Source organism: Mauremys mutica, unplaced genomic scaffold (genome assembly GCF_020497125.1).
Source record: "Mauremys mutica isolate MM-2020 ecotype Southern unplaced genomic scaffold, ASM2049712v1 Super-Scaffold_100409, whole genome shotgun sequence".
NCBI classification, from domain to species: Eukaryota; Metazoa; Chordata; order Testudines; family Geoemydidae; genus Mauremys; species Mauremys mutica.
The window spans coordinates 13,792-157,970 of record NW_025423334.1 but is presented as its reverse complement, the minus strand read 5'-3'; the positions used below and the strand labels follow the sequence as shown (position 1 = coordinate 157,970).

The window sequence follows — 144,179 nt, the reverse complement described above, 5'->3', positions numbered from 1 at the left end:
CAAAATGGACATTGCTTTCCAGACTCAAGATGCATGGTGTGAATGTTTTACTCACATGTGGAATACAGCCAAGGGCCATGCATCTCGAAGAACTTCCAGTTACAGGCAGGTAACTTCTAATTTTATATTGAGGTTGCTTAGTGGCTTTCAGTGTTAACCTAAGGGTCTTTGCCAGATTCCAAGAAATGGAAAGCCAGTCTATAGCACTCCCACTGTCGCCCTTTATATTAAGTCTCCCTTCAAGAGTTTAATAAATCACAGATTCAAGAACAGGATGGGGCTAGTTTTTTTTCTAGGGTTTGTATTCAGAGGGCAGTTTAATAACCTTATTTCAAAAGAATCAGAAGTATTTGGTAACTGCTTATTATTTTGTAATGTATTTCATCTCAGGGAAATGAACAAACGTTTAACAGAGGAGCAAGCCAGGAAGACCTTTGAGAGAGCCATGAAACTGGAGCAAGAATTTACTGAACATTTCACAGGTTTGTATCCCTTATTACAGTTCCCTTCAAAGAGTGGAATTGTGTTGTCTGGAGCATAAGAATTGTCACACCTGCCTAAGCCCATATACTTCAGTTATATATCTTGTCTCCAGTATTGGCCTATGATGAATGCTTTAGAACATGTTAAACTATCATAATGCACTGCAACTGTTTATTAAATATTTGTATCAATTCATTGTTTAACTTTGAGACAAAATTTCTTCTTTACTGCATCTGATGCCAGCTCATACTTTAGAGCATGAGAACTTTTCGCTTTTTTCTTAGCTGTTGAAACTAGAAACGTTAGTCTTATTTATATATTAAAAGCCTGGAAACTTTTAACATAAAGGTCACCAACTGGTGTCTCATGCCCTTCCAGAATGTGAAGGGTGGCTAAACCTCTGAAAACCAGGAAATTAAGAGTTACAGTAATGCAAACTTAAACTTCTGAGAATAAGGAAATACAGAGTTAAGGTACACACTAAGACAGCCCTAACTCTGCCCCCATGGAGCTGGCAATAGCCATTGGAGATTATCTGCATTCAGTCCAGCTATGTTCAATGATAGATTTAGCTGTATAGAATGGTAGAGGGATTAGCTGGAACAGCTTGGCAGAGCTGTGATTGTGACATGAGGTGGTCTGGGGCAGCCTTGCCCTTCTCCTCTCCCCTGTGTGTGATCAAAAAAAAGTGTGCATGTGTACCTTGAGGGATCCATTATGCCTCATTTCAGTGCCTAGTTCTCTAGATTGTGTCAGTAGCAGTGCACAGGGGTCTTCTTGCTATAGGGATTATCAGCAGTGAGGTGGGATATGAGGGTGGTCTGTGGATTTAATGAAAATGTAGTGTTAAATGGAATCCTATGTATAAGGATGAAGGGGGCTAGGTAAAAGGGAATTAAGGGGTTGTAAAATTTAGCAAGTGAGGGTTGTTTCTATGGAGTAGGCGCTGTTTGAGCCTAAGTCAAGAGTAGGTAGCTTCTGTTCAGTACAGCTTACATAAACGTAAGTCAAAAGTTTTGTGTCAGTAAAGAGAAAGTGTTAGACACTGCCCTACAGTGATCATGCACCCTACACAGAATTCTAGCATGTGTGTTATAGCTGAGCTAGGCCGTCACTCAAAGAGGTTAAGTTGGCATGTATCTTAACTCTGTTTTCCTAGTTTTCAGAGGTATATGTTTAGCCACTCTCCACATTCTAAAAGGGCACAAGGTAGCACTGGACTTAAAGTTCTGGAACATTTAATTTCCTTGGTTTTAAAAAAAATAATTTCTCAGCACTCCCATCTGCAATAGCCCAGCTCTTCTCCTTCAACACCTGGTGCTCTTTGGCAATGATTGCCCTGGCCACAAAATACACTGGCTTCATGTTGGGCTTTTCACTGCCTCTGCCTTGTCTCCTGTCTACCTGACCAGCACAGCCTGATTGCCTCTTCTCAACAATCCTCCCTATAGAGAGGCAAGCATCAGCAAAGGACCAACATGTTGAGGAGCTGTGGAGAAGATGCAGGAACAGTCCAGGGACTAGCATGGAGACAGTGGGGACATATTTTGAAGGGAGAGATTTGGCCATGAGAGGAAGGATGGTCCAGGGGTTAGGATCTGGGACTTGGGAGACAGTTCAAGTCCTTGCTCTACCACAGAATTCTTATGTGATCTTGGGCAAGTCATTTAGGTCCAGATCCATAAAGATACTTAGGTGCCTACGTCCCAGTTTTGGCTCCACTGCAATCCACAAAACTTCTTTGCTGGACTCAGTAGGCTCCTAAACTCACTTGGCACCTACATTTTCAAGGTAAAAGTTCCTCTAAGCGACTATTTTTCTGTCTCTGAGCGTATACACTGCTGCCTCCCTCTGCACAGACACCTGTCTCCTGCCAAAGCCCCAGAATGATTCAGAAACCAGGGAAAGTTAGGCATCCAGCCACCTGTATCACATGCAGGGCCTAATCCAGTAGGCGTGCTCAGAGGCCACCTACTGGACTGGATCCCATTTAAAATGGAGAAGGAGATGGACGTGGTGGTGGTGCTGCTGCCACCACAATCCATCTTATAATTTTTAGCCTAGTGGTTAGCACACTTGCCTGGGAAGTGGGAGACCATAGTTCAGTTCCCACCCTTCCGCCGATCCTGGCTCCCATGCAGAGGGGTAGGACCCACCCAGAGCCTGCCTCACACATAAGGCACAAGACCCCCCAATTTCAGCTCACAGCTAGGGGCTGCAGAACATTAGAGCTTTTTTCCGGTCCTTTGTATCTTCCCATTGTTCCAAGATTTGTTAAAAATCAACATTAATCATTCAGATAATTCCTCTGTCAATTCTTTTAATATTCATGGGAGCAAGTTATCCAATCTTGCAGATTTTAAAATGTTTAAATTCAATAACTGCTGGTCAGTAGATGAGATGCTGGAGGTTTATGAGGGAGGCCCAGTCTGTGTTTCCCACCTTCCTCCTGGGATTTAGGTGAACTCTTGCTGCTGCCCTGCCCCCATGTGCTGCCCTCAGAGGTGAAGGATGAAACACTGGTTCCAGGTGCCAGGATGCAGGAGTGTAGGAGCTGCTGCTTTGGCAGTGGTGTGGACCTGGCTTTTTAGAATGTATGTGTTCAGTTATTAGTTTGCCATGTTGGTCAAACACTCAGCTAAACCTGAATGGAATTTCATGGAGCAAAGAAAAGGTACTTCTCTAGCCTGAGGGCTTTCCCCTTGCCAGATCAAAGACCTGCTGCAAATGGTGGAGATTTTAGAATTTCTCAAAAAAAATCCCAAGAATCTTTTATAATAGAAAGTGGTGTTAAACAACCTAAAAATAGAATCCAGAATCCAACTTCCCATACTGGCTGAGGGAGGGATTCATAATCTAGTGAGTCTTTTCCATAACTGTACTATGTCTGAACCCCTAGATTGAGAACTCATGTAACATACATCATCAGAAAGAAAGTGTAATACCACTCTTTGGGGGGCGGAACAGGTATTCCTATGCATTTGTTCATTTTTTTAACATAATAGATTCTGATTGGTACTTTTGGGCACTGTTGCTGTATTGATAATTATACCGGTAGCTAGTAGAGGCTCCTGTATTTCACCTTTATCTAATTTATACTACCTAGCATGTACAATGTATAGTGTACATGATCATCCAAGTATCAGAATTTTAAACCACTATGGTTCCTATAACATCATATCAACAGGGGATGCTCTGAATAGTGACTATTGATAAAAAAATTTTTTGCCAAGTAACAAATAAGGATTAATATATTTTTGTGTTTGGTAGTGGTATGATGTAGAATGTGTGTATGTGCGCTTACAAAGAAGGCATACATTTCTAATTGTAAAATGAATAAGAATCTTCTAAGAGGTTTGATAGGTAAATTGAATTAGAGCAGCCATTAAGGAAGCTTCATTACCATTGAATGTAAAGTAAAATGCTGTCATAGATTTAAAATGTTTTAGGAGTTAGGAAGCGGAATAAGAGGCAATTATTAACATGTAATGAGGGTTCAGTAATAGTACTAGTGTTGTGTATATTAACACAAACACAGGAATACAGTGTCCTGGCCCAAGCAGCAGCATTATACATTTTTTCCCTGTTGAACTCTATTAAGTAGGTTCTCAGCCTGGAGGTGAAGACCCCAGTTAAGATGAAGCTGCAATCAAGATTTCTGTCATTTGGATCCAAAGCGTTGCAAGAACCCTAGTCCTGATTCAAAGCAGACCATACTTTAATCTGATTTGGGTCAGAACACACCCACCTCCGTTCATTTATAGTGCTTCTCTAGCCTCAGTGATAATATATACAATCTGTGTGGTCTGAGTGTAGATTGGAACTTTATTATCTGTTTTTAAAGCAAGCATCAGATGTAGAGGATTAGAGAAATGCATATGTTAGCCCCTTCCTTCCATCCCAAATCATGGACACTGCTAGCAACCAGAATCCACCAGATGACCTATTTTTCATGTCCTGGTTTGTGATCCAGATGACCAGTTCCTCAATCTACATTACGTGGAAGCCCACACCACCATTTCACTTGCTACAAGTCTCAGTGATTTATTTGTCTGGATTAGGATTATTAACTAGCCCTGCTTTTTTACCCTCCTGTCCTGGATACCTGCACAAAAGTTGGGTCTAGAAGAAAACAAAAAAAGAAAACCAGGAAATAACAAATCACTCCTAACAACCCTTGAAGGTATCTGAGGATGGGGGAAAAAAAAAAAACAGCTGCACATGCCAGTCTGCAGTGTGGGAAAATTCCTTCCTGACCCCAGGACTCTATACACTGTACACTGGCCAGTTCCTTCGGGAAGCCCTACACCCCCAGACAGTCAAGCACCTTTAGCTCACAATAAACCACAAGCCCAATGTTGTCTGTTCCTTCTCCAATCTGGTTAAATCCCCACCTTGGGAAGGGGGCTGAGAATTTCTGCACACAAGGTGAAAGTTAGTAAAAAACGCTTGCTGACCGTAATACTATGTTTTGCAGCTATTGTCCAAGGAGACACACTGGAAGAGATATACAACCAGGTGAAGCAGATCATAGAAGAACAGTCTGGGCCTTACATCTGGGTACCAGCAAAGGAAAAATTATGAAAATTGGAAGATTTTTGGTTTTCATTTTCTAACTGACATTACCTACTCATCAACAACTTGTAACCCTTTTCAGTGGAGCCTGCCTCTAGCTCTTTCCAATGTGGGTCACACACTAAACATCACATTCTGCAGTTCCCAAAATTTTCTTACATTTGGTGTCTCTCTTAGTTTGAATAATTTGTATTATTGTGTGGTAGTGTTCATTTGACGTTTTTCAAACATGAAGGTTGAATGGCCTGACCAGCTATTAAGGTAGGGTTGGGGAATTATATGGTAAAATTCCTTAATGTTTAAGGGAAAGTACGTTTCAGAGATTCTCAGAAAAGATTTATGTACATTCTTTTAAAATTTCATAGCATATGAAAGAAAAGTCATCTTACCCAATGATGTAAATTGTGAGCAACTTTGCACACTTAATTATAATAGCATGGGTTGGCCAAGGCATTTAATTTCAAGTTTTAGTTTGTGGGTTGACTTTCTGTTGTCACCGCAAATATTTTTCTTTATAGGCAGTTAATGTAACTTTTTCCAAATTAATGTATTTCATTAACTTCCATTAATTCACAAGGGATATTCATTTTCAAAATTTCATAATGATATTCTTATAGTCTATTTTTATTCATTTTTTGCATATACAGTTGCTAGGGATAAAGATATTTAATGTTTTTAATCTTACTCATGCAACACTATTTACAGTGTCTTACAAAAGTTGTTTTAGATAATGGTCATCACTCTTTTCTGAGTCGAAAACATGTTTAGGTGCTAGGGAAGCTTGTATTTTACAAATGAATAGCAAATTTTCATTGGCAGCCATACAGAAAACACTTGCAGTGATGTATGATCATTAAGGCAATAAGAAGAGAGTCAGATTTGTAATTTAAAACTGTGTGTCTCCTTAGAGGTGTCAGATTTTAATGAATATTTTACCCACAATAATTGCCTATTTTGTTATAAAACTTTCTTTAACTATAAACTCTGTAACTATGGGAATTATTTTCTTTACATAGTTGCGCACACATATATATATATATATATATATATAAAATATATTTTTTTTTCTTTTCCCACCTACTCCTAGCTTTTCTTTTTTTGTTTTTGTTTTGAGAATAAATATAAATTAGAATTTATCTTCCTTAATCATGTGAAATGAAATGGGGTATGGTGGCTGGGTAAAACATCTGGGGGATATTAGCTACAAGAAAAAAATATGGGCAAGTTCTCCTCCTTTCTACAAACAATTTCAGATGTTTGGTTTTGTTTTTTTTTCTTTTCCATGTGATGTGCATGTTTTAACCAATGGGAGATTTCAGAGTCAACAGTCAGTTTTTATGTACATCTCAGACTGCATCTGTGTCATATCTTCCATGGTGGCTCTGCACTGGAGAGATACAGACCTCTGAGCTGAGCAATTATAAATACATTTCTGCAAAATATAGAACTAACATTATTCATTCCATTTGTCAGAAAGAGGAGAACAGCTAATAAAGTTTATTGTACAACATATTTTTGTGTGTCTTTAATTAGATAATCTAAAATACAGGTGATGTAGAATTAAGAAATTAAGTTTGCAAACAATAAATTGGCAGGAACAGTAAATAATGAGCAATGATGTGATAGAGGAACATTGAAAAACTAGTATGTGGGCCAAAGAAGTTCAGTGTAGTTAAATTAAATGCAGGTTAGATCTTGGGTCAAAGAGTTAAAAATAATAAGCATGTGTGAGAGAACAAAGTACTGCAGAATATTGGTAGATTTGGGAATCCTGTCAATTTACAGCCTAATGTGCAGTGATTGTGAAAAAATCCATCTTGGCTGTATACTGGATTAGTGAAGAAAGTGCATTCTTGCTGTATTTTTATGGATTTCTCTGCCTATTGCTGGAATAGGTAAAGTGTTCTGAGATTGTCATCAGATACTAACTAGCATGAATCAAAAGTAAAAGCTTCTACCTAAAGCTCTGAAAGCACCAGTGGTCTAAATTTTAAGCAATGACAAGTGATTTTGGGTATACAACTTGAAACGCGTTAAAAGGATGTAACTTTTAGATGCTTAGTAATTTCTGAAAATCAAGCTACTTTAAGGTATCTCAGTTTAGGTACCTAAAAACTGAGGCCCCCCAAAATCACTAGTCACTTTTGGAGGTGTCACTTAGTGAGGCTTTTAGATGGTATGTTTTTCTTACAAAAGAAAAAAGCTTTTGTCTCTTACTGCCTTTTCCTTATTGTTTTTTTAAATGTTTTTTTTTCTGCTTTTTTACCCATCAGGAGTGGCATGTGTTCTCTTCCTTGTTTTTGCTGGAGGAGTTTTTGCGAGATGGAGGTCTCTTCACTTTCATTTGAAAGGATAGGGGTGTTTAATTCAATTTCATGGAGCTTTTCTCCCATTTGTTTGTCAGGTGTTAATTGTTTTAAACATCCAGGATCTAATCCAGGGGTCAGCAACCTCTGGCACGCAGCTCCCTCGCCCGCCCCGCTTCCCCCCGCCCCCATTGGCCTTGGACAGCGAACTGTGGCCAGTGGGAGCTGCGATCCGCCGAACCTGCCGACGCAGCAGGTAAACATACTGGCCCGGCCCGCCAGGGTGCTTACCCTGGCGAGCCGCATGCCAGAGGTTGCTGACCCCTGATCTAATCCCTTTCCCTCTCAGTTGTTCAGGTCTCTTCTTCTTTGAGTGCTTGCTCATGTCCATTCCAAGTTAGATGCACATGCACTGCGTGCACAGTCACCAGTGAATTTTTCCCTCAGTGATATCCAGTGGGCCAGCTCTAGCTCCCTTTGGTGCCATGTGCTTATAAGGGGCCCGGCTGGCTTTGCACTATCTCAGTTCCTTCTTACCACTCGTGGCAGTCGTTGGAACAGCTCCTCTTGCTTTGGCAAACTCTTAGGCTATGTCTACACTGCACACCCTACAACAGTGCGGCTGTGCTGCTGCAACCGCCCCATTGTATGGTGCGCTGTATGGCCACTATCACCGGGAGAGAGCTCTCCCGGCAACAAAATAAAACTACTTCTGAGGGGCCATAGCTTCGTCACCAGGAGTGCGGCTCCCACCAACAAAGTGCTTCCACACCGGCACTTTTTGCCACTAAAACTTTTGTTGTTCATATCCGAGCGATAAAAGTTTTAGCGACGAAAGTGCCAGTGTAGACAATGCCTTACTCGGTGGTCTTAGTTTATTCCTTTTCCCTTGTTTCCCTATCCCAGTTCTTTAATTTCTCAGTTTGGACTGTCGTAGATTAGTTGTATGTAGTTAGTTGGCGCTTCTTGCACTGTTAGCAGAGTTTTGTCCACTCCCGGTGCCGGGGCATGCCTCGGTCCCTGGGTCTCAAGCCCTGTGCCTCCTGCAGCAAGCCCATGCCTGAGAGTGTCCTGCACTCCTGTTGTCTTAAGTGCCTCATATCAGGGACTGCTGCCAGATCTGTCAGGATTTCAAGCCCTGTACAAAGAAAGATAGGGAGGACAGGACATGGTGGTCTTCCCACCATGAGAGAGACTCGGCACAATTCTCCTTCACCGGTGCCAAAGAAAAATCATAAGAAGCAGCTGACTGAGAAGGGATGTTCCCCGACTCTGAAAAGAGTCTAGCACAGGAAGCCCATGGGGAGTGCGGTCAGAGTCTAGCCACTCCTCTGCGTCCGCTCTGAGTGTGATACCATCACCTCAGCCTCGTAAGCTGGTTCCTTTGAGTCTGGTCCCTCAGCACCAGAGTGGCAATGCAACACCAATGGGATTATAGTACTGTCTGTGCCAAAGGCATTAGTTATGGGCAGGGTCCTGCTGATGCTTTTGATGCAGCCAGCAGTATAAGAGTTGGCAGTATTGGTACCAGGGAGCAGAAGGGAGCATGTGGTCCTGGGCTCCTGTTCAGTACGGTCTAGAGGGAAACCCTCCCTGCTTGCCCCGCTGCCGGTCTTCGCATCTCAGCACCATTCTCTGGCATTGACGGGTACCACCCCTCCATGGTCCCCAGAGGAAGGCTCATCATCGGACTCGAAAGTGGAGTCATATTCCCACTTGAGGAACCGCTGCCAGTTCCCCCCCAGCCAGCCTACCAGTTGATGGACCCGGTCACAGAGCTACTGCCGAGTACTTGGCACAGTGGGCAATGGCTTATGCAGTTGCAATGGCTTTTTGGAACCCCTGGGGGTTTCCCCCTATGCAAGGGCCCCCTTCCAGATACTCATATTCCATAATCTTAGAAAGACACGCACCCTGTCCCTTTGACTGTCACCCAACCTGGACTCCAGTACTGAGCCTGGTACCAAGCCTCAAGACATAGATTTATGGGACCCAGTCAGTGCAGAAGGAGAAGAAGAGGATCCCCTGCCAGTGCAAGCCTCTTCTTCCTCCCTGGATGAGGCAGTGTCTAGGGTGCATGTATTCCCCCCACCCCCTCATGATGACTTCACAGCTCACCAGGAGCTGTTGAAGAGTGACCTCGAACCTTGGGCTGGAAGTGGAGGTAATCAAAGAGTGGCCCTCCCTCCTCATGAGGCCATTATGGGACCAGTTAAAGCCTTGCGGCAAACCTCATCCTCCTTGCCTCCCACCACAAAAAGGGCTGAAAAGTTCCTGCCTCAGGTTTTGAATACTTGTACTCCCACCTCCCTCTGGGGTCTCTGATGGTCGTGGCGGCCAGTGAAAGGGACAGCAAGGATGCAAAGACAGTAGACCTTTTTGGTAAAAAGGTTTATTCTATAAGGGCACCAGTTCCTCTGCTGTGGTGGAGGAATGGAAGTCTGTGGCCAAGGGCCTCTCTGCAGGCCACCCTGGATGCGGCAGGTTTGGCAGCTAGATCCATGGCTTCTGCAGTGGTCATGCGCAGATGCTTGTGGCTCCAGTCTTTAGTCTACCAACGGAGGTCCAACAATCCATCCGGGACATTCTGTTTGAAGACACTTCACTCTTCTCCGAGGAGTTTCATTGTATGTAAGAGAGCGGTATGATTGCTTAGAGCTCCAGTTTGAACCTGGAGAAAAGCCTGTTGAGAGTCTTTGGGTTAAGTTTAGAGGCACGAGAGCAACAAGGGTGATGTTGTGATGGGCATGTGCTATGGACCACCGGATCAGAAGGGTGAAGTAGACAAGGCTTTCTTCAGACAACTAACTGAAGTTTCCAGATCACGGGCCCTGGTTCTAATGGGGGACTTCAGTCACCCTGACATCTGCTTGGAGAGCAATATAGCAATGCACAGACAATCCAAGAATTTTTTGGAGAGTGTTGGGAACAACTTTCTGGTACAAGTGCTGGAGGACTGGCCTCTGGGGGACACCACTGTTTACCTCTGACCGTTTATTCCTACCCTTTGTTTCCTATCTTTTAACCAGTTACCAATCCATGAGAGAACCTTCCCTCTTATCCATGACTGCTTACTTTGCTTAAGAGACTTTGATGAGGAACCTTGTCAAAGGCTTTCTGAAAATGTAAATACACTGTATCCACTGGATCCCCCTTGTCCACATGCTTGTTGACCCCCTCAAAGAATTCTAGTAGATTGGTACAGCATGATTTCCCTTTACAAAAACCATGTTGACTCTTCCCCAACAAATTATGTTCATCTGTGTGTCTGACAATTTTATTCTTTACTATAGTTTCAACCAGTTTGCCCAGTACTGAAGTCAGGTTTACCAGCCTGTAATTTCCAGGGTCACCTCTGGGAGCCCTTTTTAAAAATTGGCATCACATTAGCTATCATCCAGTCATTTGGTACAGAAGCTGATTTAAATGATAGGTTACAGACTACATTTAGTAGTCCTGCAATTTCACATTTGAGTTCCCTCAGAACTCTTGGATGAATATCATCTAGTCCTGGTGACTTCTTACTGTTTAGTTTATCAGTTTGTTCCAAAACCTCCTCTAATGACACCTCAATCTGGGACGGTTCCTCAGATTTGTCACCTAAAAAGAATGGCTCAGGTTTGGGAATCTCCCTCACATCCTCAACCATGAAGACCAATGCAAGGAATTAATTTAGTTTCTCTGCAATGGCCTTATCGTCCTTGTGTGCTCCTGTAGCATCTTGATCGTCCAATGGCCCCACTGGTTGTTTAGCAGGATTCCTGCTTCTGGTGTACTTAAAAAAAAAAAAAAGAAGAAGAAATTGCTAACACACCTCTACCCCGATATAATGCAACCTGATATAACACGAATTCAGATATAACGCGGTGAAGCAGCGCTCTGGGGGTGGGGGGGAAGCTGCGCGCTCCGGTAGATCAAAGCAAGTTCGATATAACCCGGTTTCACCTATAACGCAGTAAGATTTTTTGGCTCCTGGGGACAGTGTTATATCGGGGTAGAGGTGTACATTTTGAGTCTTTGGCTAGCTGTTTTTCAAATTCTTTTTTGGTCTTCCTAATTATATTTTTACACTTCATTTGCCAGAGTTTATGCACCTTTCTGTTTTCCTCACTAGGATTTAACTTCCACTTTTTAAAGGATGCCTTTTTGCCTCTCACTGCTTCTATTACTTTGTTGTTTAGCCACAGTGGCACTTTTTTGGTTCTCTTACTATGTTTTTTTAATTTGGGGGTAAGTTGATCCTCCATTATGGTGTCTTTAAAAAGTTTCCATGCAGCTTGCAGGGATTTTACTTTTGGTCCTGTACCTTTAATATTTGTTTAAGTAACCACCTCTTTTTTGTGTAGTTCCCCTTTCTGAAATTAAATGCTACTGTGCTTGAGCGGCTGTGGTGTTTTCCTCGCCACAAGGATGTTAAATTTAATTCTGTTATGGTCACTATTACCAAGAGGTCCAGCTATATTCACCTCTTGGACCTGATCCTGTGCTCCACTTAGGACTAAATCAAGAATTGCCTCTCCTCTTGTGGGTTCCAGGACTAGCTGCTCCAAAAAGCAGTCATTTAAGGTATCAAGAAACTTAGGTGATATGTATCCAGTCAATATGGAGATAGTTGACATCCCCCATTATTATTGAGTTTTTTATTTTAATAACCTTTCTAATCTCCCTGAGCATTTCACAGTCATTATCACCATGCTGGTCAGGTGGTTGGTAATATATCCTTACTGCTATATTCTTATTATTAGAGCATGGAATTACTATCCATAGAGATTCTATGGTACAGTTTGGTTCATTTAAGATTTTTACTTCATTTGATTCTACGCTTTCTTTCACATATAGTGCCACTCCCCCACCAGCAACGACTGTTCTGTCCTTCCAATAGATTTTGTACTCTAGTATTACTGTGTCCCCTTGATTATCCTGATTCCACCAAGTTTCTGTGATGCCTATTATAGCAATATTCTCATTTATTACAAGGCACTCTAGTTCACCCATCTTATTATTTAGACTTCTAGCATTGGTATATAAGCACTTTAAAAACTTGTCACTTTTTAGCTGTCTCCCATTACATGACGTAATTGAATGAGACTTTTTTTCATTTGACTGTTTCTCTTCAGATCCTGCCTGTATTTTATCTTCCACCCTCTTCTCCTTACTAGAACATCCCTTAGTAGATTCTTCCCTAAGGGATGTCTGTCCAAACCATGTGCTCCTCCGCATCTGTGGGAATTCTGCATGAAGCACTCAATCCACCTCAAACTTCTCATTTTCCTGGAGCCCAGAACAGATCACCTCAGCAGATCTTTCACCTCTCACCACATGTGGTCCCCTCACACCAGTATAACCAGTACCATCTTCCAGTGGTGAGGGACTCCCCTCACAGACTTGTTCACAACCAAGCAAACCAGGAAATTTCATCAGTTTTGCTTTCTATGCAGGTGCAGCCCTGGCTCACTCACAGATGCTTACTGCTCCATTGGACAAAGCACCTATTCTATGCATTTCCCCCTCATTCCTCTCATGCACAAAGTCTTATTCAAGATCAAGCAGGACAAAGCAAATGTTATTCTTATAGCCCCCAGCATGGCTACGTCAGCACTGGTTCATCACTTTATAGGACATGTCAGTAGTGACCCCAAGCTACTCCCTCCTCTTCCAGACCTGATCTTGCAAGATCACAGCCCATTGCTCCACCCAAACCTCAAGACCCTCCATCTGACCCTATGGAAGCTCCATGGTTAAACCCAACGGAGCTGGCCTGTTTGGCACAAGTCCGCCAGGTATTGCTGGGTAGTAGGAAACCCATCTACTAGAGTAACTTTACCTCACCAAGTGGAAGCATTTCTCCATATGGTCATCTCAACAAGGCCTTTCACACCCACTAGGTCACCTCTTCACTCCATGCCAGTGTATCTGCTTCATCTGAAACAGCAGGGCCTAGCCATTTAGTTGATTAGGGTGCGCCTAGCAACCATCTCCACCTTCTGGTGGATGGTAGGTTGTTTTTTTTCACATAAAATGTCCATTCACTTCCTCAAGGGCTTAGAGAGACTATACCTACAGATTTGTGAACCCATTCCACCGTGGGACCTAAATTTGGTCCTGTCAAGACTCTCAGACCCTCCCCTTGAGCCTCTGGCATCATGCTCCTTGTCATACCTCTCCTGGAAGATCGCCTTCCTAGTAGCAATTACCTTAGCCAGGAGGGTCTCAGAGATCAGGGCCCTTACATCAGAAACCCCATATACAGTGTTCTTTAAGGACAAGGTACAATGTCACCCCAGTCCCACGTTCCTCCTGAAGGCTGATGGGGTTAGGTCCTATGGTGTTGCTATGTATTTTTCCCTCTTAGTTATTCGCTTACCTTCCAATGTACGACTCAGGAAGTTATTATTTTTTTCTTTTCTTCACTTACCATACAAACTTGTTCCATTTAGATTTATTTTAATTAAAACATTTTCAGTTAAATTCACAAAGGCATACACTCAAAGAGCTGACGTGCAACAAGCACAAATACAGATTATTTCTAGTGGTGGTGACATTTTAGAGCTGACCAAGCTCTTGGTGCTATGGTAGACACAAAATACAGAGCTGTGGTACCCAAGAGATTATAGTCCAACATAAACTAATCCTATGAACAGTATCATTCCAGTGTCCATGCAAACTGTGCTCCATTCTCAAAGCTAGCTCTCTCTCACACATACACACACAAAGCAGGGTTCAGAAAAAGTCTTGTTCAACAATGAAAAGCAAATGAGACACACAAACCTCCCAACAGGGCCACCCAGAGCCCACCCTGTGAACTTTGCCCTGTAGTAAAATTTACTTTAAATACTGAAGATTTGAGACATACACATTATTCTAAGAATTCAGTTAAGAATGTCAAGGAACAAAATATTAATGGGCATCTGCATAGTTCATAGCACAATTTATTCAATTCCCTTAAGGAAGTAAGAGACTGATTTTTTTTTCAGGTGAATTGAAAATTATACTCTGTACTGGGTTTTATTCTATTAGTAGTAGTACTAGCAAACTTCTATCTTAGCTTCTTTTCCACTACCTGTTACTAGATGATCAGTTAGATCAGGATAAGCCAGGAGAATATGCAGATTTCAGTTGCAGACCTCACCTTAATGATACCCAGAAACTGAAGGTAGCACAGCATTTGGTAGCGCACACATTAAGCTGCTGTATCTGCACTAGTACTCTGTGATCTGCACTGGCTACCTATGATGGCCTGGTCCATTGTGGCATATTTGTGATCTGTGGAAGTGTTATCACTGGCATCTTCTCATTAAATAATGAAGAGCACAGCTCAACACAGATTCAGAGTGATGTGGATCGCTTGGTTAACTTGGCATAAGCAAACAGTATGTGTTTGGCTATGGCTAAATGTCAGTGTTTACAACTAAGAACAAAGAGTGCAGGCCATTCTTACAGGATGTGGGACTTTAGCCAGGGAAGCAATGAATGAAAAATATGTGAGGGTTGTGGTGGATATCAGCAGACCATGAGCTCCCAGTGTGATGGCATGGCCAAAAGAGCTAATGTGATCCTGGAATGTATAAACGGGAATTTTACGTCTGTATTTGGCACTGGTGCAGCTGCTGCTGAAATACTGTGTCCAGTTCTGATGCCCACACTTCAAGAAGAATGTTGATAAATTTGAGAAAGTGCAGAAAAGAGGCATGAGAAGGGTTAAAGGATTAGAAACTTGAAGAGCTCGAGCTCTTTAGCTTAACAAAGAGAAGGTTACAGGGTGACTTAATTACAGATTGTACATGGGGAACTTGAAAGACTGCCATAAAAAATATGGAGAAAAGGTGTTCTCTCCTGCCACAGAGAGCAGGACAAGAGGCAATGGGTTCAAACTGCAGCATAGCGGATTTAGATTAAATCTCAGGAAAAACTTTGTAACTGTAAAAACAGTAGGACAGCGGACCAGACTGTCTCAGGAGGTTGTGGAAGCTCCTTCACTAGAGATTTTCAAAAGAAGGCTGGGTAGCCTTCAGTCTTGAATGGATTAGACCAGTGGTTCCCAAAGTGTGGTTCCTGAACCCTTGGGGGTTTGCAAAATGTTACAGGGGGTTCTCGGAAAAAATTCCATAATGGCGGAAGAAAAAGTGCACGCCAAAACAGAACCGTATTGTGGCCAGTGTAGCAGTGGTAACACCCCTCAGTTAGTCGATAGTCATTCTCTGTGGTGTGCTATTTTGCTCCAGAGAGACGTGAGCTAATCTTCTCATTTACTAGTTTGTTCATTTGTTAGCATTCTCACTGTGTTACTTTTATTTGAACTGTTGTATACCCAATAATGGCCAAGTGGCTGAAAACAGAATTTGTAAAGACATGAGAAAACAAATATTCGATATCAGCTAGTGTTTTGTCAAGTCCAAAGTGTCGAAATCTAAGCCAAATGATCATGATGATCCAGAAAAGTCGCTTATGAAGAAAAGAAAATATGACGATGATTATGTAAAATATGGCTTTACATGCATTGGTAATCACAGTGCCTAATTTGTGGTGATGTTCTAGCAAACAGCAGTCTCAAACCTCCTCTGCTTCAGCACCGCTTAAAAATTAGGCACCCTGCACAACTTGACAAGCCTGTTAATTTTTTTCAAGCAAAAATTAGCCAAGTAGAAAAGTTACATTACCAGTTTTGTATCCAAAGCAAGTACTGATAACGAAAATGCACTTGAAGCATCCTATCAAGTGAGCCACCAAGTAGCAAAAGCATCAGAAGCCCATAGCATAGCAGCAAACTTGATTGGTCCATGTATAAAAGACGTAGTTCATTGCATGCTCAGAGAAAAAGCTGCAAAAAGGATTGACATAGTACCTTTGTCCTATAATACTTTGTTGCGAAGAATAATGACATGTCAAATAATGTAGAAACCACAATTGTACATAGAATGAAAAATAGTCCATATTATGCTATAAATTGGATGAATCTACTGATGTTCCTAATCTGTCTATTTTGCTAGTGTTTGTACATTATGTAAATGAAGGTATGGTTGAAGAAGACTACTTGTTTTGCTGACCATTGAAAGAATGTACAACTTGTACTTCTGAGGGCTTTCTGCACCAAAAAAATAAAAATTTTGTGCACAATATTTTAAAATTCTGCAAGTTTTATTTGTCAATAAATAAATGCAGAGGCTCCAGCCTGGCAGTGTGGAACACAGGCCACTGGCTTGCTAAAGGTGGGAGATCACTCTGCTGCCCCACCCTCCACCTCTGGGACATGGACTCAGCGGTGAGGCTTTGCCAGACCCTGACACAGCACAAGGCCTGGACCTGCCCCAGAAACACCCTGGGGCCCTGCGCCCCTGCACCAGATGTGAGGCAGGCAGGCTCAACCAGACAGGATCCAAGTGTTGAGGGGCTCAGTGTGGGGTGACAGGTTTCTGTGTGGGACAATCTGGGTGCAGGCAGCTCAGGTGGGGGTCTAAGTGTGGGAGGATCTGGCTGCACAGAGGCTTGTATGGGGTTCCAGGTGCAGGGGTAATTGGGACTCTGCTGGGGCTTCCAGGTGAAGGTGGTTGGGGCTAAGCAGAGGGGTCTGGGTATGGAGAGGTCTCAGTGTGGGGGGGTCTGGATGCTGGGGGAGTGGGGCTTGGTGGTGTTGGGGCCTGGATGCAGCTAGTTGGGGGTCTGCATGTGGGGGCTCAGGGTGGTGCAGGGGATGGGGATTTGAGTGCAGGTAGCTCAGGGGGGGTCGGTGCAGAGGGCTACAGATGCAGGAGTTGAGGTTCAGGTATGGAGGGCTAGAGGGGTTCTGGATGTACCCAGTGAGGCTTGGCTGGTGTGTCTGGGTATGGGAGGTCTGTATGCACGGGGGGTTGGGTGGATGGGGGAGAAACTTCCCATACAGTAACCCCTCCTGCCACAGTTGAGGAGTGATGGCAGGAAGCAGGGGAGGATGCTGAGCTTCCTGCTACTGGGGAAGGTTTCAAGGGGGTGGGGATCTGACAGCCCCAGACAGTCCTTGCAGGGGAAGAGGAAGTCCTGTACTCTCCTGCCTCCAGCCCTGCCGGGACTAGTAGCTGATCCCAGCTCAGGGTATGAGCCACTGGATGGGGTGTCCCTAGCCCTGTGGCGATTTATGTCTCCACTGGCTTCTCCGAGTCCCTGAAACAATGTACCTGCTTTGCTAGGGAATGGTGTATGACTGCTCTTACAGCTTCCCTTTGCTTCCCTGTCAGAGTCATTTTTCTGCAGGAAAGCAAAGAAATCTGCAGGGGACATGAAGTCTGCACACACGCAGTGGTTCAGAATTCCCCCAAAAGTAAACTGGAGAAGATATCTTCAATCTGACTAATTAATATTTTCAAGAAAAGGAAATAGATTGGTCTCGTTGCCTACGCATTTGCACTGATGGGGCCACATCAATGACAGGGAAGTATACCAGATTTGGAGCTTGAACAAAAAAAGGTTGCATCACATGCCTCTTGGACTTCTTGCAGTAGCCCTAGACAAGCCCTCATGGCAAAATGTATGCCTGAGGGACTGAAAGAAGTGCTGGACTATGCAGTTAAAATGGTGAATTTCATAAAATCATGGCCAACAAATTCCAGAATATTTCATGTACTTTGTGAAAAAATGGGTAGTGTATACAATTGTATGTTGACCCATATCGAAGTTAGATGTCCCTCCCGGGGCAAAATCATTGTGCACTTTTAGAACAGAAATCCTAGGGGGTTTTTTCAACAGCCACCCTTTCCACTTTGCCAGCTGTATGGAAAATCATTTCTGGCTCCAGAACCTGCCTTATTTAGCAGACATTTTCTTGAGGATTAATTACCTAAATTTGTCTTTTCAAGGCCTCAATATAGTAGTTTTCAGTGTGCAAGACTGAGTTGAATCCATGATAAAGAAGTTGCAGTTCTGGGAAAGGTGTTTGGAAAACAATCAAACTGAGTCTTTCAGTACTCTTCATGACTTCCTGGCAGAACATAACCTTCAGTTGGATCAGTGCACTAAAACCAATATAACTACACACCTAAAAGGACTCTGCACAATGTTCAGGGAATATTTCCAGCTATGTCAGGCGATAATGACTGGATTCGCAACCCCTTTGATTGATGATACCACTTTCTCAACACAGATATTGAGCACTGAGAAAAAAGAGAAATTGATTGAGATTTCCTGTGATTATGAACTGAAAAGGAGTTTCAGAAGTCTGTCATTGATCAACTTTTGGCTGAGTTTAAGAAACTTAAGTAGGCTGCTATTGTTGGTTTTTAAATTATTATAAAGAAAAAGTTTAAGCTTTGTTGAAGTCGTGTGGTGTTTGCCTGAATTGTTCAAGACCCGAATGCTTGTAGTAGGAGGAACTCTTTATTTGAGTTGGCTTCTTAAATACCTTCATGCTGTTTCGCATCTAATACTCCTAGATGAAACATGTAGGAGCCTTGTCCTATAACAGGCTTAATCAAAGTGATATGAGCAATAAAAGTGAAATCTTGGAAGAGTGTTGCCATTTTCATAATGTAATAACATTAATTATATAATGATAAATAATAATGTAATAGTGTGTAATAAGCATGTCATTAAAATAAACAAATTTTATATTTCCAAGATCACTACTTTAATAATTTGTGCTCAGGTAAGGGAGAATATCTCAAAATACTCATTTTTAGAAGGGGGTTCACGGGTTGTTAAAGTTTGGGAACCACTGAATTAGACACAACAAATCCTGTATCGGGCCAGGGAGTTGGACTAGATGACCCTTAGAACACAAGAATGGCCATACTGGGTTAGACCAAAAGTCCATCTAGCCCAGTATCCTGTCTTCCATCCCGTCGCCCATTCCCAGCTTCTGGCAAACAGAGGCTAGGGACACTATCCCTGCCCATCCTGGCTAACAGCACATGGAGGGTTTGCTACTGGGTCACTAGCAAGGCATTTGCAGAGTCAGCCCAGTGGGTTATATTGGTCCCAGGCTGCACCCCGGGGATCCCGTCACAGACCTCTTTACCTTCTCTTTGATAAGCTAAATAGACTGAGCTCCTTGAGTCTCTTTTACAGTAAGGTATGTTTCCCAGTCCTTTAGTCATTCTCTTGGCTCTTCTTCATAGACTCCAGTTTTTCAATGTCCTTCATGAAGTGCAGATACCAGATGTGGATACAGTATTTCAGTAGCAGTTGCACCAATGCTGAATACAGAGGTAATATAACCTCTCTACTCCTAATTTATATTCTCTTATTCATACTCCCAATAATTTAATTAGCCCTTTTAGCCACAGCTTTGCATTGGGAGACCAGGTTCAGCTGATTTTCTTCCATGCTCTCCTTAGTCTTTTTCCATGTCATTGCTTCACAGAATCTAGTCTTCCCCTCTCTGCCACTGATTTGCTGGGTCACCTTGAACAAGTCACTTTATCTCTCTGTGCACATTGGAAAACATAATCCCAACTAGACATATAAAATAATGGGGTCTAAATTAGCTGTTACCATTCAAGAAAGAGATCTTGGAGTCATTGTGGATAGTTCTCTGAAAACATCCACTCAATGTGCAGCAGCAGTCAAAAAAGCAAATGGAATGTTTGGAATCATTAAGAAAGGGATAGATAATACGATAGAAAATATGATATTACCTCTATACAAGTCCATGGTATGCCCACATCTTGAATACAGAGTGCAGATGGAAAAGGTTCAGAAAAGGGCAACAAAAATTATTAGGGGTATGGAACGGCTTCCGTATGAGGAGAGATTAATAAGACTGGGACTTTTCAGCTTGGAAAAGAGATGATTAAGAGGGGATATGATAGAGGTCTATAAGATCTTGACTGGTGTGGAGAAAGTAAATAAGGAAGTGTTATTTACTTCTCATAACACAAGAACTAGGGGTCACCAAATGAAATTAATAGGCAGCAGATTTAAAACAAACAAAAGGAAGTATTTCTTCACACAACGCACAGTCAACCTGTGGAACTCTTTGCCAGAAGATGTTGTGAAGGCCAAGACTATAACAGGGTTCAAAAAAGAACTAGATAAATTCATGGAGGATAGGTCCATCAATGGCTATTATCACTCAGCACAACCGCATGTGGAGCCCCACAGCCAGCTAGGTGCATGAATGCTCCCAGAGCCACTCATGAATCACACAGGGAAAGGCACCAACCATACCCCCTCAGCTCCCAGCACTGTGTGTCAGGAATATATTGTCTTGCACTGCTCAAGATGGGCTATGCAAATTTATTAATTGGTTCATCAATTAAAAGTGGATAAACACCAGCCTTTGCAAACCTTAGCAGTTTTGCCACGCACTTCATACAAACTCACTAGTAAAGATAAACACTTCAACAAATTTATTGACTACAAAAGATATAATCACTTAAAATCTAAGTGATAGGCAAAAAGTCAGAGTTAGTTACCAAAATAAAATATAAGAACACAGTCTAAACTGTCAGCCCTATTAGATTGGGCAACATCTAGATCAGGGGTTCTCAAACTGGAGGTCGGGACTCTTGAGGGGGTCACAAGGATATTACATGGGGGGGGTCGCAAGCTGTCAGCTTTCATCCCAAACCCCACTTTGCCTCCAGCATTTATAATGGTGTTAAATATATAAAAAAGTGTTTTTAATCTATAAAGGGGGCTCACACTCAGAGGCTTGCTGTGTGAGAGGGGTCACCAGTATAAAAGTTTGAGAACCACTGATCTAGATTAAGCAGTTTTTCTGACCCCACTGGATACTGCAGTCCTTAATACACAGGTTTATCCCTTAAACCTGGGCCAGCCTCCTCTGTCAGAGTCTTCAGCCTTCTGGGTGTCTTGGTTGCTTGCAGCATAGGTGGGGGCATGAGAAAGGTGAAGCATCTGTTTTATACACGCAGTCCCATGTGCTTGGGGAACACAAGTCCAAGCATATCTGGGGGGGCATTGTTGAGTCTCCAGGCAAGGTCGAACAATTCCCCTGGTGTGGTCCCATGCCAGTGAGTCATTGAATTGTAGCTCCCTTGCTGGACAATGATTGTTGATGACTTGTTTGACACCATGCCTGAGCATTGGTTACTTTCCTTGCTGTTGTCTCTGGGGAGCTAATATCTGGCTGATTCCCTAACTTGCAGCATGTTTTAGTGACAACCATACAACACAATTCTCATAACTTCATATGCATTAATGATATACATATATGGATACAGAAATGACTTTCAGCAGACCATAACCTTTCTCCTGATACCTTACTAGGCACGCTTTATATGTAATATCACAATTATATACAGATGAGGAATATGGGGGTTACAAGACACTCCCCCAAGGTATAGTGTGTCACAGGGTCATTTGATCACACTCTCTAAGTATCTACATGTAGAACGTAAATTTGATAGTAAAGGGTTCTTCAGTCTAGCAAACAAAGGGTATAACAAGATCCAATGGCTGAAAGTTGAGGCTAGATAAATTCAGAGTAGAAACAAGCCAAAGATTATTAACAGTGAGGGTAATTACGCATTGGAACAGCTCATCAAGGTTATGGTGGATTCTCCATCACTGGAAATCTTTAAAAAAATATATGTATGCTTTAATTCAGCCACAGCTATTGATTTGTAGGAATTAATTCAGGGAATTCCTACAGCCTATGTTTTGCAGGAGGTTAGATTAGATGTTCACAAACTCACCTGGCCATAGTATCTATGAATCCATAATGCTTCAGCACGTTGTTGATCTGTGCTATGCTACTATAGGGTGTTGTCTGTCACATGAGACATAAAACACAGGCCCTGCCTACTACGGTTCAAAATTCCCATTGCAATGTTCACAAGAGAAAGGGTATTAATCCCAGTATTCTTCAAATTCCAACAGCATGGGGAGGGGTAGCTCAGTGGTTTGAGCATTGGCCTGCTAAACCCAGGGTGGTGACTTCAATCATTGAGGGGGGCCACTTAGGGATCTGGGGCAAAAATCAGTACTTGGTCCTGCCTAGTGAAGGCAGCAGGCTGGACTCAATGACCTTTTGAGGTCCCTTCCAGTTCTAGGAGATAGGTATATCTCCAATTATATTTTATTTATATTATATTTATTAACATAAGTAAACTACATTCTGCTCAACTAAATTCCACTCTGTAATTAGTGGAAGACATTGTTTCTGTCCTCTCCTAAAACAGTTACATACTGATGCTGGCATAAAACCGCTGTGCTATCAGGCTCAAGGATGGCTGCATTTCAGTGTCTGGCAATCCTAATGAAAATGTACTATATAATTTAACATATGCCACATGTAGGGCCCTACCAACTTCACGGCCATAAAAAACAAGTGAAATCTAGTCGTGTGCTTTTACCCTATACTATACAGATTTCACAGGGGAGACTGGCATTTCTCAAACTGGGGGGGGGGGCCTGACCCAAAAGGCGGTCACGGGGGGGGTCACAAAGTTATTTTAGGGTGGTTGCAGTATTGCCACTCTTCTGCGCTGCCTTCAGAGCTGGGCAGCCAGCGAGTGGCAGCTGTTGGACCAGCACTCAGCTTTGTAGGCAACACCCTGCCAGCAACAGCACAGAAGTAAGGGTGGCTATACCATACCATGCCATCCTTAGTTCTGCACTGGTGTTGGTAGTGGCTCTGCCTTCAGAACTGGGCTCCTGGCCAGCAGCCACCACTCTCCAGCTGTCCAGCTCTGAAGGCAGAGCTGCTGCCAGCAACAGTGCAGAAGTAAGGGTAGCAGTACTGCAACCCCCACCCCCCATAATCTTGCAAAACACCCACCCCCAACTCCTTTTTGGGTCAGGACCCCTACAGCACTGTGACATTTCAGGTTTAAATAGGTGAAATCATGAAATTTATTATTTTTAAAATCCTATTACCATAGAATATCAGTGTTGGAAGGGACCTCAGGAGGTCATCTAAGTCCAACCCCCTGCTCAAAGCAGGACCAATCCCCAGACAGCTCTTTACCCCAGTTCCCTAAACGGCCCCCTCAAGGATTGAACTCACAACCCTGGGTTTAGCAGGCTAATGCTCAAACCACTGAGCTATCCCTCCCTCTCTCATAAAATTCACAAAAATGGACCATGAATTTGGTAGGGCCCTAGCCATATGGCCTGAAGTCCTGTAGAGTAGGGAGCTCACTATTGACACCTATTGGTGAATAGAGAGAAGAGTGATCAAGAGCTGCTTGAGAACTCCATATGAGAGTGAGCTCTCTGCCAGCATCTCTTGGTGAGCAAGAGCATATGACTGAATGAGGCTTTATTTGCATTGTGAAAGTTTGGGGCCTTTTGGTTATAATACAGTTGTGGTTTTGTTGTGGGTCTTTGAGGGGGCGGGGAGGAAGGGCAATAAAATACTGTTGTCCCTATTGTGAAATGAAAGGACCCGAGAGCTACATCAAATGTACCTGGGGTGAGGGGGGGTCAACCTGACTAAAGTCTGCAATCAGGTTAGGGCGCATGGCCAGGACTGGCGACAGGTGCCAGCAGTGCTGACCTATGTTCCCTGTAAGCTGTGTGCTTGGACAGCTACACAGGAGAGATTTAAGTGCCACCCAGCTGATAGCAGAGTGCGCACAGCCGGCAGCGTGTGATCAGGTGCCCTCCCCCCGTCCCCACGTTGTTCCGACCTGCCTGTTGGCTGTGCAGAGCTGAAGGGGGTTGAGGGAGGGAGCTGAGGTCAGGGTATCTCCCTCCCCCCACCCCTGTGCCCCATCTCCGCAGGGCAGAGGGAAGAGCCTGGCTCAGGAGGACTTGGAGCTGCTGTGGTCTGAATGGTGAGTGTCTGAGTGCCTTTCTTAAAGAGACAGTGCACCATTTCTGAGATTTCCCCAGCAGCCAGCTCACACTGTCTCTCTCTCTCTCCCCCTCCCCATGTACCCCATCTCTGCAGAGTGGGGGAGGGGAAACAACAGGGCTCAGGACAGAGCAGGAGAGCTTTCAATGACTGTCTTAAAGAGCTAGCATACAGTTTTCCCCAGCAGCCAGCACATACACAGGCCTGGTCTACACTGTGGAGGGATTGATCTAAGATACACAACTTCAGCCAAGAGAATAGCGTAGCTGAAGTCGACGTATCTTAGCTCTACTTACCTCCCGTCCTCACGGCATGGGATCAACAGCCGTGGCTCTCCCGTCGACTCCGCTTCCGCCTCTCACCCTGGTGGAGTTCCGGAGTCAATGGCAGAGCATTTGGGGATTGATTTATTGCGTCTATATGAGACACGATAAATCGATCCCCAATAGATTGAGCGCTACACGCCGCTCCGGCGGGTAGTGTGGACATACCCAACGAGGCTTTCTGTGTATGTGTCTCACACTCAGACACACAATGTCTCTTTCACACTCACACATACTTATATTATTGTTGTTACGTCTTGGTACTTCCTGCAATGCACATATATTCTCTGTAATTTTATTCTTTCAAAGTGTTATTTTAGTGTTTTGACTGGTCTATGCATTTCATAATTTTTATTTCTCTTACACTTATATTTAATTCTTTGAGTAATGAGTTCTAAAATGCCTAGCCTGTCCTGGCTAGAGTAATTATCCCTATGGCAACTTTTTAAAAAATATATACTACATCTAGGTTTTTTGTTTCTACTGGTGGTGCATGTAGGCACATACCTCGGTGCACATAATAAAATTTATTCCACACATGGATGGAAAAAGAGGGAACATTGGTGCTAATTGTGATCTATCCACCTACATATCATGTGTTAGAAGTGCTGTTGTATACTAATTATGAGTTCAACTGTTAAAAAAAATTGAAAATTGATAAGATGTCATGATAACATCTGATAACAAATGATGGGGGAAGCATGAAGGGACACAGACTGAATTAGTCCACACAAAAAGTCCTACTGATATAACTCAAGGTCTGTGTTAAGATGATGTCTGATAAACAAGAAAAGTGTAGAATCAGAAATAAGTGTACCAAAATTGGTGTATCAGAAGTTAGGGCTAACTGGTTAAAAAAAATAACAAGGTCATGGGCTATACTGCTCACCAGTCTCTTTGTGGGGCCTTAAAAAAGAGACCTTAGGGAGAAAAATTGGTTACCGGAGTGAGCTGCACCATCGTGGCACCCTCCACAACCAGCTCCTGGGACCATGGGCCTTTGTCACCCTGATCCTGAGGAGAGATGTCCTGACCAGGTCAGAGAGAGGGACTCAGATGACATCATTACCTCTAGTGGCTCCAGCTGAATTCCAAACACCACCTAAGATGAAATGGGGTCAGTCTTTAACAGCAACATCATCAACTCCAGCCCATCTCAAATAACTCCTTGTCTTTTCTCCAAAAGATACTTATTGCCATGTTTGATGCCATCTAAGAAACTGTCAAACAAGGGTGTTTTAGTTCCTTCTAAAAACTCTTTCTAGCTAAAGAAAAGGGGCGGGGGGAATGTAAGCCTAATTGATTACTTTAACATCTCTAATGTTTTAACTGTTTTTATTTATTGGCATCGAGGTTTGTTGCATGGATTGGTTCCTGAGTTAGAGTTGCTATGTGCGGTGTGTTGTTGCTGGTGAGAATATGCTTAGGGTTGACGGGTTATCTGTGGGCGAGGACTGGCCTACCTCCCAAGGTCTGTGAAAGCAAGGGATCATTGTCCAGGATGGGTTGTAGATCACTGATGATGTGTTAGATAGATTTAAGCTTAGGACTGTAGGTGATGGCCAGTGGTGTTCTGGTGGTTTCTTCCTTGGGCTTGTCTTGCAGCAGAAGGCTTCTGGGTACACGTCTGGCTCCATTGATTTGTTTCCTTATTTCCTTGTGCGGGTATCATAGTTTTGAGAATGCTTGGTGAAGATCTTGTAGGTGTTGGTCTCTGTCTGAGACTCTAATTCAGGAACCAGTCTATGCAACAAACCTCAAGGCCAACTCTGTCCACATATCTACACCAGCAACACCATCACAGGACCTAACCAGCTCAGCTACAACATCACCGGTTCATTCACCTGCACGCCTACCAATGTTATATACGCCATCATGTGCCAGCAATGCCCCTCTGCTATGTACATCAGCCAAACTGGACAGTCCCTACGTTAAATGGACACAAGTCAAATATTAGGAATGGCAATATACAAAAACCTGTAGGAGAACACTTCAACCTTCCTGGCCACACAATAGCAGATTTTAAGGTAGCCATCCTACAGCAAAAAAACTTCAGGAGCAGACTTCAAAGAGAAACTGCTGAGCTTCAGTTCATTTGCAAATTTGACACCATGAGCTCAGGCTTAAACAAAGACTGTGAATGGCTAGCCAACTACAAAAGCAGTTTCTCCTCCCTTGGCGTTCACACCTCAACTGCTAGAAGAGGACCTCATCCTCCCTGATTGAACTAACCTCGTTATCTCCAGACTGATTCTGGCCTCCATATTTATACCTGCCTCTGGAAATTTCCATTACATGCGTCTGACAAAGTGGGTATTCATCCACAAAAGCTTATGCTCCAATACATCTGTTAGTCTATAAGGTGCCACAGGACTCTTTGTTACTTTTTATGTTTCTATGATTCTTTAACCATTTATTCCATCTAAATTAATACAGCAGGGCTTCTGTGGTGGTAAGAACTCTATTAAGGGTCATGTATGGCACTCATTCCTCTCTAAAGAACTGAGCTGAGGTGCTTACAAGCTACTGGATGGTGCGGAGCTGAGGTGGCTTTGAGGCAATGGATGGTGGTGCAGAGCTAAGGTGGCTTTAAAGGGGTGGGTGCAGAGGTGACACTGATGCAGGTGGCACTGATTTACCTTGGGCTGAAGCCACAGTGAGCAGCAGTCTATTTGAAGGACTCTGGTGTAGGCCTCCCTACCCAACAATCAAAGCTGAAATCACCTCAGCTGGTTCAAATGGTAATGCCCCAGACAGCACTGACTTGCCAGAATCCTTGGACTCCACCAACATGGGACAACAAACTATGAAGGGAAGAAGAGGAAAGTAGCTAGAATGCATCATCCACTCACAACTGCAAGAGGAGGATGGAGGTTGGAACTGTGGTTAAGACACTTGGGGGGAGGGTGAGTCTTACTTAATATTGTTAATTTAATAATTGCTGGTTTTTCCAAGTTGTTATGTTGTCTCCCCTTTAATAAAGCTTTATTTGTTTTAACCCCCTGGACTCAGTACTTACAAGGGGGAAGTATAGCTATCAAGGGTGCAAAAGATGGTATATCTAGTTTCCCAGGTTTCTGGGTAGGAGCTTGAGCAGGTGGTGCTTGGAACCCAAAAACCTTTAAACTGACCCTTTTTGCTGCTGACAACACATCTCTGAAGGGTTACATTAATATGGATTAAATCATTAGCATTGTATAGAAATTACACCAATAGCCCCTAGAATTTCATAGTGAATGAGATACTTCCTATAATCATCCTGCAGAAGGGATATCATTCTCTACTAATTTTCTTAATCAAAATGTTATAATTTGCTATTACATTTCATGGGACCAGGGCTGGCTCCAGGCCCCAGCATGCCAAGCACGTGCTTGGGGCGGCTTGCCGCGGGGGGCGCTCCGCCGGTTGCTGGGAGGGCGGCAGGCGGCTCCGGTGGACCTCTCGCAGGTGTGCCTGCGGATGCTCCACCGGAGCCGCGGGACCAGCGGATCCTCCGCAGGCACGTCTGCAGGAGGTCCACCGGAGCCGCGGGACCGGCGACCGCCAGAGCGCCCCCACGCGGCGTGCCGCCGTGCTTGGGGCGGCGAAATTGCTAGAGCCGCCCCTGCATGGGACACTTCGTCAGCACACCGTGTGCCACGTATAGAGTGAACATAAGAACGGCCGTACTGGGTCAGACCAAAGGTCCATCTAGCCCAGTATCCTGTCTTCTGACAGTGGCCAATGCCACAGAGGGAGTGAACCTATCAGATAATGATCAAGTGATCTCTCTCCTGCCATCCATCTCCATCCTCTGACAAACAGAGGCTAGGGACACCATTCCTTACCCATCCTGGCTAATAGCCATTTACGGACTTAACCTCCATGAATTTATCCAGTTCTCTTTTAAACGCTATTATAGTCCTAGTCTTCACAACCTCCTCAGGCAAGGAGTTCCACAAGTTGACTGTGCGCTGTGTGAAGAAGAACTTCCTTTATTTGTTTTAAACTTGCTGCCCATTAATTGCATTTGGTAGCCTCTAGTTCTTATATTATGGGAACAAGTAAATAACTTTTCCTTATTCACCTTCTCCACACCACTCATGATTTTATAGACCTCTGTCATATCCCCCCTTAGTCTCCTCTTTTCCAAGCTGAAAAGTCATAGCCTCTTTAATCTCTCCTTGTATTGGAGCCATTCTAAACCCCTAATCATTTTAGTTGCCCTTCTCTGAACCTTTTCTAATGCCAGTATATCTTTTTTGAATTGAGGAGACCACATCTGTATGCAGTATTCAAGATTTGGGCGTGCCATCAATTTATATAAGGGTAATAAGATACTCTGTCTTATTCTCTATCTCCTTTTTAATGATTCCTAACATCCTGTTTGTTTTTTTGACCGCCAGTGCACGCTGAGTGGATGTCTTCAGAGAACTATCCACAATAACTCCAAGATCTTTTTCCTGATTCATTGTCGCTAAATTAGCCCCCATTATATTGTATGTATAGTTGGGGTTGTTTTTTCCAATGTGCATTACTTTACATTTATCCACATTAAATTTCATTTGCCATTTTGTTGCCCAATCACTTAGTTTTGTGAGATCTTTTTGAAGTTCTTCACAATCTGCTTTGGTCTTAACTATCTTGAGTAGTTTAGTATCATCTGCAAACTTTGCCACCACATTTTTTACCCCTTTCTCCAAATCATTTATGAATAAGTTGAATAGGATTGGTCTAGGACTGGCACTTGGGGAACACCACTAGTTACCCCTCTCCATTCTGAGAATTTACCATTTATTCCTATCCTTTGTTCCCTGTCTTTTAACCAGTTCTCAATCCATGAAAGGACCTTCCCTTTTATCCCATGACAGCTTAATTTATGTAAGAGTCTTTGGTGAGGGACCCTGTCAAAGGCTTTCTGGAAATCTAAGTACACTGTGTCCAATGGATCCCCCTTGTCTACATGTTTGTTGACCCCCTTCAAAGAACTCTAATGGATTAGTAAGACACGATTTCCCTTTACAGAAACCATGTTGACTTTTTCCCAACAATTTATGTTTTTCTATGTGTCTGACAATTTTATTCTTAATTTGCCCGGTACTGACGTTAGACTTACTGGTCTGTAATTGCCGGGATCACCTCCAGATCCCTTTTTAAATATTGGTGTTACATTAGCTAACTTCCAGTCATTGGGTACCGAAGCTGATTTAAAGGACAGGTTACAAACCATAGTTAATAGTTCTGCAACTTCACATTTGAGTTCTTTCAGAACTCTTGAGTGAATGCCATCTAGTCCCGGTGGCTTGTTACTGTTAAGTTTATCAATTAATTCCAAAATCTCCTCTAGTGACACTTCAATCTGTGACAATTCCTCAGATTTGTCACCTACAAAAGCCGGCTCAGGTTTGGGAATCTCCCTAACATCCTCAGCTGTGAAGCCTGAAGCAAAGAATCCATTTAGCTTCTCTGCAATGACTTTATCATCTTTAAGCGCTCCTTTTGTATCTCGATTGTCCAGGGGCCCCACTGGTTGTTTAGCAGGCTTCCTGCTTCTGATATACTTAAAAAATGTTTTGTTACCTTTTGAGTTTTTGGCTAGCCAGTCTTCAAAGCTCAGCGGTTTAGGACGGATAGCTCAGTGGTTTGAGCATTGGTCTGCTAAACCCAGGGTAATGAGTTCAATTCTTGAAGGGGCCACTTAGGGATCTGGAGCAAAATCAGTACTTAATCCTGCTAGTGAAGGTAAGGGGCTGGACTGGATGACCTTTCAGAGTCCTTTCCAGTTCTATAAGATAGATATATCTCTTTGCTTTTCTTATTACATTTTTACACTTAATTTGGCAGTGTTTATGCTCCTTTCTATTTACCTCACTAGGATTCGACTTCCACTTTTTAAAGGAAGTCTTTTTATCTCTCACTGCTTCTTTGACATGGTGGTTAAGCCACGGTGGTTCTTTTTTAGTTCTCTTACTGTGTTTTTTAATTTGGGGTATACATTTAAGTTGGGCCTCTATTATGGTGTCCTTGAAAAGCATCCATGCAGCTTGCAGGGATTTCACTTTAGTCATTGTACCTTTTAATTTCTGTTTAACTAATCCTGTCATTTTTGCATAGTTCCCCTTTTTGAAATTAAATGCCACAGTGTTGGGCTGTTGAGATATTCTTCCCACCACAGGGATGTTAAATGTTGTTATATTATTGTCACTATTTCCAAGCGGTCCTATTATAGTTACCTCTTGGACCAGCTCCTGCGCTTCACTCAGGATTAAATCTAGAGTTGCCTCTCCCCTTATGGGTTCCCGTACCAGCTGCTCCAAGAAGCAATCATTTAAAGTATCAAGAAATGTTGTCTTTGCATTTCATCCTGAGGTGACATGTTCCCAGTCAATATGGGGATAATTGAAATCCCCCACTATTATTGAGTTCTTAATTTTGATAGCCTCTCTAATTTCCCTTAGCATTTCATCGTCACTATCACTGTCCTGGTCAGGTGGTCGATGATAGATTCCTAATGTTATATTCTTAGAGCATGAAATTACTATCCATAGAGAATCTAAGGAACATGTGGATTCACTTAAGATTTGTACTTCATGTTATTCTACATTTTCTTTCACATATAGTGCCACTCCCTCCCCCTCTCCCTCGCACGACCTGTTCTGTCCTTCCGATATATTTTGTGCCCCGGAATGATTGTGTCCCATTGATTGTCCTCAGTCTACCAGGTTTCTGTGATGCCTATTATATCAATATCCTCCTTTAACACAAGGCACTCTAGTTCAGCCACCTTATTATTTAGACTTCTAGCATTTATGTACAAGCACTTTAAAAACTTGTCACTGTTTATTTGTTTGCCTTTACCCATCACTTATCATCATGCGAAAGTTTGCTTATTATTTGTGTTTATTCTTAATAGGATTGTGTGAATTGTAACAACACTGGACTAGATTCACAAAGGGATTCAGGTGTCTAGAAAATCACTTGGATTCACAAAGCATGAGTTAGGCACTCTATACAATGACGGGGGAGAGTTATTGCCTGAGCGTTGGATTCACAAAAGCCAGTATGATAGGTGGCACTCTACCTAACCCAGCCAATGGTAGTTGCTAAGGTGAGGATTGTGACCTAAGGCCCATTCCCTCTCAGGCAGTTTGATACCTAAGGTGAGGGTTGCTCCATTTGCTTGTTAGCCCCTTTCTTAGAGTTAGACACCTAGGCTGTTTTTGCAAGAAGCCTGGCAGAGGAGTACGTTTTAGCACTCACCTGGATGTGGGAGACCCCCAGTTCAAGTCTATTTCTGACTGAGATGTTGTCAGACGTCACTGGTCTGGTGCTCTGTTCTGTCCAATGTTGATAACAGTCGGCTGCAAGCGTGTGTTCCCTCTGTGTATCCCTCAGTAATAAGTATATGAGAAGTGTAGATGGGTCAGACTCACCCCTGCGGCGCCTCCTGCTGGTGACTCCGGGAATTAGCTCTGTTCGATCTCTGGAGCACCTTCTGCAGGCTGGTGATCCGCCTGTCCTCAGGCCCCCTGTGTCCCTCCCTGGACCGAGTGCCCTTTTACATGGGGGGTGCTGCCCCCTGGCAGTAACCCCTTTCCTCTCAGAGTCTCTCCTCCTCAGGGAACCCCCATCCTCTATCCCCACCTTGCCTCAGCGTATGGCTACTGCCAGTCATTGTCTAGCCCCCACACCCTGGAGCAGACTGCAGTATCAGCCTACTCATCACTGGAAGGAGGGTTTGGACCTGCTGCCTTGGCCTACCCTGGGCTGCCCTCTGCAACCCCCAGTACCTGTTAGCCCAATGCTAGGCCACAGCCTGGGGCTTTCCAGGCTGGAGCTTCTCAGCCTGTCCCCGGCCCTGCTTCCCTCAGGTACTTTGTCTGTAGCTCCTTGCAGCCAGACCCTTCTCCCTCTTCAGGCAGAGGAAGCCTGTCTACTTGGGCTTCTGGCTCATAGCCTCTTATAGGGGCCAGCTGGGCCTGATGGGGCCTGGCCCAGCTGCAGCCACTTCCCCAATCAGCCCAGCTTTTAGAGCCACCGCTCTCAAGCCCTGCCAGGCCGCTTTTAAACCCCTCAGGGCAGGAGCAGGGGTCCACCCTGCTACAAGAAGTAAAACAGAAATTTGAAGTAGTGACCCTACAAATGAGGCCTTTATATATAAATGTCTTGTAATTACTACACAGTACTGCCCATTGGTGTTATAGGTTACTCTTACTGCTGGTTGTCACCCTCTGGTAAACTCTCCTGGGCAGAAAACAGGACCTGCTAGTTTCTCTGTTCCATGGATTGCATTGCTCTGTGATACACCAGTAGTTGACGTAGATCCAGTTGTTGTTTATGGATGCTACCTTTCAGCTAACCTACTGAATGGACAGTAACCAATTGCCAACTTAATTGTTCATATATGGTAAATTGAAGTGTATTTGACCAACCTCGTATTTATAAAGCACTTCATTTTTCTTGGTGCTTGGGGGATTTCTTCACTGTATACCGATATCACCTGGTGTTTTTGTGGTGTGATATCTTCTGGTGTCTTGGGTTTGTGGGATGCAACCTTAAACAGCTAGTTAGTTAACATAATAAAGTTTTTTGTTTGTTTTACATCTCTTCATGTTTTCAGTAATCCAAATTTAATACTCTGATGAACGTAGTTTGTTTACGATGTAATGGGGACCAAGTCTTTAATAACACAAGCTATACTTTTGCAATTGTTGTATAGACATTCATTTTTCACTTGCAGAGCAGTACTAATATTTTATACTAAATAAAATGCTTAACTGCTAAAATAGATGGTCACAATCTTCCATGAGAAGGTGTATTTCTTCCCCTTGCTGAACATTTTGTTTTAGCAAAAGAGTTAGTAACATAATTTTAACCAACTTTTTAGAGTTAATTTGCTTGTGATACCAATTTCATTTTTGTTAACTGTTTAGAAGCACAATCGTTGACAACCGCTACTTCCCTTTAATATAACTTAAAAGAGAATAAAAATTAAACCAAAATGAATTTTAAATACAGGTCGATGCAAATAATTTGAAGGTATTAAAGTTTTCTGACACTTGGTTGTGTTTGTGAGACAAAGGTGGAAGCATGTTGAAAAGGTAGAACCCTGTTGAAATTGTTTGGTTAGCTTTAGGCATAAGTTGTTATGTTTAAACATGTTTATCACTATTTTTAGAAGTGCAAACAAGTTTATAAAAACCCAGACAAGAAATTAACATTTTGTTAATATTACCTTAACCTTAATGTTGAGGTTTCCCCTTACATTTTTGCTTCTTTGAATAAAAAAATGAAAAACAAAACCGTGATTAATAAAAGAAAATTATTTTTGTTTGCAATTGCATTATTTGTTGGGGCAGCGATATATGTACATATATTTATAACTGTGAACTTTGATAAAAAATTGTAATAATATGATGGTTATAACCCAGCCATAATTTTAAAATAGTGTGGTACTACTTATATATTTTTAAAGGTATAAACTTGACTTTTGTTGCAACAAAATAAAAATAATAAAAAGTAGTCATGTCACACAACGCACAACACAGGCCAACATACAGGACAAGCTTACAATTAAAAACAAATGGTGCCAGAATTCTATAACTATACAAAATAAGGCAAACAAAAACAAAGGGCAATCTTCTGGTTTGTGCATCACAGTTGGGCTTAGACATCTGGATGGCTAGATGGAAGTAGCAGTTCACATGCACAGAAGCAAAAACTTAGGCACCAAGGGAGCTTAAGTAGCTAGAGCTTTTGGCAGCAGCGTAGTGGGGGTTTTGTGAATCCCAGTGGGACCTGCTTCTGGCATTTAGGCACCTAAAGTGGCAGGTAGAAGTTCTTTTGTGAATCAAGCCCACTGTGCCTGTGATAAGTGACAGGTATATTGAGTGAAGGGTATAACTGCATCAACGTGCACTTCCCGATCTCCATGTGGAAAAAGCTTGATAGGAATATATGCTCAAAACAAAACAAAAGTTCCTGAACACTTTATTTCACAATCTCACTCTACACCCATGATCAACATGTTATTACACATCTGACCCACTAGGTGGTGCTTAAGCAATGACAGGTCATAATTTGCTCCAGTGTCTCAGGAATTTTGCATTTGTAGTTTATATTAACTTCAGCCTTGAAAAGGAAATACAAACGGATGCAGTTTTTTCCTCTCCCTTTAGAATAAGATGTGTGCTGGCGTAACAAAGAGTAATTGTTATGCAGCGTGAGGGTCTTGATTTCCAACAAGGAGTGGCCTGAAGAGGAGCAGACTGACCAGAATATACTATAAAAGCATTGATCGCTGGAATTCTGAAGGCTGGAGACGGAGCAGAGAACACGCAGACTTCATCATGAACTTTCTGGGCATATTTTATCATCTCTGCTTCTTTCACACTGGTAAGTGCCTGCTAATCTTGAGGGAAAAGTTCACTGGGCCACTTGGTACCTCTAGGGTTGACTAGTCTGTGAGATGATACAGCACAAAGGGAATTAAAATAATTTAAGAATCACTTTATTTCTGAAGGAGGGAGGAATATGGTGGGAAAACAGGCAGCTGAGTTGGACCAAAATGATCTTTTTTCCCCATCTCTCATTGGTATCAAATATTATACTTTGTCCACATTGAGTCTATTTCTTCTGTTGATCCCACGCTGTTTATTTTGTCTGGCTGTTTCAGATGGGACCTTGGTCCCATCTGCTCTCCATGGACATTACAGCTCCCCCGGACACATTTTTTGTAGGTGATTGCACTGTGAGAATTTGCTGTAATGTATTTTATGATTCCATTATGTGCCTTGGATTCCCTCTGTACTTTTCATTGCTACTCAGTGATTGCAGAAGCGTTAAAAAGCTGCTCGTGGGGCAGAGCAGGAAACATGAGGTGTTGTGTCATGTAAGTGTGTGGAGTGGAATGAATGGCTTATTAAAAAACTGGCTACAATAGACCTATATCAGTGGAGGGACCACAAAGACAATGGGAAACTCAAGGACTGAACAATTGATACATATCTATGGAAATCTCTGCCAGGTGGAATATGTGAACTCAGCATGGGTCTGCAAGTGTTGGACAATGGACTGAAATGTGTCAGGTGGCTGGGATTAGAGTTGGCTTTTGGGAAAGAGACAGCAGTTCTCAGGTGAGACTGACAAAGAGGGAGAGGGCCAAAAATGGAGTCCATGGTAGCTTGGCTGGGTGGAATACTGGCTTGTCCAGAATTGACTATGTCTTAACCTTTATTACGCTATGCTAATAAATGCCAGTTGACTAATAATGCCAGTTGACTACTCTGTTTTTAAAAGGCTACCTAGTGTAACTGCCAATACTTGCTGAGATGTGTGGTTCCCTGAAGAGTGTAAAGACTCCTGGTCAGAGACTAGCTCAGTTGGACTTGGTGGACAGCGCTCATGGGTGTGAAGCAGGAGTGCTGGCACCGAGAGGCTCTGTTGCAGAGGTGTTGCAATCCCATGGCCTACCCTTACGAAGAAGTGGGATCCCCTTGGGGATCTGGCACACTTTTCCTCCAAAGGTCTGTTTAAAAGCTGGGGCATAGCATAGATTCTGTGGATCCATGACACCCTAATATCCCCAACCTTTTCTGTTATGCACCATGCTTTGTGTTGCCTTTCCCTCACCCCTGAGGTGATTGCATTTTTTATTATTATTTTTGTCACTGTAGTGCCTAGGAGCTCCAGTTGTGGACCAGGGCCACATTGTGCTAGGTGCTGTACAAACACAGAACAAAAAGATAGTCCCTGTTCCAGAGAGCTTACAATCTAAGTATAAGACAAGAAACAGCAACAGATGGCTACAGACAGAAGGTAGAGTACAAAGAGACTAAATAGACAAGACAGCTACAGGGTGCTGGAAGGGGTAGAACACAAAGTGAACATAGGGTAGTGGCAAATGCCATGTTAATTCCACAAGTTTGGTTTCTCCTTTGAAGGAGTGGGTGGGTTTACTTAGGAGGGGATCAGCTGAACGGAAGGGCAAGAGGAGAGGGGGCAGCTGTGGAGTGAATTTGTGCTGAAGAAACTGGAGGGGAGGGGAGACAGAGCGGTAGGGTTGGAGCAAACAGCCAATGAGCACAGGGCAGAGAGAGAGAGAGAAATGTCAACAGTTTTGCTTGGAATGTCCAGGAGTCCAAAGGTGCATTGACTGTTCTTATGCCTCCTTGCTGGCTATCTCTAAAGCACTTTGAAATTCTTCAGAAAGAAAGATGCTCTGTTTATGTGTAAAATGATCTTGTTTTAGTCCTCTTTGAGTTGGCTCCTGTTGAAAGTCCCACAGAATATCAACAGCCCCAAACGTTTTCCTGACACGTGTGTAAGTTGCAGTATATTACATCACTACTGCACAACACTAGTATTGTTTTGTTGCTAAAGGAGGAAATTGGCTGTTTACCTGTCTGATGGTGAGACTATACTAATATAGGACCTAGGAATGTATTTCAGATGGAAGTTACTAGCCCTCACCATCTCATAGTTAGTGTACCTCTGCGGAAGACCAGAAAACTGAGTAAACTTGGGTTCAGAGACTAGCTTGCTGTTTTAATGCATGCTTGGCCAGCTGTAGCAGAGAACTCAAACCACAAGTCATCTTTGTGTTCCTAGCCCCACCTCAAATGGGTTAACTCCCACTGGAAGATTAAAAGGCATCCTCTGTTACAAGTAGGCACCTGGCCAGATGCTGGGAGAAAAGCTGCAGTTTGGCAAGAGAGAAACTTCAGTTAAGCCCCCGTAAGCAGAGTGAGGAAGAAAGAGGTGGATTCATGCTATTTCATTGCACATGCTAGAACAGGGATGGCCAACACGTGGCTCCAGAGCCACATGGGACTCTTCAGAGATTACGTAGCCACTGATTCCGGGGCTGGAGCTATAGATGCTAACTTTCCAATGTGCTGGAGAGTGCTCACTGCTCAAGCCCCTGCTCTGCCCCAAGCCCTGCCCCCACTCCACCCCTTCCCCTGAGCCTGCCATGCCCTCACTTCTCCCCGCTCCCCCCATAGCCTCCTGCGCATATGAACCAGCTGATTGCTGAGGGGGGAGTAGGTGCTGATTGTTGGGGGCTGTCGGCAGAGGAGAGGCGCTGGTGGCCAGGGAGCGGATGTGGGCTGCTGACATATTACTGTGGCTCCTTGGCAATGTACATTGGTAAATCCTTCTCAGGCTCAGGTTGGCCACCCCTGTGCTAGAAGAATGTGGAGCTAGGCAGGGGCCTTTTATCTTTCATCTCACAAATAAATGTGAATAAGAGGTGATCATACACTTTGCCCAATGCAGCCTTATCTTCACAGACCCTTGTATCAGACACAGGAACATAGAGATTGGAGAACAGCATTTATCCACATGTTCTGAGGCATTAATGAAAAATTGAAAATGAAATAGTTTTGCACATAAGAAAAAAGTGGAGCCTTTGACCTAAGTTCCCTCTAAGCTGTGTGACCGTGTGGCAGGCTACCAAGCGCTACACAGGCAGGGAGAGGTGCCTCTCCCCTGGCCCAGCCCTGCTGGAGCTGCCACGGCCAGGGAGAGGCACCCCTCCTCCAGCCCAGCCCAGCCCAGTCAGAGCTACTGCAGCCAGGGAGAGGCGCCCCTTCCCCAGCCTAGCCAAAGCTGCCATGTCTGGGGAGACGTGTCCCTCCCCCCGGCCCAGCCCAGTCCTGCCGGAGCTGTTGCAGCCGAGGAGAGGTGCTGTTCCCACAGCCTGGCCCAGCCCAGGCCTGCTGGAGCTGCCGTGACCAAGGAGAGGTGCCTCTCCCCTGGCCCCAAGCTGCTGCAGCAAGAGAGGGCTGGGGAGACTCCTCTCTCCCCACCACAGTCCTGGGGCAGCCTGCACTCCAAGCCCCTCATCCCTGGCCCCACCAAGAGTCCTCACCCCAATCGCACGCCAACCCTCTGCCCCAGCCCTGAGCTCCCTCCCACACCCTGAACCTCTTGGCCCCGCCCCTGCCACACATCACCTGCATATTAGCGTACATAACAAAATTCATTCTGCACGTGAACGTAAATAATCAGAGTGAACACTGCCTTTGACTATGGGATTCTACAAGCTTCCAAAAGGAAGGAAAAAATGATTGTTAACTTGTAAGTGGATTAATAAAGAATACAATGTGTATCCCTGTTCTCCCAAGGTCACTTGAGATTCCATGAATTGTCTGATCACCTAATGCAAAGCCAAACTGTCCCGCCTTATGTTTTCTACTAAGGGTATGGCTACACTATGAAATTAGGTTGATTTTTATAGAAGTCGATGTTTTAGAAATCGATTTTATACAGTCGATTGTTTGTGTCCCCACTAAGTGCATTAAATCGGCAGAGTGCATCCACAGTACTGAGGCCCTGATGGGGCAAAAACATTGTCGCATGTGGTTTTGTGTACATGTCATAAGCCTTCCCTCCCCAGTGAAAGCAACGGCAAACAATCATTTCGTGCCTTTTTTCCTGGGTTACCCATGCAGATGACATACCACGGCAAGCATGGACCACACTCAGTTCACCATCACCATATGTCTCCTGGGTGCTGTTGGAAGACGTGGTACTGCATTGGTACACAGCAGCAGCTCCTTGCCTCCGCGGCAGTAGATGGTTCAGTACGACTGCTCGCCGTCATCGTCATCTCCATAGTGCTCCTGGCAGACCTTGGTGAGGTTGGTCAGGGGCACCTGGACATAAATGGGAGTAACTCCAGGTCATTCTCTTCTTTAAATTTCATCTCATGGAGATTCAGTCCTGCCTGGACTATTGTGAGCTGCAGGCTTCTGCCTCAGTCTGCTCTCCTAGCTGGCAGCACCGTGCGGTCGCACCTACCCCACCCTACCCCTTGCTGCCATGGCTCATGAAGCCTGGACAGTAGTAAGGAGCAGTTCAACTATAGGCTGAGCAAGTGCAGAATGGTGGAAGAATATGCATTTAGACGTTTAAAAGTGCACTGGGACAGTTTACAGACTCGGTTAGACCTCAGCGAAACCAATATTCCCATCATTATTACTGCTTCCTGCGTGCTCCACAATCTCTGTGAGAGTAAGGGGGAGATGTTTATGGCGGGATGGGAGGTTGAGACAAATCTTCTGGCCGCTGATTACGCGCAGCCAGACACCAGGGCGGTTAGAAGAGCGCAGCAGGGCATTTTGCCTCTTATATTGAGGGCTTGCTGGTTTGGTGTGAGAAATCTCACACACAGGGCCAGCGGGCAACAGAATTCGGCTTGCAGGCAGACATAGTAAGCCACAGTCTTTTGGCTTCGTTAACCTTCATAACATGTGGGAATGGTTTCAAACAGCAGCGCCCTCATTTCCCACACCAAGCACCCATTGGGTTGGCCATTTAAAAGGAGGGCATGCAGTTTTCGAGTTAACATGCAGCACAAACCCAACACACACACACACACACACACACACACACGCAATTCTCTGGGATGATCGCTTCACCCCTCCCCCCCACCACATGGCTAACAGCGGGGATAATTTCTGTTCAGCCATAGGCAAACAGCCCAGCAGGAATGGCCATCTCTGAATGTCCCCTTAATAAAATTCCCCTATTTCAACCAGGTGACCATGTATGATATCACTCTCCTGAGGATGACACAGAGAGATAAAGAATGGATGTTGCTTGAATGCCAGCAAACACCGGGACCATACGCTGCCATGCTTTGTTATGCAATTATTCCAGACTACGTGCTACTGGCCTGCCGTGTCCTACCATGGAGGACGGACTAAGGCTGCCCTCCCCAGAAACCTTTTGCAAAGGCTTTGGGAGTACATCCAGGAGAGCTTCATTGAGATGTCCCTGGACGATTTCCGCTCCAGCCCCATACACATTAACAGACTTCTCCAGTAGCTATATGGGCCGTGAATGTATCCCAAGTCTTCAGGGCAAATTAATCATTAAACACGCTTGCTTTTAAACGATGTATTATATTTACAAAGGTACACTCACCAGAGGTCTCTTCTCCACCTTCAAGGTCCAGGAGCCTGGGTTGGGAGGGTACTGGCTCCAGGGTGATAAACAGTACCTGGCTGTTGGGGAAAATGGTTTCTCCGCTTGCTTGCTGTGCGCTATCTTCAACCTCCTCCTCCTCCTCATCTTCCTCGTCCCCAAAATCCGCATCCCTGTTGCATGAGATGGCGTCATTGATGGCGTCTACGCACAGGGGTGGGGTAGTTGTAGGGGCACCCCCTAGAATGGCATGCAGCGCATCATAGAAGTGGCATGTCTGGGGCTCTGACCCGTAGCGGCCATTTGCCTCTCTGGTTCTTTGGTAGGCTTGCCTGAGCTCCTTAAGTTTCACGCGGCACTGCTGCGGCTCCCTGTTATAACCTCTGTCCTTCATGCCTTTGGAGATTTTTTTCAAATATTTGGGCATTTTGTCTTTTGGAACGGAGTTCTGATAGCACGGATTCCTCTCCCCATACAGCGATCAGATCCAGTACCTCCCATTCAGTCCATGCTGGAGCGCTTTTGTGATTTTGGGACTCCATAGTCATCTCTGCTGAAGAGATCTGCATGGTCACCTCTGAGCTCGCCATGCTGGCCAAACAGGAAATTAAATTAAAAAGTTTGAGGGGCTTTTCCTGTCTACCTGGCCAGTGCATCTGAGTTGAGAGTGCTGTCCAGAGCAGTCACAATGGAGCACTCCGGGATAGCTCCTGTAGGCCAATACCGTCGAATTGCATCAACTGCCCCAAATTAGACCCAGCAAGGTCGATTTCAGCCCTAATCCCCTCGTCGGGGAGGAGTACAGAAATCGATTTTAAGAGCCCTTTAAGATGACAAAAATGGCTTCGTTGTGTGGATGGTGCAGGGTTAAATCGATCTAATGCTGCTAAATTCGACCTAAACTCGTAGTGTAGACCAGGGCTAAGACTTCTGTTCATTCCCTCTGAAGTCCCTGGCATTGGCCACTGTTGGAAGACAGGCTACTGAGCTAGATGGTCCATTGGTCTGACCCAATATGGTCATTCTTATGGTCTCAGACCTCCTATAGCTTAGTGGCCTCATGAGAAGCTTGCTTCTCTCTTCAGTAATGCATGGTGGTCTAAAAATTGGTTGAGAAATGTCAGGTTTCTGGGTCTTTTTTTCTAGTGACTTAGTAAAGTCACTGTCATCACTGGTTTTAGACTACTGTCATCAGTAGAGTTATTCCTGAGTTACAGTGGTGTAGGTAAAATCAGGCTCTCTGTTTTAGTGACTGGTGTGGTGCAAAGCTTATGGCATTAGTGATGTTGTTTGATTTGCAGCACCCAGAGTTTTTCAAACTGGAAAATTTGTCATAGCCCCTGCCTGTTGAGTGCTGGTGGGATAGTCTCAACAAAGGCAGCAAACTCTGATACAGGCTATCAACTGTACAGCCACTGTGGACGAGTACAAGCTAAATTAGGTTTGGAGAGAGGCTAAAAGGGAGGAGACCTCAAGTAGCAAGCGAATGAGAGCAAACCCTGACCCGAGTCCATAAAATGTCAAAATTGTAAAAGTGTGTATTGAATTTTTGTTTGTGAATAAGGCACATAGGCCAGCTACATGTACAAAATCTGGTTGTAGCTAGTGATTAGTTGATATGCTCGTTTGCATGTATAGTTACCCAATTTACATATGCAAATATCTGTTTACCCAAACAACAGTGTTGCAGTTTTTGCAGGTACAGTTTAGATTGCCAGATCAGTTTCCTTCGTTGGTAACTGAAATCTGTCATGTCTGACTTGCTCCCATGTATTTATTTGTATATCTCATTGAGTGACTGGGGCAAGGGCCTCTTACAGTGCAATATCATGGGAGCAACTTTTCTCTTCTGCTCTCTTCCAATTCTTATGCCATGGTCTCTGAGCATCAGGGATTGTTTTGTTTGTTTGTTTAAGCAGCTAAAGAGACTGGGCTTGACCCAAGCCAGTATATCATGCTATGCTAGACTGGGACTTCTCTGTGGGAGCCATTTGCTGCCCAGTGTTATTTTAAACAATTATTCCATCTATTAAGGTTGAGGATAAAACCTTCTGAATTTGCCCCAGATTCATAGTGATTCTACAGACAGATGGATACAACAGCTCTCAGGCCAAATGTTTCACTCTAAATATCACTACTCTTGCTCTGTATGTAGTTTAAATTAATATTTTTGTACTGTACGTCCTTTTCTTCATAATAATAAAAAGTTACATAAACCCAAGATATCATGTCTTACGTGATTGAATTTTACTGCTGATAATTTTCAATATCTCTAGCAGTTTCAGGTTAACAAATCCTAGAAGGTCCTCAGAGTAGAACTGTGCTAGCTACATCAAAGCTCAACTTTTTGCCACACAATTAAGGGAACTGTGGAGAGTGAATAAATACAATACACAGGAAACAAGGTTGTATCATTCTCATAGGTGTTGTGGATTCTTTGTATGTACTTATCTGCTTTGTTGTGCATGCAGCACCTATATCAGCATGTGGCAATATGAGAGCTGGACCCATTCCTGCTCCCATTTAAGTCAATGGCAAAACTCTCATTGATTTGAATGAAAACAGGAGTGGGCCCTAAGGCCATAGCTTTGAACAGACCATGAATTTCTGTGGTCTGGCCATTCTGTAATCAGTATGCAGGGAGCGCAGCTATAAAGGCATTGTTTGATAATAGAGATTTTCCTTGGTGCTTTGTTTCAGCTCTGAGCCTGCAGCATGTGAGGTGGTGCACGATCTCTGAGCAAGAACAGGCCAAGTGTAATGACATGAGGGCAGCCTTCACTGATGCCAACATCCTTCCCAATGTATTGTGTGTTAGTGGCAGCTCGGCCATTAACTGCACCCATATGATCAAGGTGAGTTTGAAGTCATTACATTAGTGTCAATATAGCTTCTTGCTGTGCCTTATTGGGCCACTTCACCTTGCATGGTCCCTTAGAATATGTACTAAGTATTTATGCTACATGAGCTGTTCGACCTTGTATTTAGCTGTGACACTTAGGGTACCTTTCCCAGACCTGAAGAAGAGCTCTGTGTAGCTCAAAAGCTTATCTCGCTCATTAACAGAAGTTGGTCCACTAAAAGCTATTATCTCACCCACCTTGTCTTTCTTTACGGGAAAATAAGCAACAGAGGGAAAACAGTTGTTCCAGTCACTAAAGTAGACTGTTCTGCATTGAGTTTCTGGTAAAATCAGGCAGATGCATATTCTTGTACAGGTGTTTATACTTTTAAAGATCCCCTGCCTTGGGAGTTAGTTAGTTAGTTTATTTATTATGCATTCAGTAGATAAGACTGTTTGAGGTTTAAAACAAAAGATGATCCTGTCTTTTCTGTTCATCCAGATACTTTGTGACCCAGTCACTGGGGATATGAACAAGAGCCTTAAATCTTCCCTTTAAAAGAAAGATCCTCTAATTCAGGCAATTGTATAACACTCTCCTTGGAAGGGAGTTGTGGAGGGATAGTGCATAATCATGGGCAAGTGCTTAGAACCACAGGATTGGAAATTAGGAAATGTTTAATTCTGGCATAGACTCCCTCTGTGGCCATAGACATGTCACTTAACCTCTCTGCCTCAGCATCCTTATTTGTAAAACAGGGATAATTCTAACTACTTACCGCATAGGGTTGCTGTGAGATTTAACTAAAGGGTTGTAATCTTTGTTGCTTCTGTCAGCAGAGCTCATTGTGCACAACATGGACTCCTTGCATCCGTCCATTCTCCCCCCAAGTTCTGTGTGTGTGCTACCTTCCCACCCACCTCCATTTCAGGGACAATGCCATCAAATTGAGTGTAGTGTCTTGCTTCACTTGGCCAATTAATAAATATGTGTAAAGCACTTGGAGCAGAGAAAGTGCTAGAGAAGAGCTAAGTGTTTATTAATACCCTACAGTACATGTTTGACACAAACAGCAAAAAGACTTGGTAGGCAGCATTAACAGAGGTTAGTCCAAAGGGCTTAGTCATATTGCTCAGCCTCAGTGAAACAGATAATACTTCATTCACATACATTATTTGTGACCTTGGGAAGGAACAGGTAATTTCTGTGCCCCATCTGCAGAAGAGGGATAATTATACTTCCCTACCACATAGTGAGGCTTAATTAATACATGCTTATAAAAAAAATTGATATCCTCAGATGCAAGCTGCTAAATAAATGCAAAATATTAATACTCAACTAAATCTTGAGGCCTACTCAAATTTTACAAAAGCCATACTCAAATTCCTGGGGCTGACTAAAATTGAAACAAGAACCTTGAGATTTGATCTTATAAAAATAGAAGACACTTTACGCAGCAATAAAATGCAGCTGCTTCTGTGATGCAGGGGGAAAAGAAGGCAAGATCTAAATCATGTGCTGAATGTAATAATCCAAGTGGATCCCGATCAGCACATGCCCAGGTAAAAGATTCTGTCATGGAATTTCTAAGAGATTTTGTTGCAGACGGATAAACACAAACCACACTGGTCCAGCAATTCCTTTACACTTCCAACACAAAGGCTACAACAACCATGATCCTTCTCAGCTCAGTACGAGACTGAGAGTATCAGGTTCTGTGTTGCTATGTAGAAAACCTCTTCATGGCATTCATTATTTCCACTTATCTGGAGCAACAATGAACCAGAGTAATGGCAGAGCTGTGACACTGTAGTATCTGATAGAGAAGAGATTTAGGAAGCAGACTACCCCAAGTTTATACACTGAGATGTAAAGTTTCCACAAATTAAGCTCAGCAGGTCTAATTCTCTCGAGGGGGATTTATGCATCTAACTGTCATGTGACAGGGTCAGCCACCTCCCAAGCACCCCCTTGGGGGCCAGCGGTGCCTCTGCAGCACTGTGCCTCAGTTTCTCTGGACTCCTTAATATACTCCACATGTATGGGCCAGTGTTGGAGATGTGAGGTGGCCCTCCAGCCAAGTCACAAACCAACTAAAAAGTCCCAACAAATGAAAAGGTCTTCCATGTTTCATGGGCTTTTCTTTAGTCTGCCTTCTGGGCCCTGTTCTCCTCATCTGTCTAGGCTGCCTTTAAGTCTTTCCCCCTCTCCAGTATAGAGCACTCAGCCCCCATGATCGTTTCCCTTGAGTACCATTCTCCTGCAGACCCTATAGGTGACTAAATTAGCTAGGTACCTGAGCTGCCTAAATCCTGCACTGCCAGGCAGTTTAGCACCTAATCCATGCCTAAACCCTGGCAGGATTCACAAGCTGGTAGACATGCTCAGAGCACAACTAAACCAACAAAGAACAGCTAGGAGGCCAAGTTTCCCCCTGCTTACTTGGTCAACTTAGAATCCTGCGGCAAGTTAACACAAATAGATAGCTTTTTGATACAAGGAAACTTAGCAGCGTTATGCCTCAGGCACAACTCTGTCCTTGAGACTTTTCCCCCCCCCATGTGCTAATGATCTACTAAACATTTGCTCATTACTGTGCTATATATAGGACTGCATGTGATCTGTGAGCCTGCAGGTATACTGAACTCTGCTCTCTGAGGAGGGAAGGGGAGGGTTAGTGTTGTGAGTAAGAGTTGGGGATAGAGGTCTGCTGTTTTATAGTGCCACGTTACCTGGACTTAGTTCCACCAACATGCTTCATGCTAAGGGTAAAGTACAGCATAATTTCCATCAATAGCCTAAGCCATTTTAAAAGCATTTGCTAAATGCTCCATCCTTTGTTCCTAACTAATATCTAACTAAAACAGAATCACCATTGAGAGTGGGCAGCTAGATACTGTGATAGGAACTTTACAAATACCATGGGACAGACAGACAGAGTCTCTCTGAAAACAGTGAAAAGTAGTGCCTTGCTAATACATTTATCAAAACTCTGATGTGAAATACTTCCATGAGTGTTTTTCCCTAGATGTCTTCCACAAAAATATCTCTGACATCAACAATACATAAGGCATTACTGCAATCAGCATTTATTATGTAGATGTAATCTGGCTCAGAATAGAAATTAGGGCTGATAAAAAGTTTCAGAATACAGCAAATAAAAATATCCTTGGATGAGCTTCTTGGGGGTACAACATATACGTAAACATCTCAGCTGATAATGGCCAAACTGTAGAGTGAATAAAAATGTAGAAACAAGTGCAAGTTGTGGGTTCAGTCCCAGAAATCAGGGCTCTTGAATCAACTGCATATAGGGCACTGATAGAATTTAAAGTATCTCTACTCCAGGGTCAGGCCAAACATAATCTACCATAACAGAACCTCTTGCTCCTCCTACTTCTTCTTAGGTCACAAGTACTATAGGCATTAACCAAACTTGCTTGAGATATAAAATAGACTAATCACTAGGGACATTGGCCCTATAACTGTTATCAGACAGAGTATGTATATTCTTAGCTGATTGGTAACACAATTTCCTTGACATACACAGTGATTATTCGATCCATTGGTGCTTAGCCCCAAACTAGGTTTTCCAGGTGTCCAGTTTTCAACCAAACACCCAGTCAAAAAGGGACCCTCCCCAGCCCGGTGAAAATGAGCAAGTGAGTGAGAGTGGGGGAGAGCAAGTGAGGGAGGGAGGGAGGGAGGGACTGGGACTGGGCCTTGGAGAAGGGGCGGGGCAAGAGTGTTTGATTTTGTTCAGTCATTAAATTGGCAACCCTACCCCAAACCCATAGCAGAAAACCTCCCTTTCTAAAGGAAGCATATGTCCTAGTATTTTTCTGGTCAGTGCCAGTTTGTCATATGCAGTCCTAATGGGCCAAGATCTTCTTTGGGGCAGCTACAACATCTAAGTAAATTTTGTTGTTTATGAGGAACAAACAGTCTAATGGAATGAATGTTCAGTATGATAAATGTTTGGAGTGAAGAGAAAAATCAAATGAGTGCAGACACTCTCAGAGCTGTTGTTTTGTTTGAGATGAATATGAGTGGCACTTGTTCCAAGTTTCATGATGAACTCATTCAGATACAAAGTTACTAGGGAGAAAAAACCCCTCCTCTCCAAGAACTATACCCAGGTCTCTGCTGACATTTTTTCTACATTTTATACCAGCATACATTTAAAAAGAAAAGCACACTTGTCTTTGGTATCAGTATTTTTGATCCCTAAAAAATGTTGCCACAAAAGAGTCTCAGCTTGTGAACTTAAAAATATGGTCCCTTATCATTATCCCTACCTTCCAGTTTGAAAGGATTACCTAGAGGTGAATGGAAAGCTAAAAGTGAGCCCAACTGATCAAAAATGGTGGGGCCACAAACTCACTCACAGATACTTAGGGGTGGGAGGCACACCGGCAAAATGCAGGGACCTCTCTGAAAATGAGGAGTACATAAACCGCTGGGGTCACCACAGTCCTGTGCTATTCAGCAGCAGTAGGAACAACCTCACCACTGTTTTTAAACTAAAGACCCAAATCTGACTACAAATTTTTGGTGACACATATTCTCTGTCAGTTTATTAATAATCTGATTGCCATAGAAGACTACGAGAGAGAACCCTGGCAGCCAGAGATTAATATCTACTATGTTTGTAAAAGGTTTGTTGAATTTATGAAGTCACTGCCCTCAGATGGTGAAAGGCTGTTAATAACTGTGATGAAATATAAATTCTGACTGTTTTTACACAGAACAATTTGGCAGATGCGGTGACATTGGATGGTGGCACCATTTATCAAGCTGGAAAGGAACATAATCTGAAACCTGTGGTTGGAGAAGTATATGATCAAGGTATATATACACAAAAGAATTACTAATGTTTACTGTGTAATCTCTGGGGGTGAGGACTGTGTCTTCCTACCTGTTTATACAGTGCCCAGAATATTTTGGGTGCTGCAGCAATGTAAATAATGATAATAAATTAAGGAAAGTCACAATGTGATCATATCTAAGGGAAAGGAAACCTTGTCCTTTCATCAAAGCAGACACTGTATTTTTTCATAAAATGACCCATCACCTCATTCTGAAGCCAGAGAGGAAAGGAAAATGCCCAAATATAGGATCCAGAGATGATAGAGCCTTTTCTCCTTTCAAGAGACCATTCTGAGCAGTTACACAGAAAATCTCAGGAAAGTGGTGGACTCATCATCACGTGGAGTCTTTAATATAAGATTAGATCTCTTTTTTAAATATAGGCTTTCTTCCAGCTTCTGGAGAAATTTTGTGGTTTGTGTGTGTGGGAGGGCAGGGGTAAGACTAGATGGTTGTGGTGGTCCTTTCTGGCCTTGGATTTATTGTGAATCTGAGTCCCCGTGTTCATTTCTTTACTTCATGAGTCATGGAGAGAACAGAATTGTCTGTTTGCATTGCCCTCAATGTGTTTCTAGCACTTGCAGCTCTGCACTGAATTAATTATTATAATCAAAACTCATGCTTCAGGGCTTCTACCAGTTGCCTGCAGGAATCAGAAAGGAATCCCCCTCCTCCCATGCACAATCAGTCAATTGTATTCTGGGTTTTTTTCCCCCCCCTTTCTCCACACTTTCCTTTGCAGCATCAGAGATTGGCTACAGCTGGAGATGGGACACCAGACAGGGTAGACTGGTGTTCTGAGGTGGTATAGAGAATCCTCTTTCTTGATGCCTGGCAACCATGTCTTGCTCGTGTGCTCAGGATCATGCTGATTGCCAGATTTGGGATTGGGAAGGAATCTTCCGTCATGTCAGGTTGCCTGGGAACTTGGATTTTTTTCACCTTCCTACGTAGGGTGGGGCATGGTTCACCTGTTGGGATCATTTGGGTATATCTCACTTAATCAATTTCCTGCCATTTCAGGGGCCTTGGGCATTGGTGACACTTTGGTCTTTCCCAGTCTGTCCATGTGGCACATAGTTTACCTCTCCTGAGGACTGAAATGCTTTAGTTTAACTAATGTCTCTGGGCTTAATATAGCGATAGCTGGTTGAAAAATTATGGCCTTTGATATACATGAGATCAGCATAGATGATCTAATGGTCTTTTCTGGCCTTAAACACTATGAAATTATAAGAGGCTGAAAAAGAGTCAAACACTTGTTCATCCTGGGAAGCAGTGACTCTGAAAAAGACTTGGGGGGTCACACTGAATAATAAGCTGAACATGAACTCCCAGTGTGATGCTGGGGCCAAAAGGGCTATGTGATGTCCGAACAGGGCAACATGGAGGAGGAGTAGGGAAGTTACATTACCTCTCTCTATGGCACTGATGCCCCCAACTACTAAAATACTGTGGCCAGGTCTGGTGCAAACCCTTCAAAAAGGATATTGAAAAACTGGAGGGATTCAGAGAAGAGCCATAAGAATGATTATTAGATTGGAACATATCTTATAGTTAGAAAGTCCAGGAGCTTAATTTATTTATCTTATCAAAGAGAAAGTTGAGGGGTGATTTGATCACAGTCTACAAGCACCTACCTGCAAACAGAAATGTATCAGTCTAGCAGACAAAGTTATAACAAGTTCCAATGTCTAGAAATTGAAGCTAGACAAATTCAAACAAGAAATAAGACACAAAATTTTAACGGGCAGGGCAATTAACCATCTGAACAATTCACTAAAGGTTGTGTTGGATTGTCCATCACTGGCAATTTTAAAATCAAGATTGGATGCTTTTCTAAAAGATATGCTGTAGTTCATAACATGAAGGGAGTACTAGTGTAAGTAGTCCACCGGCATTTTAACTTCCATTTACTCTTACCCAGCTAAAAGCAGCTCTTTAATTATGCTGGTAAATGGTAGCTAATTGGTGTACATTAGTACTCCCACCATTGCCATCAGTACCACTGGTGGAACTGCTAGTGCAGCTGGGTATTGGGAGAGAAATGTGAAGAAAACTGTAGACAAGCCATAGGTGACATCCTGAAGTCCTCAGAGAGTAAGTTAATGGCACTTGTGCAGTTAGCATTCAGGAGTTTTCCAGATAAAGTCTCACAAGCAGGTAAATTTCAAATTAGAAATTAGGCACAAAGTTTTAATGGTGAGGGTGATTAACCAAACTACAAAGGGAAGTGGTGGATTCTTCTTGATGTCTTCAGATCAAGACTGGATGCTTTTCCTTAACCTTCAGTCAAATGCAAGTTATCTTTAGTCAAACACAAATTATTTGGCTCAATATAAAGGTAACTGTATGAAAGTTAATGGCCAGTGATACACAGGAGTTGAATTAGAGGATCTAATGGTCCCTTGTGGTGTTAAGCTTTATGAATTTGTGAATCACATCAACCATAAACTGGTGAAAATAATGTTTGCCCTTCATACTCTTGGTGCTAATGGACCCTGATGCTATAAAATAAAAATTAATAAATTAGAAGGTAATTATGGGGCATTTCTTTTACAAATTAAAGTCTAAATATTTCAGCTAAATATGGCTTTATTTACAAAAACATTTACACAAGGAAGAAACAACAGGCGGAATTTATTACTGAAGTCAGTGGCATCGTACCAGGGATGTGAGCTTTGTGCCCTTTGAATATGTATGTGGAAGATTATGAAAAGGTGTCAGGTCAATGTCTCTTATCGTAATACTGCTTCTATATTAGTTTCATTTTGATCCCTTTTTGTTCCTATGCAGAAATTGGCACATCATACTATGCAGTGGCTGTTGTCAGAAAAAATTCCTTCATTAGCGTCAACAGTTTGAAGGGCGTAAGGTCATGCCACACAGGCATCAACAGAACAGTTGGCTGGAATGTTCCTGTTGGCTACCTCATTGATAGTGGTCACATGCCAGTGATGGGATGCAATGTTCCAAAAGGTAAGGGCTGCTGGGATGTAACCTGCTTTCCAGAGAGGCCCTGTCACTGAACATTGGCATGAATATGGGCTCCCTGGATAGCGGAAGCACTCACAGGGACAAGAACCTTGGCTTCTAACTGATTTTTTCACCTTGTTTTGTTGCTCATTCTAACTGAGAATTGACCTGAAGCAGCTCAGATCAGAATTCAGCCCAGTGTATTTATGTATAAACTGTTTTTAAAAGCCAACAAAAGCTATCATCGCTTTTTTAATATATAGAGATGTATAATTAAGGTTTGTTAAAATGTATTTTTGCCATTTTTGGTTTTGGTTTTAGTTGCTAAAATATTGTTACCTTAATTTTACTTGTAGCTGTTAGTGAATATTTCAGTGCAAGCTGTGTTCCTGGAGCCAATAATGTAAATTACCCAAAATCCCTCTGTCAGCTCTGTAAAGGGGACGCAGCTGGGCTGGACAAATGTGAAAGAAATTCAAAAGAGCAGTATTATGACTACAGCGGGGCTTTCAGGTAAAGTCTTGGTGATTAATGTTTAACATTTGTCTGTATGTGCTGTGCCCATTGGCAAGATATCTGAGCCCCAATTGACTTGCAGCAGAATTCCAGAGAGCCAATGAATAATGCTAGTAGAAAATCTGTTAAAACATAAAACTAAGTGAATTTATAATTTGAGGTAATCTTAAAATAATTTCACTATAATTTCATTTCAGTGGTTCCCAAACTTTTTGGCATCACGCCCCCTTTTTAATTTTCAAGAAACCCTCATGCCCCCACCTCTCCTTTACCATCATCCAACCTCCCCTGCTCCTTGTCCCCTGACCGCCCCCTCCCGGGACCCCACCCCCTATCCAACGCCCCTGCTCCATGTCTCCTGACCGCCCCCCCCAAACCTCTGGCCCATCCAACTGCTCCCTTCCCCTGACTGCCCCCTGAGACCTCCTTCCCCTTATCCAACCCCCTCTCCCGCCACTCCCTGCCCCCTTACTAGGCTGCTCAGAGCGGCAGGGCTGGCTTATTGGAAAGCCTGGGAGGTGGACGAGCACAAGTTGCACTGCCTGTGCAGCAGTGTGTTGCTGCGGGGGAGGGGGGAGAGAAGGGGAGGGGCCGGGGACTGGCTAGCCTCCCTGGCCAGGAACTCAAGGGCTGGGCAGCCTCACGCCCCCCTTGGAATTTCTTCATGCCCCCCCAGTTTGGGAACCAATGCACTAATACTCAGGCCAAAGGCATATCTGTTCTTTGATAAAAACTCTAGGTGTCATTACTTGTTTTGTGCATGGAGATCCCATTGAAGTTGTTTTTGTCTTCATCAATATTCACCTCCTGGGAAAACAAATCTTGATATTCACCTGATCACAGATCCACAAGTGCTGAACATGCTTGGATTTGATGCAATCTTAGCAAGAGCTGATTAGCCCTGACAGTTTTCACACCTGAACATTAGGCTTAGTCAGCTATTTGGTAAATCTGAAGCTTCCCATTTCAAGTACAATTAGTTCCCTTATCTCTTAGGGTACGTCTACACTACGGGATTATTCCGAATTTACACAAACCGGTTTAGTAAAACAGATTGTATAAAATCGAGAGCACGCAGCCACACTAAGCACATTAAATCGGTGGTGTGCATCCACGGTCCGAGGCTAGCGTCAATTTCTGGAGTGTTGCACTGTGGGTAGCTATTCCGTAGCTATCCCATAGTTCCCGCGGTCTCCCCGCCCCTTGGAATTCTGGGTTGAGATCCCAGTGCCTGATGGGGCAAAAATCATTGTCGCGGGTGGTTCTGGGTAAATGTCGTCAGTCACTCCTTCCTCTGGGAAAGCAACGGCAGACAATCATTTCGCGCCCTTTTTGCCTGGATTGCCCTGGCAGATGCCATATCATGGCAACCATGGAGCCTGTTTTGCCTCTTGTCACTGTCACCGTATGTGTACTAGATGCCGCTGACAGAGGCGATTCAGCAGCGCTACATAGCAGCATTCATTTTCTTTTGCATGATAGCAGAGATGGTTATCAGCCGTACTGTACCATCTACCATGCTATTGTAAATTGGCAATGAGATGATGTTTACCAGTCATTTTGCACTGCACCATCTGCTGCTGTCATAGGTGCCCCTGGCTGAGATTGGCCGGGGGCGCAAAAGACAAAAATGGGAATTACTCCCCGAGTCAATCCCTCCTTTACGGTATCTAAAAATAGAATCAGTTCTGCCTAGAATATGGGGAAAGTGTACTAGAGAACCAGTGTATCAGAGAACCAGAGAGCACAACCGCTCCGTGTCAGATCCCGCAGAAATGATGAGCTGTATGCCATTCACAGGGGGGGTGCCCCTGCAACAACCCCACCTGTTGATTCCCTCCTCCTCCAGCCTTCCCGGGCTACCGTTGCAGTGTCCCCCATTTGTGTGATGAAGTAATAAAGAATGCAGGAATAAGAAACAGTGACTTGTTAGTGAGATATGAGGGGAAGGCAGCCTCCAGCTGCTATGATAGTCCAGACAGGACATTAAGCAGTGTAGGGGAGAGGAGCCCAGAATCCCACTGCTATGATAGTCCAGGCAGAACAGAATCTTTTCTTTACACATGAAGGGCGGGGGCTGATGGAGCTCAGCCCCCTGTTGCTATGATGAAGACGGTTACCAGTCATACTGCACCATCTACCAGGAATAATCAGGAGTTTTTTACCCAGGCGCCCCCGGCCAACCTCACCGGAGGCCAGCCAGGAGCACTCACGGGCTGATGATGACAGATACCAGTCATTTTGCACTGCACCATTGGCCACAAGGCTGATGATGACAATGGATATCAGCCATATTGTACCATCAGCCACCCATGGGGGGGGGCGAGGATGCGGCTGTTGACGGCTGCAGCATTGCGTCTATCAGCAGCATTCAGTAAACATAGGGTGACATTTAAAAGAGTCAAGAGAGGATTTTTTTCCCTTTTACTTCTGTGGGTGGGTGAGGGGGGTAAATTGACGAGCTATGCCCTGAACCACCGCGGACAATGTGTTTGACACTACAGCCATTGGGAGCTCAGCCAAGAATGCAAATGCTTTTCAGAGACTGCAGGAACTGTGGGATAGCTTGAGTCCTCAGTCCCCCCTCCCTCCCTCCATGAGCGTCCATTTGATTCTTTGGCTTTCCATTACCTTTGTCACGCAGCAGCGTGCTGAGTCCCTGCTGTGCCCTCTGTCTGGAGATTTTTTAAAAATGCTTTGGAATTTCGTCTTCTGATAGAACAGATTTGCCTGCCCATACAGTGATCACATCCGTATGGTCCATGCTGGAGCTCTTTTTGGATTTGGATTTCGGACTGCATCGCCACCCGTGCTGGTTGGAGCTCCACGCTGGGCAAACAGGAAATGAGATTCAAAAGTTCGCGGGGCTTTTCCTGTCTACCTGGCCACTGCATCCGAGTTCTGATCTGATTGCTGTCCAGAGCGGTCAGTGGTGCACTCTGGGATACCGCCCGGAGGCCAATACCGTCGATTTGCGGCCACACTAACCCTAATCCAATATGGCAATACCGATATTAGCGCTACTCCTCTCGTTGGGGAGGAGTACAGAAACCGGTTTAAAGAGCCCTTTATATCGATTTAAAGGGCCTCTTAGTGTGGACGGGTGTGGCGTTAAATCGGTTTAACGCTCCTAAAACCGTTTTAAATGCGTAGTGTAGACCAGGCCTTACTGTGCTCCCCTCCTCCTCCACTTTGCCAATGCCAGCCTCAATACCTCTTTTCTCTACTTCTTCCACTCCTCTGTGTCTTAGTCTCTTCCCTGCATGTGTGTGTCAAAACATCCCAATTCCCAGGGCCTGGACCAGGCCCCCACAGATGTCACAAATTAAAAAATCTGTATAATTTTATTTTAAACAGTGACTCTTCATTGCAGATTTTCAAGTGGGTCTTGTGTCTGTCTGAGACTGTAGATTTTTCAGGGCAGGGAATCATTTGATATTTGTGTCTTGTATCACACCAAGCATTGTCAGCACCTGCCCTACTAGCCATTAGCCTCTGCCTTGATCCTTACACACAGCATAAAGATAGCAAATAGTTCAGCATCTTTCTACTGGTGGTCTTTGGGTACATTGCACTGCACAGGCCTACTGTTGTCACTGAGCAGTATTCCATACTTAACGATTAATAGTGTATAAATATAGTCTGATTTATGGTAGGTGTTTGGCTGAAGGAGCTGGAGATGTCGCCTTTGTGAAGCACAGCACAGTGTCTGAAAACACAGATGGTGAGTAATGTAAGGGTTCATCTCTCACTTGAAAGTCCAGCTGTATTCTCTAAAGCGTTGCAAATCTGGTGACCCCAACCATAAGAGCAATGTCATATGTTCAGAATGTATTCTGATGCAAGGAATAAGCAAAGATGCAATAAAGCCAGAACACCATGTGAACACAAGGGAAAGAGAAATGTCCCCAGGTAAGACATTTTCAAATCAACTGGCAATTTCAGCAAAAAGTAAAGTGGGATCTTTAATTGCACTCTGGAAGCAGAGATTGACCTGAACCAAAATCCTGGATCCAAACAGTCTTGGACTTTGGGATATTTTAAAAGTTGAATACAAATAATTGTGGCTTAGGCTCCTCTCTACTCAGAAATCTCAGCAAAAACAGGCAAAAGGGAGCTTAGTTTGTGGTGCCACTAATCAATGCAACAACCCCTTATACCCAGGGCACCCCTATACTCATGGCAATGTGAGTATATACCACTTAGATATCAAGGTCCCACTTTTTAAGTCCAGTGGAGCTCCATTTAGTGCAGGACACCAGGATGGGTGTAAAAGTTTGTTCTGGGCCACCCTTGTGGCATCTGGATTTTAGGACCGTCTTAGCACTGCTGTGGTCCCCACAGGGGCGGCTCTAGCCATTTCGCCGCCCCAAGTACGGCGGCACGCTGTGGGGGGCACTGTGCTGATCGCCGGTCCCGCGGCTCCGGTGGACCTCCCGCAGACGTGCCTGTGGAGGGTCCGCTGGTCCTGCCGCTCCGGTGGACCTCCCGCAGGCGTGCCTGCGGATGCTCCACCGAAGCCGCGGGACCAGCAGTCCCTCCGCAAGCACGCCTGCGGGAGGTCCACCGGAGCTGCCTGCCACCCTCCCGGTGACCGGCAGAGCGCCCCCCGCGGCATGCCGCCCCAAGCACGTGCTTGGCATGCTGGGGCCTGGAGCCGCCCCTGGGTCCCCAGCATAATTCAGAGCTGCCTGCACACTGTTTTAATTTATGTTCAGCTGCCTACAGTCTCATAGGGTTATATCTGAAGCCAAAGGAATAGCTTCAACAATATTATATTTCCTCCAACCATACATTGGGGAATACTCTGGTGGTTCTTCACCTCTTAGAGAGTACCCTTAGACAGGGGAAATTCTTGAGTAGCTTGTTAAGCCAGCTTTATCCTGCTTTATGCAGCTGTAGGGAAAATCAGGCAGAATGTAGTGGAGAATTGCTGCTCATGTGATTAGGTACCTTAGAAATAGTGTGGCTGGATGGGTAGAGCAGAGTCAGAGGGAGACAGATGCATCAGCAGGTCTGTGTCCATCGATGTGATTCTGAAAGCTGTTTCATAACTGTGTTCTATTTGATTTCAGGCCAGACTCCTTCCTCATGGGCGCAAGAGCTTCACTCCAGGGACTTCCAGCTTCTCTGCCGAGATGGCAGCACAGCTGAGGTTACAGAATGGAGGAAATGCCACCTGGCCCGGGTCCCAGCTCATGCTGTTGTCGTCAGACCTGACACTGATGGGTCACTCATCTTCCAGATGCTTAAGCAGGGGCAGGTGGATTACGTTTTTTGGTGTCTGTTGTACTGATTTTTTAGTTGCCCCTCCATCCACCTGGCTTGATCCTGTGGGATGCTGAGCACCTTCAACTCAGTGAGAATTAAATGGGAGTGGAGGGCACTCGGCAGCTGAGAAGATCAGGCCTAGAGATGGATTTCAGCCACAAAATGTGGCTGGTGATCTCACACCACTTTCTTTGCCCCCAAATACTAAGAAACACTGAACAAGGCTTGAACTTCTTGAGGGGCAATTGTTTATGCCTTGTGAAGGTACAAGTGAGATAGTGCCCTCAATGCCAAGGTTTCCAACTAGACTTTACTTTCACCCCAGACTTAAACATAACTTAGGCTATTGCCTGGTGTACACCTACAACTTAGTTCAACCTAGCAACTCATTCAGGGCTGTTGCACCCTGAGCACCGTAGTTAGGTCGACCTAACCCCTGGTGTAGATGTGGCTAGATTGATGGAAAGATTCTTCCCTTAACCGGGCTACTGCTTCTCAGAGAGATGGATTACCTACATTAGTGGAAAAACCTCTTCCATTGATGTAGGAACCATCTACACTGTGACACTACAGTAGTACAGAAGTAGCCCTGTAGCTGTGCTGCAGTAGTGTAGACATAACCTATGTCTATAGTACAAAGATTATACCAGCATAGCCATGTTGGCATACCTATGCAGGCATAACCCCATAGTGTAGATGCAGCCTATGCCAACAAAAGATGTTTTCCCATCAGTGTAAAAATGCCACCTCCCCGAACAACAGTAGCTGTATCAATGGAAGCATTGCTAATCAACATAGCTGCATCTCCACTCGGTTTCGGTCAGTAGAACTATGTCAGTCAGGAGTGTGGTTTTTTTTAAACACACCTCACTGAGGGAGCCATGTCAACCTAACTTTTTAAGTATAGACCAAGCATTAGATAAAGGTGTGTTTGCCTTATAGTCACTTTCTCATTCCTTAATGTTACAGCAAAGATTTCAGATGTTTGACTCTGCGGCTTACAATGCAAAGAATCTTCTCTTCAAAGACACCACCACAGAATTGGTTCTAATCACAAATCAGAACTACCAGGCTTGGCTGGGTGATGAATATATGCATGCCATGCAAGGTTTGAGCTGCGATCCCACCAGTAAGTTGGGCCTTTCGATTTGCCTCTGTAATCACAAGTAGAGGTGCTCTTGCAAGAGAGACCACCTTTATTTTGTTTGAATTCATGTTTGCATCCTGACCTTTTGGAGAATCCTTGAAGCACAAAGACCCAAACATCATACTGGAGTGGGAAAGGAGACCACACTGAATTTGAGACTATGAAACATGGCTTCAAGGCTTTACCTACCATGGTATAGGAGCAGCAGGGGTATCTATGCTGAGCGAACTGATCAGGATGTGGCTCCTCTTCCACAGGGTGGGCATAGAAAGCAGAGTGCTGATCATTGATCTCAGTACAAAGACCCAAAGGCAGACCAAAGAGACAGGATCCTTGAATTTTAGACTGATGCTCCCTTTAATTGTAATCTGTCTCTGGCCCTAAGGCAGAATGCATACAATACTTGCAACTGGGGCACCACAAATGTGCAGATTTGTGTTGTGTTAACTATATCAGTAGTTCCCAAATCCTGAAATGTACATTGACTGGAGATGAGATCTCATGGTTTCTTTCCTATTCTATCTTGATTCTTGCAACATGCCCCTCTCGGTGGTACCTGAGCACCTGGTACTACAGTCTCCTTTCCCCACATTAATGATTGTAGCCTCTGTGTTGAACCACAAACTCCTATTAAAAATCCCCAAACTGCAGTTGGAGCTAGCAGAGCTTTATTGCAAACTGCATGAAAAGTAGACTCATCTTGCCCATATGAGTGGGAGGGGTTTTAGCCTGGTAAATTCGTACTGTTTCCTGAAAAGACACCCTCATTTATAGCTTCTCCTCCTTTTCTTTTTCCTGGACCACTTAGGGTTTGTTTTGATATGCTGAGTGCCCACATTTCAATCATTTAAGTATCATACTGCAGCCAGAAACATGTGAAACATACAGCTCCAAATCCTGCTGTCCTTTAGGCAAACTAATGGGATGGGTTTCTCCCTGTTTTGGTAGACCTTTTGTTTGAAAAAGGATTAAGTAAGAATGGCAGGATTTGTCCTACTGTTTGGTTCCACTACATTATGTTCTGTTAGCAGGTTTATTCCTTTGGTGCATGAAAATTTATTCTAGGGCTGTCAATTAATTGCAGTTAACTCACACGATTAACTCAAAAAAAGTAATCACAATTAAAAAAATTAATCACAATTAATCGGAGTTTTAATCGCACTGTTAAACAATAGAATACTAATTGAGATTTATTAAATATTTTGGATGTTTTTCTACATTTTCATATATATTGTATTCTGTGTTGTAATAGAAATCAAAGTGTACATTTTTTATTACAAATATTTGCACTGTAAAAAGGATAAACAAAAGAAATAGTATTTTTCGATTCACTTCATACAGGTACTGTAGTGCAATCTTTTTGTCTTGAAAGTGCAATTTACAATGTAGATTTTTTTTGTGTGTGTTACATAACTGCATTCAAAAATAAACCAATATAAAATTTTAGAGCCTGCAAGTCCACTCAGTCCTACTTCTTGTTCAACCAATTTCTAAGACAAACAAGTTTGTTTACATTTACAGGAGATAATGCTGCCCTCTTCTTAGTTGCAATGTCACCAGAAAGTAAGACCAGACATTCACATGGCAATTTTATAGCTGGCATTGCAATATATTTATGTGCCAGATATACTAAACATTTGTATGCCCCTTCGGCCACCATTCCAGAGGACATGCTTCCATGCTGATGATGCTCGTTAAAAATGAGTTAATTACATTTGTGACTGAACTCCTTGGGGAAGAATTGTGTCTCTCCTGCTCTGTTTTACCTGCACTCTGCCATATATTTCATGTTATAGCAGTCTCGGATGATGACCCAGCACGTTGTTCTTTTTAAGACCACTTTCATTGCAGATTTGACAAAATGCAAAGAAGGTACCAATGTGAGATTTCTAAAGATAGCTACAAGAATCTGAAGTGCCTTTCAAAATCTGAGAGGGATGAGGTGTAGAGCATGCTTTCAGAAGTCTTAAAAGAGCAACACTCCGATGCGGAAACTACAGAACCCAAATCACCAAAAAAGAAAATCAACCTTCTGCTGGTGGCATCTGATTCAGATAATGAAAGTTTGAATTGTTATTGAGCAGAACCTGTCATCTGCATGGATGCATGTCTGCTGGAATGGTGGCTGAAGCATGAAGGGATATATGAATCTTTAGCACATCTGGCATGTAAATATCTTGCGACACCAACTACAACAATGCCATGCGAACACCTGTTCTCACTTTCAGGTGGCATTGTAAACAAGAAGCAGGCAGCATTATCTCCTGCAAATGTAAACAAACTTGTTTGTCTGAGCGATTGACTGAACAAGAAGTAGGACTGAGTGGACTTGAAGACTCTAAAATTTTACTTTGTTTTATTTTTGAATGCAGTTTTTTTGTACATAATTCTACATTTGTAAGTTCATCTTTAATGATAAAGAGATTGCACTACAGTACTTGTATTAGGTGAATTGAAAAATATTATTTTTTTTACAGTACAAATACTTATAATAAAAAATAAAGTGAGCTCTGTACACTTTGTATTCTGTGTTGTAATTGAAATCAATATATTTGAAAATGTAGAAAACATCCAAAAATATGTACATAAATGGTATTATATTGTTGTTTAACAGTGTGATTAATCAGGTGATTAATCACGATTAATTTTTTGAATCTCTTGACAGCCCTAATTTATTCCTTTCTAGACGAATTCACCCCAGCTGAAGAAACAAAGAAGCTCCTTTTCCAAACACTTGGGATGTTTTAATGCATTTTCAGGGCTCAGGTGTTTTGCAGCAATGCTCTGTGCCCTTTGTGTGTGTCTCACCTTTCCATTCTTTCCCTTCTGTTCAGTGGCTGGACAGGGAAGTGGTTCAGCTCCTAGGCTAATTTGGAATAACCAGGCCAAATTAAGGCACTCTGAAGCCCTGGGCACACTCAGCATGGACTCATTAGGGCCCTGCCTCAACACCATCACTCAGTTACTCTTGGAGTGGCAGCAGGTTCCAGAGTAAGAGGGAAGAGGCAGCTCATACCTTTTGAAGCCATTGTTCTAGCACACTTTGGTAGGCATTAGTTACATTCAGGTTTTTCAAGCTTTTCTTTGCATCCATTCATCCTAAAAATATTATTTTTTGTAATGAGAGCTGAGATTCTGATCCCAGAATCTGACTCTAGGAACTAGGACCCTGAGCATAGGCCTAGAATGCTGAAACCTTAATCCAGACTGAATGAGCAGCCTCAGGACTGCTCTAAATTGTGCTGGTTTGTAACAATCACCCACATACCTTAAATCAGCTAGAGATCTCCAGACTGAAGTGTACTTTGAGCATGCCCTGCCCCATCCACAGTTTATCGCCTACAATGAAGAGGCAGAGAATAGGTGGTATAGAGCTGGCTTATATATAAAGAGAGGAAGGAGGTGGTTACAACACCAGCTTAAGGCTTGGCTTCAAGTCCTACACTAGTACACTATTGAACTCCTGTGTGACCATGGACAAGAGACTTAGACTCTCTGTGCTTCTGTTCCCCATCTGTTAAATGGGTATATCATAGCACTTTCCTACCATACAGCAGTGTTGTGAGGAAAATACATTAACGATAGTGGGACTAAGGCTCTGGGCCTCAGCCCAGGAGCTCTGGAACAGAGGTGGCCGGGGGGCATGGCCTCATCATTTTTTGCCAGCCATAAGGGTGAGCGATGTGGGGGAGAGGGTGGAAGGGGGCCAGCAGGGGGCGGGGTTTTGGGGGAAGGGGCAGGGTGGGGACGGGACCTCAGGGGAAGGGACAGCACGGGAGTAGGGCCTCAGGGGAAGGGTTAGGTGTTGGGGCCATGTTTCCAATGCTGGTGGCCCTCTGACTTTTAGAAGCCTTCTGCCACTCCTGCCTCAGACTATAGATTATAATTAAGGCTACATTTTAGTCATGGGTATTTTTAGTAAAAGTCATGGACAGGTCACGAGCAGTAAACAAAAATTCATGGCCCATGACCTGCCCATGACTTTTACTATATACTCCTTCCTAAAACTTGGGTGGGAGGCTGTAGAATAGAATATCAGGGTGGGAAGGGACCTCAGGAGGTCATCTAGTCCAACCCCCTGAGTGATCTGAGGGCACTGCATGTGCTGGAGGAGGTGGCCCGGGACCCCCGCTGATGCTAGGGGGGGAAGGCATTGGCATGTGGCCCAGGACCCCCGCTGGTGCAGGGGGCGTGGGCATCGGCATGCAGCCCGGGATCCCTGCTAGTGCGGAGGCGGGGGGGGGGTGTCGGTTGGCAGGGCTCACAGGGGCTGCCTACCTGACTCCACATGTCCCTGCAGCTCCTAGGCGGCGGAGGGGCCAGGGGGGCTCTGCACGCTACTCCCGCCACAAGCGCTGGCTGTGCAGCTCCAATTGGTTGGGAACTACAGCCAGTGGGAACTGCGGGGGCAGGGCCTGTGGATGCAGGCAGCATGTGGAGCCCCCTGGCGCCTCCACCTAGGAGCTGCAGGGCCATGCCAGTGGGAGCTGGGAAGCCCCCCCACCCTGAGGTAAGCCCTCCACGCATCCCCCTGCCCCTAGCCCTGAGCCCCCTCCCATACATCCAAACTGCTGCTGCTGGCCCAGGGGCTACTTGGCTCGGGCAGCCCCTGAGCCAGCACCGCCCAGTGCAGAAGTCACGGAATCCATGACTTCTGTGACCTCCATGACACAGCCTTAATTATAATACAGAACACAGGCACCAACTTTCCAATGTGCTGGCGGGTGCTCGACCCCTGGCTCTGCCCCAGGCCCCAGGCCCTGCTTCCCCTCCACCCATTCCCTCAAGGCCTTGCCCCCACCTGCCCCTGTCCTGCCCCCACTCCACTTCTTCCCACCCCCGCTCCACCCCCCACCCCACTTCTTCCTGCCCCCGCTCCACCCCCCACCCCACTTCTTCCTGCCCCAGTCCGCCCCCTCCCCTGAGCGCACCGCATCCTTGCTCCTCCTCCCTCCCGACAGAGCCCCCTGAACACTGTGAAACAGCTGATTGTGGTGGGCGGGAGGCATGAGGAGGGAGGGGGAGATGCTGATTGGGGGGCCCGCTGGCAGGCTAGAGGCCCTGCAGGGAGGTGGAGGTTCTGATGGTGGGGGGGGCTGCTGGTGGGTGATCAGCACCCACCATTTTTTTCCCTATGTCGGCACCTATGATATAGAATATTCTTAAAATCCCTATACTAGAAAATGAACTTTCATGGCAGCTTGGACCACCTGATACCATGTTTGCTTTCACTTCTCAGAACCCAGAACAGCTTCAGTAATGGAGCCTTTGCCTACAGAACTTGTCTGTTTTGCTGGGTTTCCAGAATCAGTTGGCCTTGAGAACCCACCACATGCATCTGTTCAGGCTGGTCTATGGTTTAACTTTTGAGATAGTGTAACTAGGATGACCAGACAGCAACTGTGAAATATCAGGATGTGGATGGGGGGTAATAGGCGCCTATATAAGAGAGAGACCCAAAAATCGGGACTGTCCCTATAAAATCAGGACATCTGGTCATCCTAAGTGTAACCCACACACCTCCTGGGTGTGGTGTTCTGTCCTATCTAGTGTTACCGAGACCACTTAGAGAGGGAGATAAAATGAGTCTGCTCTACAGCCTTAGCTAACAGCCAGTTGGCTTTTAGCTCCTGCTGCGGAGGCTCATACACTAAGCTCCAGAGGTCTCAGCTCAATCCCGCCTGCTGACAACCAAAGTCTGTCAGCATTACAATAGCACACTGGATAGGGCAACAGCAGCAGGAGTCATTTATCCATCCTTGAGTGGATTTGTAGTGTAGTCAGCAATTCCTTCCCTGGCTGCTAAGTCTAGCCCAGTAGTTAGGGAGACCCTGTGTGGTACCGTTAAGCAGTACAGGCAGTGTTTTCTTAGTTTAGGAGCTAGAGAGAACCATGGGGTCTGTTTGTGTCATAAGTATCAGTAGAGAATTGGCTTTATATTCATTACACCCCGGTCCTCTTTATTCTGTACTGTGAGGTTTGTTACCGTTGTGTTCATTTCTAAGTGTGCATTTTTAATAAGGTGAGGGGCCCAGGTATATGGTAATGAGCAGAATATATACATGTTTACATCTATTACATTTAATCCCTATTATTTTCTTTCAAATTTAATGCAGGGTTACCAGAAAGCCTGCGATGGTGCGTTGTGCACACTGAGGAAATCTGGAAATGTAGTGAAATGGCTATTGCCTTTAAAAAAAAGAACTTGAAACCAGAGATCCAGTGTGTTTCAGCCAAGACAACAGAACAGTGTATGGAAATGATCCAGGTGGGCTTGTTACTATGCTTTGTATGAACCATACTGGTTCTTGACCATGAATATATTGTAATGCATGAGTTAATGAGTACGTGTACAACTGTCCTCTGCTGGATAGAATCAGAACTACTCAATTGAGTGACATTGGCTCTGTATGTAAGCAGCAGGCACTGGCTGGTAAATCCAGGAGATTATAGAGGATTCGCTGTAGGTCTTGTGGTAAAGGCCTGAGATTTTGGAGTGAGGATCTCATGCTACTGTGTCCAGAGAGATATCTGTTTCCTATTTCTTCACCTCTGATATCTCTTCCACTTCTGTTTTCCCAAAATATTTTAAAGATAAATACATAAACATTGAGGTTGGCAAACACTTGCCTTTCCACCGGCCAACAGGCGGTCTGAAACTGAGAGAAAGAAAGTCCTTTAGCAGTGATTAATAGCTGCCTTTCAAATACTTACCTGCAGACAACAGTTACAGCAGTTCACTGATAATTTTGTCTGGCTTTATCCAACTCATCCAGCCTTTTTTTTTTTTTTTAATTTGGTCACAATTTTTCTTTGCCAGGGGATGTAGATTACTGGTGGACTTCAGACCTTCTGTCACACTACATAGATTAATGTTATCATTTACCAATCAATAAATTTCTTGTTAAAAACTGGCCTAGTACCATACTGTAAAATCACCAGTCTGTTGAAAGAGGCCTCAATGCCTGGATCCCATGTGCTTCAAAGCCAAGTGGATCTGGGGAGTCGAGTAACTGTTTCTAGCTCTGGCAGTCTAGCACATACTCCTGGGCTCAGACCTCTTGTCTGATGCCTTTCTTTTAACATGGGGTACTGCTGCCCAACTGCCCTATAATCCAGAATCAGTTTCTGAGGCCTTCTGAGCCCCCCAGTTGCTTACATGTGCCACCCCTCCCAGTTCTACTTAGGCTATGGGCATACTTGTTTAACCCCTTTGGGATCAACATGTCAGGGCAGCAAAGAACAAAGGCTTAGAGAAAGAATTTCTTAACCACAGTGCAGGAGTGCTGGAACAATTTTTATAGTGGGGGTGAACAAAACTGTAAACCCTGTGTATAATGGAAACCACTTCCAGCCAGGGGGTGCACTGCACCCCTGGTTCCAACACCTGTGCCACAGTGACTACTCTTAAAGCACTTGAGAGTTACAGGTTTTTTTCCAAAAAGAACAGGAGTACTTGTGGCACCTTATTTTTCAAATAACCAAAGTCCCAAGGCACACTCTGTCTAGTCTGGGCTTACCTTGTCTGTACAGTCCATGGTTTGTCAGTATTTCTGGCAGTGCAGAGCCCTCTTGCAATCCTCTCCTGAAGTCCTGCTTACATGTGGCAATGGTTGGCCCTCCAATACAGAGCAGAACCCTTCTCTTAACTAGGTCCTCCATTTTTGTGCCAGCTGAAGTTCCAAATACACCAGTGTGCTTGCCTCTCCTGCTTTCACTCTGTAGGCCTCGGTATACTCCTCAGTATTGCTCCAGGCGAGTAGTTGAGAGGCAAAGTCAATAGATTTTTAACCTTGATGGCTCTGTGGTGGTCCTTCAACAAGGTGTCAAATGCCTTTTGTGAGCAAGATGGCTGTCTGGAATATTACATAACAGGCTGCCCCATGGTAGAACCAAACTAACACAGCCTCAATGCCAGTATTTTAATACAGGTACAAAATAGTCTTCACAATTTGATAGTCATATCCCACTCTATCAGGCTGATAAGCAGCAAATGCAGTTGTGACTTGTATAAGCTATGCCATTAGTCTAAGATCGTGCACTACTGCCAAAGTGTCTCAAGGATATAAGTCTTATATGAGGATTAGAAAATTTGTTTTACAAGAAAAAAAATTAAATGTATTTAGCTTAAGAGCTTTGGGAAAGACTTGAATATCTGAGTTTTATCCCTATTACCACCACGAAGTTCTGAATAATTCTGAGGTGCAGAATAGTGATAGTTGTGAAGCCTAGGTGGCTATAGATTTGTTAAAGGATCTATGGATACATGATATTGTGTCAGCTGAAATCCATCGGTGCCACTTACAAACAAGATTAGTTATGTACTCACTTTATTTAAAAAGATGAGTCTGCCTCTTTCAGTATTAAATTGCAGCTACCCTGACTATGGCCACTGTGCTGCTTTGACGGGAGAAGAATGCCTTAGATTACACATAGAAATTCAATTAAACTATTTATTTTACAGTTAAATAAGTAATAATGGCCTCTGTATAAATTCTTCAGCAATCTGAAGTTGAATTTGAGTTCAGTCTTATTGTGTTTGTCCATTTTAGAGGAAACTTGCTGAAACATCACTAATAGAACTGAGATCCACCACGTCCTGTCCCTGTTGAGATTGAGACATGTCCCATGATCCAATAATACAGCTAAGTGTCTTTATAGCACAGTTACCGTGAGTTGTAACTCAAGTGTTACCCCTAACTCGACTCCTATCCACATGCAAAAATCCCTAGCTCAAGTTAAATGGTGCTCTAAACGTGAACTGGTTGGCCAGTGTGGCAAGTGGGGAGGGGTTGAAGCTCTCAAGTGGTCCTGATGTTGGAGCTAGTAATGCAGAAGGGATGCAACAGCTACTCAGAAGCAGCTAATCCAATCACTATGTGTAACTCCAGTGCTGTTTTGAAGTGTGGTCAATCTCACTTGAGCTAAATTAGCTCAAGTACATTGACTTGAGTGTGCTAACTGTTGCAGTGAAGACAAGCTCTCTGTTTTCCCAGTTAATTCCCACCCCTGCTTTGGGCTCCCTGTGATCCACCATCCATGGGATGGATCCTAGCATGAGAACGTGGCCAGGACTAGCAGTGGGAAAATGGAAGAGGAATGCCATGGAGGAGAGGAGTTTCTGTCAAAAGGATATGGGGCTTGTTAAAACTCACCTTAGCAAAAATCGTAATCTGACTGGGCCTTCAAGGTATGTCTATATGACCAAAAAGAAAAAACCCTGCGGCAGTGCATCTCAGAACCCAGGTCTACAGGATAGCACTACAGCACTAAAAATAGTCTTGTAGACATTCAAGCTTGAGCTCTGATGTATGGATAGGGGCATGAGATTTAGAACCCAAGCAGCCCAAACATCTACACAGCTATTTTTAGCACCGTAGTGTGAGCCCCGCAAACCAAAGTCTATAGACCTGGGCTCTGAGACTAACTACCACGGGGGATTTTTGCCATGTAAACATACCTTCAGAGGCCAAAAGCCTTCCCACCACAGTGTCACCAATGACGCTAGTGATCTAACCTTCTTGACTCCTTAACACAGGCCAGCATCCTAAGTGTTAAATCTGTTGCTACGGAGATTGCATGTCTGCATTTTTGCATCTAAGGCTTGTCTGGTTATTAGGTTTTATTCTGAAATGTATGGGTATGATTTGACAGAAAAATCACTTCAGCTTATCCATAACCAGCTGAAGAATCTGCTTAAAGTTGATTGGTATGTGGCGCAAGACCTGGAAGTATTATTTTTACTAGGCCAGGACTCATTTCAGGGGTGATAGGGGAGGAGGCAGCTGATATTGTGCCTCCTGGGATTCTTGTTCTGAGAGATGCTTGAACTAGACATGTGTCATCACTGTGTCTAACAAAGATTTCTTTTCACACAACTCATTAATTTTATTTCCTTTCAGAAAAAAGAAAGTGATGCTGTAAGTGTGGATGGAGTTGATATTTACATAGCTGGAAAGATATATGGCCTAGTGCCAGCTGCTGGGGAAAGTTACTCTGGTAAGAAGAGCAGAGAACATAGGGTTTCTGTTTTCCAGGCTGTTTGAAAACACTCTAGAAACATAGTTTGAGGTCAGTGGATCTGTCTGGAAAACCATTTTTCAGACGGAAGTTAAACATTATGTTTGATCCAAAAAAACCACACCTTGAACTTACGTAACTCAGTGTTGATAGAACTGGGTTGCCCTGGTAGTCTGTTAACTGAGATCATCAGGTGGGAATGAGGTTTACATCATGTACTGAGCATGAACTTCAAAAATATCCATCTCCTTTCTGGTCAGTTTGGACATCTTACAATATACTGTCACGTAAAACATGCAGTCTTGCACAATTAGGTGCATTATAGAAAGTTTTTGTCTCCCTCTCTCTGACCCTCTGGCGTTAGTCACTGGTGAAGGAAGGGTACAGAACTGTGTAGACAACTGATCTGCACTATGGTGCAGCTTCCGACTATGTAACATGTATATTTGCTATATTTATTGAAATTATGATAAATTATAAGAGTTTTAGCATTTTATAATACAGTATGAACACTTTATGAATTAAGGATATAACTTGGGAGCATGGGTGGTGGGAGCATGGGCTGAGCCTCCCCAAACAGCCAGACATGGCCCTGCCAAGGCTACATCCCCAGGCCTGCCTCTGCGGCTCCCCCTGTGTGGTGGCCCCAGCCGGATGCTCCTGGGCTGGGGCCGCATGGGCTAGCCTGAGGCAGGGGCTGGCGGCCAAGGTGGGGGTGGGGGATTCCGGTGGGGGAAGGGGCAAGGCCTTAGGTGGAAGTGGCAGTTCACATGCCGCCCAGGCTTGGGAGCCTCACAATTCAGCTGTAACCCTACTTGACCATGAAAAGAGCCTGTGCTTTAAAGAGTGATCTTGTTAAAGTCACAGGTTCATAGGCATTGCCTTACCAAAACAGACCAAGTGATCTGTCTAGCCCAGTATCATCCCAGCACTGGTGCAATCTACACTTGCACTTTACAGTGCTGAAACTTGCTGCACTCGGGGGGGGGGGTGTTTTTTCACACCCCTGAATGAGAAAATTGCAGCACTGTAAATTGCCAGTGTAGACAAGCCCTTAGATGCTTCTCACCACAGGCTGGCTGCTCTTCAGCCAGGCTCCTACCCTTTGATCAGCACTTCAGTCGCTTGGTCGTGATGTCTGTAGATGTAGGTGGAAGAGAGAGCATGGCAAATATCTATCCCTTTTATCATGTCCTTTCTTCCCTCTTGGCTTTGCACCCACCCTTCAGAGTCAGGTGAGCATTGCATTATCACAGTTCCAAACTGACCAAAGGAAGGGGGGGTGAGGGTGACTCCCTCGAGAGTCTAACAGATTCTTTTGTTCCTGTGAGGCTGGGTTGGGTTTTTCCCATACCTGCCCTGATGAGGTGTGAACTGCCTCTATGCTCTTGGAGAGTTTTTGTCTGGGCTTGCTTTAAGCCATGAGGATACATTTTCAGCCTCGTAACTATATACATGAAATTATAACTCATAACATAACTATAACATCACTATAACAACAATGCTCAGTACATCATGAGCCTTCTGAAGACACCCAACATGATAAACTTTGCATTGGATACCACACAATCATTTTACAAGAATGAACATGGGGGTGCTGGGTGTTTCCCCCAAAGTACAGAGCATCACAGTGACACAACAATGTGTTCTTGGCTCAATGCTATTCAATATCTTTTTCAATGATCTGGAAAAAATATTAAATCATCATGAGTAAGATTTGCAGATGACAAAAAAATGTGGTAGAGGGGTAACTAATGATGGAGGTAGGTCAGTTATACGGAGCAATATGGATTGCTTGATAAGGCAGGCTTATTTTAGCCACATTTATTCTAATACCATCAGATGCAACATTTAGGAACAAAGGGCTAAAGGCACAAAGGTATCAACATTTAGGCACCACTGACATTCACAAAACCACCACTCAGCTGCCACCTCACCCTATAAGTGGTGGGCATGTGCAAAGTTGCCTAAGTCCTGAGGGCACCAAGTTGCTTTGCACCCTAGCTCACACCTAAGTCCCAGTAGGTGTTTCAAACTAGGCAATCCCCAGCCTGTTTCAGCTGTCAGGCCCAATCCAGTATGCATGCTGTCAGGCCCAAACAGCACAGAAGACAGACAGGGGAAGCAGGTCAGGATTCTGGGCAGCTAACTGTACATGTGTGTGTCCCAGTCTACCTGGTGTTAGGGCACTCACCTGGGATGTAGGAGACCCAGGTTTAATCCCTGACTTGGAGCAGGGATTGAACCAAGTGCCCTAACCACTAGGCTATAGAATCAATCACTCATGTCTTCCTCTGTCTGGCCCAATGAATACTTATTTATACAAAGTGGAGCAACTTCCACAAGAGAGTTTGAGACCCCTTCCCTTCCATAATCGCCAATAGCCCAGTGGCTGGGGCATTCTCCTGGGAGGTGGAAGACTTGGGTTGAAGTCCCTGCTCCAAATCTGAAAGAGCAGGTCTCCCACCTCCCAAGTGAGTGCCTACAATGGACTCCCCCATTTCCCCATAGGTCATGGTCTTCTTAAGCAGCTGACCTAGCTTTAGGTACCGAACTCCAGGAGAGGGGTCATGATTAAGAATCGTGAGTGAAGAAAGGCACCTCCCTCTAACATTTCCTACTGACTAGAATAGGTGACTCCCCTTGCAGCTTGCTGGCATCTCTGAATCCCTTTCTTAGTTGACTGACTCTCCAAGTACAATGCATGGGGAGCCTAACACAGGGCTATGAACTCTGCTGGACTGCAGGGCACACTCCTAGGAGTTAGGTGTTGCAACCCTTAAATCCTCTCTGTGAATCTAGCCCAAAGATTGCAGCTCACACTTCAAACATGGGGGGACTGTGTCCTCAAATGCAGTGATCACAGAATCACAGGGCCAAAATGGGTAAGAATGGTGTCCCTAGCCTCTGTTCATCAGAGGATGGAGATGGATGGCAGGAGAGAGATCACTTGATCATTGCCTGTTAGATTCACTCCCTCTGGGGCACCTGGCATTGGCCACTGTCGGTAGACAGATACTGGGCTAGATGGACCTTTGGTCTGACCCGGTACGGCCTCTCTTATGTTCTTATGTTCTTATGAAAGGATTATCTAGTCCAGCCCCCTGCACTGGGGTAGGATTGCGTATACCTAGACTAGATCATCAAATATACCAAACTAGATCATCTCTTGACAGGTGTTTGTCTATCCTGTTTTTGAAACTCTCCAATGATGAGGATTCCACAGCCTCCCTATTCCAGAACTTAACTATCCTTAAAGTTTTTCCTACCATCTAACCTAAATCTCCCTTGCTGCAGATTAAGCTGTTTACTTCTTGTCTTGAGTGGACATGAAGAACAATTGATTACCCTCTTAGAACAGTCCTTAACATATTTGATGACTTTTATCAGTTCCCCTCCACCCCCATCTTTTCTCAAGACTAAATGTACAGTTTTTAAAGCTTTCCTCAGCTTAACCTTTTGTCATTTTTGTTACTTTCCTCTGGGCTCTCTCCAATTTCTACACATGTTTATTAAAGTGTGGTGCCCACAACTGGACACAGTACTCCATCTGAGGCCTCCACAATGCAGAGTAGAGTGTGACAATTACCTCTCATGTCTTACATATAACACTCCTATTAATACACCCCAGAATGATATTAGCCTTTCTTGCAACTGCATCATAGTGTTGACTCATTCAATGTGTGATCCACTAGAATCCCCAGATCCTTGTCAGCAGTACTACCACTTAGCCAGTTATTCTCCATATGGTAGCTGTGCACTTGATTTTTCCTTCCTAAGTGTAGTACTTTGCACTTGTCTTCACTGAATTTCATCTTGTTGATTTCAGACCAGTTCTCCAATTTGTCAAGGTCATTTTGAATTCTAATTGGGTCCTCCAAAGTGTTAACACCTCCCACCTTGGTATCATCTGCAAATTTAAAAGCCTGCTCTCCAAGTCATTAATAAAATATTGAATGGCCCCAGGCCCAAGAGTGACCCCCCACTAGACATGTCCTCCAACTTTGACATTAAGCTGCTGATAACGATATGGTCTTTCAGCCAGTTGTGCACACACTGCATGTTACCACAGTTTGCCTATGAGAATGTCATGTGGGTCTCTGTCAAAAGCCTTACTAAAATTAAAATATATCATGTCCACAGATTACCCCCTATCTACTAGTTTAATAACTGACTTGATTACATGAACAATTATTATTTATATAGGGAAGAAAATTCAGTGGCTGGAAGCTGAAGCTAGACAAATTCAGACTAGAAATTTTTAACAGAGAATATAATTAACCATTGGAGCAGTTTACCCAGGGACATGGTGGATTCTCCTTCACCTTGAAGTCTAAATGAAGACTGGTTCTCTTGCCAATGGATATGCTATAGCTCAAGCAGAAGTTATGGGCTTGATACACAAATTGCTGGATGAGGTTCTCTGGCCTGTGTTATGAAGGAGGTCAGACTAGAGATCATAATGGTGCACTCTGGGCTTAAAATCTCTGACCTCAGCAGCAGGCAGTTATGCCAGTCAACATGGTTTATGGTTTAATCCTGCAACTTGGTAGGGGGTTAGATTAGATGACCCTGGCAGTCCCTTCTAACCCTATGATTCTATGAAAATAAAGCCTCTCAAACTAACTTGATTTTTTTAAGAGTTTACAAATTCAGTGGATTAAGGTAATCTCTTGATGTAATATATTTAGACTTTAGTAAGGCATTTGACTTGGTATTACACAATATTTTTATTAAAAAACTAGAAAGATACAAAATTAACACAGCACATATTACATGGATGAAAAAAACAGCTAACTGACAGGTCTCAAAATGTAATTGTAAATAGGGAATCATCATCAAACAGGTGTGTTTTTGATCTATGCTATTATTAATCAATGACCTGGAACAAACATAATATCATTAATGATAAGTTTACAGATGACATAGATTTGGGGAATGGTAAATAATGAAGTAGACAGATCACTGTCTACCAGACTGCTGGCACTAAACATTAAAAAGGTTGTAGAGCAGTTTTTAAACTAGGAGATGGGGGAAAGCCGACTGCTGCAGAGGAGCGTGTGGATCGGACACAGACTTCTCTTAGGGGAGAGTCTGATGATAGAGAATCTCCAGGTTATAGTCAGGAGCAGAGGAATGAGAAGTATAATGTAAGGGCTGGATCAGATGATAAACAGTCACATAAAAAAGAATCTGGCACATCAGAAAAAGGTAGGCTAATAAACAGGGACAAGTTTTTAAAGTGCTTGTACACAAATGCCAGAAGTCTAAATAATAAGATGGGTGAACTAGAGTGTCTTGTGATAAAGGAGGATATAGATATAATAGGCATCACAGAAACCTGGTGGACTGAGAGTAATCAATGGGACACAATCATTCCGGGGTACAAAATATATCGGAAGGACAGAACAGGCCGTGCAGGGGGAGGAGTGGCACTATATGTTAAAGAAAGTGTAGATTCAAATGAAGTAAAAATCTTAAGCGAATCCACAGGTTCCATAGAGTCTCTATGGATAGAAATTTCATGCTCTAGTAAAAATATAACAGTAGGGATCTATTATCGACCACCTGACCAGGACAGTAATAGTGATGATGAAATGCTAAGGGAAATTAGAGAGGCTATCAAAATTAAGAACCCAATAATAGTGGGGGATTTCAATTATCCCCATATTGACTGGGAACATTTCACTTCAGGACGAAATGCCGAGATAAAATTTCTCGATACTTTAAATGACTGCTTCATGGAGCAGCTGGTACGGGAACCCACACGGGGAGAGGCGACTCTAGATTTAATCTTGAGTGGAGCACAGGAGCTGGTCCAAGAGGTAACTATAGCAGGACCGCTTGGAAATAGTGACCATAATACAATAGCATTCAACATCCCTGTGAGGGGAAGAACATCTCAACTGCCCAACACTGTGGCCTTTAATTTCAAAAGGGGGAACTATACAAAAATGAGGGGGTTAGTTAGACAAAAGTTAAAAGGTACAGTGACTAAAGTGAAATCCCTGCAAGTTGCGTGGGCCCTTTTTAAAGACACCATAATAGAGGCCCAACTTCAATGTATACCCCAAATTAAGAAAAACAGTAAGAGAACTAAAAAAGAGCCACCGTGGCTTAACAACCATGTAAAAGAAGCAATGAGAGATAAAAAGACTTCCTTTAAAAAGTGGAAGTCAAATCCTAGTGAGGCAAATAGAAAGGAGCACAAACACTGCCAACTTAAGTGCAAGAGTGTAATAAGAAAAGCCAAAGAGGAGTTTGAAGAACGGCTAGCCAAAAACTCCAAAGGTAATAACAAAATGTTTTTTAAGTACATCAGAAGCAGGAAGCCTGCTAAACAACCAGTGGGGCCCCTTGATGATCAAAATTCAAAAGGAGCGCTTAAAGATGATAAAGTCATTGCGGAGAAACTAAATGGATTCTTTGCTTCAGTCTTCACGGCTGAGGATGTTAGGGAGATTCCCAAACCTGAGCTGGCTTTTGTAGGTGACAAATCTGAGGAACTGTCACAGATTGAAGTGTCACTAGAGGAGGTTTTGGAATTAATTGATAAACTCAACATTAACAAGTCACCGGGACTAGATGGCATTCACCCAAGAGTTCTGAAAGAACTCAAATGTGAAGTTGCGGAACTATTAACTAAGGTTTGTAACCTGTCCTTTAAATCGGCTTCGGTACCCAATGACTGGAAGTTAGCTAATGTAACGCCAATATTTAAAAAGGGCTCTAGGGGTGATCCCGGCAATTACAGACCGGTAAGTCTAACGTCGGTACCGGGCAAATTAGTTGAAACAATAGTAAAGAATAAAATTGTCAGACACATAGAAAAACATAAACTCTTGAGCAATAGTCAACATGGTTTCTGTAAAGGGAAATCGTGTCTTACTAATCTATTAGAGTTCTTTGAAGGGGTCAACAAACATGTGGACAAGGGGGATCCGGTGGACATAGTGTACTTAGATTTCCAGAAAGCCTTTGACAAGGTCCCTCACCAAAGGCTCTTACGTAAATTAAGCTGTCATGGGATAAAAGGAAAGGTCCTTTCATGGATTGAGAACTGGTTAATGGACAGGGAACAAAGGGTAGGAATTAATGGTAAATTCTCAGAATGGAGAGGGGTAACTAGTGGTGTTCCCCAAGGGTCAGTCCTAGGACCAATCCTATTCAATTTATTCATAAATGATCTGGAGAAAGGGGTAAACAGTGAGGTGGCAAAGTTTGCAGATGATACTAAACTACTCAAGATAGTTAAGACCAAAGCAGATTGTGAAGAACTTCAAAAAGATCTCACAAAACTAAGTGATTGGGCAACAAAATGGCAAATGAAATTTAATGTGGATAAATGTAAAGTAATGCACATTGGAAAAAATAACCCCAACTATACATACAACATGATGGGGGCTAATTTAGCTACAACGAGTCAGGAAAAAGATCTTGGAGTTATCGTGGATAGTTCTCTGAAGATGTCCACGCAGTGTGCAGAGGCGGTCAAAAAAGCAAACAGGATGTTAGGAATCATTAAAAAGGGGATAGAGAATAAGACTGAGAATATATTATTGCCCTTATATAAATCCATGGTACGCCCACATCTCGAATACTGTGTACAGATGTGGTCTCCTCACCTCAAAAAAGATATTCTAGCACTAGAAAAGGTTCAGAAAAGAGCAACTAAAATGATTAGGGGTTTAGAGAGGGTCCCATATGAGGAAAGATTAAAGAGGCTAGGACTCTTCAGTTTGGAAAAGAGAAGACTAAGGGGGGATATGATAGAGGTATATAAAATCATGAGTGATGTTGAGAAAGTGGATAAGGAAAAGTTATTTACTTATTCCCATAATACAAGAACTAGGGGTCACCAAATGAAATTAATAGGCAGCAGGTTTAAAACAAATAAAAGGAAGTTCTTCTTCACGCAGCGCACAGTCAACTTGTGGAACTCCTTACCTGAGGAGGTTGTGAAGGCTAGGACTATAACAATGTTTAAAAGGGGACTGGATAAATTCATGGTGGCTAAGTCCATAAATGGCTATTAGCCAGGATGGGTAAGAATGGTGTCCCTAGCCTCTGTTCGTCAGAGGATGGAGATGGATGGCAGGAGAGAGATCACTTGATCGTTGCCTTTTAGGTTCACTCCCTCAGGGGCACCTGGCATTGGCCACTGTCGGTAGACAGATACTGGGCTAGATGGACCTTTGGTCTGACCCGGTACGGCCTTTCTTATGTTCTTATGTTATGTTACTGATACAAAGTGATTTGGATGACTTGGTAAGCTGAGCACAAAAACAATATGCATGTTGATTTGACCAAATGTAAAGTTAAACACCTAGAAACAAAGAATGTAGGCCCTAGTTACATGATGGGGGGACTCTAGCCTGGGAAACAGTGACTCTGAAAATAACGTTGGAGGTCATTGCGCATGATCACCTGAACTTGAGCTCTCAGAGCGATGCTGTGGCCAAAAGGGCTAATGTGATCCTTGAATGTATAAAAAGGGACTGTTGAAGGCAGTGTGTGTCATTTAAAGATGATCCTGTCTTGCAGCAATTTTCTGAGAATGCTGGCTGGCCAGTCAATCATACTAACCATGGCAAAGGAGAAGGTACTTGCTTTTCCTTCAAAGAAGCTTCAACACTACAGAATTTAATTGTTAGAAGAGACACGAAGAAGCAAGTCTAAGGGGAAAAAACAGTTCAAGAGACATTAAGGGCACAAAAGCAAACTATCCCACTGCATAGCAAAGTATAGCAGGAAACCACCCTGGCTTAACCAGGAGATCTTCAGTGATGTGAAACTCAAAAAGAAAAAAAGATGTCTACAAAAAGTGGAATCTAGGTTAAATTACAAAGGATGAATATAAACAAACACCACAAGTATGTAGGGACAAAATTAGAAAAGCCAAGACACAAAATGAGATTAAACTAGTTAGAAACAAAGGGTAACAATAAAATATTCTACCAATACATTAGAAGCAAGAGGAAGACCAAGGACAGGATAGGCCCATTACTCAGTGAGGATGAAAAAAACAACAGAAAGTGTGGAAATGGCAGAAGTGCTAAATGACTCTTGTATGTTTTCACTGAAAAGGTTAGTAGTAAGAATCATAGAATATCAGGGTTGAAGGGACCTCAGGAGGTCATCTAGTCCAATCCCCTGCTCAAAGCAGGACCAATCCGCAGACAGATTTTTGCCCCAGATCCCTAAATGGCCCCCCTCAAGGATTGAACTCACAACCCTAGGTTCAGCAGGCCAATGTGATTAGACATCTAACATAATGAATGACAGTGAAAATGAGGTAAGATCAGAGACTAAAATATGGAAAGAACAAATTAAAAATTACTTAGACAAATTAGATGTCTTCAAGTCACCAGGGCCTGATGAAATACATCCTAGAATACTCAAGGAGCTGACTGAGGAGATATTTGAACCATTAGTGATTATCTTCAAAAAGTCATGGAAGACAGGAGATATTCCAGAGGACTGGAAAAAAGCAAATATAGTGCCAATATATAAATAGGGGATAAGGACAATCTGGGGAATTACAGACCAGTCAGCTTAATTTCAATACCTGGAAAGAAAATGGAGCACATTATTAAGCAATCAATTTGCAAACACGTAGAAGAAAATAAGGGGATAAGTAACAGTCAGCATGGATCTGTGAAGAACAAAGCAACCTGATAACTTCTGCTGACAGGGTAACAAACCTGGTGAATAGGGGAAAGTGCTAGATGTGGTATATCTTGACTTTAGTAAGGCTTTTGATACTGTCTTGCTTGACCTTCTCATAAACAAACTAGGGAAATACAACCCAGATCAGGGGTCGGCAACCTTACAGAAGTGCTGTGCTGAGTCTTCATTTATTCACTCTAATTTAAGGTTTCGTGTGCCAGTAATACCTTCTAAAAACATTAAAATGTCTCTTTCTACAAGTCGTTAATATATAACTAAACTATTGTTGTGTGTAAAGTAAAATGTTTAAGAAGTTTCATTTAAAATTAAATTAAAATGCAAACCCCCCCAGACCAGTGGCCAGGACCCGGGCAGCGTGAGTGCCACTGAAAATCAACTCGTGTGCCGCCTTCAGCACACGTGCCATAGGTTGCCTACGCCTGACCTAGATGGAACTTCTAGATGATGAGTGCATAATTGGTTGGAAAACCATTCCCAGAGAATAGTTATCAGTGGTTCACAGTCAGTCTGGAAGGGCATAATGAGTGGGGTCTTTCAGGGATCAGTTCTGGGTCCAATTCTGTTCAATATCTTCATCAATTATTTAGATAATGGCATAAAGAGTACACTTACAAAGTTTGTGGATGATACCAAGCTGGGAGGGGTTGCAAGTGATTTGCAGGATAGGATTAAAATGCAAAATGATCTGGACAAACTGGAGAAATGGTCTGAAGCAAATAGGATGAAATTCAATAAGGAAAAATACGAAGTGCTCCATTTAGGAAGGAATAATCAGTTGCACATGTACAAAATAGGAATTGATTGTGTAGCAAGGGTCATAGCAGATCACAGGCTAAATATGAGTCAACAGTGTAACACTTGCACACAAAAACAAACAAACATCATTCTGGGATGTATTAGCAGGAGTGTTATAAGCAAGACAAGAAAAGTAATTCTTCTGTTCTACGCCACACTGATTAGGCCTCAAATGGAGTATTTTGTCCAGTTCTGGGTGTCACATTTCAGGAAAGATGTGGACAAATTGGAGAAAGTCCAGAAAAGAGTAATAAAAATGATTGAAGGTCTAGAAAACATGACCAATGAGGGAAGATGGAAAAAAAATGGGTTTGTTTAGTGTGAAGAAGAGAAGACAGAGGAGCCATGATAACAATTTTCAAGAACATAAAAGGTTGCTACAAGGAGGAGGGAGAAAAAAATTTCTGCTAACTTCTAAGGATAGGACAAGACGCAATGGGCTTAAATTGCAGCAAGGATGGTTTATGTTGGATATTAGGAAAAACTTCTTGTCAGCATAGTTAAGCACTGGAATAAATTGCCTTGGGAGGTTGGGGAAACTCCATCACTAGAGCTTTTTAAGAGCAGGTTAGACAAACACCTGTCAGGGATGGTCTAGATAATACTTAATCCTGCCATGAGTACAGTTTATTACTTGGGCTGCACAATAATCACACTTAGTATTTATGTAGCATTTTTCATCAATACATGTCAGAGCACTTTAAAAAGGAGGATAAATATCATTATCCTCATTTTACAAATAGGGAAAGTGAGTCACAGATAGGGGAGGCCTCAGAACAAAACAGTGGCAGACCCTGGCTGCTCTATGTGCTTATTCTTTGATGATCTGACCTCATGCATGTCTTACTGCCCTTTCTGTTCACCCACACACAACAAATATTTTGTGCTCTAGCAATGAGTTGCGAATAAAGGGCTGAGTAACATCGTTTACCCAAAATGTTACTGGTGATTTTTTGTCTTTTCACCAGTTCTGCGAAGATGTGAAGGTTTCTGGAATTTTGTGGTGTTAGTTCATAGCTTTTGTTGTCTGTGTCAAAAATCATTTTTCACCCAGGGGATAAATGAAAGAACATTCACAGAAGAAAATAATACAGAAATTTACATTTTAAGTTCTAGCTGAGATCAAAATCTTCCCCTCACTGATATTTTTCAAAAGTAGAGTGATGAAAGGCTGACTAGTGTTGTTATTTGTCACCAAGCCTATGGAAAGCTGCAAAATGTTTAGAGCTTTTCCTCCAAATCTGTATAAGCAATGTGCTTTTTAAAGCAGCTTCGTCATGTAGCTTAGGACCCAAATGGAGGATTCTGCAAAATTAAAGTGGGGAAAAAGGTGGTGGTGGTGGGGTAAATTCCTAAAAACTAAAATTTATAGAAATATTTTCATGGCATTTGAAAAAGCAATTCAGACCCCTCTCTATATTAAGGCAGCAGTAAAGACATCTATATAAATGAAAGGCTCCACATGAATGTCAGATTGTTAGTGTAAAACACTAATTAAGAATTACATTTATAATGAAAGGAGGAAAAATGACATTCCATGGTTCATAACCTTCGTGTAGGATGAGTTAGGAATTTAGCAGCAAATGAGATATAATTGATCTGACATATCAATCAGGTTTTCATGAAACAATAAGGACACTCAGGAAAAAGGCATAATTCTTTTTTTCTTCCCAACAAGCTGATGACAACAGCAACATGTACTATGCTGTGGCATTAGTGAAACGGAACAATTCCAATGCTTTCACCATCAATGATCTGAAAGGGAAAAAGTCCTGCCACACAGGATATGGGAGAATGGCTGGATGGAACATCCCTATTGGTGTTCTAATTAAAAGGGGCTTTATTAGGCCCATGGACTGCAACATTCCTCAAGGTAAGGATTCCACACAGCAGAAGATGCAGTGACAGTTTGGTTGTGCCTTTTTTTATTCAGGGAAGAAAAGTCCCAAGAGAAGTTTCGTAGCTCTGTGTTATACTAGTGTGTTTCATATTGGTAATAAATGCTTATCTTGATGCCTGAGGATTAGGTCTGTTATGCCTGGGAAGGTTCATGGGAGTGATGCATGGAAACCTCTGTGCATCACATTGAGAAATTCCTCTTGTAGAAAAGAAAAATCTTTTTTTCCCCCCATTTCATCTTATGGTTGACTCACCACAAAACAATGTGGCCCCAGTCCTTCAGCCCCTCCTCTCCTGCAAGCAGTCCTAACACTGACAGACCTTGGTCATCAGCAGGTGGGATTGAACCTGGGTCCTATGGACCTTAGTGCATGAGCCTCTACTGCATGAACTAAATGCCCTATAGCTGTTAACTAAAGCTGTAGAACAGACTCATTAATCTCCCTCTCTAAGTGGTCTTGGTACCACTAAATGGGTTTTCATGAAACAATAAGGACACTCAGGAAAAGGCATAATTATTTTTTTCTTCCCAACAACCTGATGACAACAGCAACATGTACTATGCTGTGGCATTAGTGAAACGGAACACTTCCAATGCTTTCACCATCAATGATTTGAAAGGGTGTGGGTTACACAGCGTCATAAATGCTCTATACTTCAATGTGCACCTCTGGGGATAATTGCTGTCAATGGGGCTGCTTGTGTAAGTAAGGGTTGCAGGATTAGGCTCTTTGTTATACTTTTTATGGAAGTCTCGAATGAAGAAGAAACATGGAGCCAAATTCTGTGCAACCCCACTGAAGACAATATGATCAGACAGGATTTACTGGAAGTCGGTGGAGAATTTGGCCCACAGTTCTGGTGTATTTTCCAACCTATATGTACTGATCTGCAAGAACAGACTTCTGGGCTAAATATTTGAAAAGTTATGACTTAATTGGGTGTACAGATTGTGCATGGGCCAAATCCTGAAAACTTTCTATTTAATCAAGACCTTATTGGAGTAAAGATTAAACAAGGTCTGCAGGCTTTCGGCCCAGAATGAGTAGTTCTCAAAGTAGAGTTTTACCCCTGCAGTTGCATTTTTAATTAATAATGTGTGTGCAAATGAATGAACAAAGAAGTGGGCAGGCCTGATATTGTAGGTAGCCTTCTTTAAATGTGCAGGTGTAGTCTCTACATAGAGAGCACAGTTTTGCACTGAATTGATTTGCATGTTTTAACAAACTGGACATGCAAAGTCTTAAACCAACTTTCAGAAATGCAGCTGAAGTGCCTATTGTAATCAAAGCAGTTTGTACCCCAGTTAACCAGCTATAAACTTAGCATGTGCGCTTGCAGAATCTGACCCAATCTGTCCTTTGGCCTATCTTGCCAGCTAACAATCTAGATTGCATTTTGAAGACGTTTTGAAAGATATAATTAGTCATTTCCAGTAAACCTAATATAATGCATGTGCATGTTGCTGGCTTTTTAGTGAAACCTGCATTGTCATGTAATTAAATGATATTGTAATCTAGGTGTTTTGTGAATGGCTGACACGCACCTCTCCATGCTTTTTAAGGTCAGGCTTGACAAAGCCCTGTCTGGGATGATTTAGTTGGGGATTGGTCCTGCTTTGAGCAGGGGGTTGGACTAGATGACCTACTGAGGTCCCTTCCAACCCTGATATTCTATGATCTTTCTCTTTCCAGCTGTGAGTGACTTTTTCTCTGCTAGCTGTGTGCCTGCAGCCAAGATGGACAGTTACCCATCAAAACTCTGTGAGCTTTGCATTGGAGATAATAGTGGAAACAATAAATGTGATGCAAGTACCCAAGAACGTTATTATAGCTACAGTGGAGCCTTCAGGTAATGAACAAACATAATCATTGTGCAACATGGATGCTTATTTTGCAAAAGATGAGGAGGCATTATTGTATTCAATGTAACTGTAGCCATGTTGGTCCCAGGATATTAGAGAGACAAGGTGGGTGAGGTCAGGTAAAAGATATTACCTCACTCACCTTGTCTCTCTAATAAGTTTAACATGGCACTTGTCCCGCAAATCTCTCCCAGAAGTCCAGCAATAAAAATGTACCAAAAAGCTTCCACTTCATATCACCCACGTCTCAGTTGACACACCACCTCTTTGGTACATTAAGCATCTCTCTTTGTGTGCACCCATCACAGCCCTGGGCAGCACATCTTGCTGTAAGAAGTTGCTTCTGTCCATGCCTTTTTGATTGAGATGGTGGGGATTGGACTCCTGGAAAACTGTTAGATCCTAGACTGAGTCTGGGAATACCATCTCCCCTTGTCCCTACCCAAATCCCTGTGCGCGCACGCGCACACACACACACCCCCTCCCTCTGAGAAGCAGGCGTTAATCCCAGGACCAACACTGCTCTCAACAATAAAACTCTTATCTAAGCAGGGCAACTCTCACTCAGTATCAAGGCAAATTCCAGGAGTAGACCCCTATCTATACATTTCCTAGCAATAGTACAGTATACACAACCCCCAGTGCTTAATGCTCTCTAACCCAATTAAAAGCTCAAGCAGACTGACCCAGAGTGCTTTTCACCCCATCCTGGGTACCAATTGGCACTTTATTGAAGTCACAGATGCTGGGCTGTATTGGGAGATTGGGGTGCCGAATGCTGCTGCCTCTTGCCCGACTCCCCACAGTTGCTCTCAGCTGTCCCCGCCTTTGATGTCTTTCTCCTACCACAAAATGAAACAGCCTGCCACTGCAGCAGCACCTTTCCAATCCTCTCCCTGTGCCAGCTTGATTGACCTAGAGCAACCTGGTGACCGACAGCCAATTCCCTGTCTCTGTTCTGCAGTGACATTCCTCCCCTTCAATGGGGGAATCACTTATCAGGTGGTCAGTAGCCAATATCCAGCTGCCATACCACCCCCACAATGGGAGGCAGGCCAACGGCAAAAAGCCAGGGTGTGATATGCTCCCTACCCCTAACCTATCAGGACTTTTTTAGGGCAGGAAGGCTGTACACAGCTTACAATGCCTTTCTTCATACTGTTCCTCTTCAAAAAGGTTTGAAGATTTGGCTCTCATTTCAGGCAGACTATGTGGACAAATGGATGTAAACAGGCCATCAACAAGTCTAGGTTTGAAATTAGTTTTTTTGCCCCCACTGCGCCCTTGGGAAGGCTGTTCCAGAATTTCACTCCTTGGATGGTTAGAAACGTTTACCTAACGGGCTTCAAGATTGAGCTTGATAAGTGTATGGGGATGGTATGATGAGACTGGCTACAAAGGTGTAGGAATGTGGAACTCACCCCTGCAGCCCCTCCTGCTGGTCTCTTCTGGGCGTTAGCTCTGCCAGCCTTGGAGCACCCTCTGCAGGCCGGTGTCCCACTGCCACTTGGCCCCCCTGTCCCTCCCTGGACTCTGGTTGACCCTTTCACTGGGTGCTGCCCCCTGGCTGTACACCCCTCAATCTCAGGGTCTCCCCTCCCCAGGGAACCCCCACCCTCTATGCCCACCTCACCTCAGTTGTAGGCTACTGCCAGTCACCAACTAGCTCCCACTCCCTGGGGCAGACTGCAGTATAAGCCACTCATCGCTGGCAAGGAGGGTTTGGGCCTGTTGCCTTCCTCTGCCCTTGGGCTGCCCCCTGCAACCTCAATACCTATTTGGCCTTATACTAGGCCTGCAGCCTGGGGGGTTTCCAGGCTGGAGCTCCCCAGCTCTTCTGGCCTTCCCCTAGCCCTGCCTCACTCTAGGCACCCTGAGTTTCCCAGCACCAGCACCAGCCCCGAAGGCAGAGAGAGACTGTTTGGGCTTCTGGCTTGCAGCCTCTTATAAGGACCAGCTGGGCCTGATTGGGGCATGGCCCCAGCTGTTACTGCCTTCCCCAATCAGCCCAAGCTTTGCTTCACAGTCTCAGCCCTTTCCCAGGGCTGGGTTTAACCCTTCCAGGGCTGGAGTGGGTGACCACCCCGCTACAAATGGTATAAAGCCAATCTGGGACTGCTAGTAGCAAATAGCCCCAGTACCAGTGATGGGATACTAAACGGAAAGGGCTCTGAGTTACTGCAGAGAATTCTTTCCTGGTGTCAGAGTAGCAGCCGTGTTAGTCTGTATCCACAAAAAGAAGAAGAGTACTTGTGGCACCTGAGAGATTAACAAATTTATTTGGCCATAAGCTTTCATGGGCTACATATGGAATCTATTTCCCCATGTTAAGTATCCTCACACCTTCTTGTCAACTGTCTAAAATGAGCCATCTTGATTATCACTACAAAAGTTTTTTTTCTCCTGCTGATAATAGCTCATCTTAATTAATTAGCCTCTTACAGTTGGTATGGATACTGCCACCTTTTCATGTTCTCTGTATGTATATATATCTTTTCACTATATGTTCCATTCTATGCATCTGATGAAGTGGGCTGTAGCCCACAAAAGCTTATGCTGAAATAAATTTGTTAGTCTCTAACGTGCCACAAGTACACCTGTTCTTTCCTGGTGTGTGGCTTTTGGGTGCTGCTCAAATGCTCAGGGTCCAACTGATCACCATATTTGGGGTTAGGAAGGAATTTTTACCAGCTCAGATTGGCAGAGACACTGAGATTTTTTGACTTACTCTGCAGCATGGGGACAGGTCACTTGCAGGTTTAAACTAGTGTAAATGGTGGATTCTCTGTAACGTGAAGTCTTTAAATCATGATTTGAGCACTTCAGTAACTCAGCCAGAGATTATTGGTCTATTACAGGAGTGGGTGGGTGAGGTTCTGTGGCCTTTGTTGTGCAGGTCAGACTAGATGATCATGATGGTCCCTTCTGGCCTTAAAGTCTAAGGCTATGAGTAGCTGCCTTAAAACAGGATTTATGACAAATAAAGAGAAATAAAATAAATGGTTTTCATAACATACCTCATTTGGATACTCAGCCTAAGCCCAGAGAGGTTTTTTCCCCCAGCTTAGCTAAAGAAGAAAGAATGCTCTTACATGTCTAAAGAGCAACTCCCTTCTCTCACCTTTGCTGTTAAATGTATCAGTCTCATGCTCCTGTGTCCAGAGCAATAGCTGTTTCCCATTTCTTCACCCTAGATCCCTTATAAACCTCTCCCACCCCACCACAGCTCTAACCCTATTTTCCCAAAACACTTTTCTGAAGATAAATACACATACAGTAGGGTTGGCAAGCACTTGCTTTCCCACCTTCCAGGAGCTAATAGCTGCCTTTCAAATGCCTAACTATTGAACTCAAGCACAGCCTTTTACAATTAATTTTGTCCGGCTGTATCCTGCTTATCCAAACTTCTTTTCTTTTTAACCACCCAAGCAATTGTCCCTTGCCATGGAATGTAGATTAGTGGCAGACCCCAGACCTTCTGTCACACTTCATAGCTTCAGGTAATCATTTAGCAATCAACAAAATGATAAGCAACAAATACCATTGTGGCTGAGCTGTGCCATTTGTTCTAAGATAATGTACCACCATGAAGGTGTCTCAAGTCTAGAGATGGATTACGGTCTCCTGGGATCCTGGGCCAGAGCAAGTGGGGGGAGGAGGGGGACTGGCACTAGAACCGTGGCCCCATCCCAGCCCTTCCACCTGTGGCCCTACCCATGGCCCCATCCTATTCCTCCCCTTCTTCTGTGGCCCCACCCCCATTCCACCCATGGCCCCATTCCATCCGCTTGTGGCCCCACCCCATTCCACCCCCTCTGCCTGAGGCCCTGCCCATGGCCCCAACCCATTCTGCTCCTGCCCCGCCACTCTCTCCTTTCCAGTGCACACTATCCCTTGCTTTGGCCCCAAAACCTGGGAAGCTCTGTCCCCCCAAGAGCTCCTCCAGCTCCGGGGCTGAGATGAAGGGAGATTTTTTTCCAGGAACCCCAAATTGGCTGGGGCCCCTGGGCATGGGCCCTATTGGCCTGTGTGGTAATCTGCCACTGCTCAAGTCTTATGTGGGGAATCACAACATTTTTTATGAGGAAGCATTTCAAGAAGTGAATATGTTTAGCCTAAGAGTTATGGGAAAGACTTGAATACAGTGTATAGGTATTTAAAAGGTTCATGCTACAACATTTGGGGGAAAGTCAAGGTCATGATCTGATAGTAGTAAAGGCTGTACCTGGGATTTATATTATGGGGAACATTTTCTGTAAAGGCTAGGTCTACACTGGGGTGGTTGGGGGGAGTCGACCTAAGATACACAACTTCAGTTACGTGAATAGCGTAGCTGAAGTCGGCGTATCTTAGATCGATTTACCTGGCTGTGAGGATGGCGGCGAGTCGACCGCTGCCGCTTCCCCGTGCCACGGTGGAGTTCCAGAGTCAACGGCAGAGCGATCGGGGATTGATTTTATCGCGTCTACACTAGATGCGATAAATCGATCCCCAATAGATCTGGCGGGTACTGTAGACATAACCTAAGAGAATCATGAGCATTTGGGATAGACAGACTTCAGAAGGAGTGACTGGAAAAAGTGGGGAAATTGAACAGAATAGCTATTAAATCTTTCTGAACCAAATATGATTTTGATCATATTACTAGCAGCCTACATTACCTACAAGTGTGTGGAGAGGCTGAGAGAGCTGTACAGACAGCCAAGAAAATCCTACAGCAGGAAGAGTCATTCCTTGCTCTTTTGAGTTATAGATCAATACCAATAGCAGCTACTGGATATGGTTATTGATAAAATGTATAGTCAATTGCTTGACCGCACTTTGTTTAATCATGAAATAGTCTCAGGAAACCAAAATAACCAATGTCAGACAAATTTATTGGTATGAGCTTATAATAAGAGAGCACAGGAAGAAGGCTCTATACAATACCAGTCTCCAGCAAACCATCTCATGTAGTGTTGTTACATTCACCTTATGAAAAGGTGTGCTCCCAAAGTTACACATTTCAGCTGATTGTATTTGTACGATAATTTTACAAATTACATATTTCTTTACATGTCACTAAAATTCAACTAATCAATTTGTTCTAGTTCCTTAACATGTCCTGTTCCTGTCCTTATCTTTGTTTTGGATACTAGCACTCCAGGTACTGGCCCATGAAGATATTTTTTAGGTTTGTACCAAGGTAGAACAACCATTATGTCTTGTCCTCTTCCTTTGGGATATTCCAGTACTGGCCTGAGAGACTAACTCGCTACCTTTTGCTATGGTAAAATACCTCATATGTCCTGATATTGACAGCTTTCCTATCTACTTACACCAAAGCTTATTTCAGCTAATGCAAGGTGTTATGGGCGATTTAGCATGAGTGAATAGGGTTATAGTAAAGGTATAGGCCAATTTAGGCTATAGAACTGCTATAATATTTGTGCTTAAAGCTGTTTGTGCTTAATACATACATGCAGTGGTGTAGCCAGGTGGAGGGAACAAGGGGAGCGGGAAAAAAAAAGGCACCACCCGCAGTGGCACTTTTACTGAGGGGGCAGAGCTCTGGGTCTTCAGCGGCAGGACCTTCACTCACTCCGCAGGTCTTCAGTAGCATTTCAGCAATGAAGCTTCAGTGCTGCTGAAGACACCCGGAGCTAGTGAAGGGCCCACCACCGAAGTACCACCGAAGACCCGGAGCACCGCTCTGTCAGTAAAAGCACTGCAGCGAGTGGCACCTTTTTTTTTTCGCTCCCGGGTGAGTAAAATTAAAAAGGCACCACTTGTGCTCGGTGGGGAAGCGGCCGCTGCCCCGCTCCCCCCTAGCTACACTACTGCATACATGGTCTTGATAACACATATTAATATGAGCTAGATAGATATAAATATTGATTGTTTTATATATAGAGGTAGATATATGCTAACCAGCATATATTGGTCAATGTAGACAAGCACAGCTCCTGGGGGGTAAGACAGTTCAGAAGTACAAAAGAATTCTTTTCAAAAGAATCTATCTCCAAAGTGGACAGATATGAAGAAAGTAGCCATATTAGATGAAAAGGCAAAAAGAGCTTACGAACGCTTTTACAATGGATGACACTCAGTTAGAAAAAAGCAGTGTCTAGAACCTGGTGACTCCATTTGTATCAAATTGGATGAAGAAAAAGTTTGGCCACTTCCAGCTGCATAGGCAGCATGTATAAGAGGCTGGGAGGTTTGCCTCCCCAAAAAAGTCTGGCCATGCAGGGAGCAAGAAATCCCAGATGTAGCACAGGTCACCTCCCTTTGGAGGCGTGCCGTCCCACTGCCTTTGGAGCACTGCCACCAGAAGCACCCTAGAAGTAGGAGGGGCACCGGTTCCTGGACTGTGTCCCCACCTGTGCTCCACCCCTGCTCCTCCCCGAGGCCCTGCTACTGCTCAACCTCTGCCCATGAAGCCCCTCTCCCACACCGCTTCTTGCCCCCTAAAGCCCCCTCCTTCGTTCTGCCTCTTCCCTCCACCGCTCTGCCTCTTCCCCCAAGACTCTCCCACCTGCCACTTGTTCCTCTCCACCCATTGCTCGTCCTTAAGGCAGGAAAAAGGTGGGAGGGCATAGCCTTCCCACTTTTAAAAGTGATGGGCGGGGAAGGGATGCAGAGGAGTGAGCGGTGGGCGGGGGACTTTGTGGGGAGAGGTGGAGTGAGGGGGTGGGAAGAGGTGGAGCGAGGACAGGGCCTCGGGGGAAGAGGCAGGGTGGAAAGAGGTGACATGGGGGAAGGCCTTCGGGGAACAGGCCAAGCAGGGGCAGGGTCTTGGGACAGAGGGAGCTGCCGTCACTCACATAAGCCTCCCCAAATGAAAGAGTCACACTCCAGCTGTCATAAAGAAAAAGAATTCAGCACCCAGGCCACATGTGATCGAGACCAACCTTGGAAAATTCAATAGAACCCACCACCATCTACAGTTTGCTCTTCAGAAAATACAGTCAACAGAGCAAACTCTACTGATGGGATGCAGAGCAAGAAGATGATGACTCAAGACTTCCAAAAAACCGACAACTAGATGACAAAGTTGTTATGTGTTGGGGTTGTGTAGTTAGAAAACCAATATGATTCAGAGACATGTTACAGACTGAACTTCAAAGACAGCGTGATAGTGTAAATTTTGTAAATGATAAGAGAAGTTAAAGGAGGCGATGAAACGGACTGCTAAACTGTATTCTACTAGGTTTCAGAGTCGCCACCGCCGTGTTAGTCTGTATCCGCAAAAAGAACAGGAGTACTTGTGGCACCTTAAAGACTAACAAATTTATCTGAGCATAAGATTTCTGGGCTACAGCTTATGCTCAAATAAATGTGTTAAGTCTCTAAGGTGCGACAAGTACTCCTGTTCTTTTTGTATTCTACTATTCAACCAGTAGGTGGTGCTATGTGTAACATTTTATTTAAGTGACCCTCAGTCATACTTGGCAGAACATTAAGGGATCTTATAGTGAACACATCTGGTGTGTATCCCTCTGAGGAGGAAGTTTTTGTCTTGCATAACTGATACAGCAGCCTGACCTGCTAATAGCAGCCCTGCAACCTACCATGTACAAGAAGCACATAAGTAGTGAAGTCAGTAAGGTCACTTTTATGAGTAATATATGCTAGATCAGATCCTAATCTTATGAAATATTTTGGTAGACAGTTTTTATGAAAGATACTATACAAACTAAAGATGCATTGATTACATTGCACTGTATTGAGTTTGTATGTCATTGCATTGTATTGCATTGAATTTTATCTGTCATTTATTTTAAGGTGTCTGATGGAGGATTCTGGTGATGTGGCCTTTGTCAAGCACTCAACAGTTTTTGAGAACACTGATGGTATTTAGTTTTAAATACCTTTTTATTACAACTCATTATTTTTGTTGTCCTCTTTATTCTGAAGCATTCAGTGAGTCACAATGGCGAGTTTCCTTTTTCAGGTAACAATGCTGATTCCTGGGCTCTTCACCTTCAGTCCAGTGACTTCCAGTTACTGTGTCCAAATGCAGCCCGTGCTGAAATCACTCAGTTTGCTCATTGTCACTTGGCTCAGGTGCCTGCCCAGGTTGTCATGGTCCACCCAGACACCAACATTTTTGCTGTATATGGACTACTGGACAAAGCTCAGGTATAATTTACAATTAGTTCACCTGATGAAGTGGCCATTCTCAGCTCATTATGAGCAGGGGTATCCAAACTTGGTCCAATCCAGGCTGCAATGGCAAATTTCCAAAAGCCTAAGGAATGCTCCTAATTTAAAAATATAAAATAAAATGCACACAACCATAATACTTGTTTATCCTGAAGGCTTCCTAAATTCATAATAGAAAGGCAACAGCTACACGAGAAAAGAGCATGTATGATAAATTATTGTAATTATATAGAAGACTTTTGAAAACATAATGCCTTCCAGGACGTAGTAGCAGACTCTCCAAAAAAAAACAAAACCACCCTTCACACTATTCAGTTTATTATAGGTGGTGCAGATACTGACACCTAAACTTAAGGTTGCCCAACACTTTCCATTATAAGACTCTGTTTTCAGTTGCTTATAACTTTATTAAACTTAAACAACTGGGACTAAAATTTTCCATGCTGGGTGTCTGCTTCAAGATGAATGTTTAGAGAAAGTTTCAGCTAAAATGGTTCAAGTGTTTCTGAGCACGAGATTAGAGGAAAATACATTGTTTTGCTCATGTTAATAAAACACCATGTTGTTGACTGCTAATGACTCCATGCTTTGGAGCAGGGACTTGAAATTTGGCAAGGGGGTCACCTTTTGTGATGTGCCTTTTGCAAGCCCCCTGGAAATTTGTCCAACTATGCCTGAGTTACAAGCTTATGAAAATCTCAGTGTGCATGTACTCTGTAGTGATATGTTAGTTTGGCAGCTAAATTCTCTGTCTCCACTGAGCATGTGCCAGCCCAGGAATGCAGTAGCCGAGCAGGGCTTTCCCTGATACTGGCTACCGAGGGCTGCTGTGATGCCCCACACAGGAACTAAGAATATGGAGACTGTCTTTCCTGGACTTTCCGTGTTCCCCCTGCTAGCACCCTGGAAACACAGAGGAGGAAGAGAAAGAGGAAGAAAGTTGATTTGAATTCATCATGTTTAACAATGGAGCCTTCTCCATTACTAAGATACTAGTAATGGTCCTATAACATCGTTAGGATTTCTTTTGTTCTAATATTCTTTAAAAACTCCTTGTTTTCGTTGTCACTGCCCGCCATGGGTTTTTTTCTGATGTTTTTAGCTTTCTTTAACAAATTTATATACTTCATAACTTCCAATTTTCTGTCTATATACCTTTTCCCCCATTTGTTTTATTTTATTTTATTTTTAACTGCTGCCTTCACTTTGACACTGAACCAGAGAGCAGAATTTGGCCCTTATGTATTACATTTTAAATAGATGGCTGGATGTGAAAGCCAACTACAGTGGGAGTTCCAAACGGAGAAAAGGTTCAAGTTATGCCATAACGATCACAGAAAATATCTTGCTAATTGGCTGCAATATTGGGAGTCTCAGCAGACTGGCCAAGCACTGAATGGGCTTGACACTGAAGAAGCTTTTCACCTTTAACTGGAATATTCTATTGGGCTCCTTTAACTAACACAAAAGGTTACTCCAAATTGATTTAAAAAACTTATGATAATATAAAGGGCAAATAATTTGAAGTTAGAATTGTTTGTCTGTGAGCTTCTGAGCAATAGGGAGGGTTAGTTTCCACTGTGTTATGTATGCTGCTAAAGATGAATATAGCACTGGCTATATAATACAAACTCTGATACTAATGGAAACTCCGCATTGCTTTCAGGATTTTTTTGGAAATGACAGCAATGGAAATGGATTCAAAATGTTTGATTCCTCAGATTTCCTAGGAACGGATTTGATCTTTAAAGATTCCACCATTAAGATTGTACCAGTAGGAGAGAAAACAACCTATGCAGAATGGCTGGGGAGTGAATACATAGATTCTCTTGAAGGGATGCAATCACCACAGTGCTCTGGGGCAGGTGAGCCAGCATTTTTTGATGTATGTGAGACAGAGGAAAATCAGTCTCTTCCTCTTTCATATAAATTGTAAGGTGCTGTCTGATCTTTATGGACTGGACAATTCCCAAGTTCCATGACATAGACACTGGGTTTCTGTGCTGTGGAGGAGGGACAGTTTTTGGACCTTGGGAGACAGAGCAGTGTTGGGACTCCTGGATAGTGAATCCAATCTGTCCATCTTGATGGAATGCTCCTACTTAGAATCATAGATTATTAGGGTTGGAAGGGACCTCAGGAGATCATCTAGTCCAACCCCCTGCTCAAAGCAGGACCAATCCCCAAATCCCTAAATGGCCCCCTCAAGGATTGAACTCATAACCCTGGGTTTAGCAGGCCAATGCTCAAACCACTGAGCTATCCCTCCCCCACTTCCATTGGCTCTCTTCCGGCTTATCCCCTTCCTCACCTCGTGTGGTTCCCAACTTCTGTCTGAAGTCAGCAAACAGCAGGGGATGAGTGTATGCTGGGAGCGCAGGCTGTGGACAGAGATAAAGTGTGGAATCCAGGGAGCTTCTTGCATCATGCAGATGCTGGTGGCTGGGAAGAGGTATCCAGCGAGGCTCTTCATCCACTGGAAGGAAGCAAGGGATCCCAGCATTCACTGGGGGCTGAGGAAAACTAGGGAGATTGCAGGGGTTATGTTTTGCAGCTGGGAAGGAGAGTTCAGGAGCAGATGAGTCAAGTACATGTGTTCACTGAATTTGTTTATATTTGAATAACCAGCATATATTTGCACCTCAATGTCACTGTTACCTGCTTAGGAAAAGATGTCATTTTGCTCTGTGATATTTAAATTGGTGTGGGAATGATTTGGGTGATCATTTAGGAATGATCTGGCTCTAGAACCTTTCTGCTTGTTGTGGTCAATGCCTCTGAGGAGCTAAAAACTGTATTTGGAGCTGATTAAATTGATTAACCTGCTCCTGTATAACTATTTCACAATCAGCTAGCAGTCAGATCAGCTTCTAACCCTTAATGCTCAATTTGTATTTTTATTCATAGCTGCAATATCCATGAACATCGTTGGGCTGCTGGCAACTAGTGTCCTTCAGGTTAGATTTTACCCGTGATCATTAGGCCATTCCTTGGATTAACAGATATTCAGCATAATAAACTGAAATACTGGTAAACAATAATCTAAATAAACTGAAGTCAAACTTGTAAAATGAATGAGAGATGCATATGGAGAGCAGCAGAATTATCCAGGCTATTCCCTGATGCTCTATATATCCATAAAGGTAATGGGAGATCTGGGAGGGTGGGAGAGGGATGCAGTTTACAGCCTCATCCTTGCCCCCTTCCCTTTGCTTCCCTGCCTCTCTTACCCTGTTTTACGGATGCTGTTCCTAGCCATGGCACTTCGATGCCAAAGGAAATAGGCTCCAAATACAATCCTGCTGTTGCATGTCCCAAAAATAGACTGAGGTGTCTGATACTCACAACTATGGATAATTTTTGGTCATTTTTTTTGAAAAGGTGCCCTCAGAACTTAATCCAAACTTTTTCAAGTTGTACAGCCAACATTTCCTGATTGAAGATATTAAAGGCCTATCCCAGTGGCCTGGTAGCACTCTCCCATTTGTCCACTCCCAGCATCTGTAAGTCAGAGGTGTAGGAACACAGGGTTGCATCCCTAACCATCATGGCAAATAGCCATTGATGGACCTATCCTCTATAAACTTATCTAATTCTTTTTTGAAGCCTGCTTTGGTCTTCCCCTAACATCCTCTGGCAACAAGTTACACAGATTGACTGTGTGTTGTGTGAAGAAGTGCTTCCTTTTGTTTGTTTTAAACCTGCTGTATATTCATTTCATTGAGAGATCCCCTCCTTCTTGTGGCCTGCATGTCTTTCTGTACAAGAAATCTGTAGTCTAAACAGACAACTGCAATATGTATGTGCATTTGTGTAACTAATATTTAGTTGCCAGGTCAGTGTGCCTGCTTCTTAAGGGATCCCCTATTTTAGCACTAATAAAGAATGTTTTTAAATACACATCAGAGGGGAGAATTCTCTAACAATGCCTCCATCATTTTGCATTGATGGTGTTTGTAAGGGACATGAATATTGGTTTTAAATGTTTTGCTGTTTCCCCTTTGAGTATGGATAATCCTTTAAAGATCTCAGGGAACTTCTGAAGGTTCTGACTCCCTTTTCTAAGGCCATTCTCCCCCTGGCTTCCCCAAGTCACACCTAATACTATTGGTTTTGCTGCCTATGTCCTTCCAGATGTAAGCCTCATGTCTGAAGCACTAGAGAGTGGGGACTTTACTATTGACACCAGCTGGTGAATAAGGAGAAGAGTGGCCCACAGATGCTTGAGAACACAAAATGAATAGGCCAACCTCATTTGCATTTCGGTTATGTGACAAGTTGGGGCATTTTAGTTTTGTGTTTTGGGAAATAAAACACTATTATTCTTGTTGGAAAATGGAAGAACTGCAAGAAATATGCCTGGGGCAAGGGGTCACCCTGACTAGACCATAGTTAGGCACTCATAGGGAAGGGAGCCTGGATAGACCTAACAGAAAAGATAGATTTCTGTCTTCCATGGGGAGTTTCTCTCTGATGATGAGGACTCTGTTAAGGGTTCTATATACTACTGATCCTTTTCTGAAGGCTCAGCACAGAGGTAGTCTCAAGAGAGCAGATGGCTTCAAGGCAACAACCAGAGCTGAAACAGATGGTGGTGCTGAGGTACCTTGGACTGAAGCTGTAAAGAGCAGAGACTCTGGTGCAGGTCTTCATACCCAACAATGAAAGCTGAAATAACTTCAGCTGGATTGGGTGGTAGAGAGCCCTTAAGAACACTAGCCAGCTCTTCCCTTTGGGGCTAGAGAATGACTTGCTAGAATTCTTGGACTCCAGCAACCTTGGCCAACAAACTGTTGAGTTGGGAAGTTGGGGATGAGGGAAGTGACTAAAATGCTTTAGCCACTTACAATTGCAAGAGATGGACTGAGGTTCGGACTATTATTAAAACACACAAAGGGGAGGGGAATCTTACTTAATAGATATTGTTAATTTATTAATTCCTGGCTTTCCCAAATTAATTCTGTTGTCTCCCGTACCCCTAATAAAGTTCTCATTGTTTTAAATCATTAGAATCAGTGCTTATTAGTGGGAAGTATTGACCATCAAGGTCACCCAGGGTGATATATATATAGTTTCCCATGTTTTTTGGGTGGTGAGGGCTTATGCATGTGTAAGTATTCAGAAAGAACTCCTAGAAAATTGAACCTGGTCCTTCTTACTGCAGCCAGCATGTGGGCAGTAAGGTTACCCTTTTTTACTATATGAAGGAACAGCACTATTAATAATTTCATGTTAATACTTTCCTTCAAAGGTAAATTGTCTTTGTAAATGTAGTGCTCCCAGATACACAGGCCAAGACAGTGACATCATCCTTATACTCACAGATCAGGTACAATACAGGAAGAGTACAATATAGGAAGAGGCACAATGTGCCTTGCTCAAGTTCTCATGGGATCACCTCTAAGTGTGGGGGATTAGTTGGGTCTCAATGACCAACTTAATCGTTGGCCTCTCTGTTGTAACTTTTCTTTTCTTTTAGTTTCTTTTTCACGTTGGGAGGCACTCAGATACTATGGGGATGGAGGCCAAATAATCAGGTAGGTAGCTAGAATTGTTATATACCAATTATGTGGGGGTTGGGGGATGAGGACATTAGGCCACTAAAAACTGGACTCTTCACATAGGCCACCAAATAACTATCCATTTGTAACACCTTTTAGTTACTACTGGCCCCGGGCTTGATTTGAATTATCTAATTGTGAAATGCCATCACCAATCCCTTGAGCCTCAGCTCATTATATCAGCTGTGCATTGAACACTCAGACAGGTAGGAGCTGAAAATCATGTATGTGTAACTGGAAATGTAACTTTGCCTACACTTTCCATAAAGTCTCTCATTGATCTATGGCCTTAGAATTATAGGGTATTAATGATCTTCAAATAGGTATTATATATGCTATTTGGTAGTGTTAGAATTGTATTAATTAACTAGAATAAATTCAGATTAATAAAATTAATTTATTTTTAAACTGTAACCTACTCACAATGAACACACTACATTCTTTCATGAGTAGCTCCACTCCAATACAAGGAATGAATGTGTTGCATTTGGTTATCAGCATAAATTATAGTCCAGGGACATTCTCAACCTCAGGAACGAAAAAAGTCAAACTTTCATCAAAAAAGTTAATTTTTGCCTTGAATTTTTCATTAAAACAAGATGCAGTTTTTGCAAGCAGGAACCTTACATTTTGCTGAGGAAAACTGAGGCCGTTTTGGGTTGTTTTTAATTTTGTCAGAATTTTGGTGTGATGGTGATAAAATTATACCAGACACACCGTTGTTATGCCTTTACCCTTCTATCACACCTACTACTCCAGGATCTCAAAGGATTTATAATCATGGAGCCAGATTCTGGCCTCCACACCAGCTCCCATATGCCAGTCTGGCATTTTATAGAGGATGTAAAGGAGTTGCAATGGGCTTGGGGAGAAGTTCCTCGATATAGGATCAGCATAGAGTCTATGAGACTGACCTTGTACCTTCCTCCCTACCCCTGAGACCATAGCATAGGTGCTGTACTGAGGGGAAGGCAGCAGTTACAAATAAAATAATATAAAATAAAGTAAAACAAATTGGGTGGGTGATGGCATGGTCTCAGCACTCGGCCTCTAGCGTATGCTGGAAGTAATTTCATTCTCCATAGCAGCCCAGGATCTGGATGGCAGAAAGGTGACATAAAGTCTCAGGAGATGCAGTACAGAATCTGGTCCTGATTTTTACAGGTGCTTAATCTGAAATGCACAAGAGTAGTTGACCCATCTCAAGAGCATTCTTTCAGACTCTCTGCAGACTTTAGGCAGCCATCACTGCATTGGTTACTGATGTGTATCATATTTTTAGTTATCTTCATAACCATAAGGACTAGAGATTTTTTTAAAACGAAAATGTAGATTCTGGAGCACCCTAACCCTAAGTTTAGAAGAGTTGTTGTTATACTGAACACCCCACCAACAATTCAAGCCCTGCTCCCTGTATTTATGAATTTTATACCATACTAAATTGCAGATGAAGACTAATCACTTATCTAAGCAGAGCCTTTATTTTGAAAAGCTAATTGGTTAAACATAAAAGCACATGATTAGGGAGAGACTGTCTAGAACAGTGGTCCTCAACCTGTAGTCCACAGACCCCCATGACTTAGACTATGCAAAAGACTCTGACTGAAAACTGACTGACCAGAAGTCAACTATATATACAGACAACAGAGTTCCAAAAAGATCAGCGCTTCCATTCAAAATTTCCAAAGGAGTCCACACCTCCATTTGAATTTTTTTAGGGGTCCACAAATGAAAGAAGGTTGAGAACCACTGGTCTAGAACAGTGGCTCTCAACCTTTCCAGACTACTGTACCCACTTTCAGGAGTCTGATTTGTTTTGCATACCACCAAGTTTCACCTCACTTAAAAACGACTTACTTACAAAATCAGACATAAAAATACAAAAGTATTACAGCCACTCTATTACTGAAAAAAAATGCTTACTGTCCTCATTTTTCCATCATATAGTTATAAAATAAATCAATTGGAATAGCAGTATAAACAAGTAATTGCAGGGCCGCCCGGGGGGGGGGGGCGGGGGGAGGGTGGCAAGTGGGGCAATTTGCCATGGGCCCCGCAGGGGTCCCCACGAGAATGTCAGAGGCTCCCCCCCCGGCCCCACCTCTGCCTTCCCCCATCCCCTGGCACCTCAGCGCACCACATCCAGGAGCGGCCCTGGACAGCGCTGCAGCAGCGCGGCTCCAGTGGGACCTGAGCGCCTCCTGCTGAGCCACGTGGTAAGGGGGCGGGGCTGCAAGCTCCAATGGGCCGAGTGGCAGGAGCTCGGGTCCTGCCAGAGCCACACCGCTGCAGTGCTGTCCAGGGCCGCTCCTGGACGTGGCTCGCTGAGGCTCCGGGAGAGGCGGGAGGTAAGCAGCATAGTAAGGGGCCAGGCTGGGGGGGGGGGTTGGATAAGGGGCAGGGAGTCCTGGGGACAGTCAGGAGACAGGGAGCTGTGGGGGGTTGGATGGGGCAGAGGTTCTGGGGTGGTGGTCAGGAGACGGGGAGTTGGATCGTAGGTGTTCTGGGGGTCTGTCAGGACTAGGCAGGGGGTGGTGGTGATGGATAGGGGTCATGGCAGTCAGGGCACAGGGAGCGGGGAGGTTGGTGGGGGGTGGGGTCCCGGGGTGGTGGTGGGGGTGTGTGTCTTGGGGCGGCAGTCAGAGGACAAGGAGCAGGATGGGTTGGAGATTCTGCGGGGGGGCAGTCGGGGGGCAGGAAGTGGGTGGGAGGTCAGATAGAGGGCAGGGCCAGGCTGTTTGGGGAGGCACAGCCTTCCCTACCTGGCCCTTCATACAATTTTGGAACCTCGCTGTGACCCCCAGGCCAAAAAGTTTGCCCATACCTGCCCTAAAGTCGCAGAAAAAAAAGTGGCTTTGCGTTTTAATTTAATCGCATGATCTGCTCTATATAAAAAGCACGCCTTTGCTCGCAGCATGCGTCCCCACTACTGCGGCTCTGCATTACCATTGGTCCTTCCCTCCCCTCCGACTACTAGTCTAGAAAATTCTTTGACCTATATAAGCAGCCGCATCAGGCATGCCCAGCACAGTGTCTACAGTGTTTGTAATCTGTCGCGTGTACTCTACTGAAATAGCATAACAAGCCTGTGGCTTTACATTTTAATTCAATCGTATGATATCCCCTTTTAATTTTAAAATATGGGTCGGTTCATTGTTAAGATAAGAAAAGGAGTAGACAAGCTGTTCATGTGAGAAAGCCTTTTTGAAACTAGCACATGTAAAAAACAAACTAAGAAGTACAGTGCCCCAACAGTGCCTCGACTCACTCATGATTTTGTACATTGAAGAAAAATTGGCTTCGTCAGTTAATTACAATGAAGTGATTGAGGAATTTAAGTCCATAACACCTGGTGAGCAATGTCTCATTCTCTAGGACAGGAAGATGAAGAAACCTTAATCTGTTTTGGTCAGTTTGGGTTAGCTCATTATCTGGTTAACGATAAAGATCATGAAAATTGACTGTATCTTTGTATATGCCTGGTTATCAGTACAGCAAAAAATTGGTATTTTGTGTCTCATTTTTAAAGTAAAGTTTAGGTGTTAACTAAACAATTTTTTTAAAATTAAGTTTTAGTTTCTTTAGTTTGTTTGATGAATAAAAATAATGTCCTTTATGATTGAGTATTCAAAAAATGTTCACCTTTAAAAAAAATAAATAAATAAATTTCCCTGGGTGCACACCCTAATGAAATGTGCTGCACACGCCTATGTGGGCAATGCTTCTTGATGTTGCCAAAGCATAATGAAGTGATATAAAGTAAAATTTAGAGCATACATTTTGCAAGATATTCTCCCTCCTGTGCACGATGGTCATGACAGGTACTTCAATGTCTATTTTAATTTCTGTCGCAGTTCAAATTGTTCCACAACACACGAGGTACATAAGGAATTTTTCAATTAACTACCTGTGACGGTTTGGATCGCTCTCCCAGGTATTAGTACATACTCTGAGTTAATAAGTAAAAAGTGATTTTATTAAATATAGAAAGTAGGATTTAAGTGGTTCCAAGTAGTAACAGACAGAACAAAGTAAGTCACCAAGCCAAATAAAATAAAATGTGCAAATCTATGTCTAATCAAACTGAATACAGATAAGATCCTCACCAGTTCCAGAATGCTCCCTTTTACAGACTAATCTCCTTTTCGCCTGGGTCCAGCAATCACACACACCCTTTGCACACTGTCCTTTGTTCCAGTTTCTTTCAAGTACCCTGGGGGGTAGGGAGGCTCTCTCTTTAGCCAGCTGAAAACCACCATGGAGGGGTCTCCCAGGGGTTTAAACAGACTTTTTCTTGTCGGTGGAGCTCCCCTCCTCACTCCTATGCACAGCCCAGCTCCAACATGGAGTTTAGGAGTTACCTGGGCAAGTCACATGTCATGCATGATTCTCAGTTTTTACAGGTAACAGCCATTGTTTACATGCTACCTTGAACATCCTCAAGTAGACTTCTTATGTGGATTGGAGCATTCCAAGATTCATTGTCCTTTAAGTATCAGAGGGGTAGCCGTGTTAGTCTGGTTCTGTAGAAGCAGCAAAGAATCCTGTGGCACCTTATAGACTAACAGAAGTTTTGCAGCATGAGCTTTCGTGGGTGAATACCCACTTCTTCGGATGCAAGCAGTGGAAATTTCCAGGGACAGGTGTGTATATATAAGCAAGCAAGAAGCAAGCTAGAGATAACGAGGTTAGCTCAATCAGGGAGGATGGGGCCCTGTTCCAGCAGCTGAGATGTGAAAACCAAGGGAGGAGAAACTGGTTCTGTAATTGGCAAGCCATTCACAGTCTTTGTTTAGTCCTAAACTGATGGTGTTAAATTTGCAGATGAACTGGAGCTCAGCAGTTTCTCTTTGAAGTCTGGTCCTAAAGTTTTTTTGTTGTAGGATGGCCACCTTAAAATCTGCTATTGTGTGGCCAGGGAGGTTGAAGTGTTCTCCTACAGGTTTTTGTATATTGCCATTCCTAATGTCTGATTTGTGTCCATTTATTAACGTCAACATTCCTTTCTCCAGGAACTGACCAAATGCTCTACTACGGTTATTTAGAAATCAAGCCAGTACACAGCCAATATTTATATCTTCGAATACAAAAATGATACATGCATGCAGATAAGATTAATAGATTCAGTAGATCATAACCTTTATATAGATATGTTACATAGCATATGTAGCATAGATAGATTCAGTAGATCATATTCCAGTTATGTCATATTCCCATAAAGCATTGTGGGCTACAGCATCACACTACCTGACAAAATGAAAGATACCAAGGGAATTAATTTGTTTGTGGGTATCATCGCATAGTCAATGATTGTAGAGGTTAGAAAAATGAAACTTACATATATTTCAGGATTTGAGACGCGAAAGCAGAAGAAAGCTAGACAGACGCAAGAAGAAAAGGGAAAAATAACTCTTCACAAATGATAGGGATTTTAAGGGGTCCCGCATGCCCCAGACTATGGCCCGCTTGCCCCAAGCTGAGTTAGCTGCCAGACCCCCACCCATAGGGTCAGAAGCAGACTGCATCCTAACCCCTGCCTTTCAGGCCCAGGCCTGTTAGCAAAACCCAATTGCTATATAGAACAAAGGTTAACTTCTGCAAAACTTGTTTGTCTGTATAAATGGCACGAGGGGGGTGGTGGTGATGAAGAAACCAGAGAAAGGGGAACTGAGGGAAGCTCAGCTAGAATGCGACAAGAGCCTTATCCAATGCAACTGCAAAGGAGGGGTCCTTAAGGCAGACTACCAACAAAAACCACATTTGGCACAATAACAGGAAAAACCCTAGATGGTGAGGGGCAGTGACAGGCTCGCTAAAAATAAAAAAGTATGCCAAATAAGGAGTTAATAACATATAATGTGTGTGATGTGTAATTATGCTTTGTGGTTTTAGCCTTATAAGCTTGGTGAAAATCTGTTAAAGACAAGGCAGCTACCCCCACCTTCTTTGTGTGGGGCCATGTTGACCTTCCCTTTATGCATATCGGAATTTTAATAAAGGTGCCTCAGTATGTGTCTGGCCCAAAATCATCAGTGTGGTCAATTTTTCCATGACAATTTGGGGGCTCGTCCAGGATCCACAGATGACATCCCTGGATTGGAGGACCGCGGGTAGTTGCCTTTCAAACCCTGGGCCCATCTGAGAGGTAAGAGACCTTTTGAAATCTCTGCAGGGGTTTGGGAGAGGACTGGTCCGTAGGCTCCGGCTGGGGTAAGTCACAAGCTGGATCCAACCTTGGGACAAAGTCAGACACACTTGACGCCCTTATTCAGGCCTCAGAAGGTTTGTTTGTCTGTCTCAGGTTTGTGTTAGACTGGGTGGGTCCTGGTCTTAGGCTGGATGGGTCCCAAAGTAGAGCTGGGTGGGTCCCAGTCTCAGGTTGTGCCGGCCACCCCAGACCTCGGACTGCGCTCTTTTGGTCCGGAGGAGACTGATCGCCTAAGAGAGCTGGGCGTTCGGGGTTCCGGAGCCACTAGGTTGGGAGGAACCAGGGGCAGTTTTCGCCCTGGCAGCTGTGCCAGGAAACATACCTGTGTGTGTGAGGCCGTGCGGCCTGTGTGTGTGTATAAGGCCGAGCGGCCGGAGTGTTGTTGGTTGTGGAAAGACGCCCCAGACCCCCTGCGAAGCAATAGCTCGTGACCGGGGGTGTTCTGAAAGCAAGCTCCACAACCCCGCTTGAAGAAAGATTGAAAAGCTTCCCTGACTGGCAGGCCTTGGTGAGTGGCTAACCAGCCAGGGTGCTTGTGTGTTCCCCATCCTGTTATCCCTTACCCCTCCACTTCCCCATGGCCCTGTGACTGCTCTTTGAGCACTGCCCTGTAAAAGGCCGCAGAGTCCCTCTTGTTCCCCCCGGAGCCATAAGCTCCCTTCCCTTCCTCGGAGAGGAGGGAAGCCCCACGAAACCGTACCGTCAGCTCAAAAGCTACTGCAGCACCGTTGGCTTGAAGGCTGGTGCCCAGGACTGGAGAGGGACGTACGGGGACCACGGGTTGTCAGCCCGCCCCCCTTGTCCGCTTTCCTGTAGGTTCACCAGAAGGGAAATGTCTGGGAACCTGCTCCCTTGTGTTCCTGCCATGAAACAAGGGCAGGCCGGATTGGGCCATTAGTGTAGAACTGTGGTGACCCCCGAGTTAGCATCCTGGTGTGACTGGCTTAAGTAAAAGTGAGCTGTGGAGAGAATGGGGGCCAAAGGATCGAAGATCCTGCCGGTCCCACCCAAAGGAACACCTGCTGCTTATATGTACGTACATTATGGGTCGCCGACGTGTAAATATTTAGAAAAATTGAATTGGTATACCAGAAATGATTCAAAACTGCAATTTCCCCTGAAGGGAAGTTTTGACCTTGACAGGATTGTACACCTCAGGGGTGCACTCCTTGTCAACGCCATGCCTGTATTGTGAAGGTTGTTTTGTGTCGGTTATAGGTTTGGGGTTAGAACCCCCCGAGGTAGAAGCCGCTATGAACCCTGGGAAGTGAGTAACCCCGGAGTGGCCCTAGAGAAGGTTGGCCAAGGCTCCCGTCAGCAATAGGCAGACAGTGGAGGGGCCGTACAACTAGCTGCCAGTAATTGGAGCTAACAGCCCGTAGATGTGCCAGGGAATGCTGAAATAATTAAGAGTTACACCTTGACTGCTGGTGAGAGGGGCAAAGGGGTGTGATGTGTTTTGTTGTATGTTTTGTCCACTGTGCTAGCCTGTCTGTTCAGTGTTTTATATTTAGCCCTTTAGGGATGCCTGTCAGCTAGGTTGTAATTGTCTGCCCGGTATCCATAATGGGGGTAAGGGGGAATCTAGGCAGATTCCCATGCCAGAGAAGGGCACTCCTGCCACGTATATATACTCAGAAACTAAATAGGGAGCTGTTGCCCGGCCTCCACTGGCCACGAGGGAAAGAAATATCAAAAGATTTGCGTTGTGAATTAAATTGTGCAACCTGTTGTACCCCAAATGGTGTGTATCTGGATGTGTCTGATCCCACTCACAATGAGGTCCTGGCAGGTTTTCAGAAGGACACTCCAAAAGGAGCAGACCGACCCCAGCCCTTCCTCGTTGCAACAGGAAAGGCTGGTTAAGGGCTCTCCCTCCCTGTGGGCATTGTGAGCTGATCATGCCAACCAGGTTGGGCACAGTAGGGCTGTCCAACTGGCTGAAATTTGTCTAAACCCAGCAAGACCATTTCCCAAAGTGTAGTAAACCCTCTCTCAAAGTAGACCAAGAGAGGAATTTTACTGTGCTGTTCATGCTGTTGTTTTCTCTATCTTTCCCCTTGTCTGTAGCCCTGTTATTATTCTTTCTTACAATGTACCGGTGCTGAGGGATTGTCACCACCTCAGAGGAGGATTGTATTAAGTCCGGACATAGAAAAAATGTTATTATTAAATAAAATGCATCAAAATGTGATGTGTGTATGTAAATAGATAAATGGAGGGTTAAGTCAAAAGCCCGCCCTCCTTGCTAAATTGGTAGTGAAACAATGCCTGTGCCCATGAAAAGAAAAAAATGTAGCAAGAAAAAAGGATTGGGCCCAAACAAGCAGGCAACCACAGTTTGAGGAAGTTAAAAGAAGGAAAGTTAAAAGTTAACTCTGTAGTTATTGGAGGAAATTAAGCAATAAAACTATATACAATTATTAAAAGAAGGTGTTATGAAAAGAAAAATCTTGGTTTGTTTGCAGTCATTCCTTTGGGAGTGTCTGTGAATAATCCAGGCAAGAGGTTATTTAAGTAAAATCATTTGACTATAAAAAGATAGTCAAGTCTGTTAAAAACACGTATGGTGGGTACAATCTTTGTTTTATAATAAATTGGTGTTGTTTTGGGGTTGTAAAAACAAACAAAAAGGAACTAGTGTTAATTTTGGTATTTAGTATTTGATCCTTAAGGTAATTTAATGTGTTATAAATTCTGGGAAAAAATTTTAAATCTGTTTTAATAACACATAGCAAATAGAAGCTGTAGTAAGTACCCCTGACTGAACCTTAAGGTGGCTCTATGCAATCAATGTCTTCAGGCACAGTCCAAGTCAAGTCAGTTGACTGACTTGAGCGATGCTGACATTCAAGGTTCTTCAGAGGTGGGAAGTGAAAGTGGTGTTGTAGAGAAAAAGAAAAGGCGGTGTGTGAGGAATCCAAAATATTACCACATTCAGAAAACAATGTTATAGTTGTTGCAGAGGAAGAGAAGGAAATCCAGCCTCTTTGGATAGACAATGGAGAACACAGCAGTAACACTGTTATAACTGAGAAACTGGTACAGTTGACTAGTTCTGCTGCTGTAGATGGGAATGACGAAGAAGAGTTGTGCAGTAATGACCCAGCCTCTTGGAAGTACCTAGATATAAAGAAAAGAGATCTTATTGTATTGAAGGGTCCACCACATAATCCTGAAAACTTTCCTCGTGATTCTTTTGGCAGGAAATTGCCAGTAACAGTTTTTTCTAAACATGTGAGTAATGGCGAATGTATTGAAAGACTGGATGGTGTGGAGTACAGATGCTGCAGCAATATTTTTCTTCCCCTGCATTCTCTACAGAAGTGAAACTCAAACTAACCAATTACATCATTTAAAATTTGTCGAAGGTTGAATTGCCGATAATTGGAAAGAGATTTGAGAAAATCAAGAGTCATGAAGAAAATGCTTTACATTTGAGCAATTACATTAAATGGAAGGAATTATTTCAGACACTCAGTGATGAGGCATTGATGCAGCATTACAGGATAGTATTAAACAGGAGGAGGAAAAATGGCATAAAATATTAACTGCCATTGTTGACATAATTCTTTTCCTAGCAAAGAATAATCTGCCATTTCATGGTAGCCATTCTACTGTTAATTATGACGACTGTGGGCTTTTCTTGTCAACACTGAAGCTTGTGGGCAGGTATAATACTAAGGTGAAACAACATCTAGAGATGGTAGCTCAATGCAGAGAGTGTGGTCGAAGAATGCAGGCTTACTTCCTGTCATGGTGTAGTAGAATGAGTTCTTGAAACTGTGTGGGGAGAAAGTTTTAAACTCTATTCTTAAAGAGGTAAGAAAAGCCTGATATTTCAGCATTGTTGTTGATAGTACACCTGATGTTTCACACACAGAGCAGTTAGTTTTTATTCTCAGATATGTGATGCAAAAAAACAGAAATTGGGATTTGCATGAAAGATTTGTTAAACTAGTAGATTTTGAAAAGAAGACTGGTGCAGATATAGCAGAACAGATAAAGAGGTTTTTAAAAGAATGTGACTTAGAACTATCTTGGTGCAGAGAGCAGGGATATGACAATGCCTCTAACATGTCAGGAAAATTTCAGGGAGTAAAGACAAGAATTTTGGAAGAAAATGCCCAAGCCTATTTTTCAGCTCTCACACACTGAACCTCTGTGGCACCCACGCTATGGAAACCAGTGTAGAGGTAAAAACATATTTTGGAAATGTTCAGAAACGCTATAAAGTATTTGCTCTTAGCCCTGCGAGATGGAAAATTTTGCAGCCCACTGCGAATATATCTCATCACTCTGTATCTAAAACTAGGTGGAGCACAAGGGTTGATGCTATTCGCCCCCTGATCAAAAAAATCACACAGACGTGCTGGAAAGTTTAATTAAAATTGAAGAGGAGCTTCATTTACCTCCCAAAATCCAGGCAGATGTTGACTGTTTGATTAAGTGGCTTAAGTCATTTGAATTTGTACTTCTTACTACAATATGGTTTAAAGTGCTTCAGTGTATTGATGATAAGAACAAGGTCCTACAAAGCGCCAAATTAACAATGGAAGAAGGAGCTAAACACATGAGCAACTTAGTGAAGGAAATTCAAACAATGAAAGATTCTTGGCCAATTTTTTTTGAAGAAGCCAAACAAGTTGCTTTAAGCCTCGGCATTGACCCCAAAATGAAAAGTGACTCAAGGATTCCGAAGAACAAGCGATTCTTTGATGACACGGGATGCAGACTATACATTTGACTCTCCTGATATTCAGTTCAAAGTACAGCTGTTCTTCCCGACAATGGATTTGCTTCTATCAGAGCTAGGAGGTCTTGGCAAAAGAATGGCTGAAGTCTCAAATTTATTTTTACCCATTTTGTGTCCGCCAGATAAAGTGGATGAATCTTCTATAGAAAATTTTGTTGACACTTTGGCCACAGCATATCCAAAAGACATGCAGAGAGAAGATCTTAAAGAGGAACTTAGAATCTTTTACAAAATAAAAGAAGATTCCAACTTAAGAGTTGATGGACATATAACCTCTGCACTTACACTTCTTAATGCTCTCTTCAAAAAAGGGTTGGAAAATGTTTCCACAGATTTGTATTTGTTTACACCTACTAACAGTGTTGCCAGTGTCGGTAGCATCAGGAGAGTGTGCATTTAGTAAGCTAACATTGATTAAAATTGTTTGCATTCAGCCACCGGGGAAGAAAGGCTGAACCATTTGCTCACTTTGAGCATAGAATATGAAATGGCCAAAGACATACATTTTGATGACATTATTAATGAGTTCACCAAAATGAAAGCGAGGAAAAAATGTGCAGCTGTATAATTAATGTTCAGAACAATGTGTAAAAAATGATTTCATAAGAGGCATTATGTAATTGCAAATGTATACGTCCCATTAAAGCATTTAATGTTTTTAAATATTGTATTTTGTGTATTTTCAAATTAAAAAATAATTTTTTAATGTATTTCACTGGTTATTTTTTACATTTCCAAATACATGTTACTGTAGTATTGCAAAAAAAATTTATGGAAGGGGCCCCCAAAATTGCTTTGTCCCAGGCCCTGAGTCATTGTATGAAATTTTAGTTTATACTGACTTCGTTAATGCTTTTTATGTAGCCCATTATAAAACTAGGCAACTATCTAGATGAGTTGATGTACCACCGTGTACCCCCAGGGGTATGCGTACCACTAGTCTAGAATGTACATTGCACCCTTGCAGCATGTATGTGTCCTTGTCAGAAATGATTAATAGGCATTTCAAAGCTTAATTCACAGGATTTTCTTTCCCATTAATGTGTACAAATCCAGAACTGCTTACTTCTCAGAGGTGCTATAAACAGTAGGACATACATAATCGGTTCTCCAAAGACACAAGGTGACATATGAGATCTCATGAAGGGTCAAGCAATCTCTTCACAGATCATCTGCAAATGGATAACATCCTGTATCAAGACTGCATATGAGATAGCTTTGGCTACAGCCCCTCCATGGGTGTGAGCTCATTCAACAAGAGCACAAGCAACATCAATAGCATTCATCAGTGGCATTTCCATATTGGACATTTGCAGGGCTACTACATCGTCATCCATCTATACATTTATGAAGCATTATGCCATTACTACATTTACCAGAGCAGATGCAAGTCTTGAAAGGGCAGTCCTGCAATCCTTATTTAGATAGACTCTGAGCCCCGCCTCCTGAGAGAGATACTGCTTTTGAGTCACATGACTACATCTACTTGGAAAAGAAATGGTTGGTTGTTCAAGATGTGATGTAGACATATATTCCATACCCACCCTCTGTCCCCTCTGCATCAGAGTCTGATCTCATGGGCATTTAGTGTGCAGGAATTGAGGGGGGTCAGGGCAATGCCACCTCATATAGCCAAGGGAGGGGCTATGGCCACGAGGTTCAAGCGCTGCCCCTCTACAGGTACTACTAAGCAAAATTCTCCAGCTCCAGTGCACTGGGTGTGCACACATCTAAGTGGAATACATGTCTGCATCACATCTTGGACAACCACAAGCACATTTAAGTAACCATTTGTTGTTTATCAATAATAGCATGTTAGATACTCTCAGCAGCAAATAAAATCTGAATGATCCAGAACTCCCTTTTGTCAATTCAATACCACTACATTAGTTAATAAAATAAGCAAAACTGTGGTCATGTCAGCCATATCTGCTCTAGTACATAAGAACAGCCATACTGGGTCAGACCAATGGCCATCTAGCCCAGTATCCTGTCTTCTGACAGTGGCCAATGCCAGATGCTTCAGAAAGAATGAACAGAAAATGGCAATTATTGAGTAAGCCATCCCCTATTGTCCAGTCCCAGCATCTGGCAATCAGTGGCTTAGGGACACCCAGAGCATGCAGTTGCATCCATGACCATCTTGGCTAATAGCCAGTGATGGACCTATCCTCCATGAATTTATCTAATTCTTTTTGAATGCTTGTTAGCTTTCACAACATCCCCTGGCAGAGTTCCACAGATTGACAATGTCTATTCATTTCATTGGATGACTGGTTCTTGTATTATGTGAAGGGGTAAATAACATTTCCTTGTTCACTTTTTCCACACCACTTATGATTTTATAGACCTCTATCATATCCCCCTTTAGTCATCTCTTTTCCAAGCCAAACAATCCCAGTCTTTTTAATCTCGCCTCATGTAGAAGGTGTTCCATACCCTTAATTATTTGTGTTATCCTTCTCTGTACCTTTTCCAATTCTAATCTATCTTTTTTGAGATGGGGCAATGAGAACTGCATGCAGTATTCAAGGTGTGGGCATACGATGGATTTATATATTATCATTATGATATTTACTGTCTTCTTATCCATCCCTTTCCTAATGGTTCCTAACATTCTCTTAGCTTTTATGACTGTCACTGTACATTGAGCAGATGTTTTCAAATAACTATACACAATGACTCCAAGATCACTTTCTGGAGTTGTAACAGTTAATTTATGCCCCATTATTTTGTATGTATAGACTGGATTCTGTTTTCCAATGCGCATTACTTTGCATTTATCAATATTCAATTTCATCTGCTGGAGTGTTCCTGACAGATGCAGTTCCCAGCATGTCCTGAAGGAAGAAGATGGCAGTGCACAGGAAACTCCATGCAATCCCAGGAAGGACCCAGCAACAGGCTGTTTCTCCCTCTGGATCTTTGGGCTCTTGGGAGTATGGGGTGTGAGTGTCTGGGCCATGGGGAGCAGCAGCTGGGCTCTGGGGAAGAGGGGATGTGAGTATCTGGGTTGGGGGGGCAGTGGCTGGGCTCTGGGGAGGGGGCAAGGGTGTGAGTGTCTGGGCTGATGGGGAGGGGCAGAGAAACAGGAACTGGGATGTCATAGGGGTTTCTTTAACCCTCTACTCCTGGGGGAATTTTTCTGTGTGTCTGTATTGTTACAGACATACTTGATGACAAGTATTTTGAAATAAATGACCAAAATAATTGAAACTAGCATGATTATATAGTGGTATTTTAACAAATAGAATGTTCAGAATTTTGCATAATTTTAAAATATCATGTGCAGAATTTTTAATTGTTTGGCACAAAAGAGTAAGATCCTTGGAGGACACTGCTATTTACCTCTCTCCATTCTGAAAACTGATCATTTATTCCTACCCTTTATTTCCAGTCCTTTAACCAGTCACCGATCCATCAGAGAACCTTCCCTCTTATACCATGACTGCTTACTTTAATCATAGAATCTCAGGGTTGGAAGGGACCTCAGGAGGTCATCTAGTCCAACCCCCTGCTCAAAGCAGGACCAAACCCAACTAAATCATCCCAGCCAGGGCTTTGTCAAGCCTGGCCTTAAAAACCTCTAAGGAAGGAGATTCCACTACCTCCCTAGGTAACCCATTCCAGTTCTTCACCACCTTACTAGTGAAAAAGTTTTTCCTAATATCCAACCTAAACCTCCCCCTCTGCAACTTGAGACCATTACTCCTTGTTCTGTCATCTTCTACCACTGAGAACAGTGTAGCTCCATCCTCTTTGGAACCCCCTTTCAGGTAGTTGAAAGCAGCTATCAAATCCCCCCTCATTCTTCTCTTCTGCAGACTAAACAATCCCAGTTCCCTCAGCCTCTCCTCATAAGTCATGTGCTCCAGCCCCCTAATCATTTTTGTTGCCCTCCGCTGGACTCTCTCCAATTTATCCACATCCTTCTTGTAGTGTGGGGCCCAAAACTGGACACAGTACTCCAAATGAGGCCTCACCAGTGCTGAGTAGAGGGGAATGATCACATCCCTTGATCTGCTGGAAATGCCCCTACTTATACAACCCAAAATGCCATTAGCCTTCTTGGCAACAAGGGCACACTGTTGACTCATGTTCAGCTTTTCGTCCACCGTAATCCCTAGGTCCTTTTCTGCAGAACTGCTGCCCAGCCATTCGGTCCCTAGTCTGTAGCAGTGCATGGGATTCTTCCGTCCTAAGTGCAGGACTCTGCACTTGTCCTTGTTGAACCTCATCATATTTCTTTTGGCCCAATCCTCTAATTTGTCTAGGTCCCTCTGTATCCTAGCCCTACCCTCCAGCATATCAACCACTCCTCCCAGTTTAGTGTCATCTGCAACCATTTGCTGAGGGATCTTCTCAAAAACTTTCTGAAAGTCTATGTACACTCTATCCACTGGATCATGCTTGTCCACATGTTTGCTGACACACTCTAAGAATTTTAATAGTTTGCTGAGCCATGATGTCCCTTGACAAAAGCCATATTGTCTCTTCCCCAACAAAACCTGTTTATCTATGTGTCTGATAATTCTGTCAGATTGATAATTCTGTCCTTTACTATACTTTCAACCAATTTGCCTGGTACAGAAATTAGACTTACTGCCTTATAATTGTCAGGATCACCGCTGGATTTTTAAAAATTGGCATAACAGTAGCTATCCTCCAGTCATCTGGTAGGTTACATACCACAGTTAGTAGTTCTCCAATTTCATATTTGAGTTCCTTTAGAACTCTTAGGTGAATACCATCTGGTCTAGGTGACTTACTACTGTTTAATTTATCAATTTGTTATAACTGGTCCTCAGATTTGTCACCTAAAAATAATGTCTCAGGTGTGGAATCTCTCACATCCTCTGCAGTTAAGACAGATGCAGAGAAGTCTGTGATGGCCTTGTCTTCCTTGAATTGTCCAGTAGTCCAGTGGCCCCACCACAGGCACCAACTTTTCCCAGCACCGATGGGTGCTCATGCCCCCTCCACCCTGACTCCACCCCTTAACAGCAGGATACCAAGGGAGGAAAAATAACTTTTGAAGTGGTAAGAGAATGGCCTATTACAGACAGTTGACAAGAAGGTGTGAGTAACAGTAGGGAGAAATTAGTATTGGGGAAATTAAGTTTAGGTTTTGTAATGACCCAACCACTCCCAGTCTTTATTAAGGCCTAATCTAATGGTATCCAGTTTGCAAATTAATTCCAGTTCTGCAGCTTCATGTTGGAATCTGTTTTTTAAGTTTTTTTCTTGAAGAATTGCCACTTCTATTGAGTGACCAGAGAGATTGAAGTGTTCTCCTACCAGTTTTTTAATGTTATGATTCCTGATGTCAGATTTGTGTTCATGTATTCTTTTGCATAGAGACTGTCTGGTTGGGCCAATGTACATGACAGAGGGGATATATGCCAGCAATGCCCATTGGTAGACTGACCTCCCATTCTTTCATGTATTTATACCTGCTTCTGTATTTTTCACTCCATGCATCTGATGAAGTGGGTTCTAGCCCACAAAAGCTTATGCCCAAATAAATTTGTTAGTCTCTTAAGGTGCCACAAGGATTCCTCATTGTTTTTGCTAATACAGACTAACACGGCTACCACTCTAAAAGTATACGATGGTAACTGTAGACCCAAAAATAGAAAGGCCCATACTTTGAGAGATTGCTGGTTCAAAGATTTAGATGTGACAAAACTCACTGGGAAATGGTAGTAGTAATAATTTAGAGAGGTTTCTGACTTATTTGATTTACTTGCAAGTTGTGAGCATTGCGGAATAAATGAGTCCTTAGGACTAGAATGAGGAAAGGGTGGTAACTAGGCAAATAGGGATGAGGAGGGCATTCCATGTGTAGAAAAAAAAATGTAAGTGAACAATACACTTGTAGGGTGTGGAGACTGACATTGTTGGTGCAGTATTGATCTAAGATAGAAGGTTTGAGATATGAGCCAGGGTTGAGTGTTGCAGGGCCTTGAAGGTGAAAATAATGTTAAGCCTGATGCAGTGGGCAATGGGAAACCAGTGGATGGATTCAAAGAGGTGACTAACTTGTTAGATTGAAGGACAAGGAATTATCAGGCATATTTTGGATTACTTTGAGGGAGGTGAAGCAACTGTTGGTGAGGTTGAAGAAGAGAATGCTGCAGTAATCATCTATACACATTCAGAAAGATACAGAAATGCACGCTTACTTTTGGTACCCTCCTGTGTATATGTAGAGACCTTGCTGATCAAGTGTCAGCCACGGGGTAGTAGCTCAGCAAATCAGTACTACTGAATGGAAGCTGCTTCCTTGTACTCCTGAATCTCAGCTACCACTGTCAAAGAATCAGAGGGGTAGCCGTGTTAGTCTGGTTCTGTAGAGGCAGCAAAGAATCCTGTGGCACCTTATAGACTAACAGACGTTTTGCAACATGAGCTTTTGTGGGTGAATACCCACTTCTTGCATCCGAAGAAGTGGGTATTCACCCACGAAAGCTCATGCTGCAAAACATGTTGGTCTATAAGGTGCCACAGGATTCTTTGCTGCTTCTACTGTAAAAGAAATTGTCTCCAGCGCTTCTGGTTGCAAGAAACCCACAGCCACCACCAAACGTGAGCTGAGGATACGTGATGCAGCGATTTGCGCCTCAGTCGGCAGCTCGGAGCGGCCCCGTTCCTCGCTCTAGGGCTGTTGACTCTGCAACTGAATGGCAATGTAAACGCCAGCGCTGTCATCCGGTCAGTGCAGATCGGAGCGCAGCACAGGGCCCTGGGGAAGCTACTGTGAAAACAGGCGTCGTGAACGACTCACTCGTGGGAAGAGTGAGACCTTGTCCCTGCTTCCCTCTGCCTCCGACTCCGCTCCAGCGCGCGGTCCCTACCCCGGCGGAGTCCCTCCCTCCACGGCTGCAGGCTGGGCCGACGCTACCGCATCTGCACAAGACGCAGTCGGGGAGATGAACGCTCCGCGCGCCCCGGGCTGGTGGGGGCTGGGCGGAGGCGCCAGCCGAGGCGGCGGAGAGCGGCCAAGGGCAGGGGAGCCAAAGGCGGCGCGGGGCGGACGGAGGGGTCCACAGACACTTATCAAGCGCGTGGGCGGGCTGTCGGAGGCCCAGCTCTCTATGGCTGCTCCCAGCGGCTTGTCTGGCCCGCGGTTCCAGCTGCCTCACTAGCCTGGGAGGACCCAATACTCGCGCCGGCCCTGTGGCGGGAGAGGAAACGAGCTTCTCTCCTCGGAGTCGAGAAGCGACGGCCGCATCCGAGAGCCCGGCCCCGCCCGGCCCGGAACAGCCTCACCTACCGCCGGCGACGTCCTTCCACCCGGAGCTCATTTACATGGACACAGGCGAAGTGCCCCCTCGGCGCCTAATTGGTTCCCAGGTGTGTAGGCTACGCCCCGCCCCGTGGACACGCCCCCACAGGTTAGACCCGTCTCTCAAAGCCGCTGCCGCGCGCCTTCCTTAGGGCGGCCAGTTGCTGCCGCAGGTGATGCGATTTAGACCCGGGGACTCCGAAAGGCACCTGCCCTGGGCTGCATGGGGCTGGCGTGGTGGTTGCCTAGCCCCGCATGCAGACAGGGTCCCTGAGCTGGGTGTTTGGATGCAGTGGCATCATATATTGCTATTGCTCACGTCTGCTTTCCATTAGCAATTGCCTCATCTCTCAACCACCTCATGACTTTGAATAGTCCAAACCAAATTATATATGGTGCTTCAGCTGGGCTAACTGCCCAAAGCTGAGTGAAATTGGGGGGGAGATCATATAGCAAATTTGATGAAAATTGGGAGTAGGTTAAATAGAGTTTATTGGGGTGCTGGAACAATTGTTATAGGGTGGGGGTGCTGGTGGAAACTATGTATTTGGTGTTTGTTATTACTACTTCAAGCCAGGGGATGCAGCCAGCACCCTTAGTTCCAGCACCACTGAGATTGTCAAAAAGCCACAATTCCAAATCAGGCCAACTTTGGTTAAAAGCCCATAGTGGTTAAAAAGCAACACAAAAGTGTAACCCTCACACCTCCTGGGTGTGGTGTTCTGTCCCATGCATCTGGCATGCATCCGACGAAGTGGGTATTCACCCACGAAAGCTCATGCTCCAAAACGTCTGTTAGTCTATAAGGTGCCACAGGACTCTTTGCTGCTGTCCCATCTAGTGGCACCAAGACCACTTAGAGAGAGAAAAATGCTCCAGAGACCCCAGGTTTGATCCTGCCCCCCCTTCCCCCGATGATTGGGGTCTGTCGGGGCTTGTCTGGGATTTCAACTGGGCAGGCTTTGAAGTTCAGGACATGCCTCCTCAGCTAGGGGAAGACCACAGACTCTAGTGAGGTACAAAGGCACCCGGGCAGGTTTATTGTCAAACGAAGCACAGTAGTTTCCTTTAGACTCTACAGGACATACTACGAATATGTGCCCCCTGGCAATGGACACAGCTTAGTCAGTGGCAGGACACTCCACTGCCTCCTAGGCTGGACGATGTGCACTTCCAGACCTATTCTTATACAGATGCAGAACAAATTACTCATTCCTCCTGATGTATTGAGGTGCAGCCCCTTTACTCATTAGAGTGCTGTCTTTAAGATGCACCTGCCTGTTCCTTGTTATCTCTGTGGAGTGTTCTGATGCCATCTTGGCACAAGTTCCTCTTATTAGCACTTATGTGTGGATGCACCTGCTTCTAGCAACCCTCTTCTTGCCAACTTCTGTGAGTGGGGCCTGCCTCTGGCTCACAGCCCAGCTTTTGCTCAGCAATGCCTGGAAGTACTTTGGTTCAGGCTTCAGGCCTCAGACTGGGCCTCTGACACAAGAGTTTATGTTTCAGGGCTTCATCTTACTACAGGTGTGACGTTCCCCTCTGGTTTTGTCTGGACCGATGATCTGCTAGGTCACTCCAATCCTTGACTCGTGGAGCCAGCCTTACCCTGCACTGCTGTGAGAACCCCCACTCCTGGGCTGTTCATGCACAGCCTTCGGCATGTAAGCTGCTCCCAGCTACTTGCAACCGAATGACACTAGCCAATATCTCTGGTCCCCGACACAACCCTAGGAACCTCCGTCTTGCAGTGTCCAGTTATACCTGCTGGACGCTGCAAGCTTCTATAAGTTCGTTAAAGAAATTGATATGTATCAGGCTTGTTATCCCAAGGGGAGTCTCTGATGCACTTCAAACCAAACACACTGCTTCAGGTAGAATAAACAAACAGATTTATTAACTATAAAGATAGATTTTAAGTGCTTATAAGTCAAAACAGAACAAGTCAGATTTGGTCAAATGAAATAAAAGCAAAATGCATTCTAAGCTGATCTTAATACTTGCAATGTCCTTACAAACTTAGATGTGTCTCACCACAGGAAAAACAACAAGGAGTACTTGTGGCACCTTAGAGACTAATACATTTATTTGGCCATAAGCTTTCGTGGGGTAAAACCCACTTCATCAGATGCATGGAGTAGCAGTGAATTTATATGCTACTATTGTGAGAGTGGAGTTGTGACCTGGCTCCTGGGGTATATACATATATCAAGGGAGGAAAAGTCAGTTTTGTAGTGCTAATGAGGCCAATGTAATCAAGGTGACCCATTTCAAACAGTTGACAAGAAGGTGTGAGTATCAGCACCTGGAAATTAGTTTTTGTAGTGACCCATCCACTCCCAGTCTTTATTCAGGCCCAATTTGATGGTGTCCAGTTTGCCAATTAATTCCAGTTCTGCAGTTTCTCGTTGGAGTCTGTTTTTGAAGTTTTTTTCTTGAAGAATTGCCACTTTTAAGTCTGTTATTGAGTGTCCAGGGAGACTGAAGTGTTCTCCTACTGGTTTTTGAATGTTGTAATTCTTGAAGTCTGATTTGTGTCCATTTATATTTTGTGTAGAGACTGTCCGGTTTGGCCAATGTACATGGCAGAGAGGCATTGCTGGCACATGATGGCATAGATCCCATTGGCAGATGTGCAGGTGAACAAGCCCCTGATGGTTTGCCTGATGTGGTTATGTCCTATGATGGTGTCCCTTGACTAGATATGCAGACAGAGTTGGCAATGGGGTTTGTTGCAGGGATTGGTTCCTGGGTTAGTGTTTTTGTTATGTGGTGTGTAGTTGCTGGTGAATATTTGCTTGAGGTTGGGTGGCTGTCGGTACGCGAGGACAGGCTTACCACCACAGGCTGACTGCTCTTCAACCAGGCTCTCCCCTTTGATCGGTGCTTCAGGAGCTTGGTGGTGGTGGTGGTGTCTGTAGATGTAGGTGGAAGAGAGAGAGCCAACATGGCAAGTGTCAATCCCTTTTATCATGTCCTTTCTTCCCTCTTGGCTTTGCCCCCCCTTCAGAGTCAGGTGAGCATTACTGAGTCTCTCCAAGCAAGGTTGAGCAATTCCTGTGGTGTGACCTCATGCAGATGAGTTACTGCATTGTAGCTCCCTTGCTGGACAATGGCTGTTGATGGGTTGATTGACACCCCACCCAGGTGTTGGTTACTTTCCTTGCTGTTGCTTCTGGGGAGCTAATATCTGGCTGATTCCTCAACTTACAGTATGTTTTAATGACAACCATACTACACAATTCTCAAAACGTCATATGCGTTAATGATATACATATATGGATAAATGACTTTCAGCAGATCATAACCTTTCTTCTGATACCTTACAAGGCATGCTTTATACATCAGATCATGATTAGATGAAAATGAGGAATACATGGGGTTACAGCATGCTCGCCCAAGGTATAGAACAGTGGTTCCCAAACTTTTTGGCATCACATCCCCTTTTTAATTTTTGAGAAACTGTCACGCCCCCCACCTCTCCTTTACCATCATCTAAACCCCACTGAACCTTGTCCCCTGACTGCGCCTTCTCAGGACCCCCGCCCCTGACCGCCCCCTCTTGAGACCCCACCCCCTATCCTGCCCCCCCTACTTCTTGTCTCCTGACTGCTCCGACCCTTATCCCCCACACCCTGACAGGCTCCCCGGGACTCCCACGCCTATCCAACCCCCCCTACTCCCTGTCTCCTGACTGCCCTCTGAGAACCTCTGCCCCATCCAACCTTTCCCTGTCCCCTGACTGTCCCCCGGGACCTCCTGCCCTTTATTCCCCCCCGCTCCCCATCGCCTTACCAGGCCGCTCAGAGCAGCAGGACTGGCTTATTGGAAAGCCTGGGAGGTGGGCGGGCACAAGCACCATCATCTCATCCACGCATTGAGACTCAGGAGTTCTCCCTGTCTAACTGGCCCTGCGCTTGGAACTGGAAGCATTTCAGAAAATGCTACCGTGGAGGTCCTGGATTTCAGTCTCTTACCCAGCAGCCTAAATTTTACCTCCAGGACTTAGAAGATGCTAGAGCTAAAAGCTACAGAAATACTATAAAAGCGAACATAGAATTTACTTAAAACTAACAATTAAGAACTAACAATGATGAACTAACAATGCACAAGCTGCACTTGTATTGTCCCCCCCTTAATCTACTCAACTTTCACCGGCATTATTTTTGCACATAATTTAGGTGAAACATTAGACTTTAACTCAGACAGAGTAAAGTCTTTTCATTCTAAAATCTCAATTTGGGGGCAGGGGGTGTCACTTTTTATATAGGGGCCTTTCTGTTCTTGGGGTAATGACTTCTGATCACACTGAGATGTCTTTAATTTGTGGCTAATCCAAACATGCATATATACTGTTTGAGCGCTTTTGTCTGTGGATTCAAGGTATTTTACACATATATTAGGAGGCCCAAATGGGTCTTAGAGCTGTACTTTGCTGTTGTGTAGGCAAGGTCTAAGAGTATCAAAGTGTCACTGTACCTTAAGAAATATAAACTGTTGTTGGAAACATACAAACTGTAAGTCATTTACATTTTTGTACTTTTCATTGTCTGTTTCTTTATGAAAATTGATAAACATTTAATCTAATCTATCTATACTGAAAGAAATAAATGCTGTCCATTCATTCCTGTTGGGCTGTCCCTATACTCATATTGTACATGTATTAATTTTATTAGGAAAGAATCTATTTTCACAGCTGAGCCGAGGCAGCTCCAGGCCCCAGTACGCCAAGCGTGTGCTTGGGGTGGCAAGCCGTGGGGGGCACCCTGCCGGTCGCCGCGAGGGTGGCAGGCAGGCTGCCTTCGGCGGCTTGCCTGCGGAGGGTCCGCTGGTCCTGCGGCTTTGGAGGACCTCCCGCAGGCAAGCTGCCAAAGGCAGCCTGCCTGCTATGCTTGGGGCGGCAAAATTCCTAGAGCCACCCCTGAGCTGAGCACAGTAGGCAAGTCTGTAAAAATGCAGATACACTCTTTGAGCATGAAAATTGAGTAAAATGAGCTTGCAAATGGCTACTGGAGGCCTACAGTTACTTCATGTTTTTAAGGAAAAAGGTGTGATAGGTATATCCATATTTTTGTGTGTACATCCTGCGTGCCCAGCTGTGAGAATGTGTCTATAAAGGCCAAATGCCACACTTGGCTGTGCAAGGTTGTCACCTATTCAAGGCCAATATTAGCCATAAACCTGTACATCAGAGGGGAGACTTTATCCCTAATTAGTTTTAATTCATACTTCCATCTACCTTTGCTTTATAGTTTTAGGAATGATTGACAATGTTTTGCTCTCTTTGATGGGCAAGACTTGTTCTTGTAATAAACCTTTTGTCCATTTCAGGGTCAAAGTTACTGATCCCATGGCAACTGATGTTTCTAATAGTCCAAGTCTGTGACTTTGCCCAAACGTCATTCAGTTCTGGCAAGTGGAGTGAACTTAGGATGTCAGCCAAGACCTTTTGGGGGATTCTTGCTCTGCTCCGAATTTTCTGGTGTCTTCTTCCTCAGACAGGTTACCTTCATCCTGATGAATTCTTCCAATCATCTGAGGTCATGGCAGGTAAATTTTCCTGCATTTGTGCATGGTTATTTTTAGAAACCCAGTTTATATTAATTCTCTACATTCTAGAGGTTTAAGCAGGAAACATTACATTATATACATTAGCAGGTGTAAAAAGGCAGCATTGTTGAGCAGTTGGCTGTCCCACTGACAGGCAGTGTGACTCTGAGCAGGTAACTGAACCTCTCTGCTTCAGTTTTCCCATCTGTAACATTAGAATAATATAGTACTTGCTACCTCACCAGAACAATATACTCTGGGGTTAAAATCATTAATGTTTATAAAGTATGTAATTGTACAGCTGGATTCTGATTGGATTATTGTGCTATTCTGATTATGTGAGAATATACACAAACACAACAGTCCACAGATGGCCCTCTGTACTGGTCTTCAATCTATAAACAGCAAATCTGCCTATTGCTCCTAAGATCTCCAAAAGTGGAGTACAGGATATGGTCCAAGACGTGAACTGCTTGATAATAGTGACCATAATGTAATTTAATTTAACATCCTTGTGGGGGGCAAAATGTCAAAGAAGCCCACCACTGTAGCATTTAACTTCAAAAATGGGAACTACATAAAAATGAGGAAGCTATTTAAACAGAAATCAAAAGGAATTGTCACAAGAATGAAATTCCAGGAAGCTGCATGGAAACTCTTTAAAAACAACATAAGAAGGGCTCAAATTAAATGTATACTCCAAATTTAAAAAAAGGAGGACCAAAAGAAAATGCTTCCACGGCCAAACAACAGAATAAAAGAGGCAGTTAGAGGCAAAAGGGCATCACTTAAAATTTGAAAGTCAAATCCTACTGAGGAAAATAGAAAGGACCACAAACTCTGGCAAGTCAAGTGTAAAAGTATAATTATGCAAGCCAAAAAAGAATCTGAAGAGCAATTAGCAAAAGACACATAAACTAACAGACAAAAAAAATAAAAATTAAATACATCACAAGCAGGAAACCTGCCAAACAATCAGTGGGACCACTGGACAATCATAAGAACATAAGAACGGCCGTACCGGTTCAGACCAAAGGTCCATCTAGCCCAGTATCCTGTCTACCGACAGTGGCCAATGCCAGGTGCCCCAGAGGGAGTGGACCTAACAGGCAATGATCAAGTGATCTCTCTCCTGCCATCCATCTCCATCCTCTGACAAACAGAGGCTAGGGACACCATTCCTTACCCATCCTGGCTAATAGCCATTAATGGATTTAACCACCATGAATTTATCCAGTTCTCTTTTAAACGCTGTTATAGTCCTAGCCTTCACAACCTCCTCAGGTAAGGAGTTCCACAAGTTGACTGTGCGCTGCATGAAGAAGAGCACTCAAGGAAGATATAGCCATTGCAGAGAAGCTAAATGAATTATTTGCATTTGTCTCTCCATTGCAGAGGGTTTGGGAGAGATTCCCACACCTGAGCCATTCTTTTTAGGTGAAAGATATGAGGAACTGTCCCAGATTGAGGTGTTAGAGGAGGTTTTGGAACAAATGGATAAATTAAACATTAATAAGTCACCAGGACCAAATGGTATTCATCTAAGAGTTCTGAATGAACTCACATATGTGATTGCAGAGCTACTAACTGTGGTATATAAACCAATTGCTTAAATCAACTTCTGTACCAGATGATTGGAGGATAGCCAATGTGATGCCAATTTTTAAAAAAGGCCCCAAAGGCGATCCTGACTATTACAGACTGGTTAACCTAACTTCAGTATCAGGCAAATTGATTGAAACTATAGTGAAGAACAGAATTATCAGATGCATAGACGAACAAGGTTTGTTGGGAAAGAGTGAGTATGGCTTATGTAAGGGAAATCGTGCCTCACCAATCTATTAGAATTCTTTGAGGGGTTCAACAAACACATGGAAAGGGGTGATGCAGTAGTGTAGTGTCTGCCCCACTCCTGGGTAAAAGGGATTAAAAGCAGTGAGAGCAGCTGAATGAGTAGCTGACCACAGGTGTGGCCAGCTCAATCAGGGCCCAGCTGGCCCTGATAAGAGGGCTGTGGGCCAGGAGCTGTAGGAGTCTCACTCTAACCCTGGAGTGGGAAGGGCTAGCTGCCTGGGAGCAAGGTACTTGAAGCAGAGCAGAGCAGGGCAGGGCAGGGCAAAGCAAAGGCAGCTTGTTGAAGGCCTATGAAGGTACTGGGGCTACAGAGGTGCAGCCTGGGAATAGGCAGAGGCAGCAGGTCCTAACCCCTTGCCAATGATGTGTGGCCATTACAGACTGCAGTCTGCCCCTGTGAGCGGGGGCTAGATGATGACTGGCAGTAGCCTCTGAGGCAAGATGAGTTTAGAGGGTTGGAGGTTCCCCTGGGAGGGGAGACCCAGAGTGTGGGAGTACTGCAGTGGGCAGAACCCTGAAGAAAAGGGCACTGGGGTCCAGGAGGGACATGGGGGCCAGTGGCAGGTGAGACACACGCCAGTAGGAGGTGCTCTGTATGCTGGAGAGCTAATTCACAGATGACCAGCAGGAGGCGCCATGCCAGTGAGTCTTCACTTCGCTACAAGTAGATATAGTGTACTTGGACATTCAGAAAGCCTTTTACAAGATCCTTCACCAAATGCTATTAAGCAAAGTAAGCAGTCGTGGGAAAAGAGGGAAAGTCATCTCATGGATCAGTAACTGGTTAAAAGACAGGAAACAAAGCATAGGAATAAATGGTCAGTTTTTAGAATGGAGAGTGGTGAATAGCAGTATCCTCCAGTGATCTGTACTGTTCAACATATTTATAAATGATCTGGATAAAGGAGTAAATAGTGAGGTGGCAAAGATTGCAGATGATACAGTATAGTTAAGTCTAAAGCAGACTGCAAAGAGTAACAATGGGGATCTCACAAAACTGGGTGTATGGGTAACAAAATGGCAAATGAAATTCAAAGTTGATAAATGCAAAGTAATGCACACTGGAAAATATAATCCCAACTCTAAATACAAAATTATGTGATCTAAATTAGCAGTTACCACTTAAGAAAGAGATGTTGAAGTAATTGCGGATAGTTCTCTGAAAACTTCTGCTTAATGTGGAGCGAAAGTCTAAAAAGCTAACAGAATGTTAGGAACCATTAGGAAAGGGATGGATAATAAGATAGAAAAGATCACAGTGCCACCATATAAATCCATTTTATGCCCACACCTTTAATACAGTGTGCTGTTCTGGTTCCCCCCCGCCCCCCATATCAAAAAAGATATATTGGAAATGGATAAGGTGAAGAGAAGGGCAACAAAAATGATTAGGTGTATGGAATAGCTTGCCAGAGAGATTAAAAAGACTGTGAATATTCAGCTGGGAAATGAGAAGACTAAGGGGGGGAAGGGGTGTGGTAGAAGTCCATAGAATTGTGAATGGTCTAGAGCAGGGGTAGGCAATCTATGGCACGCGTGCTGAAGGCAGCACGCGAGCTGATTTTCAGTGGCACTCATGCTGCCCGGGTCCTGGCCACCGGTCCGGGGAGCTCTGCATTTTAATTTAATTTTAAATGAAGATTCTTAAACATTTTAAAAACCTTATTTACTTTACATACAACAATAGTTTAGTTATATATTATAGACCTATAGAAAGAGACCTTCTAAAAACATTAAAATATATTCCTGGCACGCGAAACCTTAAATTACAGTGAATAAATGAAGACTCGGCACACCACTTCTGAAAGGTTACCGACCCCTGGTCTAGAGAAAGTGAATAAGGAAGTGTTATTTACCCCTTCACATGACACAAGAACCTAATAAAATTAATAGGCAGGACATGTAAAACAAACAAAAGGAAGTAATTCTTCACACAATGCACAGCTATTGGGCTTGATGCAACAAATATTGAGTGAAATTCTATATACTTTGTTAAGAAAGTAGTCAGATTAGGTGATCACAGTGGTCCCTTCTGGCCTTAAAAATCTCTGAATTCTTCAGGCTCTCTGTATGCAGAACACCTATTGAAGCTAATGGATATTCTGCATGTTGGGTGACTGTAGCATTGGAACCTAATTCTATTTTCTAGGAATTGTAATTGATGAATAAATCTATGTCTAGTATATTTATATAAAATGGGCAGGTTGTTTGAAAATATGTTGAGAACTGAACTTTCCATTTGAACATTTTAAAATTAATAATACTTAGCCTTCATATAATATTTTTCATCTACAAAAAGCACTATACAAGTACCAACAAATCCTCACAACCCCCATGTAAGGTGGGTTCTGTATGTATTATAATTAAGGATATGATTTTTTCATGGAGGTCATGGATTCTGTGACTTTAACAGACCTCTGTGAGTTCTTCAGCTTCTGCTCTGGCTGCAGGAGCAGCCCCCACCACAGGAACAGCAGCTGGGGATGGAACAGTGGCAGCCCTTAAGGCTGGAGCAGCGGCAGAGAGCTGGAGAGCCCCCAGGGCCAGAGCAGTAGCCAGAACTGGAGCAGCCCGAGCAGTCAGGGCTGGGTCAGTCCCCAGGGCTGGAGCAGCGTCTGGAGCTAGAGCAGACCCCATGGCCGGAGCAGGCCTTAAGCCTGAAGCGGCCCCTACAACCGGAGCAGCTGCCAGGGCTGGAGCAGGTCAGATGGTAGAAGTTTTTATTTTGGGAACAGGAAGATCTGATTTCTCTTTCTGTTCTCACCATGAAGTTCTAAATAGCCATGGTGGACAACATAATAACTACTCTGAAGTCCTAGATGGTTATAGTTTTGTTACAGTATTATTGTCCACTTAACTATGCTGCTTCTCACAGCAAACTGTATTTTTAATGCATGTATACTGGTCAATTTACCAAAATGTGTCATCTGCTTTTCTTCTCCCTCCGCAGGAGATATTTTAGACCTACAAGTCTATTATCCCTGGGAATTCCTTTCCAGTTCTCCTTGTAGAACAGTTGTGTTCCCATTAATTACATCTGGCATTACCTACTGGATGATCAAGTCTTTGCAACAGCTGGGCATGTGGTCAAATGTCATCAACAGCTATACCCTTCTTGTGTCACCTCGCCTTCTCCTCACCACCTTTTCTTTCATACTTGACTATAGCGTGTATCGGCTAGCTCCTTTCTGGGGTGCAGATCGGTGGAACGCCCTGGTTCTGCTTGCTGGGTCCTATGTCACACTAGTATTTTACACAAGAACATTTACTAACACACTTGAAGGACTTCTGTTTGCCCTGCTGATGGTACTAGTATCTCCAAAAGCCGTTGGTTATGGAACAGACATCAGCCAGGCGAAACCTACCAGTAGCAGTCTCATAGGGATTATAACAGTTGCTGGGTTTTTCAACAGGCCAACTTTTCTGGCATTTGCTTTAATGCCATTGCTTTACTGGGCAGTTTTAAATGCCACTTCTCAGCACAGTATTAAAACTATTGCAAAGCACCTCTTGAAGCTTGTTTCAAGCACAGCTTTCACTGCCATCATCTTCACAGCAGCTGACACGTTATATTTTACCTCCATTGGATCAGAGATTAGCCTATACAGCATTAAAAAGAATGGCCTGTTAAGCACCATAGCTCAAATAAATCAGAATGTAATAGTGACCCCTTTTAATTTTCTCCGCTATAATCTTAATCCCCATAATCTTGCACAGCATGGGATTCACCCAAGATTTACTCATTTTGCAGTCAATGGGATAATGCTCTTTGGGATCCTGCACATTCTGGCCATCAGTGTTGGTTTAAAAATGCTGAAATTAAACATCCATCTATTATCATGGATCAGACTACATAATCATAGACCACCTACAATGTTGGTGCTTGCCAAGGGCAAGCCAACATTATTATTATTCTATTTTGTTCCTTTGGCATTCCTTTCCCTATTCAACCACCAAGAACCTCGATTCCTCATTCCTCTTATTTTACCACTAGTCCTATTGATCACACCGCAGAATAGAACCCTGAAGTGGAAACCCATCATTATTATTTTCAATGTTCTTGGTGCCCTTTTGTTTGGGTGCTTACACCAGGGAGGGCTGATCCCATGCCTGTCTCATTTAGAACAGCTCATACATTCTACAGAGTCCCTGAACCATCCAGCACACTATATTCTACTCTTTGCTCACACCTATATGCCTCCCAGGTTTCTGCTCAGTATCAATAAGAGAGACCCATTAGTAGAAATAATTGATATGGCTGGAACTGAAGAAAACACCCTCTGCCAAACACTGGGACAATTAGCAAACAACATTGCCTGTGGGACTAGAGAGACTGATAAAGAAAGAACTTGTCATTTTTTTGTTATAACCCCTGGTACAGTCAGAACAACAATACAAAAATGTGGGGTTTTGTTCAAGAATGAGACGTTAATATTTCCACACTTGACAATGGAAGATCCACCACAAATATCCTTTCTATTCAGTGAAAAATGGAGAAGTCAGTTAGGACTATACATCCTTCAGATAGACAGAAATGAACAGAGCATTTAGTTATTAGAGGATTTATGTTTCACTTTTTAATTTTATTTAGTTCTGGTGAAAGTTGCTGGATCAACAGTCCTGGAGATTGATGTTCTCTCCATTTATTCACAGACACGAGTACAGCACAAGCAGTGGGAGTGAAAACTTCCCCATATTGTCCCCCCAACTATTACCCTCACCAGTGTTCCTCAGCCCTGGTCTGGATGGATGCTATCTAAGTGTGAGGTCGTTCAATCTCCAGCATTGTTTTTACACCAGGATAATTTTCCTGCTGGGAGAGGACTAAATCAGAGACAAAAGTCTGAAGTTCTCTGCACAAAACTTTCCAGATGGTTTTGGGTCACTTCTTCTCGTGTCAGGTATAATGTTTTGGTTTTTGATTTCTTTTATTATATTTCTTTGGATTATACTTTTTATTTATATGCATTAATGCTACAGCTAAGCATTCAGGGCCTCCTCCCAGTAGTTACAGTAGGCTCCAGTCACGATATAGAATTCATCTTTATGAGCACCTCAGTTTCAGGATGGTGCATGATCAGATATATCCTCTCAAGGGATTGTATCATGTCCTTGAAAAGGGAGTGGGATTAGTTTCATTGTCTAGTAATGTCTAATGTTTCATCACTAGCAAGTCAGATCCTAGGAATGGAAACCCCAGGTTCAATCCCCAAACCAGCCACTGCTTAGTCTTACTGTTCATTTAGCTTTTCCTGCTACAGGGCCATTTATTTGTGGAAACAGTATATTTTAAATTGCCTTTCTATTAGGAGTGGATCTGAACTTGAACCCTGGATTCACAGATCCCTGAACTACAGTGAGGGGAATTGCGGAAGTTGAACCAAGATCTGGATAGAAATTTCACAGGTGACCCCCTTTGGATACAGGAGTTTGGTTCTGGGCATTATGGACAAACACTTCCAGACTTCGGGGAAATATTAATCCTGATCCAAACCTTGTATGTCAAGCCTGTCTCTTTCAGATGAACCTGCCAGTGATAAATGGGACCTGTTCAAATGCCAGTCATACTACACGAAGGGCATGGTACATACAGTTTCAGATCTTAAATGCCAATTTTACAAGCAGACCAAATAATGGACTATGAAGATAGTTTATGGGGCCAAGTTATAAAAGGAAATCAAGACCAAGTCCCAATATCAAGAATTTATCATTGTTTGCCAGATTTCACAGAAGACAATGTCCGTGCTTGGCATTCTGATCAATGTAAATAGTTTTTGGTCTCTACAAAGCACTTTATACTAGAGGGAAAGCTGTTTTTCTTAATTGTGGAAATGCATGTAGGTTATGTGTGTTTGTTTGCTTTGCTGTTTTATGTAACGTTAGAAGAAGTTATGAAAACACCTTGATACTGTACTGTATTTTTCAGGTTAATTCTATTGTTTTTTATGCTGCTACACTTTTCTGAAAAGAATCTTGTTCCATATGTTTTGTGTTATATTTGGGAGGGGGGGTGTTGTACTAACTTTTCAGAACCATGTTTAATATTTTAGAACTTCCTTGGTGTTCATAGCAGAATTAAGCAAAGGCTCTTAGTAAAGAACTGTACTTCTTTTCTATATCTTGGAATGTATATAACCTCCATCACCATAGTATCTGAAAGTCTTATAGCTCTCATTTGATGTAGTGAACTATTATTCTCCATGGTACACTGAGATCGTGTGGCTTTTCTGTGGTCACAGAGGCAGCCTATGGCAGATCCAAGAACAGAACATGGCTCTCCTGAGTGCCAATCTATCTCCTTAATCTCAAACCCATCTTTCCTCTCTTACCAGGTAGATCTTTGCTGTTTATATGTGGGCCCGTATACCTTGCATATGTAAAATGCCTACTGACATCAAGTGGAGTTTTTAGGTGTGCAAAGGATGCAGGACGTGCCTGTATGTGTGTCAGATTTAATCTTATTTAAATAGCACTCTTCATCCTCAAGCATACAAAATGTTATACAAATTAAGTATACACAGGAAATTCAGCTACTACTGTAATGGACCATGATTACTCTTCAGCACACAGCAACATTACACAAATTAAAAACAGGCAGTGAGAAATACCATCTCCAACTGAAACTGCATGGGGGGAAATGAGGTTAATAGACCTTTTGTATTATGATGTATTGCCCATTAAGATAACAACATACTGTTTTATATAATTCTTTCAAATAGCACATTGTGAGGGTTATTTTAATACTGAGGTTTCTTTCTGCCCCCACCACAGCCAGGGACTTGCTCTGGGCAAGTTATTTAATCTTTCTGTGACTCATTTTACCTATCTGTAAAGTGGGGTTAATACTTACCCCACCCAACGTCGTAAAGTTCTTTGAGATCTTCAGATGAAAGGGGCACTATAAATGTAAAGTATTACTATTGTATATAAGATGCCTGCTGTGACAGATATGGCAATTTACTGCAATATCTTTGGGAGATCTTACTGTATTAAGTATATGTAACATTGTGGGCCAGACACTGTATGTAATTCCATGGGGGTGGGCGAACACAGCTTCTCCAGGAACTAAGAACAGTGGGGGTGATTTGGAAAATTTTCTCAGGTTGTAACCAGTGATGAGCTCCCAAAATCCTAAGGACCGGTTCCCTACCGGGTCCTCGGTGGCACTTAGAAGGTGGGGGAAGGTGGGGGCGTGGGTATCTTCACTCGCTCTGGGTTTTCGGCGGCATTTCAGTGACAGGTCCTTCACCCGGAGCGAGTGAAGACACCCCCCACCCCCCGCCCCGGCCGCCCAAGTGCCGCCAAAGACCCAGTAGGGAACCACACTGTGAGTACAGTACAAGCCCTATGTGCCTGTCTCCCTCCCCACCCATCCGACCCCAACCCACATCCTGCCCCCGACTGCCCACCTCAGAACCCGCAAGTTTCTCCTCTCCCCCCACCCCTCCGGGGGTAGCAGCAGCAGCAGCCCAGGGCTCCGGGGGCTATTTAAAGGGCTGGGGCTCCCCTTCTTCTACTGCCCCGGCCCTTTAAATAGCTGCCAGAGCCCTGGAGAAGTGGCGGGGCTCCCGTGGCTATTTAAAGGCCAGAGCAGCAGAGACAGCTGGAGCCCTGGCCCTTTAAATAGCCCCCGGAGCCCCCCACTACCCCTGGGCTCTGGGGGCTATTTAAAGGGCCCGCGGCTCCCCTGCTTCTACCGACCCGGTCCTTTAAATAGCTGCTGGAGCCCGGACTTTTCAAATAGCCCCCAGAGCCCCGCAGCCCTACCCCCAGGGCTCCAGCAGTGGGGCTCTAGTGGCAATTTAAAGGGCCTGGGGCTCCAGCCCCTGCTGGGAGCCCCAGGCCCTTTAAATTACCCCCTGGGGAAGCTCGGCCGCCCCTTTAGCAACTGGTTCTACACCGGCTTCTAAATTTAACAACCGGTTCTTCTGAACCGGCTCCAGTTCACCACTGGTTGTAACATCTCCAGAGTTACCACCACTAGGAGAGGCTCACAAATATTGGTTCAAACTGGATTCTCTAGAGACCAACAGACAAAGAGCAGACTTTTAGATAAATAGCCTGAATTTAAACTGACTCGGGGCCTTCTTTCCGATCCAGCAAACGGATTGTGGGGAAAGAACAATTGCATTCTGCCAATAAATTGCATATCTTATTTTACGCTTTCATGCCTATTGTGGGGATAATTATGACAATAAAAGAATTAAAGTTAGCTTAAGTCTGGTTAAGAAAATAATATACACCTCTACCCCGATATAACGCAACCTGATATAACACGAATTTGGATATAACGCAGTAAAGCAGTGCTCCAGGGGGACGGGGCTGCGTGCTCCAGCGGATCAAAGCAAGTTCGATATAATGCGGTTTCACCTATAACACGGTAAGATTTTTTGGCTCCCGAGGACAGCGTTATATCGGGGTAGAGGCCATGAGAATAAGTAGTATTCTTCTTCGAGTGATTGCTCCTATGCATTCCATGTAGGTGTGCGCGCCGCGCGTGCACGGCTCTCCGGAACATTTTTACCCTAGCAACTCCGGCGGGCCGGCTGGCGCCCCCTGGAGTGGCGCCGTCATGGCGCCCCTTATACACCTCAGCCGGCCCGTCCGCTCCTCAGTTCCTTCTTCCCGCCCGTGACGGCCAGTTGGAACAGTGGAGTGCTCCCTTACCTCCACAACCCTAGTGTTTCTCCATAGTTCTAGTGTAGATAGTTTTAGTAGTTAGTCTTGTTGTAGTATATATATATTTAGTGTTAATAGTGTTAATAGTTACGGAATTAGAGGGTTTGCCCCTCTTCTTCCGCCCCGGTGCGGGCTTATGCCCGGAGCACCGGGTTTCAAGCCCTGTGCGGCTTGCCAGCGGCCTATGCCGGTTAGCGACCCGCACGACTCTTGCCTCCGCTGCCTCGGAGAGTCGCATCGGCCAGATAAGTGCTCTATCTGCATAGCCTTTAAACCTCGTACGAGGAAAGAGAGAGACTCTAGGCTGAAGCACTTACTGATGGAGTCTGCGCTCCAACCTCCGGCGCCAGCTCCAGCGGCACCGAAAACCGCCTCGACAAGCAGCGCTCCGACTGCACCGAGCCGCTCCGGCACCGAGCCGGCACCAAAGACCCGGCACCGCTCCCTCTCCCCGGGGAGGAAGCACAAGGCGCCGAAGACGGCTGCCGCAAAACAGCAGCGAAAGCCGTCAGCCCAGCCGCCTCCGACGAAAACGGTGCAGGCTGAGGCAGTGCACGCTAAGTGCACCGCACCGTTGACTCCGGCGCCGCCTGGCCCGTCGAGTCCGGTTCCGCCCAGCTCCCCGGTGCCCACCGAGGAGGAGCTGAGGATCCCGTCGACGCCGGAGGCGTTCGCGACGGCAAGAGAGCTGATCGAGGCGACGGCCCCGTCATATCAGCCGCCGGCACCACTGGTGCGGACATTCAAGTCCCTCGGCAAGCCAGCGATGGTGCGCCCCTCATCTCCGGGCGACCGTGGCGACCGTGGCTCCAGAATCCGGTCTCGATCCCGGTCTATCTCCCGGCGAAGGTCACCGAGGCACCGCTCCCCATCCCGCCGTAAATCGCCATCGCGACGCCGCTCAGCGTCCCGGCACCGGTCGCAGTCCCGGCACCGCTCTCCATCGCGGGGCCGGTCGTACTCCCGGCGGCGCTCCAGGTCCCGGTCACGAAGTCACCGGCACCGCAGCAGGTCCGCGTCCAGGCACCGCGGACATCGGGACTCGCGCAGCCGTTCGAGGCGACGCAGATCCCGCTCGAGGTCCGGTTCCCGGCACCGCCGGTCGAGCTCCCGACGTCGCCGGTCGAGCTCCCGCCGCCACCGCTCCCCTTCTTGGCACCGGAGATCCAGCTCCCGACGCCGTAGATCTGGCTCCCGGCACCGGAGATCCGGCTCCCGGCACCGTGCGCAGCACAGGTCCCGCTCGCCACTGGACCCCCGAGACGCCCGGCACCGACCCTCGGCACCGGAGGATCGTCTCACGCCGGCGCTGGACGCCCGCCCAGGCATCGCCACGGCTCCACCCTGGCCCTCCAGGGAACCCTCTGTAGCCTCACCCCAAGGCAGTGCGGTGGATTTCAGAGCCGGTTCCGTTCCCCCGGATCATGGACCCCAGTATTGGGGACATTGGGTGCCCTGGGCGCAATATGAACAGGGGCCTCCCCTGCCACCCAGGCAGCCGGGCTCGGCACCATCGGTACCGGTGGCCACCGTTAGTCGAGCCCCCCCGTCCCCACCGACGCAAGCCGCCGCCCACGACCCTTCTTTGGGCCAGGACTCGCTGCAGCCAGATCACCAGGTGGGCGAGCACCAACAGGAGGAGGTGCTCCCGGGCCACTCCTCGTCGTCCTCTCCAGATGAGGCGGTAGCGGGGGCCTCGCCATCGGGACCCCCGCCCATTGACCTCAGGGCACACCAGGACCTTCTCCGAAGGGTGGCAAAGGCCATTAACTTGCCCATAGAGGAGGTGCAAGAAGTCGAGGACCCGATTACGGACGTTGTGGGAGATGACGCCCCTGTCAGAGTGGCGCTCCCGTTCATTCGCACCATTCAGAAGAACAGTGCCACTATCTGGCAGTCGCCCTCCTCCGTTGCCCCCACGGCGCGAGGCGTCGAAAGGAAGTATTCCGTCCCGCCCCAGGGCTACGAATACTTGTACGTCCACCCCACCCCGGACTCGCTGGTGGTCCAATCGGTCAATGACCGCGAACGACACGGTCAACCTGCCGCTGCGCCGAAGGCGAAGGACGCCCGGCGCATGGACTTATTAGGGCGTAAAATCTATTCGGCGGGAGGCCTCCAACTCCGTATCGCCAACCAGATGGCCCTCTTATCCAGATACACTTTTAATATCTTGGGGTGCCTTGCGAAGTTCACGGAGCTAACCCCTCAGGAATCCCGCCCTGAATTCTCAGCGCTGCTGGAGGAGGGCAAGTTAGCCTCCAGAACACTGATCAAAGCGGCCGTAGACGCAGCAGACTCAGGGGCTCGAACGGTAGCATCCGGGGTGACGATGCGCCGCATTGCGTGGCTACAATCTTCCACCCTCCCACCTGAGGTCCAGTACACCCTCCAGGACCTCCCGTTTGACACGAAGGGGCTGTTTTCTGAGAAAACGGATGCCAGAATCCAGTCCCTAAAGGATGGGAGGGTTGCGATACGAACTCTGGGTATGCACACGCCGGCCACGCAGAGGCGTTCGTTCCGCCAACAGCCCTACCGTCCCTTCAACCAGGCCAGGTCTCGGCCGTTTAACAACCGCCGAACGGCCCCCTTCCGCCGTAGACCGTCAGGGGGGCGGCGCAACCAGGCGCAGAACTCGTCCAAGGCTCCGCAAGGCCAAAAGCCGGCCTTTTGACGGGACGCCCGAGGACGGCCCATCACTCTCCCCCCAGGATCCACCCCTTTTGTTTTCCAATCGCCTTGCCCGCTTCCTTCCGGCGTGGTCTGCTATAACATCGGACAGCTGGGTCCTCAGCACCATCCAGCACGGCTACCGCCTACAGTTTCTTTCGCCCCCCCCCTCCCACCCACCTTCCCCGTCCCTCTTCAGGGACCCCTCTCACGAGCAAGTCCTCATACAGGAGGTGCAGGCTCTGTTGAGCGTGGGTGCTATCGAGGAGGTGCCTCCCTGCAGGCGGGGCAGGGGATTCTACTCCAGATATTTCCTCATCCCCAAGGCGAAAGGAGGTCTTCGTCCCATCTTGGACCTCCGGGAGCTGAACAGATACCTCTGCAAGCTCAAGTTTCGGATGGTAACCTTGGGGTCCATTATCCCTTCCTTGGATCCGGGAGACTGGTTTGCCGCCCTCGACATGAAAGACGCTTACTTTCATGTGGCGATTTACCCCCCCCACAGACGCTTCCTGCGCTTCATGGTCAACGCGACCCACTACCAGTTTGCGGTGTTACCCTTTGGCCTCTCCACTGCCCCGAGGGTGTTCACCAAGTGCATGGCGGTCGTGGCCGCAACTCTCCGTCGTCGCAGAATCCACGTATACCCCTATCTCGACGACTGGCTGATCCGTGGGCGATCTCAAGAACTGGTGACAGCCCAGGTGTCAGAGATACTGCACCTGTTCCGGTCTCTCGGCCTCCTCGTCAATGCCGAGAAGTCCCAATTACTGCCGACACAGCGATTGGAGTTCATAGGAGCAGTCCTCGACTCCACCCTCGCCAGGGCCTGCCTCCCTCGTTCTCGACACGAGACAATGGTCTCGCTCATTCGCAGCTTACAAGCCTTCCCTTCCACGACGGCCCGGTCCTGCCTTCGCCTGCTGGGCCACATGGCTGCGTGCACCTTTGTGACCGCGAACGCGAGGCTGAGGCTCCGTCCGTTCCAGATGTGGCTGACTTCGGTGTACCGGCCCCACCGCGACCCTCTAGATCTGGTGGTCACGGTCTCGGACCCCACTCTCCAGACGCTCACCTGGTGGCTGCATCAGGAGGTGGTCTGCGCCGGGGTTCCGTTTCGCCCCCCTCGCCCGTCGGTCACCCTGACCACAGACGCCTCGGCGCTTGGATGGGGGGCTCACATGGGAGACCTGCACACTCAGGGCCTCTGGTCGGCCCAGGAGCTCTCCCTGCACATCAACGTCAGGGAATTGAGAGCGATCCGCTTGGCTTGTCTCGCCTTTCTTGCACACCTCCGGGACCGCTGCGTCGCGGTATACACGGACAACACGGCAGCCATGTTCTATCTGAACAAACAGGGCGGGGCCCGATCCTCCCCGCTGTGCAAGGAGGCGATGCTCCTATGGGACCTGTGTGTAACCCACTCGATTCGCCTCGAAGCGTTCTTTCTACCAGGGGTGCAGAACACGCTGGCCGACCGTCTGAGCCGGTCTTTCGCTGCCCACGAGTGGTCCCTTCGCCCCGACGTAGCCCACACCATCTTCCAAAGGTGGGGATTTCCCCAAATAGACCTGTTTGCCTCCAGGACCAACAGGAAGTGCCACAGGTTCTGTTCGTACCAGGGTCGGGCTCCGGACTCCATCTCCGATGCGTTCCTCATGTCCTGGACGGGTCCCCTTCTATACGCCTTCCCGCCGTTCCCGCTAGTCCACCGAGTACTGCTCAAGCTACGGAGGGACAAGGCCCGCGTCATACTCGTCGCTCCGGCCTGGCCGAGGCAGCACTGGTATACCCTGCTCCTCGAGCTATCGATCCGGGATCCCATTCCCCTACCGTTATGGCCGGATCTCATCTCTCAGGACCTCGGCAGGCTTTGTCACCCGAACCTGCAGTCGCTGCATCTTACAGCCTGGTTCCTGAGTGGTTGACCGACGCGGAGAGGACCTGTTCTGCGGCGGTGCAGCAAGTTCTCCTTGAAAGCAGAAAACCGTCCACACGCTCTACCTACCTGGCAAAGTGGAAACGCTTTGCCCTTTGGTGCGATCAGCAAGGTCTTAACCCCTTCTCGACCCCTCTCCAGACGGTCCTTGACTACCTCTGGTACCTGAAAGGCCAAGGTCTCGCGATCTCGTCCCTGAGGGTACACCTGGCGGCGCTTTCGGCCTTCCGGCCTGCTGTAGATGGTCGCTCCGTGTTTTCCAACCCCATGGTTGCCCGCTTCCTCAAGGGGTTGGACCGCCTCTACCCGCAAGTGCGGCCGCCGGCTCCTACGTGGGATCTGAACCTGGCTCTCACCCAGCTGATGCGCCCGCCCTTCGAGCCCATGGCCTCCTGCTCCCTCCTCCATCTCACCTGGAAGACGGCCTTCCTCGTGGCAATCACATCCGCCAGACGAGTATCCGAACTCCGCGCCCTGACGGCGGGTCCCCCATATACCGTCTTCCACGCGGACAAAGTGCAGCTTCGGCCACATCCGGCCTTCCTCCCAAAGGTGGTGTCGGCCTTTCATCTTAATCAGGAGATCTTCCTCCCGGTCTTCTTTCCAAAGCCGCACGGCTCACCTCGTGAGCAGCAGCTCCACACCCTCGACGTCCGTAGGGCCCTCGCCTTTTACATTGACCGAACTAAGTCCTTCCGGCGTTCCTCCCAGCTCTTTGTCGCAATTGCGGAGCGCATGAAAGGCGAGCCTGTTTCATCTCAACGGATTTCTTCCTGGGTGACATCCTGCATACGGGCGTGCTACGAACTTGCTCGCGTCCCCCCGTGCCGGCTCACCGCACACTCGACAAGGGCGCACGCCTCGTCAGCCGCCTTCCTGGCCCACGTTCCCATCCAGGACATCTGTCGAGCGGCCACCTGGTCTTCCGTCCACACCTTCGCTTCCCATTATGCGTTGGTGCAGCAGTCCCGAGACGACGCAGCCTTCGGCTCTGCGGTGCTACACTCCGCCACGTCTCATTCCGACCCCACCGCCTAGGTAAGGCTTGGGAATCACCTACATGGAATGCATAGGAGCAATCACTCGAAGAAGAAAAGACGGTTACTCACCTGTAGTAACTGGTGTTCTTCGAGATGTGTTGCTCCTATCCATTCCAGACCCGCCCTCCTTCCCCACTGTCGGAATAGCCGGCAAGAAGGAACTGAGGAGCGGACGGGCCGGCTGAGGTGTATAAGGGGCGCCATGACGGCGCCACTCCAGGGGGCGCCAGCCGGCCCGCCGGAGTTGCTAGGGTAAAAATGTTCCGGAGAGCCGTGCACGCGCGGCGCGCACACCTACATGGAATGGATAGGAGCAACACATCTCGAAGAACACCAGTTACTACAGGTGAGTAACCGTCTTTTACTTATTGCTTGTAGTGTGGGAAGGATGTTTGGTTAAAAAAGTAACCAATAAAATAAAGAGCTGCAGTAACAAACAAAAACTGTCTTAAAAGAAACAAGCACAAACCTTCCCACTGTTCTGCTGATAAGCAAGGAGTGGGGAGGAGATAAGAAGGGAAGGTCTTGGAAGAAGGAAAATAGCAAGGATAAACTGCTTCAAATGGAATTTTTGCTCAAGATAGCAAATTAGATGAAGGATATAAAGCGAGCCATGAATCTGAAGGTTGTTTGTGAGACCCTGCCTGATCATGCTGAAGTACACTAGGATTAGATGATTTTTACTTAGGTCTGGTGTGTTTTTAAGTAAGTATACTGATCAGATGCTTACAACTACTTTGTTATTGTACTGGATGTAGTGACTGCTTATTTTTAGGTTGTTAGGCATGTTTAGAGCAATTGTATAAAATACCATTTGGCCTTTGGACTTAATAAAGGAATTATAGTTAAATTACTGTCTAGTGGTCTCCCATATTATTAATTTCAAATATTATTGATAATTCCAACACATATTCTGGAAGATTGTGCAATGGGCACATTTTACAACTTTCAAAATACACTGTTACTGTCTTTTACGAGATGTCTATCTAGACTCTAGCACAATGTTACCTCAACCATGTTTTGCATATCTGAGAGGGAGGAAAAAAGGTATTGTGACGGGTTCGGTCAGAGACCCCCTTGGGACTGTCACCTGATTTACTGAAACTACCTCTGAGCCTCCCTACCAGCTTGGGACTCCAGAACCCTGCCTTGTTGAGCCAGACATGCTAGCCAGCTTCAACACAGACCCAGGTCTGGTCCACACCCCCAAAGCTGCAGACTTTAACCAAAAACTGCTCAGCAGATCATCTCTCTCCAGCACCCAGACACCCAGCACCCAAATGGGATCCAAACCCCAAATCCATTTAAAGCTTATACAGGGTAAACTCATGAATTGTCCATGCTCTATAACACTGATAGAGAGAGATGGCCAGCTGTTTGCTCCCCCAGGTATTAATCACTCTGGGTTTGTTAATAAACAAAAGTGATTTTATTAAGTATAAAAAGTAGGATTTAAGTGGTTTCAAGTAATAACAGACAGAACAAAGTAAGTTACCAAGGAAAATAAAACAAAACACGCAAGTCCAAGCCTAATATATTAAGAAACTGAATACAGGTAATTATCACCTTCAGAGATGTTCCAATAAGTTCTTTAACAGACTAGACTCCTTCTTAGTCTGGGCCCAGGCCTTTCCCCTGGTACAGTTCTTGTTCCAGCTCAGGTGGTAACTAGGGGATTTCTCATGACTGGACGCCTTTGTTCTGTTCCACTCCCTTTTATATCTTTGGCATAAGGTGGGAATCTTTTGTCTCTCGGAGTCCCCACCCCTCCTAAATGGAAAAGCACCAGGTTTAAGATGGATTCCAGTACCAGGTGACATGATTGCATGTCATTGTAAGAGCTCATTCTTCATTACCCACAGGCTGATACCTTACAAGAGCCCTTTTGCATACATCATATTCCAGTTACATTATATTTACACTCATAAGCATATTTCCATAAACATATGGAGTGAAACATCACAGGTATATTCACCAATAAGCTTTTTCACTTGTATTTCGCTATGTTACTAAAAACCCATTCACATCTAAGAATATGTCAAAACTAATCTGTTTGTCTAAGGAACAAATTCTGACATAGCTACCCAGAACTCAACAGGACTGAACTGGAAGCTTGGACTTGGTTAAGCCTGCAGGATTTGGTCTTATATGGATATTAGTATGAAATAGGTAATTATGCTGCTACTAATGTTAAACTGGACTTGAATAGCAGCCCAAGGTACTCCGAGACTATGGTAGTGAGGGTAGTAGGAAAACTAGAAAAAAATAGAATGCATCTTCTTGAGATGGAAGCTTAAAAGATCTCTTAAAAGACAAGAAATGTGCAGTAAGTGAAAATAATAATCAAATTATATAAAATGACACAATTCAAAGAGGAAACTAACGCCTACTAGTCACTGTGTTTTAAAGCTTGGGGCTGACACAGGCCCTTCCCAGACTACGATGAACACTATGAAAGCTATTACCATGTTTAAACACATTTATTACTAGCAGATTTCTAGTGCAGTTTTCCTTGTGGTCAGTTTTTTTATTTTAATTTTTCCAGGGAATCACTTTATAAAGCAGTCCTCTAGCACTCTACCGGGGTGTCAATAAGCAATGTGACCAGGATGCATTAAACCAGAGATGTGTCACAATTTTTCCAGCACAAGGCAGGTGACATGTCAAGTGATTGTAGTTAACCTGAAGTCTCACTGAAAGGTATGACTTTTCTGCTTCAGTAAAAATGAATGTTATAGTGATTTCTGTATGCATATCAAGATCTTTGCGTTATTATTTGTATTACCATAATGCCTTAGAACGCCAAAGAGGAATCAGGTCTCCATTTTGTTAGACAGCATATAGAAAGATAACAAACAATATAGGTCCTACCCTAGAAAGCTTGTAGTTTAGGTGTCAAATGGAATGTGACATATGGACAAACAGGGTGTGGGTAGTTGGGAAGATGTCATTCGCCTAACCAATACTAGATGGGAATGATTTGTAAGCAAAGTTATGTTTTAAGGAGGGATTTAAAGGATAAGGATAAGGTGACAGCTTTGTCAAGTTTGACAGATTTTTTTTCCCCCATGCATTGTTGGTGGTGTAATAACTGGGGCTGAGCCCTAGCAGGTCCTACTTTAATTGTTAGCCTAGCCTGGCAAGATGAGACAGGCTATCCAGCTGTGCTCAGAAAGACCAGTGAAGAAGAAGGACCTGACCAGATCAACCAGATGATGTCTCTGGAGAGGTGAGTTGAGATCCAAATCAACAGATGTTGTGGCCAACCTGTCAGCCCAAAGCAGGATAGGTCCATCAATGGCTATTAGCCAGGATGGCCAGAGATGGTGTCCCTAGCCTCTGTTTGCCCGAAGCTGGGAATGGGCAACAGGGGATGGATCACTTGATTACCCGTTCTGTTAATTCCCTCTGGGGCACTTGGCATTGGCCACCTGCAGGTTTCTTACAATACAGCTGAATATAATCAAAGCAGCTAAATATACTGAAGATAAACCAGTGAATGCAAGATGCAGGAGGGACTGGACTTCCTGCTCATGAAAGGAGTCCCAAAATGACTTATCTGAGATGATGAGCTCCCAAGCAGGTAGGAAGTGGAACAGGTGGTGTCCAAAAGGTGGGGGGGGGGGAGAGAAGAGATAACAGAATGTTCCAGCAGAGGAGCTGGAGGGAGAGGTTGTTTGATGCCCTCAACCAGGTTGTCAAAATGGTGGTCTTAGAGGATGGTTATCCCCTTTTCTTGGCTTGGATCTTCTTCAAGGGTGCTCTACAGATATGGTGTGCATCTGTTGCAGGTGATACTGGAATGGTCAGGAGAACCGTGTTGTTTGAAACTTGCTGAAATGTCTCTTTGTTGCAGGTACGTATATCCCCAGTGACTGCAATATTCCCTCAAATCTTTAAGGGAGTGGAGCGAGGAGTCTGTATCACTGCTAAAGAGCTTTGGCCCTTCAAGGGGGAAGTCTTCCTCACTATTTTGCACGTCCCTCAGAAGGCCAGAATATTAGAGTCAAGATGCTCACCACATAACTACTGCAGTGGGTAAGGATTGTGAAACCTAGTCAGCAGCATTGAGTGGCTTGCAGAGAGGCGATGGACCCTCCAAAATGAGGACTTGAAATTGTTCCCTTTGCTCTTGCAGCAGTTCAATAAAATGAGTAAACTGTTAATAGCTGTTAAAATTATATTTTGCCATCAAGAACTGGTAGTTCTCAACCTGATATTGTAGAGCTGCTGACAAATACCATTTCCTATCCAGGAGATCTAGGTCATGAGTGGAAGGGGATGTTCTTGGAAGGGGAGGCTCTGGAGAGTGCTTGATGATTTCTTTTGTTGAACACATCTATCACCAGGGAGTTGGGGGTGGGATGGTAGTAGTGGTATTCTATTGGCTGGAATGTAATAGTTTTTATCTGACCATTTCCAAGTGGGTGGAATAGTGGCAGGTGTTTGCCAGTATGTGCAGGTGTCAACAGTCTCTCATTGATGGGTAGGGGGATCTTATCCTGGTGAGTAATATGTAAAATGTCCATCAAAGAATGTTAAGACTCCTGGACCTCCCCTGAAGGAATCTGGAGGGATTCTGCCCAATGTTTCATTAAGTCCTGGAAGGCCCTAAACTCATCTGCATAGGATGGCAGTGATGTCATTATTGCCTCATCTGTGGAGAATTTAGCCAAAGGGAGCAAACCTTCTTCATTTGGTGAGTCTCGCGCCTCTTGGGTTGCCTCAGGTACTGAGGGAACACATGGTACTGGCAGGCAATCTTGTGATGCCTGTGACTATTGTGGTATCAGCAGGTGTATTTCTTGGTGTTTCTTCTGAGATACTATCCTGTAAAATTGTTTGCCATAATGTTTCCAGGGGATCCAGTAAGCCCACTGTGGAGGTGGATAGAAGGCTCCCCAACAGTATTAGTGCCCGAGAGACCTAGGGCATCTTCTGAGCTCTGGAAAGTCCTCCCCAAGATATGTTCCAAGAGAAGTGTGGTGGAACGGTGTCAGCGGTCAGGGCAGCTAGGACCAGCTGCACTGCCTTGGAACTTCCTGATTAATCACAGTGCCTGAGTGGCTGCAGCCTATTTTATAAAACCAGCAACAACGTGTTCCATACCTCCAGCTGCGGTTGGTCATCTCCCTGCCTCTATCCCTGTCCAAGTTCTATCCTGGCTTCAGATGCCCAGCTCCAAATTTTGGCTATACCTCCTGACTGTGACTCCAGCTTACCTTTTGGCTTATGCTTTGGCTTTGGCCTCCCAGCTCCAACTCTTCTACACTTTCTGACTTATACTCGAGTTTACCCTTTAGCTTAGTCTTTGGCTTTTGTGAGAAATGAAGCGGGGGTGGTGGGGGTTAGCTCCCTTTTATGGACACCCAACCAGCTAGTAGCTATAAAATCCCTCTTACTAGCTGTTCTTTAATTGCCCTACCTGTAAAGGGTTAAAAAGTCTCACTGCTATGCATAGGTAAAAGGAAGTGAGTGAACACCTGGCCGAAAGAGCCAATGGGAAGGCTAAAATGTTTTAAAATTTAAAAACGACTCCCCCTTTGTCTGTCTGTGGTTGTTCTTCAGGGAGAGGCAGACAGGGCTGCAGTTATGCTGTAAGAAGCTTAGGGCCAGGTGTGAAAAATCCTCAGTATCATACGAATCCCACATATGTAAGTAGATCAGGAAATGTCTAGGAAGATGCAATTAAGTTTCTCTTTTTATTTCTTTATGGCTTATGAACTCCTCTGTGCTAAACCTCAAGTGCTTTTGTTTTGCTTGTAACCTTTAAGCTGGACCTCAAGAAAGCTATTTTTGATGCTTAATCCTTGTAGTTGTTTTTTTTTTATCTAGCAAAAGCCTAAGTTCCCAGATGTATTTTCTTTCTTTTTTTAAATTAATTGCATTTACTTTTTTTTAAGAACAGAATTGGATGTTTGTGTCTTAACAGAGTTGTGCACATGTTGTTTAATTAGCTTGTGGCAACAGCTGATTTCTTTCTCTCTTTTTTTCCTCTTTCTCAGCTCTTCCCTGGACGGGGGCGGGTGAAAGGGCTTGAGGGTACCCCACAGGAAGGAATTCTCAAGTGCGCCTTCCTGGGTTCTCAAAGGAGGTTCTGCACTTGGGTGGTGGCAGCATCTATCAATCCAAAGTCAGAGAAAAGCTGTAACCTTGGGAGTTTAATAGAAGCCTGGAGTGGCAAGTTTTAGAGTCCTTGCTGGCCCCCACCTTCTGCACTCAAAGTGCCAGAGTGGGGAATCAGCCTTGACAACTTCTGACTCCTGCCTCTGACCCTTGGCTCCACTTCAGAACCCACTCCTGCTGAGTTCAGCACTAATTAGTAGGCCATACTCTTGCTCCAACCATTATGAGGAACTGCCCATGACTTGGTAATTGACAAACAGTCCCAAAACAGAGCCCTCTACAGAGACCTCAGAGCCTGAGGATGTGCCATTCTCCCAAGCTGAAAGGAGGCTTTGAGTATCAGTGCCAGTCCAGGTACTGGAGGCAGTGGAGCAGATCCTGTTCTGATAAGAAAGAGTTCTCTCACCAGCTTTCAAAGCAGTACTGGGGAAGAGGCTCTCACTGATTCTGGTTCTTCTAAGATGCGATCCTCAGAAGAAAAGGATCTGGAGAATTATGGTAACACATGGTAGGAGCCTGGTTACAGGGCTGTGGATGCTGCATTAGGTACCAGAGAGTCTTATGAGACTATGTTGGTGCTCACAGTGCTGATGTTCCAAAGAGGACAGTACTGGGGAGGGAGCCAGGTGTTGGTCTGGGTGGTCTCTCTAACCCTTGAGATAGTCGATGAGGCCCTGGTTTTAGATGTATCTTGGTGTCTGGAGGTGTCAGATGGTTCTAAGGTAGGGGCTTCTGGGTGTTGTTTGGCTGAAGGCTCTCCATTTGGGGCTTCTCAGGCAGTACCGGGGCTTCAGTACTGGCATCAGCTGGAGCCACTATACCCATTGTGGGATGCAAGATCTCCTGAGAGTCAGCTCTATGAGGTAACATTCCTCTTTCTAGAATCTTAAGTAGGAGCGAGGTGCTTTCTTCTTTTTGAGGGCTTCATCTCTGGAACTGCCCTTGGAGCTCCAGAAGTCACTGGAGCATTCTAAGAGGTTAACAAAGATGTATGGGGTATGGGTTGGGGAAACGGACTCCATTGGAGTTTGGACACATTCCATTAGGAGGAGCTTCAGCCTATTCTCTCTATCTTTGTGGGCCCTATCTTTGAATCCTGTGCAAACTTTACACTTCAATGGTACGTGAGTTTCTCCAAGACTCTGGAGATCACTAGGGGGAAAAGACCTGTGACAGGCCTGGCAAGGCTCGAACCCCAGGGACTTAAGTGTAACACAGGGAAGTGCCAGAGAACAAAAGGGACAAGAATTTGGGGGGGGGGACCCAAATTAGTACAAGCACTAATTGTACTACAACTAAGAAAAATTTTTACTAGGAAATAAAGGCGGGAAGTAAATGAAAGCAGTGGACACCACAGCTGCTCCTGCTTGAGCTGCAGACAGTTGAGAAGGTAATGGAGTGGCAGCAGGTTGGTGTCTTCTTACATGCCCTTGCATGGGAGCAGAAGGCACTGCTCTGTGCATAGGCAGACCCCCAGATACAGCTATTTAAAATCTCTGGTCAAGAATGCACAGGCATGCACGTGTCCTATGTGGCACACCCATAGGGACAGATATTCGAAGAACTAACCCTTTCTTCCCCATCAGGGACTGTTTGACTGAAACTTTCACCAATATTCACTGTCTTTGATAGGGTTTGACTGTTTTGAATAATTAATCAATTTCAGTTTCAATGCTCTTTGCCTCATTTTGATTCTTTTCCGTTTGTGTGGTTCAATCAATAAATTCACAGTCTTTGGCATGAATTTCCTAATGTGTCTGCCATAGTACCGGAAGGCTGAGGTCGCTGTATACCAAATCCTGTATACCAATGTATACCAATGTTGTTTAACAACAGTGACTAGGTCATTAATGCCTTTGACACTTTGAGCCCATATATTCTACCTAAATTAATACAACAGGAGTCAGTTAGAAGTAGACAAGTAATCAATCAAAGCTGCACTCACTGGTAGAGCGAAGACTGGGGTCAACAGGTCAAAGTAGAAGACTTAAAGGACATAGTGGGGTTAACTGGTGATGGGCTTTGGAGATATGGAGGAGTCTCAGAGAGAGGTCTGAGTCCAGCATGACCTTGACACTTCCTTCACTGGAATGTAGGATCTTGTTGGGGTCCAACAGGACAGTCCCTGAACTATAG

General features: G+C 44.5%; 2 protein-coding genes and 1 long non-coding RNA gene across 5 annotated transcripts; all 3 read left to right on the top strand.

Moving 5' to 3' along the window:
* The first annotated feature begins 383 nt into the window (after positions 1-383).
* Positions 384-6,568, top strand: LOC123361206. The gene is made up of 2 exons (XR_006576124.1): positions 384-482; positions 4,961-6,568. It is a non-coding gene; the product is annotated as an uncharacterized LOC123361206 (long non-coding RNA).
* Positions 6,569-23,991: 17,423 nt separating this feature from the next.
* LOC123361205 (melanotransferrin-like) lies at positions 23,992-95,372 on the top strand. Of its 2 annotated transcripts, XM_045001336.1 has the most exons (17): positions 23,992-24,076; positions 34,577-34,793; positions 43,032-43,186; positions 47,923-48,022; positions 50,840-51,022; positions 51,376-51,532; positions 55,192-55,259; positions 56,611-56,798; positions 57,776-57,935; positions 64,070-64,221; positions 67,856-67,952; positions 80,137-80,331; positions 82,052-82,208; positions 89,989-90,056; positions 90,158-90,345; positions 92,036-92,234; positions 93,277-95,372. In XM_045001336.1, the coding sequence occupies exons 2-17, from the start codon at positions 34,748-34,750 to the stop codon at positions 93,342-93,344; spliced, it is 2,181 nt and encodes a 726-aa protein (XP_044857271.1). In that variant the 5' UTR covers positions 23,992-24,076; positions 34,577-34,747; the 3' UTR covers positions 93,345-95,372. The 2 variants fall into 2 exon arrangements, with proteins under 2 accessions (XP_044857271.1, XP_044857272.1); XM_045001337.1 differs by lacking the exon at positions 23,992-24,076 and having other exon boundaries at positions 34,547-34,793.
* A 14,031-nt stretch (positions 95,373-109,403) lies between these two features.
* On the top strand, positions 109,404-129,061 carry LOC123361207 (GPI mannosyltransferase 4-like). 2 transcript variants are annotated; one of them, XR_006576125.1, is made up of 4 exons: positions 109,404-109,842; positions 119,514-119,732; positions 126,240-126,487; positions 126,896-129,061. XR_006576125.1 is itself a non-coding variant. In XM_045001339.1 (4 exons), exons 1-3 carry the CDS (start codon positions 109,716-109,718, stop codon positions 126,135-126,137), a joined length of 1,947 nt encoding a protein of 648 aa, XP_044857274.1. In that variant the 5' UTR covers positions 109,404-109,715; the 3' UTR covers positions 126,138-126,487; positions 126,896-129,061. The 2 variants fall into 2 exon arrangements, 1 of the variants encoding a protein (XP_044857274.1); XM_045001339.1 differs by having other exon boundaries at positions 124,537-126,487.
* The last annotated feature ends 15,118 nt before the right edge of the window (positions 129,062-144,179 follow it).

Coding starts and splice junctions, on each gene's coding strand:
- LOC123361205 (XM_045001336.1), top strand. CDS start 34,748: ATGAACTTTCTGGGCATATTTTATCATCTCTGCTTCTTTCACACTG. Junction 48,023..50,839: donor TGGAGAAGTATATGATCAAG/GTATATATACAC, acceptor GTTCCTATGCAG/AAATTGGCACATCATACTAT. Junction 51,533..55,191: donor GACTACAGCGGGGCTTTCAG/GTAAAGTCTTGG, acceptor GATTTATGGTAG/GTGTTTGGCTGAAGGAGCTG.
- LOC123361207 (XM_045001339.1), top strand. CDS start 109,716: ATGCAGTTCCCAGCATGTCCTGAAGGAAGAAGATGGCAGTGCACAGGA. Junction 109,843..119,513: donor GGCTCTTGGGAGTATGGGGT/GTGAGTGTCTGG, acceptor TGTCCATTTCAG/GGTCAAAGTTACTGATCCCA. Junction 119,733..124,536: donor ATCATCTGAGGTCATGGCAG/GTAAATTTTCCT, acceptor CTCCCTCCGCAG/GAGATATTTTAGACCTACAA.